The following is a 144,179-nucleotide window of genomic DNA, read 5'->3' on the forward strand; positions in this document are numbered from 1 at the left end:
AATTTTTACATCGGCGATTATTAAATTCCGAGATTTCATAGCGAGGTTTAACGCCACTTTGGCACTGTTCTCCGTATTCTATAAAGTTTAGTAAGGCTAATAATCTCAGCAGTAAAAGTGGCAATGAAAATAAATATCTTGGCGCGGTAGTTATCGAGTATTGGGGGGAGAGACTGAATGATTTTTATTATTTTCAACCGCTATTTTCGTTTTCACCCCACTTTAAAGCCCTCAGGCAACTCAGAGAAACGTCACCCTCAATTATACTCTCCCTTGGAAGGAGACATGATGGACCTGACCCGGTACAAAACCCGAGAAATCTTTACTGATAACGAAATTCGGTGACAGAATCTTTCACATACACTTAAATTTTGTTTTTTGTGATATTTACTTGCCGTGCTATTGTTTTTTCGATTTATTTCTAGGAAACGATTCTAATACCAACACGCATTGCTTCAGATTAATGTCTTGGTGCGTAAAAAAGTCAGATAACCTTGACGTTTGGGTATTACAGCAAAGACACCACGATATTGCACTGTCGCAAAGTTATGGATACCGATTCAGTTGCACTGTTCACAGAGTCACTCAGTCTCTCACTTTATGTTCATCTGACTCGCTAATACAAACTTTTAACTACACGTATCTCGACATACTACAGGGATGAAGGCCTTATTTATAACTGAGCATAATCCCACACTTTATCTTTCGAGAAACATGAATTACCCAAATAGGCTAGTCATGAAGTAAAATACAGTCATAGTTTCGAGTCTACGGAAAGACTCAATAGTCCAACAATAGTCTATGCAAATAGCATGCAATTCCAGAACATCGTTTTTATATGATCCCCAAGAAATGCTGAGAACTATTTCGTGGTGAAATTACTCGGTTATAGATTTTTACTTACTTATCTTGATGGGCTGACATCAAGGAAAAAAATACCCAAAATGTAATGTAATTGATTATCATCAGAGAGTATTATAACTTAAAGTATTTTGAATAGTATTCTTCATCAATGACTTCGTAATGCGGCCCAAGATTCGTTGATTCCTATGGCTCGCCAACCAAATATTCCCCACAGTCAATATAGAAATACATGATGTATCAGTTGCAGTTCAATTATTACCTTCACACATGATGGTAAGTATTAATTAATTTCCTCTTGTTCATTTCCCATAGAAACTCGTACAGTTTTCCCAGAGTTATAATGAAATTATTGGTTCAGGAGTAAAAATAATTGCTATTATCACCATACTCTCTGTTCTCGTTTACACCGATTGGCAGAATTTACTAAGTTCAATTTTTAACTCATTTTTTCTATATTAAAACAAAATATAAGTATTTTCTATATTAAAACAAGTAGCGTCAAATATTTGCGAATAATATACTTCCTTTGCATTTAAGTAAATTTATTTTGCATTTAAATAAATATTACTGTTATCTAAACGGCTAGGTGTATGTCTCTCCGTAGGAACTCTGGAACTCTTACGTGATAATCAGTATAATTCGGCCCCCACACTCAAGATAGATGAATTTTTGATGCAGTTGTACGAAGCGGGCCTAAAGAATGGAGGCTGAATCCCACCCAACATCATATAGCAATTTATATGTTAACCTCGAGAAATAAATTCATAAGATTAAGGTGGCTCCTTGCGTTAAAGATTACCGTATTAGTAGCTTGTCCAGGATTATCATTATATGCTTTTTATTTGCTGTGTCCAAATCATTAAAATTCCCTCTGGGACGGTGATAAAGACCATTTTCCCTTCAGCTCAGCGCGATGAGACAAAAAGGTTACCCTGAAATATTTATCGTTTTGCTTCCCAAGGTGTTATCCACCCGTCTGACCGTAATTAATTAAACCGTGATGAGGTGGTGTTAAGGCGCTCGTATACCTAACCGTATCTTTTTTTACGTTTGGGGAAACCTTCCGAAAACCCCTCACACCCACGCTTGACTTTGAGTTTCTCCAGAGAATTCCAAGATCCATCGCTCACGGAAGATCCCTCGCCATTAACTTCCTCAACGACCATCCGTTCTTTGAAAAGGAGAGAGGGAAAGAGCAGCCCTCAAATGGTCGACCAATCCAAGGAGTCCCTCTCTTCCGTACCACCCTGTCCCTGCCGCCTTTTACTCTCCCTTGTACGATTCCCGTAGTTTTCTTCACTTGTTTATTTATTTCCTCTCATTCCCTTTCTTCTTTCATCCCCAAGACCCCATAGAAGCATTTCCAGTAACCCTTCCACCCCCTTCAATCTCTGACCTCCTACACGCGCTTTGCATTCCGTCGATTGTTTGTTTGTTATGAATAGACTGCGAGCCATCCCAATTCTTCAGAGAAGCTTGCTCCATAATTCAGTGGGATAATGATGCCGCTGAGCGTCGTCCTCCATTTCGGATGGATTTCAAACTGGGTTTTGATTCGACGCGATGGCTTTTTATCGCAAGATAAGAATCCGCCATTACAGTTCAGTTGGTAGCAAAATTACCTCGCATTAATTTCCACGAAGGGAGATTTTTTTTAATTTGGGATATTGAGATGGAATGACACCTCAAATTCCCTTCATTATTGCCATTTATGCTTAGAAATTTAAATAAACTTAACGGCGAACATAGTTTTCTCAATAACTCTTGCCCACAGTTGTTAGTGCTCTTTACTTATACAGAAATTATCACCTTCACGTCCTTCCTTGTGGATTTATGGAACAGTGAACTACATTTCAATTCGATATCTAATGTTTCTTCAGTTTAATCGAAAAAAGCGTCATTTATAAAAAGATGCTAAGGAGAATTTTACTGGGGTCAAAGTACTTCATTGTCATTATCATGTATTTAATGTTGGCAATTCATTCACATCAATTACAGGATATTAGTAATGAATCTTTAAGCGCGACACAGTTTTATAACGTAGGAACTTAGTCTTGTATCACTGTGGTAGAAATGAAAAACTAAATAAGGAAGGCAATTTTATTTGAATGATTTGTTCGTATTATTTCATAAAGCTTGCATAACAATAAGTAGTATGATCAGAAAGTGGTTTACATATGCAGCTTCTACGATCTTAACCAATGCGTGGGGTAATTAAATGGCTTTCATTTCATAGCTGATTATAGAAATATTTCAAGTTCGACCAATGGTGATTTTGGCATGTAAAAAGAAAATACTAGTAATTTTCCACTGTAAATTTGAATGGCGATGTTACGATATGCTCGAAGGACAGTTAATAGGATCAGCGGTCGGAATCATGCTATGTTTTTACCAGCAACTTTTGGATGTTCAATTTTTACTGAGGAAAATTACCAATTATTTCTTTGAATTTTCATTGTTTATATCCTAACGAACCACTGCTTCGGATAGCTGCATTCAAGAGGTAGGCAAAATGTCATTGAATTAAATGCTACTGTATGTTTGATTTCAGCTAACTTTAAGGACTAAAACATAGGAGTGCAAGGGTGCGAGGGGAAGATTAAAATTATATAGCTTTTTCATAACAACGCAGATAATTTTTTTCAAAATCCTCACGTGTTGCATTTTCCAGCTCCAGCTTGGATAGTATTCTTTCGCTGTTATTTTTTTCGTTTTTTTCTCCGTCTTTACTTTTATTCGAGCTCCGAAAGTATCCTTCTATTTTTGTACTCGAGAGAAACTTCATTACTTTGGTTTCCAAATTTCCGTTTTTAGCCACCGTTCCCAAAGTTGTTTACGCTTCTCGGCATGCAATTTCACGTTTGAGGCGTATTTTTCTTTCTGTGGAACGTTTTTCCTCAGTAAGGGGATTAAAATTATTTTCGAGGATGAATTCCTCGTTTTCCCTTGTTGACCGCCAAGACTGGATTTTCGAGGCAGACAGGTAAATATGAGCGCACGTGAGAGGAAATTGGGGCGTAGATTGCATCCTTTTCGCCAGGGCCGTTAGTCCTTCGCAGTTATGTGCACTCTGATGAGTGTTGAGGCCCTCGGGGGTGAATGAGAGGGGAGAAAATCGGGGAGAGGAGGTTCAACCGCCAAGTGGAGCGGAAAATACACAGCTTCGGGAACGGATGAAAACGAGCATGCGGCAGACGCCAACTTAGAGGGTAAAACTTCACGTGGAAAGAGAGGTGATCGACGGCGGCACGTAGAAGGATTTGGAGATGCAGTGCACGAATTGATAAAAACCCAATGCACCTATAAATTTAACATTCCACTGTATGTCACCGAAAAATTTCTAGTTATCCAATGAGAATTTATTTGAATAACACAGCGCCTTTCGTCCTTTCATCGCTACACTTCCACCGCACCGTGTCAAATCTGAAATAATTGCATTTATTTTACCCAATTATATTTCCATATAAAGGAGGGACAACATCCCAGAAATCCTGAATAAATTATACCAAAATTTTTCAACCACTTTTTTGTTCTAATACCAAAAAAATTAGTTGAAACAGTGAGCGAAGTAAATACAGTCAATTTTAAAAATTATTACTCATGATGAAGTAATATTTTTTATTTTCTCACTTGCCATCTTAATGCTGCATTCTATCTCAGCAATACTGCTATCTTATTTCTTTGATCATATCTCAAGGAAAACCTACATGTACTCCGATCTAACAGATTAATTATTGGGATCATAATGCCTGAGTTTTCGTTCAAAATCTTCCCAGCTCCTGATTTTTCATCAACGAGTAAAATTCACCGCAGAGATGGATCATTTCCGCCATTTGAATGCAAATTCCTTCAATTTTGGCATCAGATTCTCATCTGGTGGCCACAAATAACTTCGTAATCTACATTTTGGATATTTCGGTACGTGCATACACGGAAAATTGTTCTGGATGTTTTCACCGAATAAAGCTATCGTTTCCAGCCTCGAAGCGTCTGCACCAGGGAACGAAATTCTGCGGCCCGTCATTAATAACCCCCGTTTTTGCGATCCACTCCTTCCAATCCAGCCTCTTGATCCATTCCTACCTTACTCCTTCCCACCCTTACTTACTTCTCCCACGTTCAACTACCTCCGAAAAGAAAATTTCTCTCGCGGCCAAAACTCTTTCGAGAGGAAACGGACGTGAGGATTGAAAAAAATGGAACCTCAGGGAGGAAGAGAACACCGGAGTATGTGAGGATATACTAGAACCATCTTCTCGGAAGGCAAGGGACTTCGTTTTTTACGATGGGAAAGCGAGATTAAGCGAAGAGAAGACGAGGTGGAGGTCGGGTTGGATTACCAAGGGTTGTACGATAGAAGCACACACGGGTGATGCCTAGTGAAAAAGAACCACTTCTGAATGGATGAGTATTTGAATGTACAATCAGTTGAAGCCAAATTGTACAAAAGAATAAAAATCGAAGTTTTAACACTATATGCTTATTTATCAACACATGCTTATTTATTAACATAGATAAAATGAAAATTACAATAAATAAAAATATATAGTCTATTCAATAAAACAAGCAGAAAATTGAACTCAAAGGAGTTTTTTAGTACATTATTCGGAAATATGGATAAAATTCACATCAATCATTTTCGTCAATATATATATTCGAAACTCAGTACTTTTTTACATCAAATAAATACCGACAGCTCTGCTGGAAAAAATTTTTTTGTACCGGTACCTTCAACAATACCGGTTTTTAATACTGGTTGGTCACACCAAAATCACGTCTAAAATTCACTCAGCATCACCGAATACCGTTAGTTACTGCCCATACCTGGGAATCGGGCTTTTTTCAACACCTCCTCGGAAACATAATGGTGTACGGCGGGAGGGATATGAATTCTTTACGTTGGGAATGGAGAGGAAAAAGAGAAGTAACAGTTGGCGAGAAATTCGACGATGGGCCGGCATCGCGGAGCGACGCTATGGGAGTGCGGAGAAGGGAAAGGGCGATGAATTTTGATGAAACATTTTGGGAAGAGTTGGAGGGATTGGATGGAGTTTCCACGGCGGACGGAAGAGTTTTCAGAGTTCTTAATCGGAAACGCACACCGTGAGTCGAATGCGGCGCTGGAGGTGGCTAAAGCTCCGTGCATTGAAGCTGAAAGATTACGTGTGTCGGGCACTCTTGGAGATACGACAACACGTTTATGCTGCTATATTCTGTTCTCAGTTTCTGTTAGCCATCTGGGAACATTGAAAAGTGCCGGTAAGTGAAAACCTGAGCGTGATATTCTTAGCCCTGGGAATATATCCTCTTATTTCTGTAAATTGCGTCATCTGCCCATTGTGCCGCTTAAGACGCTAAACTTATGACGCTCACTTCTTGCACATGATAGTTGAGAATAATTTCGTTCAGCATATTCATAGTACGTTCCAGTTCAATGCTAGTCACATAGATAAATTTATTTCATCCTATTTAAACTAATAACTCAAGGCGTAGGGATGACTCAACACCACACAACACCAGTATAATTTCAGCAAATGAAATAATATATATCATTGTAATTTATGCTCAAAATGAAATGGATTCGTTTAAATATGCGATTACTCTTTTCCTGCGTGGAATGTGGCTATTTTAAAAATCTCCTTTTTTCTCCTCCAAACAAAATTTTTTTAAAGTATGCCAAACTTAATAGCTGAATTAATTAAAAAAATATGTTAAAATATGCTTTCTCATAACATTTTCTTAAATTATGGCAAACATTCTCGCATTTAAGTCGCATATGGCATATAAGTCTCGCTTAATTTTGATACATATTTTTTTCCTCTTTGAATTCCTAAACAAAAATTCCTATCTTAACTCCAATAAGAGTACCAAATCATCACATTCCCTATTAGTAATTTAGATCTATATTTATATATCACATTGTTCACTCCACTTAAATGGGGCTAAATATTCAAATTGTGATAATTTTTACTCAAATATTTTTTCTCTTAAATATATTCCTTTGAAACAATGAATTTGATTTAAATCAGGATAAACATAAATTAAGGAAATTAACAACCGTTACAGGGTACGCAATAAATATGCATTATGTCAATATAAATTAATTTTTCCTGTAACCAGCGTCAGGAATTTAAAATAGCCAACGTTTCCTCTCCGCTGCCGGAGACTTTATCAGGGCTAATGACCTTTATGTCTATTAATATGCCTAATTTCATTAGCCCTGTTGAGGTCTCGTTGGCCATTTTAAAGTCTTGATGTGGTTTATCTCCAAAATCCATTAATATTGATAAACATGGACGGCGAAAGTTTTAGTAATTAAACGAATATGCATTATGTTTGACTTCCAAATCCTATCTCTGGTCCCCGATGAATCCGCAGTGCAAGAGGCAGATTGAACGGGTTTACATGGATTACTATTCACCCAATGTCAGCAAAATCTCACGATTCAATTTCCACGATTTCCTTGCGTCTCATCCTATTTTCGACAATTTCGTGATTCCGCTGCATGAGCCATTATCGCAGCGGATATTGAATTATCCCTGGAAGCTGGCAATCACGAGTAAGCGACTGGTAATCACTTCGCCTTCAATGATTGATCTGTTCAAGTTAGGATCGACGGGCGATGTTAATCCTAGATTCCTCCACGACATAAATCCATCGCAGTACTCAACACCCAGCAAAATTTCTAGTAAAGAGCGGAATACTTTTCACGGCCAGGACTGCGCAGTATTTTAAATACAAGAATTTTAAATTGCTTATTAGAAATACATTTGCAATTTGTTTTTGGTACTTCAAATACACGATTTGAATGTATTTTGTATTTCAAATACTGATTTTTGGTATTTTCCCATTCAAAAATGAGAAATATATTTGTAAAATCTTTTGTGGTAGCTCATTCTGTAAAATTGGCCGTCAGAGATGACTTTGTTTACGTTAGAATCGGTTTCTTTATGTTTGTAACCATCCTAAAAACGCCAACTTATATTTTTTAATTTCTCTTATTTTCCATAAAAATGTATTTTTTTATTTTAAAAGGTATTTAAAACACTATTTTGTAGTTTGTTTTTCAAATACCTAAGTCAAAGGTATTTTGCATTTTGTATTTCAAATACTCCTCAGCCTGTATTTTGCACAGCTCTGTTCACGGCTTATCATTTCCTTCAATTTTCTGCAGGAAGAAATTGAATGTCATGAAATGGGTTTTGAAAATTTCTGCATCTAATGAATGTATTCTATTTTAAGACAATTTGAATGTATTGTGTGACAAAACTCTTCTACAAGACAAAATGAATAATAATAATAATGCATAAATATAATTATTTTGATAATAACAATCATTCTAAATAATTATTTTTAGGATTAAATTCGGATTTCTTTTGATTTTTTCCTTGATTGACGCCATATTCATCGTTTATGGATTGCAAACTCATTTCGGCTCTGGAGAGTGAGGAATGATTCAAAACCTCCCCCTAAATATATGTACATCATGGGTAAAATTTTCAATATGAGTTTGGCTCGAACGAATTTATTATAATTAATAGAATATTATAATAGAATAATGAATAATTCATTGCCAACCTCATTGACTATTGAAAAGAAACATAAAATGAAATGCGTGCAGTGTAAATAAACGAGTCTCTATGCACCAATTCCTGTGAATGGGCGCGGAACGCGGCCCATACTGATCCATGGCGCACTAGCTATGCAGGATCGGGAGATGGCCCTCTCTCTAAGCCAGTTGGGTTTTCCGCCACAGTTCTGGCATTCAGGAAATAACACCTCTAGGTTCTGGCCATATGTGAAGGGACTTCCCTCGGATTTGCATTCAGTAACCTCCTATACCCAAGCAGACAATATTCTCCGCGTTCCTATTCCGCTAAAGGTTTTTTTCGGAAAGGCAATTGCTTTCCAAAAAGTGAATAAACATTACATCCTATAAGTTTTTATCAGACATACGACGTGATATTTTTTCTAGGCATTGCCCAAAATTTTGCAAAAAGTAAACAATACTTATTGATAGCGTGTAATGAACTCGACTTCCTCTTCCAAACTCGTTAAAACATACAAACTAACAGATAGGATCGGGTGAACGACATTTCAGAGGAAATACTTATCCGGGAAAGAAAGGTTTTTCGGGTAAGACAACGCTACAATGACTTTTAATTTTATGGAGCAAATGTTTCAATATCCTGCATATTCGATTACTTCGAACTTTTCCGTAACGTAGCAATCCAATCCACTGACCAAACGAATTGTATAAAACCTGATTTGTGTCGACTCAATTGCGAATCTTTCACGGGTCTAAACAATCCTCTAGGGCCTAGTTAACTAATTAGGCCCTAGAGGAATTTAGGCGTAAGGCCCTGGGCCCATTGTCTCCAATAAAATTGCCGAGAAAAATAAGAAAAAGCAAGCTGAAAGATCCATTCCCTCAGGAGTAAAATTCCGGCTGGATGTTGGATGAGCAAAAGGAAACACAAAAAGTTGAGCTGGGCATGAGAATCGGACGAACAGGGCGAAAAACTATGGTGGATAAGCGTGTGTTTGCGTGTGTCCCCGTGGGAGGACGCAGGTCGCGGCCCCCCGCCGCCGCAGAGCAGTCAGTTGTGGGTGTCGCAAGGGGTGGATGGGCGAAAAAGGGCTTTTGCTCGGTTCGTATGTGAGAGCAAGAGCGCACATAGACATTCGCCCCTCTGGGAAGGAAGCCTTTATTTTCCCCGCGGAAAATCCCCTTGGCGAAATCCCCTTGGCAAAATCCCCCCGTGATTCCCCCCCCCCGCCCTCCCTCCTGGCTACCTATTCCCCACGTTTTCCACAATCCTCGTCCGCGCCTCCCTCTAACACACTTTCCTCCCTCTGCCTCATTCCTTTTTCCTCTTTTTCCTTCTTCTCTGTCCTTCTTTCTCTTTGGCCAACGTTTGGCTCCCTCGCCCACGCTCACACCTGTGCCGCCCACGAACTGCTGTAGTATCGAACGGTTAAGATCCCAGCAGAGGCGTCGTCGACTAGATAACCCCCTAGCCACGTACATAGTCCACACCTATGACAAGGGCATAACCGAGAAAAAGCACCAGAGTATATCAGCAGTCACTATTAAAATAAAATAAGAACACGGATAGCTATTACCGGTACGCACAATGACTCACTCGCTCAGTGACTGAATAATTCAACTTCATTTTAGATTTGGGTAAATGTGGGGGAAGACATATGTACCAGAGGTCACCCGCATGTGAATAAAATGAATAATAGTATATTTGTTGCACATTTTATCTCCAGCGTTGGCCATTAAAATATATGCAATATTTGACAGTCCATATTTCTCCAATCTTCTCGCCATGGTAAGTAAGGGCTTTGAAATTATTCAATGACTCAAGTAAAATTGCTAAAATAGGTGTAAAACGCTTTGATAATACTTTAGAAGCATATAAATTAGTCGATATCGAGATAGTGATCGTTTCATGTTAATATTTTAGTAGAAAATACATGTAGGTACAGTTGTTTCCAATTTTTACAGTGAAGTAGTGCTGATAGAAATTACTCAACCAAGAAGTGAGCTTTCGCCCGTTTTCATCCTGTGTACTTCATTAGGAACTTATCTGCATAGGGATGGCTATACTATCCGCATGATTTATTTCCCTCACAAACATTTCCTCCCGTAATATTAAAAATAAATACCATTCATGAGCCTTATCCATGCAACAACCACTTACGTGGGAAATTAAATGTCCATCAGTCCCTAGTCTACATCCTCACCAATGTTTATTCCACGTTCTTAATTTTCTATTCCAAGGGCAGTCTAATTATATTATCCTCGTGAAACTTATATTTTAAACAGTGATTTTTGAAGTCTTAGCGAGAGAAAGTCATGAAGGAGCATTGTAAAAGTCATTTGGATAATATGAACGCATTTTTAGCTTCTTCATAGTTTCTTTCCTTGAGCCAAATGATAAGGCATTAAAATTTGTGGTGACATGGTAAGGTTTATCATTCCTCACCACCCGAGTCTATTTTCCCATTTGTTTTTTATATTGTCATAGCTGTGAGTGCATAAAAATCTCATCCCAAGTTATATTCTGCACTATTTATTCCTTCATTTTATTTCGTGAAACCGCGATGCCTTTATAGAAATATATAAATGACAGTCAGCCAGCTTTGACTGTCATTTACTCGCGCTTTTATTTTTATTCTCCAAGTCATTAACTCATTCTCATTGTTTTAAGAGCCAACTGTTAGGGAACAACTTGTGATGTGAAAAGTACCACCAACGCTGAATCATAACTTTCTCATTTTTATTCTCTCTGAAATTTTACGTTGGCTCGCTATGGTCACGAGGATATCAACTGAGACCGGAACTACTGTTGGATATGTTTCTCCTTTCCTTATTATCTCAAATTGTTTTTTCATAGTAATATAAAAAACCAATAACGGTTATGGTGAGCATCTAAAAGCACAGTTTTTTTGCCTTCAAGGGAATCACTATTAAGGGAAGGAAAAGTGAGGGATACAACTGAAAAATATATGTCGCGATAAAGAATGACATCAAAGACATTATCAATGTTCTGATTAATGATTTATGATTGTGTGGCCTCTGTAACATTGAGGCTAACCAAAGCGTTTTGCTATTGCGAGTAGCATTGGCCATTCTGTCATTTTTATGGCCAAAGTTTGTCATTCATCATTAATCGGGCTTAATATCGGTTCAAAGATGAGCTAAAAACAATATAACAGAGAACCTTAGAATTTCAGCTTCTTCAAACTTACCCTTACATTTTAGTTATTAATCACCAATAAAATTAAACGTAATCATTCATTTCCTGCGCGTTTACTACTTCATATTGCGCTACAATAAAAGCCTATTTAAATTTTCACACGCGTACGAAAATCTACTTTTCTTCTATTAAAAATGTGTTCCACCATAATTAAATGTATGAAAATTAGTCGGACGGCGAATACAAGAATAAGTAATGCCGAAAGTTCATCGATCAGAAGTTGAGCCTATAGACCAAGTCTCCACTATCTTTGAACTATTGAATGATTCAATCGCATCCTCTGAAGTCGGCAACACCCTTTAATTCATTTATTACTTAACTTATCCTTTTGGAAGATGACATCCCGAAAATAGGAAGAAATATAGATAGACCTGAAGTTAAAAATCGGCACCACAAAATTAACATGCATGAAAATTTGTCGGACAGCAAATATAAGAATAAGGAAGGCTAACAGAGTAAATCGATCATAAGTTGAGCACATAAATCAAGTCGTCAACATCTTTCAGTGCATGTTAATTCGCAACATTCAGTGCAAAGATTCAATGTGAGCGTTTTAAATCCGTACTTTATGCCATATCAGTAATGTTCTATTTGGAGACTTCATATTGTTCTGGCAAAATTGTACTTAAATTGTATTGCTCAATACCCTCTTTGGACAAACTGTTTGCTAAACAGGCTGTTTAACCTATTTCTTAAAATTTCCTGGGATGAATACACTGTTCCAATGTAACATGTTTATACGCTCCCTGAACTCCGAGCTTTGCGTGAGAAACCCATGTTCATCGTGCAGTTTGGATACCTGTATGAGGTTTAGGGAGGTAATTTATTGGAATTTCATCAAAACCATAAAATTATCATTGCAAGCACGCCCTGAAATTGGAGTATTTTCTCACTCTATAGCTGATTTCTTTTAATTCGAAGTTTCAAACGAGATTGCAGCAAATACTTTGATGCAAGAAAAGTAATATTTTTTAAATATTAACTCGTTTAATTTCCAATAAATTAATCAACAATTTTCTGCATTGATTCACCGTTATTTTTCAAACAGAAGGTACAGAAGTGAAAATAAGTTTTCATAGAATTAATGAAATGAGCTTAAGAAGTTCCTTTTTCCTGGTATATCCCGGAAGAAGTTCCACTCAAGTAACAGTCGATCGTAAACTCATTCATAGTTTAAGATGGCTACAAGGCAAGGTCGTGATGAACATTTGCCGTTAACTTTTTATGAAAAGGAAACTCGAATCAATAGAGCAGTAAACATTTAGTGTTGTCAGTGCTGAGAGGGACATTAACTTGCGTGAAAGCGGAAGATTCCTATGACCTGAATGCTCCGTCAAAGCTTTCAGTAGCACGCGGTGACAGCTAGAAGTTTCCTAAGTGAGGAGAAATGATTAATAGCATTCACGATCCTCCGTGATGGGCAATGGGTGCTTTCCCTTTAAATTCTTTCCCCATGGGAGCCGATGGCAATAACTTCCCTTTTTTATAGCCTTCAAACATTTTATTCCTACGCAAATGTTCACCCATTTCCATAAGACACTGCGAATGTAGCGTCTTACGAAAATGGGCGGCATTTATGCCATTGATAAATTCCATAAATGCATATTCATAATTATTTTATGGCGAAACATACTTTTCGATTTATTGTTAAATATAGATAGCTACATAATTTTTTAGGACTACCCTCAAATTTTTTAATTTATGACCATTAAGCTTTACGAAATTTACTAGGTTGAACGTTTTCAATAAGCTGCAAACAAGGTTCCTCCTACTTCGCCACCACTTTCGCCTACACTATTACATCTTTCTCACTCATTTCCTTCAGTTTCGATCCCTCTTCTGCAATCCATTACAAATTCCTTTCTCATATGCCTTAAAGTACGCTCATTGGCCTATTGAATCACTCACCAGCATTCTTCCTTGGTTCTTAATTACTAATAAGCTTCACCAAATAACTTTTCTTAGCCCATAAAGTTGAATATTTATTCATTTCATCGTTTCTAAAGATAAATTTGAATTTGCAACAGTCGATCAAAAGATCATTTTCCAAAAAATAAAAACATGCTAATTAGGTTTTCCTGTAATAAAATTGGCACAATCGGTGCTGGAATGCTTACTTTAGCCCATGGTTGTATTGGAAGTTATCTCATATCACTCTTTCTACTGATAACAAGCCAAAAGTAATTCATTTCTTAGCATGAAGCTTCTTCCTCACCTTACCGAACGCTATCCGTTAGCGTTACCGCAGAAAAGGTAGGGCATGATCCAATTACGCTTTGAATGTTGTTATCATTGAGCCGTTGTGACTTCGTACCACGTATCTTCTACAGTTTCTAAACTCCTCAGAGAGAGCTTGATTCTCGCTCCTCACTCTCCTTGTAATTTTCACTCAGGCTCTTGTCGCCGGCGCTGGTCCTTCAACTCGTGCGATGGGGTGTAATTTTGATGAAGCGCCTGGCCTCTGGGTATCTCATTACCTCCTTCTTCTGCTTGTCTCTAACGATGCTATTTCCGAAAGTTGCATCAGATTTTGTCAGCACCTTCCTTGGCAAAGGCAAAGATCCTTCTGTGCCAGACCTCCAGATCCTTCGTATTCCTCTACTCCTAACCTAGGATTCGTAACATTCTTATCGCTCCCAGATTACTATCTATTTCATTTTGTGTACTCATCAGCGAAAATTTACAGCAGGCACAAGGTTTTTTCTCGATGCACTGGCAATTATTTTTGAAGCACTTTTAAAACCCAAAATATGTATTTGTTAGAAAATTTCATTTTACTTAAATTAAAAACGCCTGAGAAATGCCAAAACGAAATTTGAAGGGTACATCCAGTTTTGGGGTAAAATTGGATATTTATTTTAAGATTTTAATTTGGAAATGAGTGCACATTCACAACCTATTCTATCTTCCAAATATATTAACTAACGATTTAGCCTTTGTTAATTACATTACCTGAGCGTACGAATGCTCAGTTTTAGGTTTAGTGCTGCTGTTTGAGAGGAAATTATGTTTCCCAACGATTGCGCCCTCTGTCCGTTTGTAATCGACGTATTTGTTAATCATTTACTACACTAGTACGCTTAAAACACTTTGAAAAAATTCCACACAGCTTTTTTTTTAAATATTAATGTATTTTTATATCCTCCGAGAGATTTTCCATAAAATAAATCCAACGAGATAAGTGAAGCGTTCGGAAACCCTCCTAGAACTCCCGAGGTAACCTAAATAATGGACTATCAGTACACGAGAGAAGCCCCATCTTAGTTCCCAGCCTCATTCATTTGAAGACCATTTTGCCCATTCAAAATCACCTCATCCTCACTTTTATACAGGTGATTAAGATACAGTTTCACGGACTTATCAAAGTAGAGTGATTGTAATTTACCGGTATCACAAGTAAATTCAAATTGACTTTTCATTAGCCATTATAGGTAATTCAAGAACGCTAAATTGATTTAAATCTACTGACAGACTTAGCGATCATACTATGAATCACGATTAATAATGATCAGCCACATTTGGATGGTTTATTATGTGCACCACCACACTTAAACCAGTGTTAAGAAATGTCACATGATATTTTTTAACATTTGGACCGAGAGAAAAATGCAGTGTTAAAACATTTATATCCCGTGGCTGTGTTTTTTCAGTATTCAGACGAAAATTTGGCATTAAAATTATTAACCTTTAAATGAACATCCTCAACATTAATATCTTATCATCACCAATTATATTATTTTATCATAACTATTATTTTTTAACCACCTCAAAGCCTTACTTTGAACTTCTTCAACTACACAACGCTATACGTGATGCATACCAATACGTCAATTATAAAATAAAAACGAGCTAGAAAAAAAATTTAGATGAATTTACAAATAATTATCACAAAGAGACATACAGAGTGAAATAAGATATATTATTTAATGAAGATATAAAATTTAGCAAAAAAATATCATATTTTTAAATTTCATATTGCTTTCTCAATAAAAATTTAATATAATAGGATTTATTTACACATAAATATCACAACGAGGTATGCAAAGGAAAATACGAGGAATTATTCGATGAAAATGTACAATTCACCGTTGAAAATCATCTTTCAAAAATCCATTTTGCTTTCTCAATAAAAATTGAATCCATATAGAGTAAAGAGTTTTAAAGTAGACAAATTTAGGAAACTCAATATTATATATAATTATATTATATAGGATATTAAGATTATATAGGATACCGATTCCAAGGAAGGTGAACTATTTTTGTTTTTCATTTGTTACGTCCCATGACTCATCAACTCGAACAGCGCAGTTAAGACGAGCGACTAAAAATAGCGTTCATCTCATAATGTAATCGATTAAAAGCCCTCCTAAATTTTTTACCGGCAGGCCGGTCGATACATGTTCCACTATATTGATGCTCCATTAGTCGACGCCCGTGAGCAGGAAGTGGCTCTCCCCCAAATGGACGAACGCATGAAGAGGCCACGCCGCGCAGCCGATCGCCCATGGTGTAACCGGAATCAGGGCGTACCACAGCCGCTCGGATAATAATTAACTCCAGCGGCTGGCAAATGAATGACAGAAAAACAGGTGTATTTAAAAACATCCCTTTAATACTGTGGTCAAGTGGGAAATAAGATTAAATTAAATGCATATCAGCGAGTAAATTAGTAACTTAATTTAAATGCTCCAAGTATTTCATCATATATTCCATGGATATGAGATAATGCCCCCAGCTAATGAATACGTAAAGAGACACGAGCTGAAACAAGTATCCACTACATAGCTATTTATGTCTCTCATAGTGCTAGGTATCGTTGAAATCTTTAATTAACGTTCTTTGCATTCATTTAAATCCTAATTAAATAATGCATGAAACTTCTCAATAATCCTGTACATTTTTGCACTATTCATTCTAATGTCATCGATTTACGAGATCATCAAATTCTAGTAGAGTATATTTTTCACGGAAAGTATTATTGATTTAATCATAAATTGGTGTATTTGTCGTGCAGTAATTGCAAAAATTAACAGTCATTGCATAGTAACGTTTTCAATAACCTAAAGATATTTTCACTTAAGATTTGGTGTTACTAAACTTAGTGTAGCATTATACCTGTGCTACATCGTACACCTAGTTGAATCCAATGTGGAATTATTAAGGTCCTGCTTCCAATTAATTATTAAATTATGCTAGACTTGTTGTTCCTGTTAATCAATTGCCCTCTACCACTCGGCAGGTGTTTATTGAAAGCCTTTGCTGTCGACCCTCTGAAAACAATCACCATACTGCAACAATGCCTAACACAATAACGGAAAGATCTGGTGCTAAGAACTGGACTGAAATTTCCTAGATAGCATGACTATAAGTGTGTAATACCAATACTGCGCAAAAAATATCCATGCCTACTACAAGTAATATTAATACTCATATTTTTGCCAATTAAATTGCCGTTAGTATAATCCGTGGGCTCTGGGCTCCCTTGAATTTTAGTAATCAATTTCACGCCAACTTTACTTCCAAACCGCACGGTATCATGATCCCCGTGGAATTAGGCAACGCGGCTATCTATTCTGCTGTGCGGGTGTACGACTCCCCATGCATACAGGATAAATAAGAACAACTTTTATTTCGGTTCAAAGCCATGCACGAAGCACTTGGTACACAATTATGTAATGCATGTAAATAGTAGTTAGTATGGAATAACTACATCTAAAGCCGCTGCTTCAACTCCTTTTTTTAATAAGAAACTGGGAAAAGTTTAAGTTTAATAATCGTTTTATCAAATTTTCAATGAAACATAAAATGATGCCCTGTCACGATGCATACCCTTTCGAATCCCCGGACTACAATGCTTAACAAACTATTGAATAACTGAGAAAAAGCTTCTTAATCAACACGGTTATGATTTTAAGAGGAATTAAGAACGAGGGTGTTAGATTCTTATGCTTTCAATTTTCTTCATTACTTCGTTAGCTTCCTTTAAATTCATAGTATCAAAATTAATATATTTTACCATAGATGTTATTCACATACGCAGGAAAGTATTTAACCATAATTTTGTGCATTTTTAGAATATTATCTCTTTTTGTTTCAAGTTAGCATTTGGAACTTAGCAAAATTTTAATGAGCTATTAAATGGTTTTGATGATATCCTGAAATATTTCCGATTTTAAAGAAGCGATGCATAATGGTGTCCCTGTCGAACCTTGAGGCAAATACTGACCAAGGATCCTGCAAAATTGCTCGCTCCAATTCTTTCACATACTAAGGAGAGGTTGTACAAAGAAGTCCATCGATTACTTGCTCCGCAAGCGGACTTCCCCAACCGTCACCGAGGCGCGCATGATCGGAATCGGCTGAGACCAAGCAAGCCTATGTGGAAAAGGGGCAACACTCCTTCGTGAGAGTTGGATGTAGACTCTACGAAACGCACCGGAAAAAGTTTTTCCTTGTCTTATTCTTCTTCCTCGCCATCTAAATGGATTCCATATTAAAATCGAAAATCAATACCTGCACCGAAGTCTGCAAATCCGCGTACACATTGGAGATATTTTTTCCGAGTTGATCCATCCACCGAGTTTGCGGATACATATAAAGCTCACTTGAAAAGATTTTGACTGAATTTCAAGCAATAAACTGCCGTTTTTCAACGTTTTTTTCACTGAAAGGCGGATTTTTTTCTTCCGTATGAATTTTATTTTCCTTGCATTCCACAGCAGATTCAGAGGAGACCAATTAGGCATACATAGACTTGGTATACCAAAATCAATTGAGTGGAGCCTACATCTCTTGATCATACACACGTCAAGGCAGGGATATCATAATTTTATAAAATTTAATTTTTTCCCATATTTACGCCCAAAAACATGGTATATGGTATGGTAAAATGCATAAAAAACTTGCAACAAGATCTTCCTCTTTATTTCATTCAACGTTATGCAGCTGTTTAAGCTTTTAAGTCGCTTGCAAGAGACTATAATTTTATACTGCTACCTGCGAAAGCACTTTATTTACTGAGTATGTAGAATGAATTTTAAATAATACTTAATTTTATAAGAGGCAGCATTTGATAGTGAGGACATAGTTCTACTCTACATTATTCATAAGATAGTATGAATACCAAAATTTATATTATCAGTAATTCTATTTAACTCTGAATGGGGAACTTGCATGAATTTTTTTTATTTCACAGGCGGACAGAAAATTGTTTTTTGAATACAACAAAGAAAACCGCATGTAAATCTGAGTTTTCCTTCGCGAGATATTTAATGATAAATATAACGAATTTTAAAGCGCGGGAAAAACTCCCTCACCCCCCCAAGCCACTGCCGACGAAGCCTCGATGACGTCAAAGGTGCCTAAACATCACGCGAAGCTATTGTTGTGATTGTTTGTAATAGTTGCCAGCAGTTGTGAGAGCTTCGTTTGTTAGACGTGTTGATTATTTTATATTTAAAGATAAATACCCGACGATAGAGGCTTTGAAGCCCTCATATTTTGCATTATTTATAATATTAATATCTGAGTAAGGTCATAAAATATAAAACTAGAGCAGTTAAACCAAATATTTTATAATACCTAAATAAAATCGTTGTAGGAGTCTGAGCCACGGCCATTGGAAGGGGGAAACGTAAATTGTAAGTTGATGTTATCGACGGCATATCATTCATTTAAGTATGTAATTAGAACGATTTTGATGTTTACTAATGTCCGCTTAGCTTTTATATACAATAACTTCATCCGTTTATTCGTAGGTACCGGAGAATTCGTCGTTTAGGACTGTCTGTGCTTGTATTATGGGGTGAATTCCAGTCAATGCAACTTTTACTCGCTGATTGGAGACACCTAGGATCATTTTTGTGCCAAAATAGTGTCATTTTCTACGTGACATCTCCCGTTAAGCTACTGATAATAATCACAGTGCCAGTGGTTGTAATGCACAAAGTTTGACAAGGTTGAAAAATATCGGCCAAGAGTTATCAGTGTTCCATCGTGATTGAATTGTAAAAAGTGGTGCTATTACGCTATCGATAAATGTCTAACAATAGTGTAAAAATTGTCAGTGGCGTGCTAATCTCCGTTGTTCACCGTAGATATGACATTTCACGATCAAACTATTAAAATCAAAACTGTGGGTGAAGTTTGTTATTCCATTATTTCAACGAATAGTAGTGAGAAAAGTCACCTGTGTCACTTGTGTGGGCTAATTTAAGGGATTAAATCAGTGAATAAATAGTTGTTTTCATCATAACGAATTCTGTTATTGTAAGTTGTACGTGATGAATATAAGAATGTGACAGTGACTTCCAGTTTTTGATAACAGTATTTGCCTATTTCCCACTATATATTTATGGTATATGCTAGTATATTGTTTATGGATTTACCTATATTATTGAAATAGGTTGTAGCTTGTGTGTGTTAGCAGCGGAACCGATTCGCGATCTCACATGTGGATTGTGTGCAGACTGTTTTGCTGTGAATTCGTACCGTAGGACGGATAGGACTACCTTCTCCGCTAATTCGGCGTTGCCAAATTCAACAGCACAGCTTACTCTAATGTCAACAGCACAGCTTACGATCGTTATCCTCCAGTATTACAAGTTTCTTTTACATCTCGATTTGCCGCCGACGTATAGCAATAATTTGTCTTAACAAATTCCATGAGGGTCGTGGCATCAATTTTTGGTGTCCTAACACCCCATGCCACACGCCTTTTAGGCGGCTTGCGGGGTATTATGTAGATGTAGATGGATTTCAGTTGTACTATTCGAACGAGTGGCAACGTTATCATCCATTTTTCTGATCACTAAAACATACGACGTGAAACGCTTGTACTTCATCATCCCGATGCCGCATTATTAATATCCCAAGTAATAATCTAGGCACAATAGCAATAGGAAAACTTGCCCAAGAATAACAGAACAAAATAAAGTGACGTTTAGCGGCTAAATACTCCCTCAAAACAAATTTTACACCATGCGCTCAGCGTATTTCCCTACTCCCTACGGTTGTTTAGGCACCTATGACGTCACGCCTGGCCTCGGCAACGCTCGGGTGTCTTCGCGCAGTGGTCGGCTCAGAGAAAACTTTCTCGATTTTAAATGCAATTTTTTTATTTCTTTTGATGTTGAATGGAGAAACTGAAGGTATTTTTGCGAGCTAATGTATCCATTTGACTTATTCAAAATAGTTTTAAGAGCAATCTACGACCCATGCAAGTTCCTCATTACCAGCAAAGATTTGTCATGGCCTGTTGAAGAATCTATTCTTAGCATCCTCCATAAAAAATTTTACCATACTTAGAGCTAATACTATCCATAGATTAAGAGCCAAATAATGTAATTGTGAGAAAAATTCCAGTATTTGTTGCATGAATACCCCTTTTTCTCGAAACCGTTGGAAAAAATGCAATCATTGAATTCTAATATGTGTGGACCGTCTTGTTTTGACCTCGCCAGAGAAAGTGTCTCCACTACGGAAAATACTTTTATTTATTCAGGTAGCAATAGGAAAAGGTTTCCATTTCTACGGAGCACTCTTGGATCAATACGAAACCAATTTCGAGGGCAAAACAAAACCCCCAGCAGGTTGTCCGCGATCCCCGTGGCATTTGTAGACAACCTCCTGTTGCCTCGACCTTCAACCCAATCGACGCTACGCCGTGATGGCCTCCAAAGGAGAGATATAAGAATAGCGCAAAATACTTTCTCAAATTAGATCGCATTTAGTCAAAAACACGCAAAAGTTTATTTCTAGAACAAAGAAAGTTTGTCAAATATAACGAGACGCTTTGATATATAGGATGGCAGGAAGAATGAGACGAGGTTTCCTAAAGGATGGCAATGTATTTAGCGCTACTTTAGCGCTAGCGCTATTACCCAAATCGATTTAAAATAGTCAAAATTTTTCTTTCATGAATAGGACAGCAGCTTCTAGAGAAATATTATGGAACGTAAAGCGGCAAGCTGTGGAGTATTTTAGGAATCTCTATTTACACTAGCCAAGACTATATTCCCCATTTTCCCATATTTTCATGTAAGGATGGTGCCAACCTTTTAATGTAACTGTTCATGAAAGTTTTGTTTTACAAAAAACACTTGAAGTTGGGAGTGCAAAAAAGTGTCCAATAATTGGCCATAAAATACAGGAAGCGGGAAATAAACGAGCAATTTCCTCTCGCAACAAAGAGTGCACACCATTCGCTCATGAATCTTGAACCCTTGGAACTCTGAATGAGGAACCTTCGCGAGCCTCAGCCGTAATATTAGCCTTCCACGAAAACAACACCACCCCACCCCACCCATCCCACTTTCGAGTCACACCTAAAAAGCGACCGGGGGATGAGGAAATGGTAGTCTTCCTATCGACTGGTGACGTCAGCAGCTGTTTTCCTCCTCCCCGCACAGTCTTCCTCTTTGGCCGTTTGCTCTATTACTTTTTCACCCCTTCCTCAGCAACCCTCTTCCCATTCACCCCCCCTTCCCTTCCTACTAGACTGCCCCAACCCTTAGCTCGTCCTCAACCTCCATTAAAGCCTTCGCTTCCCTCTGTTTTCGATCTTCTCTTCCTTCCCATCATTCCATTTTTTTCTTGCCTCCATTTCCTCACGCCACGGCAGGCTCTTCTGAGGTGGGCGAAAAAAAAACTCAATTTCCCACCATTTCCGCTTCGTCTGCATCTTTTCGCGTGCTGTATCATATCTGTCTCTCGAATCAGGAATTTCCCTTTTCTAGATTTTTTTAGCCTCCTTTCCCTTCAGTTCGCACGGATGACGGTGGCAAAGGCAGCGGAAGAGAAGGTAGGAAAGAACAACTTGTCCAAACTTTTTCAACCTTTCCGTCATTCCCATCCATCGACTGCCAAGTCGATTCCCACGCCCTGGAAAAGAATCCCGACGGCTAGAGAACCTGTTGGTTCGCTTTCTCGATCGCCTTTCCCCGAGTGATTTGGGTCCATCGTGATAGCTATCCTGGCTAGGACATGCAAACTGATCCACGATACGCTGCTGATGATTATATCAGCTTAGAAATCAGTTTATCTTAAGATTGATTTAAGACCTATAGTAAAAAGGAAACCTTCTTCCAAATTTAGTTTAACTAAATTCTCAAGTTCAACAGTTATATCAGAAGTAAAAACGGAGATTCTGTCACCAAAGCTTATATATAATATATATGGGTATTATGTAAAAGTGTCCTTTGATTTTATATAAGCCATAGCTAACATAGCAACAGCCCAGCCTCACTTTCAATAATAATAATTATTATCAGCTAATTTATGGAGAAAATTACCTTTGTATACGTGTAATGGTGCGGCCCGCCACCTCGAAAGTTGCGGGTCGCACGCTTTGAATTGTGTGTGGGTTCTTGCCCTTGGTGTCGGGAAGCGAATAATCGCACACAAGTATTTTAAGTGTTTAACCCTAAGTTTATTTCCCTTTGAAATCCCAGTTAACCAATAGATTCAATGAATATACATAAAGTAATGATGAATTTGTGCGTCCAGGATAGCCAAAATTTATAATATTACCAAAAGTCTCGGGAAGGAGAGCTGCTAGTGATGACACGGGTGGATAGCGAGGCGCTTCGGTCGCACGGGCCATACGGCCCACGCTTCGACTCCAACTGACGGCTACATTGCTGAATGACCACTGACGAGTGACCAGTGACTGAGTATGAGTTACTGAGTGAGTAAGTGCTAATAGTATCTCCACCGTGCCATTATATAGGGAAGTGGAATCAGGATATTTTCGTCCAAGAGGAAGGGGAAAGGAAGGGGAAGAGGTTAGGCGTTCTTGAAAGTGAAAAGGTACAAATCCCGAGGCATAGTTTGTCATAGCTGGCTATTCTGAGAAGTCACACAACAACATATTTATGCATATTTTGTAAATGGAAATCTTCCATTTCCGGATCACTACATACGTTTGATAAATATGCTTAGTTTGTACGTTTAATAAATACCCTTAATATTACGCTACAATATTGTTTATTATCCACCATATTTTTATAGGAATTTTTATTTATACCTTCCGTTTCTGTGAAAATCGTGTCTAATTAACATACCGTATACTTTATTTCATCCAGCTACCAATACCAACAGGTCTTTCATTTACTACAGATATCAACGCTTAAATGTGAATAGCGTTTAGAGTTAGCATTATTTCGTTCAGAAAATTTTAATCATATGTTCGATTTTCCTTTCTTTCTTGCGATTTATTGAATAAGTTTCATTTTTTGAACGCCTTGAGGTTGGTAAGTAAGTAGCTTAAGATGACGAATTTAAGTCTCCTTTTCATATTACCTCTCCTCTCCTCCTCCTCCACAAATTATCTGATTATTGAAAACGTGGCTGGGCAGTTGCTGTAATAGCGGTAAAGGAATGAACTCCAATTCTTGTAGCTTTCTTACCTCTTCAAATAAAAGAAAAGTTAATATGTAAAATAACAAGCATTTCTTAGCAAGAAAAGGCAGTAATGTAGTTAAATAATGCTCATTATCTCTGTTTTAACCAAGCAGTCTTAATACGCCACAAAACTTATTGTTTCTTCATAAATGAAGTTCCTTTCAGGGGTACAGGCCATCAATTCTAGCTTAAAAAAGCACATGCGTAGGTGAATACAAGAAACCCTAATGTTATGCTTAAAAAAACGATTCATCCCACTCAGACATAAGTTCAGACAGTTTCATTTGAAGGGGCTGTAAGCCTCTCTACATCTGCCATAAAACTGAGCTCTTCGTTTCCCTTCCTACTCTCATTTTGCAAGGGACTCTATCCCAACTACAGTGAGACCTTTCATCGTCAGCATCCATAATCCAATAAGAATGAAGGACGGAGGGTTTCTCCAACCTCTCCTCCCCTCTCCTCGCTCTTCCCCCTCTCCAAAACCCTCATTCTTACTCTCTCGAGCCTTAGACGCCAATGACCTTTGCTTTTGACGTGTCTCAAAACAGTTTTGTCCTTGAATCGTTCCTCCATTATTCATAATCACCTCTTCGATGAAAATAAGTCGTTCGATTCGTTGATAACCGCCTACATCCCAGTGTTTTTCCTTCTAACTTCAAGATTTATGGATGAATTAGCATAAATAACGAACGAAAATTAACTCTTTCTGCCACACTACTTCTGTGTCCCTAGAAGCATTTAATAAAAGGAGTTTTTGTGAACATTGAACACATTCATATGAATTAATGGCAGGATCAACTGTATTAACTCTTGAGTTTTCTTGCACAATGTGCTTCTAAAAATTCATTCTTTTTCACATTTTATAATAAAAAATTGTTTTTTATGAAGATAATATTATAAAATTGATTAAAAATATATACAAAAATTAATTTTAAGGGAAAAACATACCTGACTACAGCTTCCATTCTCGTGAGGTTTGACAATTTTAACTGTCCATATTTATCAGTGTGTGAGATAGAGGTAGGGCTACCTGACCTTTTTATAGGCTAAATGGTTACCTATCCATAAACAATATATAAATATCTGGAATGATCTATAAACAATAAATAATTTATATCATTGGAACTATTCGTATAATATTTTTGATCAATCTCATCAACCTAAGCTACATAAAAATTCTGACTGGAAATAGGAATCTTTTCATCGAGACTTAAAACAAATTAGAACTGTGAATATTGTTCTTTTATAGTATTAGCTTTAAATGAAAGGAAGATTTCTTCACAAAAACTTAGCAGAGATAGCGAAAAATCCAATTTACTACCAACCTTACGCGAAAAGACAGCAAAATATTATATATTTTTCAGTACAGAATGCTCTGTTTTTGTGCCACGCCGCGCCGTTTGGATATGTATAAAACTGTCCCCCTAACTATCAAAATAATAAGTTATAAAACTGAAAAATACTCTCTAGACAAGATATATATCCTGTTGCCGGCTAATATTTTCTTCAGCCGGACAGAATCATATTTCTTTTGCAATACTTGCTAAAAAGCTAATTCGTTAAACGTCTTGTGCCACAATAATTGAAAAGTGGTCTGGCAAATCAATGCGTCTTTAACGTACGTGGCTGCTTCATCTAAGATATTTCACCATGACATGATTGATTAATAAAATATATCAACAAGCATTCAACACGTAGCTCTCCCTGGACATGAACCCATGAATATAATGCGCCATAACCCAGTCGGGAGGTATTCTCAAATCTCGCAATTCAACAGTCTTCTTCATGGCCATTCCAGCTAAATCCTTTTACGATAGCTTAAACCCGTTTTTATACTTCCTATCGTGGCTCTGTGAGTTTTCCTTCCAGGTTATGCTCTCATGTTAAAGCCTTTTCATTTCCTCCCGGGTAATTCATTTTTCTTTCCTCCACATGAAGAGTTTCCCCTTCTCTGCCTCCCGCCCACACATCTTGTCATGTCTTTCGGATTTCGAGAGCATTTTCCATTCCATTGCTCCGTCTCGCAACGAATAATCCGTTTCATTTCATTGCCCGCCATTAGCATCTGTCACTCTTCTGTTACGGTTTTTCGCGTCTCGTGTAACCCGTATCACATGCCACTCCGCGGAGCATCCATCGTCACAATAACCTGCTGCCCGCCATCATGCCGCCACGTCTCTAGCACCACCCCTATAATTTTCTTCCCTCTTTCCATTCCCTTCATGCAAACATTGATAACTTCCTCTATAATTCGAATCCCTAATCCAAACATGACGGCCATTGGTATGGTAACCACACGAATGGCAACCTAATCCAAGGGTCAGAGTTCGGGTCCCCGAGATGGATGACGTTTTTAGCTACTGTCTAAACCTTTAGTTGTATGAGGTAAGCCCTTCAATTTGCATCTATATTTAGGATGAAATTCATACACATATTCCCATATCCGGTAATTATTTTCTCAAATTTCCCGATTAATTCCTCCAGTGAAATTTTCATGATACATTTTAGAAACATAAATTACTAATTTCCTTTTCGATACCTACAGTTCTGGTCTTATTCTCCTCGCCAAAACCATAATGAAAGTTTTCTCCAACTCCAACTGGCTGTGACCATGCAAATTTCTATCTTTTGTGCCCAACCCCGAATAACAATTTCATTCATCCTTTGCCGTGCGTGAAATCAAGGATTATAATTTTATTGGCATGAAGTTGATTTTTCCTTATTTGAATATAACTAAACTCCTTATACATTAATCCCTGAATTCAGTCAGCCCCTAGTAATTCGTTCATGTCAACTAGAAAAATCGATGCCTGAAATTATTTTCGGACCTCTTCCATTAGGCATTTCTTTCCTTTGTAATAATAAAGATTTCCTTATTTCCCGTTTCCACCTACATTCCCTATTGTGTTATATGCTATCCTAATAATATTCCAATTTGCTATTTTGGGTTTCTTCCTGCTGATTTTTTTCCATTAGCCATTATTACTGTTAACACTTTCCTTTAGATGTATCCTTATTTCTTACAAAAATACTAATTGCAGTTGCGCAAAAGTTTAGAGAGATAACCAACCCAACGCAAATACTTCGAGGTTATCTTACTTGCCCTATATCCAGGCAACAACGTCAGGTGAGTAGAAACATTCTATGGTCTGGTAGTACTCTAATTCTATGTATAGTTTCCCCGCGCTTTGGGATAGAAGAAAATAACCGGCGATCTCAACACCTTCAGCTGGAAAGCCTTGCGTGAAATTTCTTTCGTCGATCATCTGCCCTTCGGTATCCCCGGTTTTATTAGCACCAAAAACATAATTGCTCCCAACAATCCAGATATGAGTCGTCTATAAACTTAAAAGGATATTTAGTTGCCTAGTGAGAACACAATATTCAAAAGAGTGTGTTCGAAAGGATACCATCGATGGACAATCACAACAAATCTCCTTCTAAATTACATTGAGAAACATCCGGCATCAAATATTAAATTTATTAAGCAGTGAGGCTTACCCTCTCTTGGGAATTTCTGACTTTAGGCTCATTTGCTGCTCACCCTAAATTCTCCGAGACCAACTTACTAATGATCTTCATAAATTGCGAACGATAAGGGATAGTGGATTAACACGAGTGTAGTCCACAATATTCTCTATCTTCAACCGCTGCGCACGTATGAACTAATCCCGGCACACTCTTAACTTCATATTAAACGCGTAGACGCGAACTCTCTCCTCGGAATTCTCCAGCAATTTCTCTCTCCACCTATCCCTAGCGCCTAGAGGGGATCCCTAGCGCCATTTCCCCTCCTCCTTTTTTAACATCCATTCCCTCACCCCGCCACTAAGAAAGAGGGACTCCCTCCTCCACCCCTCCCATATTCCATGCGCCATGGACCCATTCACCCTGCCGCCGGCTAGATTCGATGACTCCGCTCGCCCCGCCCTGTTTCACGGCGGGGGGCACGCCCCGCCTCGCCCCCGGAAAGCCCGCCCTTTCCACTCCGCCGCGATGAGACGGGGGGAGGGTCCTTCGGGAAACCCCTTTCCCGCGCCCTCGCAAGTGCCTCCTCATCCCTTATTTTCCCCCGGCCCGAATTAAGTCTGCCGCACCTCTCCCACAATAATGATGATGATGATGGAAAAAAATCGAATCGAAATATTGATAATCTCCCGAGTACATACCCTGATCCCCCCACTCACAGTGAGCGCAAAAATCTTCCTTTACCCTTAGGCAAATATCCTTCAAGAGAAAATAATGATAAATGCAAAAAATTGCGTTTTTATTTTTCCGTATTCCAATGGCCAATGATTCCTCTCTTACCACATGGATATGTGTACATTATACATCCGAGTATTGAGTGGTGATAATTCCATCGGGGAGGGGCTCGAATCAGCGACATTAGGGATGACAGGCAAGGACGTTGCCCGACCGTCATTTAGGACATCAAATAACACCCCTTATCTTCAACGAAAGTCGTAATTCTAAGAAGATGGTCGTAGATTCTTATTCCTTTGAACTTGGATTTAAGCCGCAAGTTTTTTTTATCCTTTATTATTTACTGATTAATTTATAATAGCTGGTTAAAACACTCAGGATGAAACCAGGGCATCTGGGTTCTAACCTCCTCCCAAATGCCTGCACCACGATGCTAACAATCCACTGAGGAAATAACCAATCACCATGAACTGTACTCCAAACGCAACCACAGGAATCCTAATTACTTCAAACCTAGATTAAAACAATAAGGCTTTCTAGCTCTACCAGATAAAGTGGGTACCACCTACTCGGAGTAAATATTTGGCATCCCAGTTTGAGAGCAGATCAAGAATGATTTAACGTAAGGGAACGAATGGATAGTAATATTTCACAACGTAAATTTCACTCGTTGAGAGCAATGCTTGTATCCAAGTTCAAAAGGATAAGAATCCACAACAATATCTTTAGAATTACGGCTTTCGTTGAGGGTAAGGCGTGTGATTTGATGGCCTCGATGACAGATGAGTAATCATTTTGACTATCATCCCTAACGTCGCGCATTCAAACCTCACCTGAATGGAATTACCACCACTCAATAGTTGAATGTGCAACATTCATGTATCCATGTGGTAAGAGAGGACGCATTGGCTCTGAATACGGCGAAATAAAATCGCAATATCTATATTTATCATGATTTTCTCGTGAAGAATATTCGCCCTAGGCGAGAAATTTTTTTTTCCCCTTGGAGGTTCACCACTGGCCAGTCCGCGGCTGTTTCTTGCATCAACCTCCCCTAAAATAAATAAAATGCTCTCTCGATCGCACTCTCGCTGAATTTTTCAATCACGCCGTCGTCGCCGACTTGTGCGTTCTTATAAACGGCATTATCGCCACCGCCGCCACGCTGCTTTAGCGCTACCCGCCTCCTACTTCCCAGGGAAACCCTCTCACCCCCTCCCTATAATCCTGAGAGAGAGAGAGAGCCCTGCCCTCTCCCAACGTCTACCCTCCTTACGGATCCTTTTTTTCCCCATCCCCCTCACCACTTCTCTCACACCTCTCCCCACCCCTCTCTAAATCCTCCTTTCCCTCCTCCCCACCCCACTCCCCCATTTTCTCTCGCCTCCTCTCCCTACTCCTTCCCCACGTCCTTATACCCCCCTCCCCCCAAGTACTCCACGCAGGCGGTCGGAGTCGCCGGTAGGGGGAGAGGGGCGTTGTGAAGGGAGGGGAGGGACCGGGGAGGTGTGGCTGTCGAAGGGTGAGAAGGGAACTAGTGAGACTCTGGAGTTGCGTTTCGGTCGCCAGCCGGAGCAGCAAGGTAAGAGGTCCATTTCAACCCCTCTTTTGGGTCCCAATGCTTTTTTTAGAAACGTTTTCGGAGAGGATCTCTCTCCGTTGTTGTCAATTTGCACTCTATAATCTCTATCCGCTTACAAGCCACAGAGTATCGCTGTCTCCTATGTTCACACCTAACTCCCTTCCAAATTGTACTTTCCCATCTGCTTTGTACCGCTTTACACATTTTTGGAGCTTTTTAATATCACATTTTTCCACGGTGCGTCCCTCTAATGGCTTTATTAAACCCATTGTCTACTGTTGTCCTCAACCAACCGTACCCAGATCCGCTACAGAAATCCATTTCGCATTATCCCATCCAAATTGTACTTCCACATTTGCCTCGTAATGCTTTACGCCTATTTGGAGCTTTTTGCATCACATTTTTTCACGGACCGTCCCTGTAGTGCCTTTATCAAATCCACCGTTCACTGCAGCCCTCGACTATCCTAGTCCATATCCTTTACAAAAATCCTTATCGCATACCCAATACTCGTCCGCACGCAATGAACCTAAGTTCATTCACCTTAGGCTTTTTTCTATCGCCAATTACTACAGTGGATTTAATTGCGTAGATACTTGCTTACGGCGCAACTGAAATATCATAAACACTGGTTGCCGGTTCCTACTACGCAGCCGGTTTGCCGTGGCGTTTTCACAGCTTCCCATTGTTCTATCGCCTATGCACTCTTTGATATTTGGCTTTTCGCTGCGATAGTGAAGTGAATCATCATAATTGAAATTAATCAATTATTTTTTATCCTATGTCATTGGTTTGCTGGCTGAAAAACTCTGGCATAAGAGTGATTTTAGAGCAGTTTATTTGGTGTCTGTCGCCTGTTTTCAGTTGAAAAGCCGAAAGTTTTGAAATTTCAGGGATGTGATTTAGTTTTGGCAAGTTTCAGTTGAAAGTATACCGGGCATACTTATCGTCCGTCTAACAAAACAGTTGAGTGATGTGGCATGGACAAGATGGCACCGAATTGATCTAGTGATGATAGACTGAGAGATTGTCCACGGCTTCTTTCATTATTTTTGTTCGTCACTCGTGTGTGAGAAATTCACGCTCAGGCTGCATTAATCTCTCCTCCAACACTATGCTGTGTCCCTGTATCGATTTTACAATTATAACCCTTGTCCTCCAAGAGGTGTTTTCCATCATAGCAATAACATTTCCTCTTTGAATTAGCTATAAGATGTCAACAAACGTGCATGTATAATACTTCTATAGGGATCACAAATTATTGATTTATTGATTGTTTACCCGAGTGATTAGCTGAATCAGATCGCAAGTGAGGTTTTATTTTAAGTCGTTTCTTTTTAAATCGATCCGGAACGCTTTGTGCATGAACTGATTCTTGATCTTCTTCTGAAAATGAAGCTTAAATATTTTCTTCTAGTTTGGCATTGATAAATATTTCAATTCGTTTGAATCATCATTTGCGTCTGATAGATAAAAATGTTTATTATTAGTGATACATTTTCATTGATAACGTTTTTGGAATTTTTTATAACATTTTGGTAGTCTTGGCATATGATGTTTGCTCTTTTGGGTGTCGACAGTTCATTTATAATTGGGGGTTAACTATTTTTAAGATTAATATCGAATAGAAAGAAGGTTTTTTGATTGATCAATAAAGTACGGACACTATAATTTTGATTCTTTCAATCAAATGTTTACTGATTCGAGCCTTGTACCTAAATTTGATTTATTCAATGTAGTTCTTAAAAAGTGGATAAAATTTCTTTCTTTTCGAGACCAACGAATAATTTTGCGGCGATTCCAAAAAGCCCTCTTTTTCGAAATTTCACTGTGCTGCTGTCGGTTAATCATATGAAAAAACACATTCCCGTTCGGACACCTGCACTGCCGTCAGAATGACCCCCGTCTTTAGGTGAAGGCAAAACAGTAGCGTGGCCGGTTCGAAAGAGGTCAGATCAATTTTTTTGGAGGAGCCCTAATCTCCACATTCATCGTTGGGGTCTAGTAATAGGATGGATTATTTCCAACACGGAATGTTCGAGGCCAAACTCTTCCCCTCCTCCCCCCTGTTCCCTCGCCAATGGCCATTTCTTCACTCCTTTTACCCTGACCCCTTCCCCGACCCTCCTCTCACTCCTGGCAGCAGAAAATCGCGTCAAGAGTCGAGCATCTCTCTCTCGAACGCCTCCTCAGTCCGCCTCCCCCCCTTTATTCCACCTAACACCATCTACTCCCCCTCCTCCCTCCAGATCATCCAACTCGGATCCACCGTTCATCGACTACATCCCCGCAGGCGAGTTGGGCATTAATTTCCGGTATCTTCTGTCGGCGGAAAAAAGCTGCCTTCCGCTCATCTGTTAAGTGGCAGTATTTCACGACGATTTCCCCGCCTACCAATCCATCCTCCTTCCCCGAACACCAACCCTCTAACCCCGTTCCCCTGAGTCCCAAACGCTGCCCTCTTAACCCGTCCCTTTCCTGCCATTATCGCCGCGAGCTATTTCATTAACCAGGTGACCCTACCTTTATCTCTCACCGACATTCCATCCTTAACTCCGTATCACAACTTGTCAACTCATAATTTATCATGCTTCCTCACCTATAGGCGTGGAGGCATCCTTAATTTTTTCCCCTATTTGTTTTTTCCACTAATGCCGAAAAATTAGCAGTCCGGAGTCAATTTTTGTAGCTATATGTTTAATAGCGTTTTTTACGGAGGTTTAGATGAGCATTTCACCGTGCGGCCATTGCCTATAAATACGCATGAATTTACTGTGCCATAAATAATGATTTATCGCAATTTTCAGTCAGAATCTCATAAGATGGGCCTAAGCCACCCAAAACTATTGCTGGTGGCACATAGGTTGCATCTAACCAGTGGACGGTAACGGTACTCTCCTCTGTCTTACAGGCATTTCAGCATGTAAGCAATTTTGGTTATATGACTGTGGGAGGCATTCCAATGTATGCAAATGTTTCGGCATTACTTATGGAATCAAACGAAATTTCCTCCAGCATTCGAATTACATTTAGTGCTAAACTCTAAACAGAAGTGTGCTCTCAATTGAAAACATGAATGAAAAACGTATTTCATTTTATTGTATAACTGTCACCAGATATACTTATTGCGTAATTGCTTATACTGTTGCGTACATAAATGATATCCAGAAATGAAGTACGCCGAAATACCTCAAGTTTCAAGTTTATAAAGTAAGCTGCGCAATAACATTCACAATTCATAGTAAAAATCCTCTTTATCACTCGTTTGAATCAATTTTATCCAACTTTCGGAGTTTAATCTCCACTATTCCATTCGTTTCTAAGGCCTCCTGAACCTGCAACTGGGTCAAAGGCTGCATGAACATCATTGGGAATGGTTATCTCTCTATTTTCGGCGTTTTCGAGTTTTATATCCAGGATGAATCGGATGGAGACTTCTAGAACCTCTTTGCAGCGTTTGATCCGTCTGGAAGCGTAGGAAGGCATTAATTCTGGTTGCAAGAAAACTTTCGATATTTTTTCTGCACAGTTCAATTCCATTACGGTATTATTTTTGGCGTGTATGGAAAACTGCAGCACACTCCAATAATAGAAAACTCCATGTTTTAGCTATTAAATACCCTGAGGGCGCTTTTTATATTTTTTTATTTGTAATCAAATGCAAACAACGAGGAAAGCATCGATCACCATTTAAGAAGAGTCATAATAGTTTGATATTTTCCATTAATACTTCTATATAAATGAAAAAGGAGTCGATAAAATATATTACAGTTGCAATCAGACCGCTGACATACTCTCGTTTACTCCTGTCCTTAGTAAACTACATCCTACGTGCTATTTGCCAACAAAATCAAATCACCAACGACTCTAATATTCACTTTTTTATCCGAGAGAAACAGAAAATAATTTTGGAAAAAATAGGAGAATTTCTGAGAAAAACACGAATGCTACAAGCTATTTTTTCTTCTATGATGATAATGGGCCGTGATGTATAGTGAAGATTAGAAGCAAAATAGCCAAATGGCATTGCACTCATGTGTACTGCATTAAATAAGTCAAAATTTCAACTTTGAATGGTTTTCTTCCTAAAAGTACAAACCTTCATATCAAATATACATTTCTTGAATCAATCTACCATAGGAGTCTGCCTCATGTTATGCATGATAACATTAACTTTTCGGCCTTTTCGGCCAGACTAGTTTCCTAGATTGCCGAGCAACTAAAAACTGATTGCATCTTAATCAAAGAACGCAATAGTTAAGGAACGTCTCTTGTATTCTATCGAAGCAAAATTCTTCTCAATTCGCCGTAAATCAGTTCCATTTTTCATTGATTCATTCTTTTCACTGCTGGAGGCACATCCTATAAAATACTCTGAGCTGTGTTGATACTGAGAAAAATAGAAAGATTAGACCCAGATCGATTAGCCACCCACCAAGGTACTATTTCAATTTAGAGTAGTCGTCTTTAATCAAAAATAGCTCTTTATAATGTAGCGAGTATATCTACAGCTATTAAAATTTTAGGCAAATGAAGTTTGTTGAAGAGACTATGTACTCATTGCACCACAGGTTTGTGCGTGTATTTAAAATATTCTTCGGTTTGTATTATTGGCATTTGCAGGACTATTCGTGCACTGGAATCTTTCGAATGCAAGTAATTAATCCACGAATCACAAACCTCAAACCTTGAATTAATCAAAATCTTTTCTGATAATGTGTAAAAATGTATCTTTTCCATTACTAACATTGTTTATTTAAAGTTACTTCGCGTGGATGAAGCATATTTAGGAATGATTGAATTCTTTTCGGACTTTTTTCATGCACGTAATTTCATGGGGCTATCAACCTCGTGACATTCCATTTCGCTGCGTGACGGCTGAAAGAACATGCACGTAAGCATTTCTAAAAAGCAAATAGTTCGGGAATTTCCTTCTTTGGTGAAATTTTTTCACTTGTGGGCGCCTATTTCTCAGGGTATTCACCTGTTGAATGATATTTTACCTTAGATGTTTGAAGGCAGCAAACAAGCATCAGGCAATCAAATCGAGTTATCGTTAAGTAGAATTCATTCTTAAATACCGCAAACTATTATCGACGAAAATATCAGTACTCGGAAAATAACCTCATGGAATTTCAACCAAACCTCACAATACCCTATTAATGATCAACAGGAAACTGGAATTTCCAATGTGCGTAACCCCCTTCTCTACGAAAGAAAGGCTTATGTAACGCTAAGATGAATGTCGGTAGATGCTCTTTGCTTCTGGGAAAAGAATTTTTTTCTTCATTCGTTATTTGATCACTATAATCCAGCTACTGCTACCATGTTTGCATGAGCCGTAATCAACGGCATTTGTTATTTTGGCATTTTTTTCACCACTTTATTTTATATCAGCCACTTTAATTATTTTAAAATCCAAAGCCACTTTTCTTTATTTCGATTCAAAATGTATTTGAGAGATCTAGGATATGATATCTCTCCATAAAATGGCTATAATTAGTATTTATATCGTATCTTTACTAACTAACTGGATTCGACTATAGATTATCACTGTGATATCATGCCAATTATAACATCGTAACCATATCTACCTGTTGCCGTCTTTTTGGAAAATTTAAGGAAGATATCTTCACGAGATTTTAGATTTTGTCACGGATAATAGCCTCAACATTAGCATAATTTTACTCAGTAAAACACAATACGTCTAAATTTAGCTAACAAATTTTGTTACGAAAAAGGTTCTTCGTAGGTACGGTCAAAAGAGATTCCGAGGATCGACCAGATATTTCCATTCTCTAGCCTTTAGATCTGAAAAAGCTGCGATCCGATGTACAAGCATCTATTTGACAGCAACAATCCTCTCATATTGCAAACATCTGACCTTCATTTATATATTTTTATCAAAGAGTGTTTTGAGACATTTTTGGAGGAAACGATTACTTGCCTTAGAGCAACAATATTTTATTCTGACTGTGCATAATCAATAACTGATTAATTGAAGATTTTACACTACCGCACTGAGGAATTTTTAATTTAGCTGATTACAGAAAAAATGAATCAATGCTACAAGTGTAGTCCCTATCAGCCACTTATCGGAGGTTTAGTGCTGATTAAAACTCCAATACGAAATGAAGAGGAGCTACACATACAATGAGTAGGTAGTCGACATAAGAAATATTATGCAGGTTCTTTTATATTATTTCAATTGTATTCAAGCTATTTTTTGTTATATAATTATTTACCGTTATATATATTCTCATTGTTATTACAAATATGTTTGGTGCTGTAATAGCTTAGGGATATATCAGTGGTCCAAATAGCGAAATACCGGTTAACCCCTTAAGAATTACTTTGCTTGTATTTGTACTTGCGTTTTATCGTTTTCCGTATGAACTGAATGAAAACTCCATACACCAGTGTGGAAGATCAAGGTGGCTTATGCGTAGAAATTTTGACTAGTTACTCAACGAATAATCTCAGATGTACATCAGGGTAAAGCCTGAATAACCCCAAAACTAAAATCCTCGTGTTGCGAAAGAGCTGAGGAAAAACAAAAAATACCTATTATGAATTTGTTGATATGCCTATTGATTGGTCGGCGGGATATTCTACCCTGACCTATCCAAATTAATTTTTGGTATGAAACACTGGTTGAGTTTTAGTTTAATATAGTCGTAACGATATTATTATTTTCAATTGTAGCTAGTTAAAGCATTACATCAAATGTAAGTAAAACCAACCGTTAACTAAACTGTGCCATCAAAAACCGTACAAATAGTATAAATTAGTATGAACTGAAACTACAATCGTTTTCTTTGAACTATAATAGAAATCTACAAGAGATTTCTTAGTAACTTCTGCAAAGCGGTAGCATGTGTGTATTATGGTAACTGTTTCACGCATTAAAAAACAGACTTTCATGAGATTATCCCCCTACTATATAATTAATTCTTCATCAAATCTTGCCATGCATTTTAAATGCATCAAATGTAACTATCCAGTACCATCATATGTAAAGTTATGATTCCAGAGAAACGTTATTGAACGAAAACTCTGTACTTACAACTTGCATGATTTTTATGAAGGAAGCACGAAATCATTGATACTTACGTTCAAATCTCCAGTACATATAGAAAAATGTATTTGTATTCTGCAATTCAACTGAAATCTGCAAGGTAGAGCCATCCAAATTATTTTTTTCTCGTTGACTACAGTACATTTCCATCATGTATGAATAATATTTACAACTACGAGGAATAAAAATTTTCCCTTGGTCGTCTCTAGTTACTTAAGCTATAATTTTCCATTTAGGAATCTATTTCGTGGAAAAACGTCTATTTTTATTGTTAGAAACTGTCGATTAGGCTTAAAAGAGTTTTCTCCCGGCATTATTTCATCAGGGCTAGCCTTTTGGCCTTAAAATAGCTTATTCTAAGGGGATTTAAAAAATTCTCGTGAAGAATATATCCATTTAGATTCAACGAGGTCATCGATCAGACGTTGTGCATCTCGCACACCTGCATTAAAATAGTGAGTAACTGTGTCGGCCTCTTTATTTCTCTCGCCCTCCCTCGAAGAAACTCGCCAGAGAAAGCTTTGTGAGCAATAATTTCCCGAGGAAACCATCGTATAATGTGGTCTCGTGAGAATTTAATAAATCCTTCTCAGAAATTTAAGCCACTCGGCGAAAGCATTAAGAACCCTTCTCTTCCGCGAAACGCAGACGTTTCAAGGCAATAAAACAACAAAGGAAAAGCAAGATTTCCCAGCAGTGAGCCACGCCCTGCTCAGACACGTAAACTCGCCAATATTTTCGTTTGTTTTCCAGCGGGCCTGCTTCCACTTCCTTGCCGTTTGCCGCGCTTCCCGTGCTCTCTCCGTACGATCCCTAGTATGTCCAAGAGAAAGGAAGGCCTCCTTTGGGAAAGAAGAATATAGATCTTCCCTCCCACCCAGTTTTGTCAGAATCCCCAATACTATTAAATCTACTTTGACCCGAACGTTTTTCCCTCCAATGCTGAGTCCCGCAAAACGTTTGATAATCCTCTTAGCCCGCAAAATACCTAAAACCACTCAACTCGCATTCCCTCAGTCGAGTCCAGGAACTTCCCGAAAACCAGTAATTTTCATCGTTTGTTCCAGTTTTAAGGAAAGTTTTTTTTCATTGCTCTGTGCATGAATCCGTCCATCAACTTCTTAAAAAAATTATTATTACAACCCTTACGACGGTCGCCTGAAAGTATCACCTTTCCATGAGATAGAAGAAGAGAAAGTATATGATTACTTGTTATGTCCAAGTCTCCATGACATACGGTAAACTTGTTTATGCGTTGCATGCGATTGAGGCAACAATCATAAGTCAATCAACTTCTGTGATAAATATTATTTATTTTTTAATTAATACACTTAATTTGGAGACATTAAATCAGAATTTGCAGATACCATCTCATTATGAGGTATTCATGATGAAATACATCAAAAACAAAACCGTTCATTACAATTATTTTTTCCCAAATATAATGATTCTATACGCCATATGTTTCAGCCATTGACGAGATGAGTCTCGCCACAGTTTATGTCAATGATGCCATTAGAATCATAACTCGTCTTTAGTAACCAAAACTGTTAAAATAAGTACATCTAGTCCATAGTTCATCACTTTCCTTTACTAATCATACTACAAACAGGAAAAGGGTTTGAGGCAACTGTCACTGCCGTCTGGGGTATCGTTGCGTTAGGCCAAGTTGATGATAACAGTCTCCCTAATTTTCCTCCTTTGCCAACATTTAAGCAATGAACTGCTTTTGAAGTTCAATGGCACTTCAGAGCCCTCCCTCCACCAGCTGAAGACAGACTTCTCCCACACAGCGGTCTCGTGTGCAACGAAAGGCTTTACGCAGTGGTATCGATTGTAAGCGGTCGCCCTCCATCCCTCCTCCCCGACCTCCCTTCCTCCGACGTCTTCTTCTTCTTCTCCTTTTTGCTCTTCGCTCTTTCTTCCTCCCCCTTTCTCCAATTCCAATCGTCGTAGCTACTCTGCAAAACCCATGATAACTGCCTTAAAGACCCGATCGTAAGTGTCATTTCTGCTCTCTTCAACGTCCCTGAAAAGCTATCTCTTTCGTTCCCGTCAATCAGAAGATTTATTGTGTTGGTTTAAATTTTTTCTTCCTCTCATCGGGTCTTGAATGCACAACTGGAGAATGATTTGCCTTTCATCTTTTCGAATCTTTCAATGGAGAATGATTGGTGCCCTTTCAAGGGATCATTCCTCTACTAACGTTCGGAAGTCAAGCAAGGGAAAAACACGCTTGTTGACTCGCCGAATACAGGAGACGCGGTCGTTCATGACATGCAGAGTTCTTTTTACGGCTTGAAGTAAAAACTTCGGTCGACCATTTCTTTCCGTAGGAATCAAAAATGAAAAGTTTCAGAGCAAGGCCTTGTGCTTTTCACAGCGCTGGTGATCATAGTGACTTTTTGCGCACTGCATGGGAATCAATATCGAAGCATCATTATCATATGCAGGTGCGTGTGTCGCATACACATCCTATATTCATTTTCGTATTTGCCTATCTCAAGCAATATATCTTGTTGATTTATTGGCACAAAGCATGTAAGTCCTACTTTCTTGCTCGTAGAAAAAGCACTTTCATATACGTGCATATCGTTCACATAAGGCCATACTGGTTTATGATCAATAATGTACAGTAAAAATATGATCAATAATATAAAGCATAATACACAGCAAAGAGGTCCATTTATTCCAGTCATTTGTAACTTTTTTACATGTTCAATAATATATAATGCATCTCAATAGAAGAAATTCATTTCGTAAATCATATCTCGACGAGTCAACTCCAAGAGTAGAAATTTTATGATGCCATTATTCTTATTTTTCGATATTCCCAACCTGCAGAGAATATAGTCTCACTTGCGACGAACATTTAGGCACTCAATGAATGGGACTTGACACTCGTTTAGACTCTCACTTACCCCCATGGTGAGTGTAATTTTCAAATTTAAACATTGTAAAGTTTATTTAGATGAGGTCAGTTGAGCTATGGTAGCAGACAAATTCTAAATAAATAGAGCGTAGGAACGGAAATACTTGATTGGGCTATCCCAGAAAGTTGGTTTGCCTCTGCAAATAGATGGATAATAAATAATAATAGATAGATAAATCAATTATTTTTTGCAAATACCCTGCTGTTGAATGAAAGTAATATAAAACTTTTAGCTGTCGTGTATGTAGGTACCTATCTATAAGTACCGTCGATAGTAAAATTAATTTCTAGTGAAAGTAAGATTGACAATTTCATAGCCGTGCGTATGATCGTATTAATATCATTCAATAGCTTGGCTGACCACTTCCAATGGAATCCATAACCTCTAACCTATCCTTGAATTACCTCAATTTACTGAGATCACTTCAAAACTGGTATCCAACCCCAAAGTGTCCAACGGAGCCTTCTGCAAAGGTAAATGAGGTATCGAGAGCCAAATTTTGATTATAGTCGAAGCCAGGATCTTTTCAAAGGGGCGTCCAAGTTCACTTGGCAGGAATTTGGGATGAACAGTTTTGCTGAATGAGCTTGGTGCATTGCTCTTGCTTCCATTGTTTTTCTGTGAATGGACATTTCGAAGTGCGACATATTTGCTCAAGAACGAAAGTTGAAGTGATGACTTTGGTAGAGCTGAGTTTTATAGAAAATTGGTTTGTTTTAAAAATTTCTGGACATAGTTGAGCAGTTTTGGAAATCATAACTTCAGTTTTCTCTGTTTCTGAGTATGGTGAAGTTCGAAATAAAATAGGTCCCATTTAATAGTATGATTTAATTATTCACAATTTTCTCAGAATGGTGGAAAAACGGATTCACATGCTGTGACGGTTTCCTTACCGCTAAACATCTCGTCCCACCCACATAATCCGATTCGCTCAGCTCGCGGGTGGGCGCCAACTTCCAACCCCCCCGGTTGAACGGTACCGCAGGCCACAAAGCCGCGGTCACGCCACTTATGCCGCCCGCCGGCCAACGACGCGAAACTCGCCTCTCGCTCCTCATTACTTTCCCTCGTCTCCCGTTGGCCTCGAAGGTTGAACTCCGCAAGTAGCCCTACAACCAAAACTTCTTCTTTCTAGCGTCTCGTTAACAAACTCTTTGCTCTGTGTCCTACAAAGAACCTTCAATTTAAGCGGGATATTCAAATAGAGCAGGTGATGATAATGTGAAATGTTTGAAGCCAAAGCCTAGCGCTGCCCTTAGGCTATTTTGGAAACAACCGCAGGCACGCCAGTGGTAAACCTTTTAAAGAATCACTCACGAAGTAAACTCCACGTACAAATTTTCCGCATAGAAATATTCATTCGCCTTGGCTTAAATACCAATATTCAATATTCATAGTCATACACTCGTAGTCTGCCTTGCGGCTAGTAGTATCAATAATCGTAGTCAATGGCAAAGTGGCATGAGGGCGATTAAGACGTGGATGTGAGGCTCCGGACCAGCTAATCCCCTTTATCAATTCCAGTCAGTGAGTGGTGCAAAATGGCCTTAGCCGCCGACGCACCCTATAAAAGAAACACTACTTAAATACCAATACCCGCTGAATGAGCTCTTTGCAATCGAGCTCCGAGGATTTTTGGTGTAATTTAGACGTTGTATGCATGCGTCGTAGGTAAACAACAGGATCCCTCAACCTTGTCTGCAGAGGATAAATAAACGCCAAAGATAAAATTAGCTTTTTAAAAAATTGACATGTCTGCGGTTGGAACCCAGATCACTCGATCAGTCGGTATCAGTCAAGTTTTCTAAGAGTTGCATTAGATATACCTCAGTTTGCACCGGGGAAAAATTCAAATCAAGTCATTTGTTTCTAAAATACAGATTTAAGGTCAGGTAAACGGGTGGTTTTTGCAAATGAGTAAAAAAAACTACTATCTAATATTCGGAAGACGGGAATGTTACAGAAGATCATGACGAAAGGTGAAGAAAATTGGCATTAACCATTTTTCATGAATCTAGCTGATATTAAATTAATTTAGAGGTGGTGGAAGTACCAAAGTTGCCTTGCGAACGGCAATGGAAACTACGATAATTTTTTTGGCATGAAACTCATCCATATTGTGAAATAAGCTATGTGCCTCCAGTTTTTCAGAGCTTTGCGCTGATGTGTACGTTATTGCAGATTCATAATTATTACATTATCACATACAGTTTTCAAAGCAATAAAGTTTCCTGGAAAAATTGTAAGTCAACACATAGATCCAGAAACCACAATATCCGTGAACGTATTCTCGTCGGGATTTTGTCATGTTGATTCTTTTTTGGGGGGACAACAAATTCATCTACCTAACAGCAGGCACCGATCAGCACTACCAATCAGGTCGTCAGGACGCCAGAAGGAAGGCAGACGAAACTTTTATCCCCCCTAAATTTAATCAACGCGGCAAAAACCCGAAGAGGATACGGTCATTATATAAACCCGGAGTGTGCCCCCTTTACACCATAATCCAAAAGGTCCGAGATTTATCTTCCACTCCAGGTGACTTTGATCAAATGGTAAAACAACTAGGGAATGATTTCCGTCTCGTTTTACACCCACTTGTATCAAGTGACAGTAACAGACACTTGTATCAAGTGAAAGTGTATATTTTCATCACGATTGGAAAAAAGATTTTTTGTTTTTCAAAAAATAGAACGGGATTTTCTGTAATGGGCAAGCAGGTTGATACGGATTAAGTTGGGATTTCTAGGTCACTTCGCTGTTTTGCAGCGATATTTTTAGGGATAAGTCTGCCTTTTTGACGGAAACATATGGCATGACTCAAAATATAAATTACCTGTAAATAGACTAACTTGGTTCTAAAAGGTCACACAGAAGGCAGAAAAAAACGCTGGAAAAGTTATTTAAAAATTTGAGAACATTATGTAAAAAAAATATATATATAATACTTTACTCATTTTGACGCGCTAGTTGCGAGCTATTTTCTATATCACTTGGGAATTAATAATCGTCATTAGATCAATTTGCAGAAAATAGTTCATGGCAGCATTTGAACTCATGACAGCACTTGGGGTGTATTTCTTCATAAAGTATACCACCAATTGTGAAGCCGATTATCACGTAAGGTTTCTAACCGCGCGTCTAGTCTACCTCAATGACAACAAAAATACGGCGTAGGGGCAGGCATAAACTGTAGTTCCATCTGCTTCGCAATGGTGTAGATGAAAATAATATCTACTGATAATATATTTCAGAAATTGCTATAAACGAGATATTTGTATAGGAGAAGGTACAACAGCAGAAGGTGATTTGATACAATTTTCTTCTTCAACTGTTATCCCGATACCACCGCGGACGTTTCGTTTTTATCCCATACATGAGGGGTCAGCAGCTTATTCATACCAGTGAGCAGTATACTCAAATTGGCCTTGTGTTTATAGCTAGTAAAGATTTTTTATGAATTATATTCATTTAAAGCATTCTCACAATAATCAAAAACACCAATTTACACGAATCAAAGACGCGAAATTCAACATGCCAATAATAAATTGTTATTTTTTACAAATAAGCTGAAAATCAGGTATTTATACTGGTGAATGAATGAAAAATACACTATGCACTGTATCAGTAAGTATTCTCGTCCAATAAGCAGTTAATGGTCGAGAGGAATTTATTTGATGATTTCGTCGACCGTAAGGTTGGTGACTCCTTGATATGTTCATTTTTTTAACTGTTTCTGTACGATGCTTATACGTCTGTATTAAGTACGATATAAAGTAACTACATTATCCTGAAATGCTTTTATTCCCAGTATAATTCTTTTCATTTTGAAGACTTACTTCCTCCAAGAAATTTGAATTTTTTTCTCCTTACAAATGAGACCTGCAAGTTATAGTAGCACTTATTATATGAGTAGGGATATCATAGTCGTAACCAATCAACCATTCTGCGATTAGTCTGACGCAGCTCCCTGCTCAGTTCTTATCATCATGATCATCTTCATCACTGGTCAACAATCCTAAGATTAGTTTGATGCAGCTCTCCACTTAATTCTCCTATCGCAACCCGGTGGACGCACCCGGTGGCTTTAAGCTCAGCCGCGAGTCAGTTCTCCTATCCATCTATATTTCTACACATACGTACTCATCCTTCATGGAATTAGGAAATGGAAATGGGATTCGAGGAACAGTTGATGAAATCGGAAATCCTATTTGAGGAACTCCTATTTCCTTCTTTCCATCCACTTTTCCATCGCAGATTGCCCTCATCAGCCCATCGTGGATCAAGATGTCGCCGATTTAGTTGTCCAGAATAGGGATTTGGGAGAGAGAATTATCTAAATGAGTGAAATAATTGGCTGCTGACCGAAAGGTTCCAGGTTCAAATCTGACGAAGCTTTCGGGTACTCCAAAACAGAAACCGCAGAAAATTACGAGGTGGTCGAGGGAAAGGAATTCAAAACCATCCCTGAACACTTAAATTCACCATTCTATAGCTTAGTCCAGGTTACACTCTACTCTCACTTATCCAAAGTTAACTTCCCGTTAAATCACTGAGTGAGTAAATAGGGACATGGGAAATAAGCAGGGTTTTCTTTTGATAAAATCGCGCACTCGTGCAATTCCTAAGCGAGCCAATATATGGGAGGAATGTAATTTTTACCACATCTCTGACACGATCCACGGTCCCAAAAGGGTGGATATTGAAGAGAATTCGACCACTGCGGTCGAAGGAGCGGGGGGTGGGGCTACATCTTGTCCCCTTACATCATCCGCACACGCCCGCGGTAAATAAGAAAAACTCAGCCCTTCGGCCGGCCCTAGCGATCAATCGCTTCATCCCCCCACCCGACCGCCACCCCATCTATTTCGGGTCCCTTCATATGTATACATACATACACACACGGCGGCGTTTTACTCTCTGCAGCCATCCCTCCCTCTCCCTGGTCGCCGCTCCTACGGGAACGGACCGGCGGAAATGAGGCCGACCCGCAAGAGCCGGCTTTGGCACTATCGATCCGGGCCATGCGCCTTCTTCACGTGTGCTTGTGAGGGTAGGTACGTCTTGGCCGGTGCCAGACGGCATGCCGCCTCCCACTCCCGCGACCCCTTTTCTACCAATCTAAAGACCCTACCAGGGGCGAGGTTGGGTAACATCTCCAACCCGCATCGCGCAATCGTACCCGTGTTATCCACCAAGTCAGCCGTCGCCATTCCGCAAAACTCACTTTCTTTAAGATGGCTCAAAACTAAATTTTAATATCGAAGGCGAGAGAGCCCTTCAACAACCGTGAGAGCCCTTAAGCAGAGGAAATTTCGACAGTGTTTCTAGGCTTTCCGTTTTTTTTTAATTTTCTGTTTTAGAAACTTTCTTTAACTCATGTAATTAACTGAAGTATTATCATTGCCAAGTATTTAACAATCTTTTATTTTACCTTGAAAATTAATACTTTCACCGGTAATTATTTTATAAAAATTAACATTTTGAGGGTCGAGGGCGCCTTCAACCATGTAAGTACATAATTCGGACGGAAAATTTAACTGAATGTAATTAATATCTACGTGGAATTAATATTGAAATATTTCATTCGCCTTATACAGCGGTCCTTATCCGTACCCCTTGAGGGTACGCGACGAACCAGTCGGGGGTACGTCGAAAAAAATCTGTAATGACGGACGCCAGAAATTATCTATCTCTTAACCAGGAAATATAATACACATTATACGGGGTATTTAAAACAAAGTTTCAATTCATACAATTATTTATAGCTAAAAGTGTCACCTACCCGTAGTGAAATTATGTAATAAAATGTGGACATTACATTTTCGAGGGTACAATATTAGTTGTATACATATAAAGGGGTATGGGAAAAAAAAGGCTGGGAACCGCTGCCCTAATGCGATGATGAAGTCAATTTTCAGAAGTCCATTGAAACCTCATTTTACTTCATTGGAAGTTTTTTTGGCGACAAAATGAAGGACAGTAAAAAATACGGGAAAATATTTTTCCCATTAAATAAGTATCAATGCTAAAAAAAATAGATTTGGGTTAGGGAATCAAATCGCAGATATTTTCACGGAGTATAATCAAGAAAAAATGTTCTGTTACTGCAACTTGCTCATCAATTCCTAGGCAATGAGCCATACAAACGGGAAGTCAAATTACGCGATACCGTGAATGTAATCGAATTTTTCTGCAGTCAGCATCACTAGCAAAGTCAGAAAACGGCTTTAGGGAAGGAGAGGGCTGAAAAAGATCTTCCAGAATTTCCACCAGTTTGTTTTTAAATACAAAAGCATATTAAAAATTAATTTTCTAAGTAATGGGAGCGTGGTAGCCTTGTAATTAGAGCGCTTGGGTGCTGATCGAGGTGTACCGGGTTCAAATCTTGGGCGAAGCCTTCGGACACCCGCGAACAAAATCTTCGAAATACGAGGTGGCCTAGGGATAGAAACTGCCCCTCTACCATACATACGCTAAATTCACATACCTGTGGCTTAGTTTGGGAAGAACCAGTCCAAACAATCATGGATTGAATCACTATTTGAAAGAGAATCTAAATAATTAGTTATACTATTTGTATAGCATTAAAAATAAGATCCTTTTTCAAGTCTTCTTGTTTTGAATTCGACAAAAGCTCACTCTGAGTAATCTAGTTATTTTATGATCTAACCCTCCCAATAACTACAAGGATGCTTAAAAATTCATCAGATGCATAGAATATTTTATACTGTCATTATTTTTAGCAGCAAATTAGTATCATCATTAAGCCGAAGCATGTAAACTATGAAAGCCTTGCGGTAAATAATGTCACTAAGTGACGATAAGAGCCACTTAGTCGCACAAGTAAACGTGTGCCCTGCTTCGGGCACGAGGGATCTTGCGCCATTGCCACCTCTTTTTTTATGCCACTGCAAGTGCGACGCGGGCAAATTGTCCCGCTTTTGAAGGGTCAAGTGGTGGCAAGGGATCCGCTCGCTATATGCAAATTCACCTCACGTCGCGGGTTCCACCCCTGCTAAAGACGCTCCCCTGATACCATCACTCCAGGGTGACGATAACTCGAGCTAGTGGGGTTCGTTAAATGCCTCGCCCAAGAAATCGGGTCGCGGCGAAGAAGAGGCGGCCTGCGCTGATTTCGGAGTCAGCGGCGACGGCATAAATCAGGGCCGCGGAGTTTCTTTTGTGTTGGCGGCACGATTACATTCTGTAAGCGACGGGCCTTCAGCTATTCAAACATAATCTTCCTTCAGATTCCTTCATCGCAGCTCACACTAGCGGTCAAGAAAATGATGTATTATGATTGATTCCCTCGTGGAAAGATTCCCATGGAAGGCTCCCCATGATCGATTGTGTTTCTATATTTATTCCACCATTCTATTCAACAACATATGAACCATAGTCTCTCGTGCAACTTGGGAAGTAATTTTGACCTCCTTGAAGTTTCAATACAGAAAGATGCTAATTCACCTCTCGTTAGCAATGGAAGAGGTGATTGAATGAAGGTACATTTTGCATTGGGACAGATATTTAGTCAAGAATATAATATTTCTTACCAAATTATATCATGAAAATGTGTACAGGAGGAAACCATTATTGGGCCAGAAAGAACTTAGGATCAGAGATTGTATAAAGTTCCAGTATTTATGGAACAGAATGGAGAAAAGATAGATGCGGGTAGGACAAAGAAGGAAGAGTAGTGACTGAAAAAAGAGAGTTGTATCGGAGACCGTTACATGGGGCTTTAAGATCCTCCGATGTAAGGTCCAAATCTCGGAGGGGAAAAATAATTACGGACTTGACGATTGAAGACCTTCCCGCGCCCATGAGCCGAAAGTTACCATTCCAAACTTCGTTTTTCGCCTTTCATGCCTTCCCTCATGCTCCTATTCTCTTTGCAGTAATACTGGCCGTTTACTCGATTCCTCAAATTAAAATAAATTGTATGCACAATCTCGAGGAGGTAATTCAATCATTTTGGTGACAAAATGATAAAAAAAACTAATGCTTTGACAGGTAATATGAGGCTTACTTTAATCTCTTCATTGAGATTAACGAATTAATCATTCCCTTAAAACTATGGTAATATGAAATCATTTTCCGCAATGAAAGAAAAATTATACGTCTTCTGGAAAAAGCAAAAACGCCCCTTTCGTAATTATTTCAACAGGAGCCCTTTTTCTTTCATCTTTCATCAGTTGTTCAAACAAAACTTTGAAGCCACCACTCTTCAAACAGGCGGAGAATCCAGATGACATGATGAATTTCACTGGAAACTCAATTGAAAGTTATGATCGACGGTAGTCACCGGAGAGTGAACATTTGTTCTTTCACCACCTGCGTGTGTATTTCAAACCCGATTATTTTCCCTGCCGTGCCTATTACGACGGCTTTTCTCTCTCTCTCTCGTGATTATCACAGGGGGGAGTGGAGTCCTCCGCAGCAAAGCATTCCCTTCTCTCACATCGTCATCACACACAGGCCTCTTGAAAACGTTGGCGCGTGGAAGCTAACAGGAGGAGCCGTGTCACCGTATCGCGTGCTAAATGTCTGTTTCCATCTTGATTTTAATTCGACTCCCCGCCCCCTTGCTTGGGATATCCGAACCTCCCTTTCCCCTCTCTTCCCCCCCCCCCCCTTTAAGACTCACTCTCTCTCCCCCGTGACTCCCGGATTGGGGAAAATAGAAGGTCGGATCGCTGACATTCCAGTCTTCCCACCGCTTGCTATTTGTAGTCCGAGTCCACTGCGGTTTGATCGTGAATTGACGGTGATTATTTCTGCACGACCTCCATTGCTGACGCCCCCCAAGTTTTATTTTGCCCAACAGTAGCGTCCTTTCGTATCATTCACGCGAAAAGATTCCTTTCTGGGCCGTGAGTATTTATTTGCTGCGAACGGCATCGCAGCAGTGCAAAGTGTCGCAAGGCATTCACATTTGTCTTGGACTGTGCGTGATAAAGAAGCAAATAAATGTCAGAAAAAATATCAAGGATTTTATTAGGTATAAAAACTTTAAGTGAGAGAAAACCATAATTATCCATGGTATATTCTTCCGAACAACAGATGCTAGCAACGCACAGTAATAGATGAATACTTGCAATAACCGGTTTCATTAAGAGGTTCATTACCACATTTCATAAAAATAAATTTTTGATAGTTAATTAGCGCTCATGCAGTACCCATTATCTTTTTAATTCAACTTACATCACGGCGCACATTTGATAAGGCGCTTGTCTTATCCCCATCTTTTCGTATTAATAAATTATATGATAACCGCGTAATCTTGGCATTTCCTTCTTAATCATCATACTAATGTTCGATCAAAAATATCAGCACAAATACCTTCTTTTCATCAAGAATAGCAGTCAGTTTAAGCTCATCTTTACTCGTTACGCCATCTTATCATGACCGAGAAATAGTGCAAAATAATTCTTCTTTCGTAAAATTCTGTCTTTCCGGACTCAGAGACGGCACTTAGTATTACGTGCACAGTGGTAGATTGAAATTTTTCTCCTTACGTTCGCTTCACCATTTTAAAAATAATAATAAATTCCAGGTTTTTTGCTCAAAGAATAAACACTGCCTCACATTCTCATTTGACGAACTGTCCCTCGGTTTTGCAAACTTAGCCTCCTTTGCTTTAATAATGCCTTTTCTCTTTCCAATTACACACTGAATGGTATTGTGGATCTTTCCTTTCTTACTCAAAGCTTTCTCTCGTGATTCTTGCGCTTCCCTAGGCGGCTTAAAACCTTTTGAAAATCCCCGAAGAAAATTGAATGACACACATAAAAATCAAGTTTAGGGAATCTCATTGCCCCAGAAAAATAACTACTTCATTATGGTGATCAGTACCATATCCGTGCATACATTTACAAAATTGATTTTGTAAGATTCATATTTCAGGAGCTCGAAAGCCCCGCCAATGTATGCAAATCCGAAATTTTTCCCTTCCGCTCTTAATGTCGCTTGTCTCCGTATAATCCACCGTTGCTGCCCCATTTTCGAAAGTATTCACTCCACCCTCGCGTCCCCGTTTGGAATCCAGCTCTGAGTTACGTCACAGTGTCATCACGCAACTTCTTCCCCAAAGCACTTTCATTGCATTTCAAAGCACTTTTCCGCATTAAATTTCTCCCCTTCTCCAGGGCACCGAAATATTTCTGCTCAGGAATCCATCCGCCCAAGCGATCTGAACAGAAGTACAATTGAATTTCATTTTTTACGTCGTCTTCTAAAGTTAGTTCCTTTCCTTTGCCATTTTTTACGTAGCGATGAAGATTTTTCGCAAAAGAAGTAAATAATAATTTTCATATCAACATGTCATCCCAAATGCATGTAATATTAACTTCCGCGCGATTTTTAGCATTTTAAAGGAAAGAAGAGTATTAAGTAGCGTCGATTATCCACTTTCAAATTGCTGTGGAGACGTTTGCTTTCCTTTTCATTTAATCTCTTTTCAATTACTCACTTATCTCACCTGTTGATCAACGTAGCTCGAATAAATGGAGGATGAAGTTTACAAAAGCCCTTCAATTCCTTTTCGTGTGTGATTGCTCAATCTTATATTTTAAGGCAGCGCTTACCGATTATCAGTAATTGGATATGAACTCCTACTTTTGTGGAAGATATGAACTCCTAATTTTGTGGAAAAAGTATTATCATGCGCGCAAGAGGGTGAACACTCAATTAGATACAGTTCTCTCGAATAAAAAAAAACAGATCACTTCGTCGAATGTAAAAAAAAGCGAAGCTATCTTTGCATGGCTCAATGATTATGTTGCTAAAGCACAGCTTGTAACAATGTAAGCCAAGGTATATCTTCATTGATTTCTAAGATGGAAAAGCAACCTGATTTTTGTACAAAAACATGACGAAGCTCGACCGCTTTGGTGTTGGAGGTGCTTACTTTCAGGATTTTCACTTCTTTCTTCCCTCCCAGCGAAATTTGGAACAGATTCCCCTTTTCGGAGTAATCCATCTATTCTCACCCTATCAGGTCACTCAATTTCTAAGTTTCTGAACGCTAACACTTGCCTTGGCCGGATTGATGCCACTTGCAAAGGACTGCAATGGATATCAAAGATAAAATGTAACTGTTTTATTTCGCTCGCAACTATTCGTTTGGGGTTATTATTAGGCATATATACCGTACTTAAGTTCCTGCCACATCATAACGGGATAAAAATCAGCCATCAATAATCCAACACTTTTCAGGTATTTTTCGGGGACGATGCAATATATGGCAATATGAATGCACCGGCACACGATTTTGTACATTTGGATGATATCTCCGCGTCTACAGTATTTTCGTGGCCTGCGAGAAAAGAAAACTTATTGATCAAGGTTTATATTCTCTTCCTGCCTGAATAGTAGACAAGTATTTTTATAGACGAATATAATTAAACGGAAAATATATTAATAGAGTAATAATTAATAAATTTTCCATTGTTATTCCCTCACTTCCATTTTCCTCAGAGTTGTATGTAAACGAGGTTTCCAATCTTTAAAGAAAAACATGTCCGGCAGCGGAGCATGAGTAAGCCGTACTTCCGTTTCACTTTAAATCTTGTTTTTTTTCCTTTCCGTCCTTCACCTCTTTTTGGTGATTAATGCGTAAAATCCCGAGCTCAAGGTTTCCTGTTTTCCTGCCATCAACCCCTTCGCCAATTTCTTCGGCGCCATTGTACCCTCTGATTCGAAGTGCCGTTGACAGGTGTTTGAATGAATTTATTAACCCCGATCCAGCCCACTTGAGAAAATCCTATGCACCCTTGAAATTTATTGCCGCTGCCGAAGAGGAGTTTTTATAGCGTTTCGGTTTCTCAGATTTATGGCTTGACCCGGTTTCTCACCTCTCACCTTGACGAGAGGGTGAACTCAAGCCGTCGACTTGGTGTGAAAATCCATTTCACTTTCAACGGAGAGGCACGTGCGCGGGCAACAAGGGAGCATCATTATCCTTTAAATAGCCCATCATCATTCGATGTCCTCGTCTTCTTGCTTCTCGTTCTGCGACGCTAAAAATGTTCATCTCCGAAGACAATTCGCTTCATGTGGGGCTGCGCTTCTGCAAATGATTGATGCCTCTTCGAGTTTCTCATAAAATTTACAAAAAGTGATCCCTTTCAAAAGAAAATGGCTATTATTTCAAAATATGCATCCTTATTGTAATCACGAAAAATTCGATTTTTTTTAAGGTAAAAAAAATAATTTCCAGCTTATGTGTAGGGACTCATTCCTCAAGTTTGTCTTCACGTTTGTTAACACTGCTATGCAATTCGAGCTCCATTCCCGGGTCCTTTTTCAGGCCAAAGTGGATATTGAAAGCCTGTACGGTTGATAAGGCTAACGTAGCAATGGATTAATTGAAGTACCTATGGAACAGAATCTCTCCTTCCCGATTCTCTCAAGTTTTAGTAAACAATAGTAATACGAACTGAAAATTTCGTAGATGATTACTGAGGAATGTAAAAATTAAACCTAATAGCATGGTCTAGGAATATTTTTTTTCATTGAAAAGAAATTAGATTATTTCATTTCTCGAGCATGAAAAAATGTTTCTACCAAACGAAAAATCTAGAAAAACATGCTCTCGCTTTAACTACCCATCACAAACCCAGTACAAACCAAGAACTTTTTTTAATGTTTACAAAAAGGGAAAAAAGACGAAGTTCGAATCATAGTGATTTCAACAATCACGGAAGCTAAGGTTACATTTGCCTCAAATGAGGATGTAAGCAAGTTAAAATTTTCGGAAAGCGTATCTAAGTGTCATTAGTCACTGGATAATATCCGCTTTAAAATAAAATAATCATGGTTATTGAGTCAATAGAACCCTATGAACGGGATCTAATGCAGAAAATTATTGTATTTAATAATCACTACACCCTTTATGTTCCTTATATCTATCCGGTATCTATATAACTTTATGCTCCTTAAATCAAATTAAATCTAGTTCGCCAGATAAAAAGATGCACTCCATGCTTCTAAATCACACGACTTCTACCCTACCCGCATAGTTTCGCACAGAGCCCGATTCCATGACCCCCACATCCTAAGTCCTAGCGTAACCTATTCGTGAAGACCTCCTAAACTCCACTCATCTTCCTATCCTTAGAGCTTTCACATTAACCTTCCCTCGCCTAAAATCTCAGAACCACTTTCCCACGGCACCATCTTAGCGCACTTTTTTTGTCTATGTGTGGCCTTCGGGGAATCGTTCGCTCAGTGCATGCTCCACATGTGTCTCTTCTTTTGCAGAGGGTCGAAAGGATAGGATACCATAGCGCGCAGCCCAGCCTACCACGCTGACACCTCTCCAACAATCCAAAAAAAAAAACTCCTAAGCCTCCGAATCATCATCGACACCCTCATCATCACCACAGCCTAATCACGTGACTGGCACAAACCTCTTCCCCCACCAGGGCGGATTCTGGAGTCCCAGTACAGGGAGGGGAAGTGGGGGCTTCTTGCCCACCAGGTGTTAGGAAGGTGGTTTGTCATTTGGGGTTGTAGAGGGAGAGGAGGGTGGATAATTAAGAGGGGACAAAAGGGTTGAGACAGGACAGGAGGGGTCATCGGGAGGAGGAGCGCGACCCTGAGTTCCCACAATGAGCGCTCCACGCCCAGGGAAAGCGCCGGGTGTCGCGTCGGCGTGAGCGCGGGGCGGGTGTGGATGTGACGGATGCCCTCGAAGTGACCGCCCGCCCGCCCCCTGCCCGCCCGCCCGCCCGCTTCGCGACCCGCCCTCGACCCCGTTCGCGCCCACTGCGGTACCGAGCGAGTGTATATGGTTGTGTCTTCGCCAAGGGGTTATCTCATAAGAGCATTGCCCACCGTGGTGCAGGACGTCCCCCACTGGCAAATTCCTCCCCTCAATCCCTACGCAAATTTATATCACACATCTGATCTTACTTCTTGTAATTAAAACTTCAGTCTCTCAAATAAAGTTTTAGGAAATTATCTTATGCTGTGCCTCCTATCGCCTTGAAGGCTGGATAATATTTTCATAGAAGTGATTTTAAAGAGATTTTCAAAGTTATATTGCTAATGGAATTGAGTTACTAATAACAAAAGTGAATGTAACATAAGTCACTTTCATGTGTTATAAAAACTTCCTTTAAACACAATTAATGTACCCAACCGTTAAGATTCATCAGTAATCAAAGATCTTGAACTTTACGCTTAAATTTTGCAAACCTCATTAATCAAAGATCCTGGAAGTATCTCATTCTAAAGTCGATGAGCGAATTTAACTAGAGCATTGACTCTTTATTTGCATCCGATAAAAATCATTATTTATTTACCTTCAGGGTGAATTATATTGCCTTCAGATCTTTTAATTGATCAGGGTACCTTTGCCGAGTAACGTTTTTGAGCTCTACCTCCATTCCCATACGTGTCTTAAGAAAAGAAAATCCCAGTAAGAAAATATTTTATACCAAGAGAAATGGTCTCACAAACGTAAGTTGTTGCCACTCATTAGAGGACCACGGTTATTAATCATCCATTCACAACGATATTTTACGAAAGAAGCGCGCGCAAAGGAAGTGATTCGTCGGACTACATCATAGACATTGGCGGGTATTGACTAGAGCAAGATGTCCACCGGGGCCGGTGCCGTTGCTGCAGAACTGCAAGCCACTCCTGTAGTGGAGCCCAAGAAGTCAATGGATACTCCGGGGGACGATAGGGTAAGAGAGTTAGATAAAATTAACGGGAGGCATTTGACAGAGCCGTTTTTATATTTGGAACAATTGGGAATGACCCCAACCCATCATCATTATCATTCGCTTTTAAAAATATTTATTGAAATAGCCTGTAACTCATGCATGGCTCTAGTCGCCAAAATATACAAAATGTGTTTTTGACAGCAGTGTGTTTCCTTACCCTCCCAGTCAATGAACATGCTTTGTTTTTCTTGTGTTCTTAACTCCTCTTAAATCATCTGACTACTTACGCTTACGTTGTGCAGTCTTTGAAATAACTGCCATGCTTCAACTCTGTTTCTATGTTACTATTTCCTGAAAAATATGTATTGACCTCATATTCCTCACCATACCCGTTAACCATTCTGTCTTTTCTCCTTAAAGAGTAAAAATCGTATCATTCAGAATGATTTTAGTACAACATTCATAAATTGGTTGCGTGCGTACTTGATCGCATCATATGTTTTAACTAACTCACCGACACTGGCAATTAGAACTCTGCCGACTGCGGAAAAAATCAGCTTAGCAAAACGGTGAGCCTAACTTCGAAGGGAGATGCTCCTTTTTCCGAGCCTATGAGCCTTATTTTTTATAAATATCTACATGAATCCATTCGTTAGCTCATCAAATTTCTGAATTTTACATAAATATTTTCATAAATATAAATATTTTAAACATATTTTCTCGTAAAAATAGAATAATAACATTAGAAATTCGAAATCTTTCGATATATTCAAATTCGGAGGTCAGTGGTTTTAGTAAATGTAGCGAAATAAATATATTTAAAAAACATTATTCTAATACATGTCATTTATCGGAGGTATTTTATAAACTTATTATGAATTTCATTAATACAAATAAACATGCTTGTTTGTGATGAAAGACACAAATTATTTTTGACGTAAGATTTATTTTCCTAGGTCAGAAAATCATCACATAAAAAATTGATTATGAAAAATTAATGGTTATATCTCACAAAAGTTAAACTCTTATTTTTTACAAAAATCATCGTAGTTCATTCATACAAGGCCTATAGTCATTTATCTGTCGATATCCTTTAAATAACCTTGACCTATCGCTGCAACTAAAATCACTCATTTAAGGTGAGGATTTGTATTAAACAGGCATCACCTTGGATAGATTTTACCTTTCTCGCCCCCAGAAAAATCGAGCGAACGAGGATGTTTTCTTTTGAGGGCGAAATAATAACGCAGAGAGGTATTAGTGGAAAAGTTCAATATATAAGGCGAGAAATAACTCAACTATAAGTATCGGACATATATGCATCCATCGCTCATAAGTGGAGAAATGTTCCCTTCCAGTGCCTATGCCTCTTTTCACGTAATTTCCGAATTCCCACAGTGGTCACTCCTCCCACTCCTCTCCCTTTCACCCCACCTTCCAAATCGTTAACCTTCGGCCCCGCATTGCATTCCCCAACCCAGGCACCCCTTTTCCTACCCCCACAATAACAACGAAATAGCCACGCAACCGCGGTTCGTTCCGTGCGTCTCCACCAGGTGAGGACAGGCGCCGCTGTCGTTGCCGAGAGCTTCCCTCCCCCCTCGGCGGAGCTGGCCTCGAGGGAACTGCAGCCGACGACCACCACCACCACGTCCAACCCCACCCCCGCGCCCTCCTCCGGGCCACATGGATCCCACCCGCCCATCGCCGGCTCAGTCGAAACTCAGCCACCGCAGGAGCAGCACCTCACCTCGCAACCTGCCGCTGACATGGTGGTCCCGGTGAAGGACCCCGCGGACGCCAAGCAGCGGCAGCCGGAGACGCCGGCAGCCAGCCTTCCTAAGTCGCCCTCCCCGGCCGGGGCAGCGTCCCCCGTACCACCCTCTCCCAACGGGAATGCATTGAACCCTTCAGGGCCGCCGTCGAGACCCGCCTCTGCCGTCGGAGACAAGGAGGACATAGAGATGGGAGCGGAAGGCTCAAAGATCAGCCCCGGAAAATTCCGCAAGGCTTCGTCCACGGACGTAAACCCAGCCGAGGAGAAATCTACCGGAGCCAAACGATCTGCCAGCTCCAGTGGAGGATTCTTCACAAGGAATGGCAGGGAAAGCGTTTCGGGACCGGATGTTACCAACGGTCATAGGGAATCCGTACATTCCTTGGAGGAGGAGATCGAGAATCCGGTGGCCCATGATAGGCCCGGGTCAGCGGCCGGAAGCAGATCTTCATCGCGACAAGGGATTCATCCAGTGGTCGGCGCAGGTGTGGATAGCGGGAGTGCAATTGGGAAATCCAGTCCACCTGCGGGATCGCCCTCGCCCGGAATAAAAGGTTCTAAATCCCCATTACCGGAGCGCGTGAGCAGCAAGTCACCTTCCCCGGATCTCATCAAGGAACATTCCAGGAGTCCTATGACGATGACGTCCCAGCCCAAGTCACCGTCGCCGACGGATAAGAATGCCAGAGATGCGATGAAAATGAAAACACCGTCGCCCGACATTCATGATGTTCATCGAGACAGCCCTGATCTCAAGAGAATGGAGGCAAGTAGGGGAAAGTCTCCGATGCCACAAGATGGAAGGGATGCCAAGTGTACCTCTCCGGAGGCTCTGAAAACCAGCTCTAATGCATCGCTACGTGCAACGGGTAACACAACACCGGATGTGGGAAAACAGGGAAGAAGGACACCGGAAGAATTAAGAGACGGTGATGCAGAGCCTACGGGACGCAAAACACCGGGTTCGGACATTTCCAGATCCAAATCGCCACTTCCATCAAAGAGCAAAACTCCCTCTCCTGATCTGAGAAATTCTAGCCCCACTGTTATCTCCGATACAAAAGTTATTGCCAGTGCTCCCCCTAAAACGGGAACTGACGGGAATGGCCCACCAGACAGGCAACATGTCGAGCAGACCAAGAGGATCTCGCTCTCGCCAGAGCCAATTAAATCGAAACCGAGTACTCCAGACATTCCAGGGAGACAACCTTCACCGAGTGAGCCAAAGCCGAAACCTAATTCACCAGACTTGAAGAAGGAATCGATCAAACCCGTAGAACAGCCGGAGACAAATACCAATAAGATTTTCGAAGATATCAACAGGGGAAAATCTCCTATGATGGACACAAAAGTTGCAGAAGCTGATGGAAAAAATAAACAAAAATCGCCTTCTCCCGAAATAGGTCTGGCGAAATCTCCATTTCCTACTTGTCGTGAAAAAACATTGGACAGGGATTCACAAAGATCTCAGCAAAGTACGCCCGATATTATTTCTGACAAGAAAAAAATCGATGAAATTTCAATCAAAGGTGGATCCAGCGATAAATCTAAAATAGGAACTCCTGATCATTCACCAAAATCATCCACTCCGGAAGTTCCCATGTCGAAATCAACACCTGAGCCACCAAATTCGACGCCACGGACGCCTGAGCCATTTAAATCCAAACCACCAACCCCTGAGCCATCAAAATCCAAAGCATCTTCTCTTAGTACATCTGACATGGATATCCAGAGATCAGGATCAAGATTATCCAATATTTCCGATGGTGATATAAAAGATTCGTCTTCTCTGGCTGCTGTCCGGAGTAAACCAGCTACTCCAGATATTCAAGCAGGAAGAAAACTATCTCCAGAACCAGTAAGCCCTAAGCCCTCTACGTCTGAACCCGATAAAGCCAGGTCACCGCAATCAGATTTGCAGAGAACGAAGTCCGGTTCCCCTGATCTTGCAAAACCGTCTACACCGGTGGAACGCAGTGTATCTAAGACCCCTGATCCTCTTAAATCGAATTCTCCTTCCCTTGAATCAGGAAAACCAGATCATCCCCCACCTTCTCCAAAACCGCAATTAGATAAGAACACATTGCAAAGGCGTACAAGCCCTCAGCAGCTAGCGAGCAAATCTCCGTCTCCAGAGACAGGCCACAGGAGGTCTAATCCTCCCTCTATACCGCCATCCCCAGAGCCGATAAAGGCTAGTCCGTCACCGTCTCCAGACATCCTCATGCGCAATTCTCCATCTCAGAAAGAAAATCTCCAGCAGTCGATGTCACCGGGATTGAGAGATTCTCCCGGAAAAACGCCTGAACCTAAGACTCCAACAGCCCTGACTAAGAGCCCATCACCAGACTCTGCGAAACAAAAACCTAAAGACGAAAGAGGGCCATCGCCAAGTCACCTGGTAAAACCTTCATCCACAGTTGAACCCACAAAACCACCGGGGAAAGTCAGTCCAACTAAAATGGAGGAATTACCTAATAGAGTACCTACACCACAGCAAACTAATATTCCCAGTGATTCAGCGAAATCTCTTTCTCCTCCTCTTACTAAAGAATCTCCCCATGACATCCTAAAGTCTGAATCACCGTCTCCGGCCAAATCAAGTCCTCCTAAAGGCGTAAGTCCCAACATTCCCTCACCCGCAAATTCAGCCTCTCCAGAGCCTTCTAAACTTCCCCCGTCACCTTATCCCAAGTCCCCTTCCCCGTCCAATATCAGGGGCAAAGTATCACCTCCGAAGTCTCCCATTCCAACTAGTGTTACTCCTCCGTTGACCGTAGACAAACTACCCGCGGACGGTAAACATGTCCTTTCAGCGGTCGAAAACGACCCTTCTCCCGCTATTTCCAAATCTCCGTCACCAACACCCGACAAAGCAGCTTCTCAAACCGTTCCTAAATCCCCGACCCCCACTAAAACTCCCTCACCAATTTTGGCAAAGAGTCCTTCGCCGACGGCGGAAAAAAGTCAGCTTCGAGAACCAGTTGGTCCGGCTCCGAAGTCGGGCGCTCCTACTCCGGAGCCTAGAAACCTCAAATCGATGGACGATATGCAAAGATCTGTGACGCCCACTCCTTCGAAACGCGAAAAAACACCTTCCCCAGAGCTTAGTAAGGATACGAAGCAGAAATCTCCTTCGCCCACGGACCTAACGACGGCGAAGCGGCCGGGTTCGAGGCAAGGCACGTCTCCCGAAGTGGTACTCAGCCCTTCGGAAGACAGCGGGAGAATTTCTGCTTCTCCGGACCTCGGTCGTAAATCCTCGTCCTCCCCCAAGCCCTGCAGTCCACAGCCATCACCTCGCACGGCTGCAACTCCGACAACAGCCACGCCCACATCCCCCAGCGGCCACAGGCCCACGGACTCGGCGACCGATGAACAGAAGACTCCCGATTCCGCCATCACCCCGGCAGATATGAAAGCGACAGCAGCTTCGAGTCCGACGTCCGAGGTCGGTGATGAGACGTCGACGGCCTCGAGGACGGGGTCTGCCTCAGCGAGACCTTCGTCGGTTGAAGCGGCCACTCCCGACGACGACGCCAAGACAGCAAAGACCGTCGTCTCGGACGAGTCGAAACCTTCGCTTCAGAACGGCGAAGTCACTAAGAACGATAAGGAAACCAAAGTGGAGGGAGAAACCAAGAAAAAGAAAACGGATCCCTCGAAACCGGGAACGCCTTCCAGAACACCTAGATCTTCTCGATCCATTGCAGCATCCCCGAGGACGCCCAGAAGAACTACGCCGCGCGCCAGAAGAAAAGGTGAGGAGGTGATAAGATATCATGCGCTTACTCCGCGGTATTGGTGACTTGGGCCCTATAAAAGGGTGGTAGTAAATAAAATGAACACTAATTTTCTCGATTTAAAGTATTATTTGTTTTTAATGTATTTTATTTAGTTTTATTCAATTTGCGCAAGGCCGAAGCCATAAAAAATTTTTGGGGGTTCCCTTTGAAAAGGGGTATATTTTTGGGAGGTTCTCTCGGAGGGTTACACATTAACCTTGTCCTCAAAAAATTTAGTGGATTGGAACACCCAGATTTCTCCCCCTTCCGCTCGATACGGTCTTGAATATGCGTATAAAAATTGGATTGTATAAAAATTTTAGGTCGCCTATCATACTCCACCCGTCTAAAATTCTCTGTTAGAAGTGAGCGAAAATCCTGGATCAAAAAATTATTACAGTCATCCAAATATTTTTTCGGAAAACTGTAAAATTTCGAGTATTATTTTCTTCATTACTATTACTTTAGGATATCTATATTTGTACTTCTGCTAATAAATCATTAAAAGGAAAGTTAATAAAATTAACCGTCATAGGTATCATGTAAAATTAATGACTTTTGTCACTCACATCTTCACACAAAAAATATTATTTCGTGCCAAACGTCCGTCAAAATCTTATGAAATAATTCATGTGTGAAATATTATCAATTTTGCACTTTCTCGGCTAAAAACTTAGGCTAAGATCAGTGACCTCATGGCAAAATTAGCAGTACCGGAAGGCACTTTCCTTAACTTTTTTAGAAGTGCTCTGAGAATTACTCTGAGTGCTTTTAACACATGTAATTATTTGCATTTTATTACGAATTTATTGTTTTGGTCACGAATATATTAGAAATTTTGAGGCACCAAAATTGATAAAAGTGTCATTTGACTATTATGTCTTTTGCTAACCAGTGCCGAACGGCGTTCCGGCGCCATACGGCACCATGACACCACTGGCTGAGATCAATCGATTTTTTTCTTTCGATGACATATTTCATGACTGCCCATATTGAAAACGAAAAAACCCTCACACATTCAAATTAGCGAGTTAACAACATACATCGATCAGAAAATATTTCTAACTTGCCTCACCAATAAAACTTTCTATTTCTTTCCAGATGGTGACCACGAAAAAGACAGAAGTTCCAGCAGAGCTAAATCGGTAAGTTAAACAAAGATTTTTAGAACGTAGATAAGCGTGACAGGCTTAACTTAAAAAGGAAAATCCATTAATGCATACATCACTCGATTTAGAGTTTTACGAAAAATATTAGAAACATGCAGTCGTAAACAAAACAAGATTTTCATAAAAATGGTCACATGCTGAAGTTGTGTTTTAGTCGGCCACACACAATATTGTGAGAATTATTTGAATGTTTGACATTATTACAGATGTCAGTCATTAATAAGCTAGAGAGCTAAGCTAGAGTAACGAATTACTGCACCACTATATTACAGTTTTGACTAACCTGCTTTTCATAACTCAATCTAGGGATACCTGAAACCGATGAAATTTTGGAAGAGGTTGTACTATGAGCTGAAAATATAAAAAAAAAACTCAAGACGAGCCCTCTAAAAGGTATCAGGTTGTATTATCCAAATAAACGTGATAGTCGGTGCCTTGAATAACCTTGTTGTGTATTCGTGTACAGTAAGGAATATTCAATCCTAAGTATGAGATCATTGAAGCAATGAATTGAAATTAATACTTTCTTATCATGTCTAAAAATGTATGATGAAGAACCTTCTCCACATATTCCCCATTAATTCCCACCAAATTCATGATCGGAAACCAAGAGAAAAATATTACCGATGAAATAAATTTTAATCGTAAAACATAAGAAACAAAAGTAAACCCGAGGTTGAAATTAACTGACCCAACAGGTATGGAGACTACGGCCACAGGTTTCCACTTTCCAGGCATTTTCGCAGTGCTTCGGATTACAAATACGTACGAAAGGTTGCCTACGCATCAGGATATATTTCAACAGCTACCGAATACGACTACTGAAAATGCAATCATCATATCGCAAGGTTAAGCTTTTTTTCAGCAACTATTTTCATGAAAAGTAGTACACTGAGTATTTTTACGTAATAATAAGTTAGAGGTTAAAAATGTATCGTCTAACTTATTGGCATTGCACATTGGATACACAAAATCAAGATATTTTAAAACAAAAAATAAGCATTCATCTTCTCAAGCAAGAACTAAATGAGACTAGTAAAACTAAAGAATATCAATTTCAATTATACTAATTTTTTATTCATTATTATAATAAATTTATCTTCTTCCAAGATTCATTCAGCGTTTAAGTTGAACTGTAAAATGATGTATCGATTGTCCTTCTGCTGGCTCCGCAATATTTATTTCTGAACAGTACAGGTAAGTTCAGAAAGCGTCATAAGCTAGCAGGGGGGCTAGCGATACATTGCTCAACAGCCTAACTTAAACGAAGAGAGAATCCTGAAAAAAAGAAACTCAAAAGCGGATCCGCGGAAGCCCTCTAAGTAATTAAAAATAATACTATTTTTTAAGAACCAGGTTCGCCATCTACTCTTTCTCCTTAAGGATATTTCAAGAAATTTACAGTAAAATGAGAAACACATCAAGTTGAAGGATCTCAATTAAGTTTCGAGATAGCATAGAATAGATAGGCAAGTTTCTACCATGGCACGGATTAATTCCCGAGACTACAGGATTGAAAAAAAACAATTCCTGATAGTATGAATGATTTTTTATTATGATACAAGAGACAACTGAGGATTCACTTAATCACTGAAATTCTCATCAATACTGAAAACCGGAGCTTTTTCTCGGGGAAGACGCTGGAACGGAGTATTTCCGGTTCCGTTTTGGAATACGCTAGTTTCCTTATTCAGAGGAAGCTTGTAACCATGGTCTTGGTATAGAATAAGCAAACCTTTAGGCGCAACTTAGTTCCACCGTCGTTTTTTCATCAAAAACTTACCGTAGAGGTAAATTAGGTCCCACCTTCAAACGGCCAAAAAATATCGAAAGATGTTTTCACTGTTTTCAGGCACTCACGTAAATACCAAAAAAATTATCGGAAAAGTTAGTCACTGCCGATATTAGCGACAAAAATCTGCGCAACTTGTAAGGACTTTGATGAAAGGACTGACGGGTAAAGAATAGCTTAGCTCTCTGACAGCTTTCGTATTTCCTCCAATTATGCGACGCGACGCCGTCAATAAAAATTCATTCCCCGCCAACGATGAACGACAATCATTATCCTAGCATTGCTCAGTAACGAAGTGACTCATTACATCGATAACTTTTCCCTGTGGGCATACCAGCATAAACAGAGACACAGTAATCACTATTAATCACAGAGTTCATATTTTCGGTTCCCATTGTCTTCTTTTTTTACGATAGCCTCCGGCAACCTCTGTGAAAGGATGGTGCGATTCCCAAAAGGGTCGAACCCATGGGCTGGGCTTCCTCAATTGATACCCAAAGCACTACGTCCGAAAAGCCTGAGTTGAATTTGACGGTAGTCATCGGATATTTAAACCGCACACCGGTGGCGTAACTAGGCATATGCTTTGGGGGGAATGGGATGACCTGGGGTGGCGATCCTCAGGCAACAGGGATTCCGGGAAAATTTTTGAAAACGACATACCTGGAAATAGATTTTATATCATTTTGGCGCTTAATATTTAACTTTAAGCAGATGCCGTTATTATGTATCAAAACTAAACAATAGAATTAAATAATTTTTTATTTGTCTGAGGCTTTGGGGGGAAATCCATTCCCCCCCCCCCCCATTGTTACGCCACTGCCACGCCACACACGTAGACGAAACGTACTTAAAAGTGTATGTTAAACCTCGCCCAAAATTTATTCAATGGTATACGTGATAAATTTTCATATTTTACCTTTTTCATTTGTTCATCTACATAAAAACAGTGTCGTGATAAAAACAAAGGTCTTCATGTAATTATGAAAACTCCATAAAATTTGTTTCCTGGATGTATTTGCGGTAAAAAAAACTGTGCAAAAGCACTCTTGCGCATATATTTCCACTGAAACATGATGACTCTACCGGTCTTTTTTCGCGATGTGTTATCGGCTTAAAACTTAAGCTATTTTCTTGAAGTTTTCGGGTAATGAAGAGTGGAGCCTTGTTACTGCATGCCTGGATGTGAAAATTTTAAAAAATACTTCATTGTTTTCGACGAGGTTAAATTTTTATATTTGAAACATGATAAAAAGGTTCATTATGCCCTTAAAGTTTCAAGTCCATAGCGTTAGATGCAAACGAAAAATACGGGACGAAAAAAGACAAAAACCACCGGTCGAGTGGGAATCAATCGCCTCTTGAAGGGTTAAAAAAAAACGCTGCTAGAGAACAAAAAATTCGTTTCTACAAAAAATAATTTTAGCATTGGATCACTGGAGACTCCGACGGAATAAAACACTCGGAGAGAAGGAATTAGAAGGAAGAGCTGCAGAAAACCATTATTCAACCAGATGACGGTGGAGAAAAATTCCACGAGACCCATGGAACGGGGAAAATTTTACTGGCGCAACTTACCAGCATTGTTCCATTTTAGGCTATTACTAAAACTTCCACAGTTTCAGAAAACTTAACGCGGTAGAATTTTTTACGCTAAAGTATCCACTAACGTCGCTTGTTCTGATAGACTCCATTTACTCGCACGGGGAGTTTTATTGCTATCCGTGATGATAGCGGGTTTCATACGAGTATATATTTGTCCTCGATTCGTCGACCGCGGGTTATTGACCCCATTCAACCTAAATGTTACCCGTAAATCGAATAAACGCTGACAGAGGTAGGCTACGGCTAGTTTAGAAGAGCGGCAAGATGCGACGCAAGCAGTACATTAGTGTTACGATGATTAAACCTGCATTCTTGGGCGTTTAAATGTAATGCTCGACCTTAAATCATACAGAATTAACTTCTGATCACAGATGTAAGAATGAAGACTTCCACTGGGCTCAAATGCTGTGTCCATCTTCCGGATTAAAACAAACTGTCTCTTATCTCACATCCCCTCAGGTCAAAAATCTTGAAAGCTTTGAAATTCTACCATGTTACTCTGCCCTTTTTGATCATAAACACATTTTTCAGTTATTTTCTAACGCATTTGAATAACTCACTTTCATTTACCTTCACTATTTTAATGAGAATAAGCGAATTCAATTCTGGTGGAATCCTTGATTAACTGCTGAGACGGCTTCAGAAAAATTTGGGGGAAGAGGGGATTGTACTTGGGATATGGTTGATGGGGTTGTAGGCAATGTATAAGACATAATTAGGCGGTTATAGAGTTATTCACAACAACTGTTGATGAAGTTTGGCAGGGGCATACATGTGGTCAAGGGGGCCTGTCCCGACCAAAATGAGGAAAATAAAGAAAAACATTATAAGTCTGAATTAGTGCAATCTATCATGATCTATCATGGGTGAGGGCAGGGCCACATCATGCCAGTAGCGAGTATCGGATAGAGAAAAAACTCAAGGGAGGGGGTGCAAAATATTTCTTGAGCTACCTTTACTTTTATCGGAATGAAAAAAGAAGTGGCATGTAAAGTTTGAGAAAGTTTTCTTTAAGTTGATTTCACAATTATACATGATAATGCAATCTTATGATATAAAAAAGTTACAATTGTGGTTCTGCAATGTTCAGAAATGCAGGTGGCCCCACAAGGGGGGGGGGCAAACTCCCCAATATGTATCCGCCAATGTATCATGCAGTGATACTCAATAATAAATATTATTATTTGTGTATGCATATTTAAGTATATAATGTCATGGTACCTCCTTGCTTAAAAATTATTAAATCTGACCTTACATTGATCTCCATTCCCTAAAAATATCAGTCCATCATCTTACATTATTTCAAAGAAAGAGTAACTGCAAGAAATAGAGGTCAAATTAAGGGGCGAAATCACCTAACTGAATTTGACAAATATTTCTCAAGTTTCAAGGCAGGAGTGATTGTTCCTCAGCACTGAAGACCCCCCCCCCCCCATACGAGGACCTATGTTTGCCATTGACATCATGTTTCAAAGTGTTAAATTATTAGCTTAAGAAAACATTTCTTCCCTTTGATTTTTGGAAGATAGGATTTCCCCTTCATCTTGCATCCATCACAAAAGAACTTTGAAAACTAGGTGGTTCATTGATAAATAAAATTTTATTATCTTTTCTACACTTGGAATGCTTTCAACTAAATTTACCTTTGGTGATGGATAAAATTTCTGAGATTTTGGGTAGTATTGGAACCAAAACAATACACACCAACTTAATACTTCATTGGATTCCTCACTCCTAACCTATAGCACATTACTTGCCACTGATCAATTGGTGGAAAAAAATTTGTTTCACTAAAGGCTAATAAATAATTGAATATTTTCCCCATTCTGTTGTTGGCATGCATTGACCAATCCATATTAGGATGTCTTCATTGACATTGACAAGCAATGCTTTTCATTACAGGAGGATAAGAAAGCATCCACAAATGGAGAGGTTCTTTCTCCAACCAAAAAGTCGCCTACAAAAATTCCTGCTGCCAAAAAATCTCCCGGAACACCCACTGCAGCTACTTCCTCACCAGCTAGGCCACCTCTCAAATCGCCTGCCAAGAGTGCTCCAAAAACACCACCGGCAGTGGCCCCTCCAGCTGAACCAGAAAAGAAAAGTAAGCACGTCAATCTTGAGATGCCTAATAATGGACCTAGGTTCCTCTTACTCTCAACATAGCTACTGCATAATGGTTTGATTCATTGGTGGCATACACAGTTAAAGCAACTGTCATACATCATGAATGACAAACCAAATTACAGACACTGTTACACTTCATTTCAAAAGCTGAATGGATAAAATAAAATTAGATATGGTTTACATACATTGCTACAAATACAAAGCCCTAGTTATCCCTAACCATCCATCAATCTGTGGGAATGAACTCAGTACTATAGTATGTATTACTCAGTACGAGTGCTGAGCAATACATACTATATGTAGTCCTAATTTTGTTCCCAACTTCAACAGATATACTGGCATTTTTGTCTATTTTTAGTAATACACCAATTAAATTCAAGGTTATATCATTATGAAATCCAACAAATTATGCAAATTAAAAAATAATAAACTAATTTTCCATAACTTTACTGAATTTCCATTGATTCAGCACTATAAATTACAAATAAATGTACATATTTTCCCATTGCTTTAAAATTGCAACTACAACTCCATATCACTTTTATTAAAATATCCAACTTATCTTACCTCTTTTCAGAGGTTCCTATGAACAAAGTGCAAGTGGGGACAGCAGCTTCACCAAATTTAAAAGCAGTGAGGTCAAAAATTGGCTCTCTCGAAAATGCTACCTACAAGCCAGGGGGTGGGAAAGTTAAGATAGAGAACAGAAAACTTGACTTCAGCAAAGCAGCACCTAAAATTGCGGCAAAGAATGATACCTATGTTCCAGGAGGAGGAGACAAAAAGGTAAGCACCACGAAAAACTAAACTGAAAAATATCAGCAAATCCTGTTTAACCAGCCCATTTCAGCACCAGCCTACTTTGCCTGGTGTACTGAAGAATGCCAGGGTTTTTTGGCAAATTTGTAGTTCTACACTTAAAAATTTATGTAAACATAATATACACTTTCTGAGAATAATTTTTTCATGTGATCTTAATACAGTAGAACCTCGGTTATACGACCCTCAGTTATGCGATGACATCACTTATACGCCGATTTTTTTTGGTCCGGTGAATAACCCCATATGAACCCATGTATTTCCAACCTCAGTTATGAAACTTTTCACTTATACGACGAACTCGGTTACGAAACGCATTTTTCCAGTCCAATGAGATAAAATACCTCACTTATACGACTTTCCAGATAACTGCTCTACGAGAAGATTGCAGTTCGCGCGCCGATTTTAGTCACAGTATAGTGCTCTATAGGGTAGTATGTGCTCATTACATATATATGTCAGTGAAGAATAATAAGTTTTAATAATGAGCGATGCTGTTTATTAGATATTAATTTTAACTGCAGTAGATGATCGTTAATCCGGAATATCTATCTCTGACGGAAGATTGTCTAGAATTTTCCAAGGTTATGTTATCCGTCGCCCCAGCGAAATAACACCTAAATGAGCTGTTAAAAATCCTCCCGTACCAAACTTTTGGCTTCCAAGGTCATCCAAAAAAGATTATCGTATTTGCAGTATGGACGCAAGTCGATGGTGATTCAACAGTATGGTAAAAACAGCATGCGTGGTCACAATCCGCGGGCTGATCCACGGGACGAATTGAGCCGGGGGAAAGTTGCTTACGCGGCGCGCAGATCAAAACTGACCCAACTTGTATCTCAGTGGGTTTAAATGAAACAAAATTGGACCTTGAGTAGCTATTATCTTGAGTGTACCAGGTGGCAAGCGTTTATTTTTTAACTGAACGAGAGTTAGTACGAATGCCCTCGGAGAATAACTCGCGTTGTCAGTCGTAACGTAATCATTAAAGTCAAATTCAAAACGCGAAAGATAAGGCAGTTCCTTTCGACTCAGGAATGGCTTATAACCATTATATTGAAGTACATAAAGTGTCCGGTGTTGTGATCAGGTATGGGGAAGCAAAATATTACGTGAAGATGAGTCACACGGCTTGTGAGTCGAAGTTCCCGGCGCTGAATTCGCGGAAGAATGCCGACAGAGAAGCTATACCCGGTAGATTCAATCTACTATTGCTAAAATTTCATGGGAAAAATTCTTTTTTAGTGCGTAAACATTATTGAGAGGGGAGATTTTTCCGGGCTCTTAATCTATTTTTGTTCATTCATCGCTGACGGCAGTTGCGCGGTTATTTCAAATGCTCACTTAAAAGAAGTGATCTAAGCACCGGGAAAAGTCTTAGTCACGGAATATCCCGGGTACCAGTGGCGCAACTAGGAATTTAGGGCTTTTGGGGGTGATGGTAGTACCTGAGGGGCGGCTACACCGCCCCCCCCCCCCCCGAGGCAACGGGGATTACCAGATAATTAAAAAAAGGCATGCCTGTAAATATGTTTTACATCATTTTGGCACTTAAAATTTTACTTTAAGTAGATGCAGTTGCTGTATATCAAAGCCAGGCATTTTAAAAATTTTTTTTCTCTGAGGCTTTGGAGGGGGATCTATTCCCTCATCGCCCCACCATAATTATGCCACTGCCGGGTGCTCCATATTATCTATGGCATGGTATTTAGAGGGAGGAAACCGACAGCTGGGGTCATTTTCGCCATGAGGTAAGGGAGGGAGTATAGAAACCCTGTGCTGGAATTAGCCAGGTTGTAACAATAGGCATAACCAGGGCTTAATGTCCCATCTGCCAGACAGTGTGTTGCCCTGGAAGTTCCGTCCACACTACTCTCAAGCAGGGATACAGCCATCTCTGAAAACTTTCTGCCTCGGCCAGGACATGAACCCGGGTCCGTAAGGTGTGAAGCCTTCGTGATGCATTAGTGAAATTTTGCTCCCTAATTACGGGGTTAATTTGGATGACTTTCCTCAGGTATTCATTTCTTCAATCTCCAATCTTGGGTTTGCCTATAGGTGGTAAAATGAATTTCCTGAAAACTGCTTTTAATGAGTCAACTTTTTTCAAAAACTGGCTTCTCTGTGAACATTTAGTGTCATCATTCCAAAATTTCTCCAGTATGATAGCCTTGCAGCTTAGAGCCAGAAACGCTAGACGTTCAACCGTGGGTAATGTTGTTCAGGAATGCAAAATTATGTTTCTCTTAAAGTAACACATCATCTGTGGCGTTGCTTATGGGTAAATAAGTTTATTAGGCTTCAATTTCTTGCCTCCAAATGAGTAATTGCATCCTGGAAACAAACCGGCCACTATAGGAAAGGATTTCATGCTGAATACCGAAAAACCTCACATATGAAACTTCCTCACTTATGAAACTTTTTTTGGTTTTCCGCTGAAAGTTTCATAAGTGAGGTTCTACTGTACTTACAGGAACATAAAAGCATGACAGATACTAAAAAATAGTTACAAAAGCTACACGAAGCATAAAAAATAAAAGGTGCGAGTGGAAAAAAATCTGGCCGATAGTTCATCCCATGGCACTCTTCGCATTTACCCCCCAGGCAGATAGATTGGGCCTCTGGAGTTAGGGAAGTTTGAGTTAAGGAAAATAATTATCCATCTACCATTGAGCACCTCTCATTATAGAGAAAACAACTCCGACTCAATAACAGAAGGAGCTAATGATTTAGGTTTTATTAGATCAACCAGAGTGGAAATAAGAATTTTTCAGTCCCCCAGCATATTGAAAGTGCATACCTATTTCAGTGTTTCTACTCAGGTCCATGGTTTACATCCCCCGATTGGAGGCATTAGATGTGAGGTAAGAGTCTATGATAGAATTCGACAAAACGAAACATAGTTTGGAACATTGAATTTACTTCATCATTTATCTGAATCACAATGGTCTGCTGCCAAACATGTGAATCTCTTATCTGTCGACAAAATCAGTAAACAGTGAGGTGCTGATCTTCAGCCATGTTGTAACTTAAAAATATGCATAATCATAACAAATCACCAATAATAAATGGGGCCAAGAAGTATGACTGAATAATACCTGATATTCCAGAAACTAAGTTTAATTCTTTACGTGAGTTAATTTATAAAATCACTAATCACTTTCAAAATGTAATTTCACTTAAAATCAATTATTCATTTTTGATTAGCTACTGGACTAATCGGGGCCTCAATGCAAGGTAATTACTTCCACTTACCCCAATCCTGAGAAAAACATGCACATACAAATAATTCATCAGACAGCACATGGATACCATGCCCTCTTAAAGTGGGCCAAAGAAAAAGGCAGTGATTAAGAGTTTCCTTCAGGATGAAAATACATCCTTTTCAGTTAGCAAATATGAGAACACTACTAATTTTCTTCTTTCACATTAAAATTCATAAGGAGCAGAGCTTTTGCTGGTGACACTTCACCACTGGAGACAAACTAAAGTAAAAAAAGTGCCAGAAGGCCATTGCAGTGTTATGCAATGTGAAGGGAAAGAAAATCATAACAGCTTAATTGTTATGCTAAAAAGTTTACATCTATTAATATATATTTTCCATTCAATCATTTCAAATATAGCTTTCCTTCTCAGAGTAAGGACCTGGGGCTTTCCCAAATGGGAGTCAATGGACCCCACCCAATCAAGACCTCAAAACCTCCATCCTGTCACATTCATATCTTTTACTTAAATGAAACAAAAACTTAATGGAACTATAACCAAGAAATTTTCAGGTTAAATTTAACAAAATAAAACTATTCCCTCAATCATTTTCAAGCATGATCAACTACAGTCATGTTTGTTATTTGCTGAAAATCAATTACATTCGTGAATCGTTTTCAGTAAAAAAAATTAGCCCTACTGTAATTTTTTTGCTACAAATTGAAACGAGTTAAGGTTTAAAAATTCTATTTTTCAAACTTTAACTCCATTGAAAGGAGAAGTAACAGGAATGTTTTGAAATTCCTTCTGAATGCTACGGAGGTGTTGAATTTTTTTGGTATTCTAAAGATTTGAAAGATATTTGGTAACCCTAAGCAATAAGTAATCTAATTTCAATAATTGTATATTCACAATTGTAAATCACGAACTTTTTCTGCCTGATCAGATCCAACAAGTGAAGCTCACCTGGAGTGCCAAACCAAAAGTTGGATCTCTTGACAACGCTACATATAAACCAGGAGGTGGAGAAAAGAAAATAGAAACTGTAAAATTGGATTTCAAAGACAAAGCAAAGCCAAAGGTTGGGTCAAAGGACAACATCAAGCATGCCCCAGGGGGTGGTACCGTCAAGGTAAGCGAGAGACCAGAAACTGCACCAGTTGAGTGTGTTCCAAGGACAGAACAAGAAAAATCCCCACCCATTCAAATAGAACGACCAATTGTGTTTGTTTAAATTGTGTATACTTCCTGGGATAGTTTAAAAATTCAAGAATGTTTGTATTAGAGGCATATGGCACATGTAAAAATTGATTGAAAATTAATATTTATTTATATTCAATGATTTAACAAATATAGCAAAATGTTCCATGTTTTAAAAGGACTTCTAGTAATCAGGCCAGCTGAGGTAAATAGAAATTTTTATTCCTGAAAAACTCTGTAAAGAATGTACTAACATATTCTGGGTTTCAAACACAGTTTCATAGATTAAGCTTAAGTTCATCAAAGGCTTCCGCATCAAAAAAGTTTTTGCCGTATCTACAACTAATCTAATAGTTATCTACAACTGGCAAGCCTAATTTACTATTTCATAAATGGTGCCATTAAAGTTTTTCCCTCTCGCTCTTATAACTTGACTGCATAATATAACATATATTGCTTCATCTATTGATTTGAATGTATTATGCCTGTAATGACAGAGGCTGATTTGTCGTACCCATTCAATGCCTTAATACATACCAACCTATCAGATCATAGTAGGGGTTTACGGTGCAGACTTAAATTGAGTAGGTTGATTCTAACTATCGACACTGACACAACCATAAGGTCTGACTTTTTCAAGAGAATTAAAGGCTTCAAGTTCCTAGCACAACATATTTTATTAAAACTGGTGAGATAATTGTTCTCCCTTGGTAGTATACTATCACCATAACGTTAGATGATTTATAGAGAAAATAGAAGCAGATTCAAATTCACACCTTCATTAAATGACATAGATACATGAAAGCATGATGTACAACATGAATATTATTCAACTTAAATTTTTCTAACAGAATTTACAAAGATTTTTTTCCAAAGTGGATGCAGTGCGATCTATAAGTATTAATTCCTTAACATTTTTCATACTTTGATTCCTTCTGAATGACACAAAAATATATTTGGAGACTGATCTAACACCACCAGAAACACATGCCATAGTCCCACATTTTGAGATAACTTAGACAGCATGCATTTTAACGAACTCTACTTTCTATCTATAGGAAATTTTGTCTTTAGCGGGACAAAAATGTACACACACCAATTTATACAATCCAATCACCTATTCCAATAAGCCCACCAAAATATTGGATATGCATATATGTAATGAGCCTTTAAGGACTACAAGGTTTAGTACCTGAAATGACTGACCATTAAAATCAATATTAAGCCTGTGACAGTACATTTAGTCACATTGCATGTTTATTCATGTGTAAACTTATGAATACATAAATAGCATGCCTAATGAATCATGTCAAATAAGTTTTGAAGTGGTACAGTCGCATGTGAATATTCATGTCAAGTCTTTACCATTTGCATGACATATATTTTTACATAATAATTTCATACATACGTTTTTTTTAAATTTCAACATTTTGATCACAAAAATTTAATTCACCATTTGGCATGAGTATGAAGCTATGAAACATCTTTAAATTTTCAGATTATTGCATCACATAGCTAAGTCTATCAAATTCTATCCTAGTTATTGTGTGGCCAAGTTTTTGCTAGGGAATGTGTTGTAATGTAATGGAATCTCTATCTGTTAATCGTGCAAGCTGGAATGGCAATTATTCAAAGCCTAGATGTTAGAAGCAGTGAGATGCCTGTAGTGACTTGCAGAAAGTTGAGATTGTTTACACTGGCTATACTTCATCATGAACTAAAATTAAGAGATTTAGAAGTCCAACCAATAAGACCAGATTGTCAAAATTAATATGTATTTGTTTCAAAGCATGTTAAAATATGATCTTTGTAGAGCCAAAATTCCAAAGACGAAAAATCATTTGCCTCGACTGGGGCTCGAACCCGTCGTCTCCTGAATTTGCGTCAGATGTTCTATCACTTCAACAACTACGACATCTCCCCATACGCAGTTTGTTAGCTTCAGAGGAGAATGCCAACAAAACTCTGCACAGGAATAAGATGCTTAGGCACATAATTCAAGTGGTAGAACAACTGGCATGTATTCAGTAGATCCAGTTTTGATAAGGTAGAGAAAAATGATTTTTACTCCATGGAATTACTCTACTTTATTTTTGGCCATTCCTTTGAATAGTGAGTTTCATATCCAGCACATCTTCCCAAGTTTTTCTTTCATACAAGGAATAGTCAAGTGTACCTAGTCAAAACTTCCTGCAATTTCTGCTACATCACAGACTTGAGATGTCTCTCGTCAAACGTTGAGGAGAACGTGTCAGCTCTTGGGCTCATATGCACTCAGATTTTGTTCACCACATGGTGAGCACAATTAAGCGTAACATTCAATGATAAATATTCAATATTCCATACATGCATAAGAGAGATGAAAAGTATTAATTTCTTGTTTTTTTCATAGAAGAGCAAGAAATTCCCTTTAACCCTAAAGTTTAAACTATGCATTGTTTGGTTTGATCAAAGATCAAAATGTTATTAGCACATTTCATTATTAGAATATTAAAAATCTCATTGAATCCATATTCATACCACAAAAAATATTTCCTGATCTGATCTGAATCTTTACCATTTCAAATGGCTATTGAGAGGATAGTATCTAATTTCATGGTAAAATAATCAATGTGGAGATTGCTATTACAATCTTCTATCACTGGCACAAAATATTTCATGTGTAACATTTTGTCCTAGTCCTGACCCCGTTTTGTTTATTTATGTTGCTACGGTGTCTGTGCTAAAGTTCATGTAATAACGCATTCCATTCACTACCTGTGGCTCCATTAATGTGATACATATTGTCCCCTTGCTTATGCTATTTTGTTTTGTGCGACACCTTTTAGTGTTTGCTGAGTGATAAGAATGTATGTATTTGCTACATATGTATGATGAAATATATAACTGAAATTTGTCTTTGATCCTTCCTCTTAATTCTAAAGAACAATAATATAAAAACAAATACATACACTACTCAAGATAGACTGATTATGCATTTCACTGTCTTTGAACAACCAAGGGCTTGAACTAATTATGTTTTAATTTTTTTTACTCAAGTCTAACATTTCACTTTTTTTACATTCAGAAGACAGCAAGCACCAAAGATGACACCAATAGTAATGTGAGTAGCATACCCCTTACATTTTTAAAATATTTAATGAAAACAAATTTGAAATATTTCTTAGCCATCCAAGAAATCAATATATTTCTATGAAATTGCAACACTTGCGAATGATCAATACCCAAAGGGTCCAAAAGCTGATGGATCATACTTGATATGCATTAGAAATCAGGTTACTTGATATTCTTTCCTGTCTAAATTTTTGGCTCTTGAGAGAAAAACTTTTCTATGCAAGTAATATTTCTACAGCTTAAACTGCTTCTATGGCTAAAAGATACTTGATTTTTGTTTTCATTTAGATGTATACTCATTAGTCCATCTAGAACAAGGTCAGGAATGATTTGATGTAAGCATAATTTTGAATTGGTAGTTCAGCATATTTTGTGTGATTGAGTTATATTGAGTCTGAGTTAAGGTATTTTTTTATTGATTTCATGATGATTTCCCCACCATTATGGAATCTTTCCAGAGCTTTCAATTTGCTTCAAACCCCACAGAAGTTAAAACCTGAAACATTTGATCTGAACGCATGTTGTTGAATGACGACTCTAGAAAATAATAAAGTAAATTTAGCTTTCCTTATTTGACCCAGTAATGTACTATCCCTCATTTATTTTCTCACCAAAAAATCAAAAGATAAAACCTAGTAATGATTATATCCTCATTAGTTAACACAATATCCCATGGAATATGAACATGTTTCCTGAAAAAAAAATTCATTCTGTTTTAAGGTAAGTCCTGCATTTAATCATCAAAATGAAGATCGGTGTCCATGAATGTCCCTTTCGATACTGGAAATAGAATGAGCTGGCCAAAATGCTCCAAAATTCATGTCCTATTTGCATTGTATTTGGTTGCTCATGCATGGTCTTCCATTCCAATTATTTCGATTCTTTTCACCTGCCTGGAGAGCAATGCTGACAGAAATGTACTATCAAGAGTTAATTTATTGAATATATTCCTCCTGCTTTTTTTGGTTTTGTCATTAGTATTTTCCAATGGGCCTAGATATTATTTATGACATGTTATTACTTGATATGTACATTTGGGAGAAGATTAAATATTGCATTGTATTCTGCCTTGTATGTACTATACTTGTAAAATAATAATTTTAAGAGCAATTGAAGCAAAAGCATAAAATATATTGTGTCGCTTATTCCTCAATTTATGCACAGTTTTAGTCTGAATTTGGACGTGGAGAAAAAATCAGTTTCTCAAAGCAAATTTGAAGGAACTGTAATAGCAAGGGTAAAATAATAATGTACAAGCCAAAAATATTTGCCTTAAATAAGAGAATATGATTATACTCTGGCATAAAGATCATAGAAATCCATCATATGTTTTCTACAATTCAATGCTTCATATTTTCAAACTAGTAATATCACATTCTTCTCTCATCACTGCCAACTTGTATACATATGGGTACAGATGTAGCTATAAGTACAATCAATATAACATAAATTACACTTAAAAATATCATAAGAGAATCACAAAAAGTTTCTACATTAGATTTTTCTTAGTTAAATCATTAACACACATATTATCTTATAAGGGATGAAGAAATATTTTCCATTCTCTCGATATGTCTGACATATTTAATTAGACTTTTTATCAGAGGTGTCCCCTTGCGTATCAGTAAGTGAAAAGAAGCCTAGAGTTGAGCGAGGGGCAGAAGAAGGGGAGTAGGAATAAATCGACAATTTGTGTTACTATGCTTAAAAAGACCTGATTAGGTGGCAAACAAAGGGCAAATTTTGCATATGGTTTGCATGAAGAAATAATAAATTTTCTCAATTTTAGATTCAGCGCACCCATTAGTTTTTGTTCCACTCCAATAACTCCAGATGGGTCAAGAGTGAGATGCACAAAGGTTGTAGAAACCCTAAAAAGCATCAACAAAGCTTGAGTTGTCAGAGATTGATTGAGGAAAGCTTTAACTCCTTTTTGAACAAAAATTGCATACTTTCATGATTCAATCCCTACTGGTCATTGCACACAAAACATATATAATTTCAGTGTTTCATGTATTGAGGGGTTTTATTTAAGACAGGCGAATATGTAGTGAGAAATATGTTTCGAATGGAATGAAGCTTGGGCTAATTAAAAACAAACTGAGAGCACTTCAGCCTTACCCCATGAATACCAAAAGTGAATGAATCATATCGATGCAAGGAACACGATTGTGAGCATTGCCAGTTAAAGTTATGAAATGTCGTAGATATAAACTTGTTTTTGTCAGTCACAAAACAACAACATATGTATTATGTAGTTGAAAAATATTTCAAACCAAGCTGACATCTGCAGATAGCTAAGAGATTAATACTTATTTTATGCTATTTAAAGCACTTATTTGATGTCTAGTACATGTTATACACAGATTTGTTTTAATGTTATGCCACAATGACTTGCATGTGCATGACTATAATCAGTGCCCTATTAAGTCAGAAGCAATAGAGCAAGTAGTATCTGTTATGCATTTTCCTTGAAACACCAAATGTCAATGTGCATCATTCAAATCTGCATTAATTGAGTGAAAATTCCACAGAGAAAAAAAACCATTCGTCTTGATTGGGATTCAAACCTGGATTCCCCGATTTCCAGTCAAATACATTAGCCAGTTAAGATACCGTGGCTAGTACCAGTATACTTAAATCTGCATTAGATTACTGATTTTAAAGATTAACGGAATATCTATTTAAGCTCCACGAATGGACTCTTAATAACACCTGCAGTAGTCTTTCAAAATGCACTTAATTTGGCATGCAAAGTAAGGAATTCATTGCTTAAATCTAAGGTTATGTGGTTGATATTTTTGACGGGGACCTACCTCTAAGGCAGACTCTTTTCGATAATACTTCCCTACACATTTTCTGTATGTATTTGTATTCTCATATCCTCAGTTGTGAGTCAAATTATATATATGTAAAAAATTCTGACTAGAACTACAGATAAAGGAATAGAGAGCTCAATGCGTATAGTGTTACAAGAATGAAGCTAGATCTGCATCAAGTATGAGGCTATGACATGTCGCATCAACTTCATGAAGGTGGATTATTGGGAAGCCTGTTGCCAGCTGTGGCTTGGAAGATTTTTGTTACATTATTTGAATCAATTATGTGGTTATATCGTATTCTATGAGAGGAGTGGCAGATCCAGAGGGGGTATCCAATTTATACTAGATAAAAAGGTAATTTTGTTCAGACTGCCTTTGTTAATCTTTTGCTTTGAAATTGCAGCAATTTAGTGCCATGCTTGAATAAGTAAACATTCCTGATGACAGGTACGTGGGATGTGGTTTAACTTCCCTGTTTTCAATCATCAAATAGGTCTCATAAAATACACACAGATCATGGGCTCGATTTGAAAAATGTTATTGCACAATGCAGAGTGATGCTGCCGTTAAAGGTCCATGGCAGGTGGTTTCAGCTTGGAAATGTCACCATGGAAGGTGGTTTCACAGAATTCATATTTCATACCCTCAGGCCATTGCCATTCATGGCAATTTGAAACCGAGTACTGATAGTGTGAATTTTAAGCGAGTGATTGGATACAAAAGCTTTGTTTTGCTGGGTTTTCGGAGGCACAAAACCACAAATTAAGTTAAGGAGAGATACAGGAAAAAGGTATTCCTTATAATTAAAGTAGCTAATTATCAAGACTTTTTAAATAATACAAAATAAGGCTATTAAGTATTCATTTATGTTATTCACTTCTATTTATTTAAAATTATTAGCATATTCCACAAAGTTTCACCAGACACATCAATGAGCAAGACATTTTTGTGCCTGTTTGGATCACTTTTACACATTATAAAACATTTACTATTCTCAATAATATATCCTTATAAGTCACATTGTATGTAATGGGTCACATAATCCCCTGGCACAACACCGAAAACCTAACATAATTCAACAAAACCCTATAGATTCAAACATAGCCTCTCAAAAGGATTCCACTCATAACACTCTACGCAACTAGTTTTAGCAGTTACTACTTTCACTCAATTTTTACAAATATTTCACTATATTTTGATTTATAAAATAACTTTCATTTTTATCAATCCCTGAATAAAGATTCTCCCCAAAAATTTAAATTATATTAAAATGACTGCCTCATAACAAAATGTAACATTGAAATGGTGGCATATATCACAGGATTGTAATAGAATCTTAAGCACCTGAAGATCTAACTTTTGCTGGACCTGTGAATTACAAATAACCCAATCTGTATTCAAATGCAAACCATTTAAGATCTAAAATACAATGGCAAATCACTAGGATGCTTTTGCTACAGAAGCAGAGATGGGTCATTAAACAGAAAGATTATCTGACGGAAATCTTGTTGAAATGTTATAATATTAATGCAGAAAACCAGGTCAAGAATTAGTCTTTAAGCATGAAATTTTTGTGGTATGTACAGTAATTATAACAATATTAACTATGTATAATATATGTGATAATATTAAGGTAATGGGTCACTATTAGGAACTTGCACACACAAGAATGGGCATGTAAAACTACAATTTAGGTTTAATCTCCTTTGATACATGCAAAAATAAAGCTGATTACTGCCCTTGTAGAATATTCATTTAGATTCACATAATCTCTTGGGCTGGAATGTTGATAAGTGGAATGATTTTTTACTAAGTTCACTTCTTTCAATTTTCATTAAGCACATACAGGCATCAATAGCTATTCCTTAAATTATTTTCATGCTTTAACATTTTTCTATTAAATAGTTTTTCCTTCCTAAGAGTGAGAAAAAAGTCAAAGCCAAGGAGCTGAGGTAAAGGAGGAGGTGGGGAGACAGTCAGTCAGAGGTAAATGGGTGGGCTACCAAAACAGTTTGAGAGTTAATCTCTGATTCTCAAATTGAGACTGAAAATGCGAAACATGTTAGGCAAGTTCCCCTTTCATAACACTGCAATTGAATTCAAATATCTTGGACACAAGGAGCCAGGCCTAAAATTCATGAGGCTCCATGTCTTATCGCAAAAACTGAATGATGTAGAAAATCTCCATCCTTGGTGTATAGAGAACTGTCTTCAAGAAGGGCAGTGTGAGATCTAAATTGACTAGTTTTGCCTTTTACACTGGGGAAAGAGGCATGATGTGAAGAGACTCATAAGAGCAGAAACACAGCAAATTTCCCTCCACTGTTTTTCGGGTTGAAAAAAACAATCAAGAGAGCTGCAATCCAGTGTTGTGAAAGCCTCACGCAGAAATTTAAACAGCAAATTTGTTTCCCACCTCCTCACCACTTCCCTTGCCTACACCTATGACAAACCCTTGCAGACCTTCCCAGGGTTATACTTATACCCCATAATGCAGCCCCCTCAAATGTATGTTATGAGGATTTGGTCTCAATTCCAATGGAAAAATACCTTCCTTTCCCACCCTTCTTCCTTCAAAATAAGGAATTTAACAAGCTCCCTTTAGCATGACCCACTGGTGAGTCTCAACTGACCTCCACACTGCAGAGGGGCAAATTTACAAATAGACATCTGTGGTGACAGATTACTCAGAAATTAACAGCACCCTGAGCCATCAGTGGGTACTCATGGCATACATATTCTCCTGTGGCAATGGAGGAGTGGTGCCTGCCTGCATTCCCCCACCTCTTCAGTTTCCCCACTCCCATAAATGGAAGGCCACCACCATGAATATTACAATAGAAGAACCTCCAGTTGGTGACTGTGTTTGCATTTCAGTGGGTTCACTGAAGTCACCACTCGCATCTTTGATGGCAGACTGATCCAAATTTATTAGGCATATTAGCTAAAATTAGTATGATATGTGGCACAATGCGGTGTAAGTTTATAACATTGGTTGAATGAAACATTGCAATCTTTCCACTGAAATAATTTAAGCATGACGTCTTTCGTTGTTACAAAATATTCTCAAGTAACAACAAAACATGTCATGCTCAAATAACTTCAGTGGAAAGATTGTAATTTTTCATTTAACTTAAGCAAAAATTAGGGCTATTAACCAAAATTTATATTCTTGATGAGTAAGATCCATCAAATTCATCAACTTTCAATACTACTTCTTGTGTGTGCAAATGTATTCCCGGTTGAAAATATTAGGAATAAATGGACCACTTCACACCCCTAATTTTCTGGATTTGACAAAAAAGGAATGATAATTTTAGAGCATTTTATGCTTATAAACTTTTTCTGCAACTACATGAAGAGATCTTAAAGGCATCTCATATCTCTCATGTAAGCCTAAGTAAATAATTACAATACAATCCTCAAGCTACAAAAAAGAGGAAGCAATTTAAAATACAAAATGGAATTACATACTAAAGTTATTTCTTGAAAGAAAATTTGAATGATCCACCCAATACGTAGCTGTAAATAAGATATTTATCTCATTTTATTTTACTTTGTAATTCATTAGTACTGTATTTGGCCCAAATCAAATAGTATAAGTAAATTATTTTAAATATAATATGAATACATTACAAACACATCTTGGGAGCATGGTAGCCTAGCAGGTAGAGTACATGCTTGCTGATTGAGGGGTTCCAGATTCAAATTCCAGGTGAGGCCTTTGAACAGCTTTTCATAAAATCCTCCATGTGCTAGGTGGCAAAGGGGAAGTAACTGGCCCCCTGCCCTGAATGAATATTCACAGGCCTGAGGCTAAGTCTTTGTTGAGCTCTACCCTTATCTATCCCAACCACACCTTGGGTATAATCAATGAGGGAGTGATGCTTCTCTGTGTATTTCATATCCAAACCTTTTTCCTCATTTACAATACGTAATTACAGATTTAACAAGACCATTCGCTTTCAGCCAGCATATTTTATCAGTAAAAATCTTTTACCTATACATATTTTTGCATTATTTGTATACTAGCAACTCAGTGGAGACAGTTCAGGGGCAGACTGAATTCACCTCATTTCCAAACTGGGTGAAGCCTCTCAAGAAACATCTGGCCACTCCTGAGTTGCGATTCCTTGGACACACTCTCCACTAGGGTAACCACTGGCAGTTGGCAAGAAATGGAGCTAGTCATTCTTCTCAGTTGGTGTGAATCTGAAATTGGGCTAAGCTGATGACAAGCTATACTATTGTCAATCAAGCTAACTGGCAGGATGCAGAGAATTGCTTTTGTGACATTTTTTTGTATCGTGAATATAGTGTGATATAATTTCTCACAAATAAAAATGGCAGAGAGTATACAACATTTTTACAGCTATTTTTCATTATTTTGTGGAAGTCTCGGTGAAAATTGGTTTTCCTTTAGTTGAAGGCTTATGAAAATTATAATGAGATGTGAAAATATTTTCCTGTAAGCAGTAACTGACCAACTTCAGTGATACAATGGACTTCATGGATACAGAGAGAAAATAAAGTTTGTGAAATTATTTTCTCAGTGTATACATGACTGAAGCACCCACCATGCTATGTGCAAATGAATTTATACTTTGCTAGTTAAGGATTTATTTGGTATGCTTTTGAATGCATGCAGAATGATTTCTCTCCCATTCAAACTTTAAAAAAAGTACAGTTTTCAAGTGAAAACTAGCCTTGTCCTTCATTTTTAATCTTTCAAGAAAAAGTTGGGACCTTTAAGTAAATTCTCCATTATTCATGAAGGAGTCAAAGTGATTTATATTAGGCCAAAACTAATAAAACAAATATTAATTACGAATAACTTTTTCAAAAAATCTATCTGCCATTCAACATCAGTGAGGCAGTATTAGTACTAAAGATGTATTTTATTAGCCCTAAAAAATGAAAAGTACTAGCAATAAACATGCAAAATCTAATGCAAAAAATGATAAGTAGAAAGCTATTTACAGCAAAATTTAATACAATATCTTTTTGCAAGTATCTGAAAGTGAATGATCCAAGGCATACAAAATCAAGCCATCCTTGGTTATGAAAGAGATAATCATTTCACAAATACTCCCTTGCACTGGCGTAACTAGGAATATGCTTCGGGAGGGATGGGGTGGCAACCCCACCCCCCCCCCCCCCCCAGGCAACGGGGATTCCTGGAAAATTTTTAAAAAATGACATGCCTAGAAATAAAGTTCCCATCATTTTGGCACTTAAAATTTAACTTTCTGCAGATGCAGATATTATTATGTCTCAAAACTAGACAATTGTTTAAAATAATTTTTTTTTAATTTCTCTGAGGCTTTGGGGGGGATCTATCCCTTCATCCCCCACATAGTTACACCAATGTTACCTTTTATTCATTCATAACATCATTCAGCATTACTTACCTTTCTTTGATTAAATATCTGTGGGAGTACCATTCAGCATATGACCAAATGCTCCTACTGCTCAATGGCACATCCAGAAATCTTCAATGTGGGATGGGAAATCTACCCGATAACACTGCCGAAGCAAATTTAACCCTTTACGGATTGATATATCAGCCCTCACTGGTTGAGCGAAAACTGCCAGGGGCCGATTAATAGGCCCGAATTATTTCACTTTCTTTTTCGTGATTGTGGCCTCTCGTCAACAGCTGTAATTTATGTAAACCCCCAAAATCTATCCATGGTTATAAGATATAAATATATCTTAAAAATTGGGAAAAAAATCTAGACGTAATAAATAAAATTAAGTAGCTGAAAAATATTTAAATCTGAAATGTTGCTAATTCCTGAAAATAGCCTTGGCAGTCTTCGTACATCCCACCTGAAATGGGTTAATCAAAGAAGAGGGTAAATATATGCTGAAATTTAAAAGATGGAGTGATATCATGCATGTAGAGAATACCTGGAATATAAATATTTATATAACCATGGAAGAATGTAAGCTTCTTTGGTTTGCAACCAGGTCAGGGTCTGCATGGTGTAGGCCTACCCAGTAGTGGATACAGAGAAATCTCAAGGGGGGCACAAAAGATATCTTGAGTTACCTTTACTTTTATCGTAACAAAAAATAATCAAGTCACATGCAGACCTTCAGAAATTTTTAATTAAAGTGATTATACACATATTCAAGACAATTCCATCTTATAATAATTTATATAAAAAAGTTACAATTGTGGTTCTGCTATGTTTGGCAATATGGGTGGTCCCACAAAAGGAGGGCACGCACCCCCTGTGCCCCCATCTATATTCTTCATTGCTCTCATCTGGTTGGAAACCAGGGAAGCTTTCATCCATGCTATTCACCGGGAAAAACTCAGATTCTTCATAACCATGGAAGGCTCGGTTTAAAATGCTCATGATCATTCCATGTCAGATATGTACTAATAAAAGATGAAGCACCAAAATGATCTCATCATTGAGAGAATATAAGCAATAAAGAGAAAGAGAAGAAGAGAGTTATGACAAGACACTTTGTCCTACCATTAAAGATTGAAGTTGGTAATGCAAACCATATTTCCTGACAAAAATCCAGGTTCCCATGCAAACACGGAGTTTGACTACAAATTTTCTGACCATGCTACATGATTATCTTCTATGAAGACATGGATAGTTTAGTATCAGAATCAAACATTAAGAGTGGTTAAAGTTACAAATGGCTCACTAAAACGCCATTGAAACAATTTGTATGGCAATGCCATGTTGTCCCACGTAACCAGTTCTAATTTTTACCAGAAAATTGAAATTTACTTTAGCAGTACATATGAATTCAGTTTTCATATTGACTGCCAGTGAGAACAAAATCCAAATCTATTGGTTGTAAAACACAATTCTCAAACATGGACCTCACTGAATGTGTACCTGATTTTACAATCTGAGAACAAAATGCTACCCTGACAATATAGGCAAGCAATTAAGTCCAATATTGCAGTAATTGAAGAGATAAAGAGGGGAATACGTAATCATAGTGGAAAGTCTGCAGAATAATGTGATAGTTAATATTTAGCATTAACCTTTGCCTCGGGCTATATTGCTGGAGCTGATCACTCTCTCAAGAAATGAAAGCACTTATGACAAATAATCCAACTTATCCTTTGCATCTAATGTCATATGTTATAGCACATATATTTTTTAGTTAAAATATTGAAAAAATATACTAAATTTTGTCTAAAGGTTACAGTATTTTTTCCTTCAGTTGTTTTTGCATGACATGGCTGAAAATTTTCCTCATTTTTGCCAACTCCAACGAATGATAAGGAATGATATCAAATGATAATATCATTATTATAAAACATTCCTCAAAAATTGATTCAAACACTTGCTTATTCAGTATGAGTATGGTATGAGTTTAAACACATTAACTAACATCCAGAGACTGTTATGCAAAGAAAATATAGCAAAAGATAAAACCTTCACACAAAAACTTTATAATACCGTTCTCAGAAGCATGATTCTCCTATGAGTATTGGACTTAGATATCCCTGAATAAACTAACAGCCTAAATAAAATGAGGACTAACACATAAAATGATCTAAAATTTCATAATAGTCGTATTGAAAATAAGAAATAAAAATTAAATTTGAAAAAAAGTAAAAGGTTACTTTTTTGAATGAAGGAATAATTTTTAGAGACAGTACACAGATACAAGAGATAAAGATATGACGAATTGCTCAGAAATATTTCCAACTTTTTTAACGATTCATTCTATATAAGCTGTTTTTATCGATACAGACACTTTATTGAGACAAAACACTTTTCTACTTAACTCTTGATTCAACCCATGGGTTGGTTTGGAAAGCTCAGGGTGTGGCTCACCCTACACTAAACAAGGCGTGTGAATTATACACATCCATTAAGTGCAACTATTCCATTTTTCCCGACCTTCACACCATGATGATGTTGTAAGGGGGTCTCAAAAACCTGATTGGATTTGAAAACGGGACTCTTTGATCAGAAGCTCAATGCTCCACTAACAAGGTTACCAAAATCAAAGTTAGGGGTAATTATAATTACAATAAATTATATATTTCTTCCAGTTTCAAAGTAGGAAATCAAGGAAAAAACATGGTTGAATGTCCTATTTGGTCATCTATTATCCTATCAGGAAGCTCGTAATTTACCAAAAAATAAATGTGCTATAAATAAATGTCAACCCTACTTCTTAAGAAATGCGTATTTCCTTTGATTAAAGGAAAAAATATATGTTTATTGAAAGAAGTATCAATTTATTAAATTGTATTAATATGTGCTACAGCTTAAATGAAAAATAAACAACCTTGGTAACTTTTCACTGGAAATTTTTATTAGTACAATGCGTGTCAACGCCGAGGCATCATCTTCAAGTACAAGAACTTGAAAATACATTTGTAAATACTTGAAAATGACACCTCCGCATTGAAATGCATTGTACCTATAAAAATATCCAGTGAAAAGTTACCAAGGTTGTTTATTTTTCATTTCAACATGGATTTTCACGAAGTTAAAGCCAAATTGATTGATTTAATGTGCTACAGCTGTTTAGCTGTGTGCATTCAGCATTCATATCATAGGTGCAATGAAGGAGCCCAAAATTGGTACATATTACCAAGGAGTCGTCTAGTTTCAAACTTCAAAGTACCTATATGCTTGCTGGAAGACAACCGAATTGAATTCAAAGTTTCTGGCTCAAAAGACATCACTTGGATCTCTAATACAGTAGCACAGCGAGGGGGGTTTTGGGGGATAAACCCCCAGAGCTCAGAGAAATTTTTAAGTTTAATTCATTTTACTTAATTGGATTGATATTACTAATAGAATAGTATAAGGATTAATAAAGTATCCCTCATAAGGCCGTAAAACTCACCATTTTGAACCATTTACCTTAAAATTCAGCAATTTATAAATCTCGCACCTACCACTTATCCTGGTGGGTATTCCATACCCCCACACATCACGCTTTTAGTTGCACCTAAACCCCACCCAGCCTTAATTCCTAGCTGTGCCCCTGCTCTAATATCACCAAACTTTAGATATGCTTTGGTTTAAAAAAAAGTAATATGAAACTAAGCTCTTTCAGTCCATTCCCCCTTCCCTAATCACTTTCCTTCCCTACCTTTATAAAAGAAAAATACCCCTAGCATGTGAGGTACTTGAAATTTATGTAATTTTTTACCTCAAGGATGACACATAACAATGGAACCTAGGTTGGTCAAAATAAATCCTAAAGGAAATGTTGAAATCTACATTCACCATGTGGTAATATATTTTAATCGATTGCTCAACTATAATTTCAAATTTGTCAAAAGTAGATGTATGCTTTGCAAAATTTAAGGTTTCAAACACTCAAGAGGCATCACTACCTATCACCAAGCAGAGGCGTTGAAATATTCATATACAATTAGAAATATTGATAATCTCTGAAATATACCAAGAAGGTAGCTGCACTGACTGCTGTATCTTGGGAATTTCATCAACAGCATTTTGTGAAAGGATGAAGAGGCAGCAGAATATTTCTTTACTGACAAGAGGATGCCAGATTAAATTTTCGAAAAGAAATTTTTTTTCGAGATGAATAAGAGAAGAAAAACATTGCATAAACTTTCCTTTCCTGGAAGTAAGCACATGAGTGCATTTGTTTATTTACCCTGAAAGCAAAATTTTTAATTTATTGAGGATTTTCTAGTAGCTTTTAGTGACTTTCCCAGATATGACCTCATGCAAGGTTATGATACGCTGTATCGAAACCGGTCGCAATATATTTTATTTTGTGAAACAGCTAAGTGTTTTCTTAACCTTTGTGCATCTTGAAATTAACACTTTATGTAAGTTTAAAGTTGATGATAGTGAAAGAGCAAGAGGCATTTATGCATCTTCATTTGCTCTGTTTTTTTTGGACATCAAATGCTCTGCACCATGCCACTTGCCTTTGTACTAATTTACTTTGAGCACTTATCTTTATATGCAATTCAAGTAATCCGGGTGATCTCAATGTGCATTTTGTGACTTCTAGTGCTATTATTCCTTCCTTAATGTATTTCTGCTTCAACATGGATTGAGTGTTTATTGATGTTTTGTCAAGCCTCTGTAATGTTCTGCAATGTTGTGTCACCCCAGCCACCAAAAGTGGAAATAAGACCTAACAAGATAATTACTTCACAGATTCTTTTATATGCCATCATTGATAGCCATATCCATTGGACGTTTCCCTTTCTTATACCATAAAATTCAACAATATTTATCACAGTGATATTTTCTTCAAAAAATTTGAATGATTTACACATGATTTTTTGAAGATTTGTTCATCATTTAAGGTTTAGTAATACTTTTGCTGCCAAAGATTAGTTTTTCAAGACTTTAATTAATATGACAAGACATAAATATGTACTGCATATATTAAGTATCCTTACATGTAATAAACCAGCTGTTTTATACCAAGAGTAAATGTAATTTCCTTTTTTGTTTCATTTCACAGATTGAGTCCCAAAAGTTGGAGTTTAAAGATAAAGCTCAAAGTAAAATTGGATCCATGGATAATGTTAAGCACAAGCCTGGTGGTGGAGAACGGAAAATTTTTGATGACAAAAATTACCTAAAACAAGTTGGAGGCAGCAGTAAGGCTAGCTCAGAAGGCATAGCTTCTGGTGCACAGGTAAAATCCCACTAATTTCTATATGGAGAGAGATGGATAAGTTTTCGTTTAGTGAATTATTTCTGATGATTTATACCTCACGGAATGAATTTACTTCCTAAATTGGGTCACAATTTTATTTCTTCACTTAAAAGTACGATCATTTCATCATCATCACATGCCAACAATCCTTCTCGTCTGTTTTCATGCACTTTTCCATTCTGCTCTCCAATATGTTAGCCTTTTCATAGGATTTATTCTATTTTGCATCCTTAATGACCTATCCTATGCAATTCATTTGGGACCATCCCTTGGTCTCCTTCCCATCCACCTTTCCTTGATTGTTTTCATTAGGTCATCATGCCTCATCATATGGCCAACTAAGCTGTCCCGTCTTTGCTCATTAGGGTTTTCAGAAGACTTCTCTTTCCTCCCAATCTTCTTAGCACTTCCTCATTCGACCTAATCAGTTGACCCACTTTATCATTCTTTGGTAACACTAAATTTCAAATGGTTCAATGTTTGGCTTCTCTGCACCTGTCAATGATGATGTTCTTCTCAAAGTCACTTGGTGCATTTTGCACCTCCACTTATCCATGTACAAGGTTAATATGCACATCCTTACGTAAGTTCATCAATCATGCTTCTCAAGCTTTGCAATAAATCTTGTTCCTCTATCTGTAGTAGCAAGCCTGTTCTTCCTTAGTTTTCGCATTCGTATGCTTTCTCCATTCTTCAAGGAGATTTTCAAGGGCTTCATCTGTGATCCATGGTTTTTTCTTAACAACTATTCTTCAATCGAAAACTTCGTTTGGCCTTCTTAAGTCCACTTTTAATATTTTTCCAACTATCCTATTTAACAGCATTACCATTTAGAGATCATGTGTGTATAATCCCATTGCTTCCACTCTGAAATCTCCCTCTCTAGGCCACTCCAATTTTGCTGATTCCCAGCATGTCGTGATTCTATATTTGCATTTGCACCTTAAGGTTTTCTAGTCTACTGTACATCCTAAGCAATCCCACGTTTTATGTTCTTATCCTCATAACTTAATCACCACAGTTGGCTGGTACCTCCAAGGTAGTCCCTGCCCAGAGATTTAAATGGAGGACTAGTTTACCTATTGAGTATTTTATCAAAGAGAATTCCATCATGTCTGCTTTTTTAAAAATTAGAGTAGCTGTAACTCCTTGGGATTATAATGAAATGGTTTCCCATTGCCTTCCACATTGCTGTACAACTGACATCAAAGTAATCGTTACCATGGCTGCAGTGATATAGGTGTTGCTGTACTGACCACTATGGTCTCCACTTTCTCTCAAATGTAGTAGAGTTGCTACCCTCTCTCCTCCGTGATGGAAGCATTAATGCTAGCGGCCTCCTGTCATAAAGTCACACGCTTCAAGAATCATTTAGATGGCCTATCCTACCCAGGGATTTACCCATACAATCTTGGAAAGCCATCATTTTTTGTTCACAATTTCTTATTTGATGAGTAAACTCTTTGAATAAGCAATATTTTCTCAAATAATTAAAAAGGTATGGTACTTTTTTCAAAGAATTTATTTAAGTCGACGGGTTTCGTCGCAAAGGCAACATCTTCAGGTACAGAGCTTGTTATTTTGTTGTTTATTTGGTTATTATGCATTGGTAGGGGAGGGTTACGGAGTGGGTAGGGTAATGGGTGATTAAGGAAGTTCTGGAACCAGTGTGGTGGTTAAGGTGGGGTTTGAGCACCACTCAACTTCAGGGGAATTTCCAAGATTGACAAAATATTCTCATTAGCTAAAATTCCATTCCTAAGTGCTTTCTTATCTCTAACTCCTCCAAGCAGTCCCTCCTTCTTCCCTTTTTCTCAAGGTGGAGATTTTACGGGAAAAAATCGCTCCTGTGGTCACTTTCCCATAGGTGCTTTGCAAGATGCGATTTGTCTTTCTCCCAGTTTCTTGAATGTCTTTTGTGCTCCTCTGTTCTTACTCGAAATGAATGTCCAATCTGGCCCATGTAACAGGTCTCACAGTCACTGCACTTGAGTCTGTAAATGCCACTGCTATCATTAATGTCAATTTTGTCTTTGGTATTGCTTAATAATGCCCTTAAGTCAGATGTGTTGTAATGTGCAATCTTAAATTCTTCTCTGGGAAAGAGGTTGGCAGTTGCCTGTGAAATATGCCCGTAAAACTTGTGAAAAAAGTACCATACCTTTTTAATTCTTTCCTATGGATTTTCACAAAGTTAAGCCTGAAACCATTGGGTTTAATATTTTCTCACTCTCAGACAGACTTGATGGCTTTATGCTCAGCCACAATTACATATGTACTATGGGGTAAAAAAGTATCCCAACAGAGTTTGTGCCGCCACCATCGTTTCGCAGGAGAATGGATTCCTTTTCTAGCGGTATATAATCCTTGGAATTAGACGAGGGAAATTCAAATACGGTCTTTTTTTAGCCACCAAGGACATAACGGTGAATTTGCCTGCCTCGAGCCGAGGCTCTATGTATTTCGTACTCCTCTCTAGAATGCTGGCGCATTTGATATCCTTAGGAATTGTGCCTTCCTTTTACCCGCTATCTCCCTCTAACCCTCCTTTCCGTTCCTTCTTCGCACCTACTCTGGCATTCGTAACACAATTCACTGAAAGCCCATCTCCACTTCCTCATTTTCTCGTCTCTGAAATTTTACGGGATAAGTATTCGAGACATAATCTGCAAGGCAGCAATGGCGAGGAGATATTTTGAGCATCAGGAACTACTCTAAATACACTGGTCAAAAAGAAACTTTTTTCTATCCTAGAGATGTTGTTGGGTGATCATTGAGGTGCTTTTCGTCCTGATTCCAAATTTGGGCTCAGGTGTTTTCTATCACGTCTACTTTCTTTAGGACAACCGAACTAAATAAGGGTTCAAGAACATTTAAGCAAATAAATTGTGATTTTTAAAAATGTGAAAAAAGTACTTTCAAGGGATGGTAGGATCGGATACCTCAGATCCAAATATCCGCAGATATTGCCCTTCATTGGATACCTACATCGGATCCAAAGTTGCAGAAGACATCGGATCTGGATTCGAAATTTTGAATAATAGCTTCAGTGAATGCAATGCGCAATAAGGGTGGAAAGAGTTCCTATTCTACCTTCGAATGCGCCGTCGCATGCGATTCTTGTCCTACTCATGAACAGTTTTGCTTGAAAGCTCTCGCAGAGGTTACGTAAAAGAATTTCAGCCGTGGAAAATAAAAATAGCAAAATACGACTGGCACATAGTGTGACTCTTCCCAAGAGATTGAACAATCATCGGGGGATTCTCAGTGACAGGAATTTGAAAATGTATTTGGATCCGAGAATATCCGATCCAAAAGATCCGGCTCCGAAAATCAAGGATCCGATTCGAATCCAGATCCGATAAAAATCCTGGATCCGTCCATCCCTAGTACTTTCATGGGATTTTTCCGTATATTTAGCATCTGGTAAGTCCATATTCAGAGTCAATCAGTAATGCGCTAACATCTTGCTGAAATTTCCTTGGTGCTATTTTTCCAAATGTAAAATATCTTGGTCGAAACACTCACTGTATTCATCTCTAACAGCGCTGAGGTTTGATGGAAAAAGACAGGGTTTGAGTCGAGAAAATAAATTTTTTAGTTCATATTGCAGCCCATATTTTGGTACGATTTAATTATATTAATATAGCCACCAGATCATGATAATTTTCAGCCATGATAACATGTTCAGATACATTTCTAAATGTGTTCCACGCGCTTTTCTCTGTTGTTCTCACTTGCTGTTGAAATTCCGAGTCCTTTAATCCCTAATCTGTGGCCCAATGCATATTCCTTATTTGATCTTTGCCTCACTTAATTAAAGGACTTTTTGTTTCAAATTAGTAAAACCAGTACCATTATTGTCCATGGCTTCAACAAAATTTAAAAAGTCCTTATTTAATATGCAGAGGTGGAAAAAGAATATTTTTTTGGATCGACCAAAGGCTGACAAAGGATATTTTTGGATCCGGGGACGAGTTCTTTACGTTCCGGACAAATTTTTTTCTAGTAACAATTTTTTCTGTCTCTGATATCCCATTCGCAGATGAAGCAACAAAATTTCGTATAGCCAAGCTGTAATCCTAGTAACATTGCAATTACTTTAAGTGGCCGCAAATTTTCCATTTATATTTTTGGTAGTGATTTTTTTCTAAAAGTAACTGCATATTCTCGTAAGATTCTTTCATTTCAGTTTCATGAGTTAACAGTATTGATGGGAGCTCATTTCCATTATGTAAGAGATTAGCCTTTAAAATAACCTAGGAGGAATGAATGAACAAATGCTAATCATCTGTATTTAATTCAAAATTAAGAGTATCCATAACAGAGAGAAGATCATTGCAAAAAGCAAAACGTTTTTTGGAGAAGAAACCAAATCAAATTCGTCATGGCGAGAGCGGGACATCAAAATTTTTGAATTTGGACCCAAATATTTGCAACCTTTTAATCGTGATCCTAAGATTTTACCCTCCTTTTTGGATAAAATTTAAATCGTGCAGTAGATCATTTAAATCCTCTTGCGTTATAAAATGAGGTACAGCAGATGAACTCGGTCCAAAATTTGGGTCCTTTGAGTCTCCGAATTCTTAATTATCACGCTCTTGATTACTTTCTGAATCTTTGCTAAGATTAACATACTCCAATGGTTTCGGCGCTTGTAAATTTTCGGAGTGAGGGAACGGTAGTATCGCTGATTCAAAGTTGTCTGGATATTTTACTGTGTGTTTTGACTTCCTTGTAATTCCTTTCATTTTTGAAATTGAAATTTGATCTGCCAAATCATGGGGACGGCTAATTCCTTATGACATTTTCCCTTAGTCCAACCAGTAAGAAGCTCTACACTGGTGCCACACAACACATGGGGAGCCCATTCTTTATCTTGGCCACCCAACAGGCAGTCAAAATAAAGCTTATAACCCTGTCTGAAAAAGGGAGTAATTTTCCACCATTGAGCCTTAAAAGTAATTTCACCGTATACATAATAAAAGTCATCAGGATGGTTCACGCACTATCTAGGTCTGATTAAAGCTAAGCCACTTCTCAGCGATTACATGGTAATAAGCTGTAATTTTCTGCAAGCATCATTATTCTCCATCTTCTACTAACTTCAGAGAAAGCAAACATCTTAACGCTCCTACAGCTGGTCGCATGATGATGTGAAGTGGCAGCTGAGGCAGCATTGATTTGAACAAAACGGTAGGATAGTACAATTTTAAACATATTTTGACAGAATAGGAAGGCATAACGTCGTAGGACAACTTTTGTGTCAGGATTGTTTTATTTTCACTTTCTCATGCTATCACGATACATAAATGAATTAATTTACTACTTTCGTAAAAGCAAAAACATACATTAGGCTGTCCTAAAGAAACTAGATGTGATAAAAAAAATCTAATCACAGATTCAGAATCAGCACGAAAAATACTTCTAAGATCACTCAAAAAGGTCTCTTGAACAAATCTATGTTGGCCAGTGATACCTAAACAATCATCACTTTAAAAGGTTTTAGTGCGTCAATTGCAACTGAAAATTTCCTCAATGATATGCACATGATTGCCACAAATTTAATTGACAACACACAATTTTTCGAGGTAAATTACATAAATCGTAAAACAAAATTAACATTTTGTTTTTTCCTAGCCAGTGGCAAAAAAAAATTATTTTCTGCAGTTTCAAATACCTCACTTTTTTCAATTTATTTGAAAACAAATTTTTTAAAAGTAAAACAATGTATGACACTTTGCTGCCAAATTACTTTTGACAATATTTAAGGGTCAAATAAAACATCTAAATTAATGTAGCAAAAAATGAAGGATAAAAATTATAGTCCAATGAATTCACAATTCACTTGGGACAATATCTCTCCTTTTATTAAATTTGAAATCTTAGCGGCACTTTGATGTATTATAATATGTCAGCATCAACATCTCCGGTTGTACACCTAGGTCCTAATCGGTCACTTCTCAGGTGGAGGTCTTCTCCGATTTTTCAATGCCTCATTACCCTCCCTGTTGCATTTCTCCGAGTAGTGTACGGTACTTCAATTTTTATTCATCCTTTGCTATGTTTCCGCTACTGTTAAGCCTGACTCCAACAGGCTGAATACTTTTCCCCCTTTTGCCTGTCGACAAAGGTATCTTCAATCAAGATAGGAAAATATCCTTCTCGATTGAAAGGAAAACGCGTTCTGGCAATGTGCATGGCAGTCCTTCCGGAAAAGCTAAAACTTCTTCAAAACCAACTGCATTCAAATACGTGGCCCATCGAATATTCTCATTGACTGTCTTGTTTACCTTATGAGAAAGCATGCTATGGCCCATAGTGATTTTTGTCCTTTCCATGAGATATGAGAAGGAAAATTCAGAGGAGCGTTCCCAATGTGCACACATGATGCTGTCAAATGCGCCTCAATTCTACAGAGTCCATCACCAGTCATGCTTTGGGTAGCGGGAGACTCAGTAGTCAGTTACGTATTTGGATGACGAAGGTAAGAAATGGTTTACCCTGTTTGAATTTCCCTCACTGATCAAAGAATAACAACCTAATGGAAAGGAAACCCACGAACCCGCGGAGCGATAGTGGCGGCACAAACTTTGTCGGGATACTTTTTTCCCCCATAGTACCTCTTTACTGAAGTAGTGACATTACTGAATGTAACACATTAATTACCTGCCATTGCCTTGATAATTTAGATGATGATTTTGAACTTAAATGTAGTACCAGAAAGCAAGTTTTTAGTTAAGTAAAGACTCCCATAATTTTTTTTGATTTAAAGTGAGTAAATATAGTATTTACCAGACTTTAGTCAAATGCCTTCTTTTCAAGTACATACATACTCCATTGTGCAATTGGGTAAATAATTTCGGCAGATTCCTTTCAGCTTCCATTTCAATTCTGGTTTTAAACTCAAAACTGTGGATAAGAGGACCAAAGATCTAAACTAATAATCCCCAAGTTTCAATTGACACAATCAGCTTGTTCCCTAATTTTATTTTAATGGCGATTATTATGGAGCTTGAAAAATAAAGAGACCTGTGTTATTCAGTTTAATGGTCAATCGCCTATTTCTCATGCTATACACAGCAAAAAAAATACCTTCAACTTTCACAGACATTTTGATGACATCCTGAGCTCATGCCAAGCTTGCCACCACTCCTCAGCTACTCCTAGGCATTGTGCATGGGTCAATTGAGATTCATTGTCACTAAAACTCTTTTGAGCGATTCCTACAATCAATGGAAGGTTCTGCCTGAACAAATAGATCATGCAGCTCACTAAAAATATCACCAAATCATAAAAAGTGGGCAACAACTTCAGCATTTTTCTTATTTTTACGTAATTTATTAATTTATGAGCAAATGGCAGAATTTGGAAAAAGTTTTTTGTCCTCACTTATCTTCCCCATCCATCAACCAAATTCATTTCTGACTCGCAATTTTGTGTTAGATGACTTCACAACTGTGCAAAACTTCCTGAGAGAAAAAATTGTGTCTTGATCATGATTACAATCAGAATCTCTCAAATTTAACAGGTGTTTTTCCACTTGAACCACCAAGGCATCTTCCTACCCAGTGGATTTTTGAATGAAAAACTTTGATAGCAATAGCTTGAAGGGATCTTGCAGAAAATAATCTCAACAATTTTGATTCATGTGCCTATTTGAATAAATTTATGTACTATGTAATTTGATAACATTTCCTCACCTGGACCATTATCTATTCTTAATTTAACATAAAATATGAGCATTTAAAATATTTAGCTTTTTTCAGATAGAAATTTTTTAATTATAATGATAATATGGAAAAACTATTTTCATTATTTTTAAATTGTTGCTAATGAAAAAAATGCTGAGATTCATTGCCACGCAAATCACAATGAAACAAAATTTTACTTCTATAATGTAGAGTCCAGTACCTCCTATGTCACCTCAACGATTCTCAGAAGAGAATTCTGTGGAAGAAAGTTAGATATGAGTCGAAGCAGTGAAAGTGTCTTCGTTCCTGACTATGTGATTGGCTACTGGATCAGTGAAGATTGACTGACTTGAAGTGCAGGAAGAGTCTCTCCATCACCAACGGTAGTGTTTGTTGTGATATGACACTGTTTGCAGTCATTTTAAGAAGGGAAAAGTTTTGATAATTTTGTACAGTGAGGTTTCTTTACAAGTAATATTTTGTGTATGAGTAGATATATGAAATGGTGTCAAATGCTTTACCATCCATGTTGAAAAATATCCCTTCAAATATTTTGCTAGGATTTTGATAATTTTTTAATCATTAGTAGTGAAATTAGCCTAATAATTTGCCTTTACCAGTTGTATATCCTTGTGAAAAACTCTGGCATTTGGTGCTTTTCTAATTACAATGCAAGATGGTAGTCGAGAAAAAGTGTCCATAATTTAATTATCTTCCTTGAAAAGAAATAATTGACAAATGCCTTTGAGATTAGCATTGATTTATGCACAAAATTTATTGCATCTTCAGGTAGTAATTTTTACATCATGAAATTATATTGCTGAAAACTGTGTGCTAAGCAGGTAGAAAGCCACTTCAATTTGTTCTCAAATATATCCTGTATCAGTTAAAAATTTGATACCTTTTTCAGTTCATCAGTTTGTTTACGAGTTTGACAACCAGGAACATTATTGTATATATTTTCTCCTTTTACTGTTGGTCAAGTAGTCTTAATTAATTCCATTACTCAACTAGCATAGCTAAGTGTGGAGATCTGTTGTGTTTTCCTAATTTAATCTAAAAAAAAAACCATTTGAAATTGATAAATAAGATTTTACATGAATGTCTTTAATGCCAAAAATATTGTTACAAACTTAAGTATCGATACATAGAGCATAATTTAAAATCTTAAATTTCAAGCACTTATTAGGTGTTTCACTCAATTGAATGGAGGTATATGTAAATATTTGTGGATGTTACCACATAAGGTAAATATTCAATGAAGAGTATAGTTTTCTGATATGTCTTGATCAGTTTTGTTATTTTATAACTGCACAGAAATTGAATATACATAAATTAGTCCTTCACACTAATTCTGTTAAAATACCAATGATTTGATTACCAATAGACTACCAGTATTTGAGTACCTATCTAATGACATACAAGGATATACAAATGAATGGAAATTATTGATCATAGTTCCCTTTTTGTAGCAAACAGTAAATAAAACACTTGAATGCTATCTTCCGGTCACAATGTCTAATATGCTGTGCTTTACCTTGACTGAAGTGTATAATGTTGTGTACAATTAAATTAAATATACTCTGCCAATTTGTTTTTGTATATCAGGTAATGAAACTAGATGAATCACTTGAAACTTTTAACTTGAATTTGATAAAAATGTTTACATGCCTATACATACAATATCTTTTCCATGTGGCTGTGTGTCTGAGCAAAAGATATGTCTGAATGTGCTTTATGAGGAGGAAATTCAGTGTTAATTTTAACTTGTCCGTTTTTTGGTATTTAAAGGTGGTGCTAGTAGCAATCAGGCAATTTTATTTGGCAATAAATGCAATGTATAAACAACAGAGGGAAATCATGGAAAAGATTGTATTTTCCATGATAAATCATAAATTTTCAGCAGTGATAATAAAGAGAAGCTTACAGAATCATACTGCATGTTTATAAAATGGTGTCATTGACATAAATAGTTCTCCAGAGGTGAGAACAGATTTTTTTGCCAATGTGCAAATGTTAACTCAATTTCATAGAATAACTAATGTTAAATGTTTTTACCAACCTCATTTCTGAGATTCAAAGAGAACCTCTCAACTCATGCATGTTAATCAAAGATTTTATAAGTGCTCTGTGGGTGCATAAAATGTTTATGGCAGTTTATAAACATTTCATTGTTTAAAATAGAAAGAAATGAGAATTTAAATTTGTCTGATTTGATATATATATATATGTGGAAATGGAGTGAATGGCTAATTGCAATCCAGGAATACCTTGCATTTATAAAACACTCAGTGCTTGATAGTTTTACAAATGGCTTTTATTTGAGATTTGATTCCATTCCGTATGTATACCTAAGTGAAAATTTATTATACTGTTCTGTAAAATGTAAGGAAAGAGTAAAAACACTTGACAAAAATATGTTTGTTCGCTTTATAAACCTGAAGCATATATATTAATAGTGATAGATTTAGATGATTATTTTTAATTTCACAATAATCATGCCACACAAAAAAGAATAACTGGCATCCCGTTGATGAAAAAGCATGTCAAACCCATATGATTTTTATTAATCCCTTAATTGAAGATGGCTTTCAGGAGTGTCCATCCATGTCAAGCCTTAAGGATCACATTGATGTACACAAATTACGCTTATGATTCTGTAACTTCAGAACCATATAACAACAGCCAAACCAGCAAGAGTCCTCCCATGACAGGCATGAGGGTTGAAAGAGATGTAAGGGGGAATGTTTTTCTGCAAGGAGAGGGTTGAATTAGGGATGATTTCATTCCAAATATCGATTCTTGATTCTACCGATTCTCAGGCATGCAATCGGAATCAAACTCATTAAGTTGATTCCAAGAAGATAAATATTTTGAACATACACTATAAGCTTGGGGCATAAAGGCCAACACAAGACACCTGAGCAACCACGGTGTCAGCCTATCCCGCAGAGAGGATATGCCCAGTGCACGGGTGCTGCTATGAACATACCTAAGCAGCCACAGCCATGAAAATGTTGCATGTTGGCAAGAGCAATACTGTAGTAGTAAGTTACGATTGTCCTGGAAAGTCATGATACAGCTAATAACGATATGTTCGAAAATCTTGCCTGTAATCAATGTCAATGAAATTGGTCCGTATCAGCAATTTGATTGGCATACCTCCAGAATTAAAGTTCTTCATGGCTCTCAAACTATCGACCATATGCTGTGCAACATCACCAATTAATATTTGTTATCAAAGAAAATACTAGGTTCCTCTAATCACTCACCCACTCATGGATTCAACCAGCAGGTTGGTTTGGATATGTGAGGGTAGAGTTCAAGCAAGACTAAGCCACAGACATTGAACTCACATACTCAGGATATGGGGGCCAGTCCTTTCCCAAAGCTGCCTTGCACTTTGAGGATTTTTATTCGGGGGTATCCCAAGGCTTCACACAGGATTTGAACATGGCACTCTTTAGTCAACAGTCCAATGTTATACCCACTGGTCCACTATGTTCCACAGGTAATCAGGTTAAATGGTCATTCCTCAGGACTTGGTTTTGCCTATCATAAGAGCTTAGCTTTCCCTCTAGCAGACTGTGAATCTAAGGATGAATGGGAACAGTGGTGACAGGACAAGTAGATTGATTATCAAAATGATAAGGACCAAGAGCCAGTAAACATTCAAGAACATGCGAAAGATCAACAGAGAAAAAATCATCTGCCTTGACCGGGATTCAAACCCAGATCCCCGGATTTCCAGTCGAGTGCTTTAGCCAGTTAAGCTACAGAGGCGTCATTCTTCCCTGTGGACATTTTTGGACACTACCGGACAAGGTATTGCTGGACTGCTGAGCATATGATGCCACAAGCAGTCCACATCGTGCACACAGTGCCACAGCCATAAAGGAGGCCCGGACATAGAACACATAGAGGTGTTCGCTCATGACTAGTTTTTAAAGTATACCGGGACTAGCCATGGTGATCACTTATATGGGAGTCACCCGCAATGCACGACCGTGCAAAAGATCAACAGAGAACAAATCATCCGCCTTGACCGGGATTCAAACCCGGATCCCCCGATTTCCGGTCGAGTGCTTTAGCCAGTTAAGCTACCGAGGCATCATTCTTCCCTGTGGATATTTTTGGACACTACCGGACAAGGTGCATCACCGTGACTAGCATCCTCAACTGTTTGAATAACACAGCCAATGTACCATCTGTTTTCATACACCATGGTGGCATAAGTTCCAGGGTTTTTAATAATGTTCTTGGCACATGATTTTGGATTTCTATTTTGTAAATCAACTTTTATCGGCACTCTGAACTTGGGCAGAGAAAGTCCACTGATTTGTAACTCATTTTAAGTGGTTGAAAATTTTCAGTGATGAGATCTTGTCCCTTAATTGTTTTAGAATTTTTAAACCGCATGTTCAATTTTGGTTTCCAAATCTCTACATCATCACTGAAAACATATGATGTTTTTATGCCTTCAACATTTTTATCAACCCACTCACAGAAATCACACACTGATAAAATGTTTAGCCCACTGGGCCATTGTGAAGAGGCTCTTGTAGGTAAACATTTTACAGTTCCCCCGACTCCATTACACACATCTCATAATTACTTATCTGATAAAGGCATATACTGCTACTGCATCATGATCCAAGCAGTCACTGATGACACAAAAGCCCATGTAGGATACATTTTCATCAACTTTATGATAGATAACAATTGGATTAAGGGCCCCCGCGCACTGGCAACTTTTTCAAAGCAACTATTTAGTTGCTTTATGGATGTTCAAATGAAACACACGAAATTGTCTGTGGCCCCGCGCACGGGCAACTTTTTAGTTGCCGCAACTGCCGTGTGTTCCATAGGGACTTCCTCAAAGCAACTAAATAGTTGCTTTGTAAAAGTTGCCAGTGCGCGGGGGCCCTAACTGTTGCCTAACGGTTGTCTCAGAAAAATCCCCGAACTGCATCTTGCACAACGAAAGAGAAATTCTCACCAAAGTCAAGTAAAATTATGACCTCATCGATATTCAATTCTTCGTAAAAATTTGTCCTGAGATACAGCAGTAAAATGATCAATATTAAGGTCGTCCACCATATTGGCAAACCAGTCTATATAATCATGTACATTTACTTGTATGTTCTCAATTATTGTATGATCTGTATGTGTCCTCTGAGAATAAGTAAGAGTTAAATCATTTGATAACTCCTTAGCTAAATGTTTGCACAGCAATTAACGCAGCTGCTTTTTATCAGAGCACTGCTCACACCTGTGCACCATACACCCATTGTCATCTATGTCACAAACTAGGCACTTCATTGCATCTTTGTATTTTATTTTAACTGAAGGAAGTACATACATCTAGCATAAGCATAACATTCTGGTGTTCCATACAAACACATACTGAATGGGTACCTCTTGCTCCTACTGTCACACACCATTTGGGATATATTTGACAAACCTCTTTAAATTAGGGGATTTTCTGCTTAAAAATAATGTACAACTCTGAAAGGTTACACAAAAGTAACCCTTTTTGAATATGCACTATCTGGCCTTCAATAACAACAGTCACAGTGCCTTTCTTTCCAGGACAAATGCTGTTAAACTCATCACTTTCATAAAATATAATTAAACCTTTTTTGATATTATAAGCTAGCTGTTTTCCTTTTTTCCAGATCACATCTGGAAGTATACCTTTCCTTTTCCTCATATCTCAAGCTTGCTTCACTTGCTATTTACTAGTTACATTGCATACTTCAGCAGCTTTTGATATACACAGTCCATCTTGTTGGCACTAGCGTAAGAACAGACAACTGTTTTTCCCAGTTTCATTCTTTACATTTTTTTTGAGATCCTCTATCATTGCATTGAAATCAGAAAAATTATCACATTTAGACTGTCAATTATGAAAACTATTCCCTGGTACATCTAAGCATGTGCTCACTTTTTCTTCCAGAAGTGAATTGACTATTTGACAAGAGTGAATTTTGTTCCTGCCATAACTTAATCTGTTAGTCTTACTCACTTTTGATTATGGAACAGCTACGACTTCCAAAACTTGTATTAACATGCTTCAACATACATATTTTCATGCTTTATACACTGTGGTGGGCAGTATGCATCTTCAACCTGAATGTTCTCAAAACTTGAAACCAAAGCTACACATCAAGGGTATAACTTTTGACCAGGCTTCACAGATTTTCCGCAGTGCATTTCAATTTTTCTTGCTGTCTGGACACTAATTTCCCTTTAGCTTTTTCTGAGTTGTCTAGAATGTGCCCCAAATGGATTGCAGCATCATTGCAAGAATGCATATGTTTCCAAATATACACACTTGTGGAGGAAGCAAGCCTAAAAATCTGGTAAGACAGTTCCTGTAGAGGAGATATGACGAAACTCCCTTCTCCATAGTAAGTTAACTTTCAATTCCAATCGAAGATCATTTAAGTAGCGCAGTCCTTTTTCTTGAGTGTAAGTGGTCTAGTGACATTTGTCTTCCAAAAGTTTTCCAGTAAATCAGATATCAAAACCCCCCATTACAAAAAACACGAAAATTTAAACTAAAAATTCACAACCTCTAGGGATGTCTAAACTCATAAAATTAGAAGTTAACACACCAGAACTCTAATCTTCAATGTCAGAGACTGATGGTCTGTCTACTGTGTGTTGAGAGCTAAAGCATAGCAACATGAAACTTGGGATTCCAGTGAAAGTAACTAACACATTGAAAGTGCTCAAACTCAAAAGAAGACTTGAACTCCATGTTTCTAAATGTCTCCACTTCCCATATATTTTCATCATACATCTGGATATTAAGTCACTGCTGTGTATGAAAACAGATGGTACATTGGCTGTGTTGTTCAAATACTTGTGGATAGTAAAATTCTTGTGAATTTCATGATATCTGATGGTAAGGCTAGGTCAAACATGTGGCCAAAAAATTTGGATTAGTGCTGGATAATGTAGACTGATGTGTTAATGCAAGTACCAGTGCGTAAGAAGATCACAGGAAGTCAGTACACCTTGGCCGATTGCACAGTCACTGCAATTGAGAAGGCCTGGAATGCTTAATATCAGGCTTAGAGTTCAGAGGTATGTACTCATTCTTCAAATAGGTACATATTCAACCAGTTTTTTGCCTAATTGCAAATCCATATATGTATTTGCTAAAATGTTGCCATTTTATACTCTTTGGAAATTGTAATAGATTGGCAACTAAATTATAGAATAATAGGGGTGTAAAGGAACCTCAATACTCAAATTCAACTCACCTTTTGGGGGAAGCCCTGAAACGTAAGTGCTGTAGCCCACCATTTTACAACCATTACTAAAATAAATCATAGAAACACTATCAATCATGGGAGCAACTTCAGGTTTAATTTTCCTAAAAGAGGGAGGATAGTGCAAGTTATAATAAAAACTCAGTCACCTGATTGGTGTCCCTTTTTTGTTACTAGCAGTTGAAAAAGTGTCATTTTTCAGCACAACACATTAGCGGAATGATCATTTTCATAAGATTTATCAACAAATACATTCAAAATTGCCCAAAACCTCACTCTATTTTAGAGTTGTTGGTCTTTACCATATTTACAGAGATTTTTATGGCTTTCATGTGAAAATGTCGCTTCTTTGTCGAAATTTGTCAAAAGTGTAATTTTTTAACATTTATAGAAAAAAAAGTTTTCAAGTGAAAATCGTTTTGATAACATTTTTTAAAACTATAGCAGCATATTTATAGCCTCTAAAATGTTTACTAGCTTCCCTCATTTGGCTTAGGTTTTACAGGGGCACAAATGAGGTAGTTTTGAATAATTTGACTGGTGTGCAGAATTTTTGTGTGCGCCACATTGACTCCAAACACTCACATCTCGGACAATACTTGCAATGGGTCTTTAATATTTTGAACTTTTCTTAACTAAGGTTGAAACTAACAACAGGGAAAACATGATCAAAATCTAAGATGGTGGGCGTGGGACCCCCCATAAATTGGTTGAGTTGACATGGAATGACCCAACCCTATTTCTTTGTCTTTCTGTGTCTAATAAATAGTTACAATACATGACTTGAATGCATAAATCTTTTACTCCACGTCAATAAAGATAATTGTCTTACACCTGACTCCCTTGATAGTTCACTATTATGATATTTACTTCAAGTCCAGTAAGCTATTACTTGAGCTATAATTTTTATTTATTAAAAATATTACGGTTTCAGTCATCATTTTAGACCTACGAATTAGGGTAAATACATATCCATTAATTTTATCAAAAGGTGGGAATGCTATATATACCAGCTGCCACGCATTGATTGGCCAGGTGGATTTCATCCATGTATTTAGGGACAGAAAATGTGATGGTACTGAATGAAGGTATAAAAGTTGCTATCATTTTCTATCACCACAAATGATGGTGCCCACGAGCAATCAATTGAGCTGCCATTAATGCTAATGTTGAGCTTGTATACAAAAAATGATGCATAATATGATTCAATCTTTTCCATAAAATTGAGTGAAGTGCTATGGTACACTAATTTTAATGATGACATACTGCTGAACATATGATACCACATAATAATAATAATATATGCACACTGGTAATATACATATGTAAATGGTTTTGGTGCATAGTGGCACAGTTCCAAGGCTAAAGCCAAACATTAAACACAAGAAGTGTTAGCAAATTACCAGTGATAACCACTTTCAGAAAATGTATAATGAAAGAGCACACTAACACAAAACATGAAACGTGGTTGAGGATTTAGACAATGATTGATTTCTTGAGCCTCTAGAAGGCTAGAGGCCTCAGAATTAAAAATTACAGTGCAACCTCGATATAACGACACCCCACGGTGCACTAATAAATACTCGCTATAGCGAATTGTCGCTTTACCGGAGGTGGAGCAAATAATAGCCAATATACCTGTTGCGAACGGATATACAGGAACAGGAGTGGTGCAGCGACAGATAAACATCTATCCGATAAACGTAAGCATAAATCCAGACGAAAGGCGATGTTTTTTTGCATCACTAAATTTCCTTACTCAAATAACGACTAACTATTCAAACAATTTATAAGCGCCGCACTGAATAAAAATCATGCAAAGCATTGTTTCGTCAATCATTATATTTATCGAACGACGGTTTACCACATAAATTTGAAACTGAGCACTCCATTAACTTCATTTCTAACAGATCGCTAGCAATTACAGAGGTTAAGGAGTCTTGATGAAAGTCTTCCGGCGGTGAAACCCTCGCTATGGCGAGACCCAACACCGAAAGGGTCTCGTAAAAACGAATTTTTTAGCACGCTTATTTTAGGGTCAATTGACGGTGCATCAGCTATCTCTCGTAATAGCGGGGGTGTCGCTATAGCCCGTACTCGCTTTAACGAGGTTCCACTGTATATCACTCTGGAATGGATTAAAATATACGAATATGGCACAATGTAATCCCGTGCAAATTGGTACAGTATTACTGATGATAGATTTTTGTCCCTCATACTTTATGTCTTAAATGCAAGGCAAATATAACCCAAGCTGCTTGTTTGTAAGATAGTGACAAGAATGACATAAACCTATATTTCATCAGCAATCAGCAAAGATCATACAAACAATTTGGCCCCAGTAACAATAGTTTCGATACCTTTTATACCAGAACTACGCCGAAGTCAATGTTAGTTGCTTTTGAATTACAATACTAATTAAGCACATTAAGAGAATAATTTATATTCTCTGACACAATTTTATTTATTGAATATTATCTGTGAAACAGTCATTAGGCTTTCTCATTAATTGCATTGGCAAAAATTCCCCATGACCATGAAATGACCTTTGGCTTTCCAAGCCACTGGGCCAACCACTACGGTTCATGAATTCCTACATAAATTTTACCAAGGGTCATGGTGCTGTCCTTTAGGCTTGACCCCTGATCTGGGGGAAGTTTTTGCCATGGCAATTAATGTGCACTTCTTCACCCAACAAACAGATGGACTGAAATATAACACTCAGTTATTGGGCTTCACCTAGTTGTTGGGGTGTAAGGAATGCTCTCAAGTGGAGTAGGGCCTTTCCTGACATTCTCTTATCAAAAGGAACATTATGGACCAAAGAGTGAGTTAAGAGCAAATAAATAATGGCCGACAAACTTATCCCACAACAGCAGAATTGCAATGCTCATGAAAACTTGCAGCAGTTTCAGGCAGGGTTGACTTTTTCATGGACCTCCAGCATTTTTTAGACCTAAGATTGCCAGTGTGGAGCTACTTCAATATAACCTCCTGACTCTATATGTATATATGTACTCTATATCACAAACATTATCCATTTTTTGCAGTGTTATTGTTTGGCCATTTTTAAAAAATTTATTTCTACCAAATGTTTTCTTATTAGAATAATTTTTCCTTTTATACAAATAATTACATTTGTCAGCCCTGGTTTGTTATTAGTTATATTAATTTATTTATTACTGTTACATTAATTTATCATATTATTATTTCCACAGTGATTGTTATCCCTACCCGTATGAAAATTTTTTTATAAACTATGTATAAAATGTATAAAAATTTGAAACAGGTTTATACAATTTTTCATAAGGAGTATTACTCTTGATGTTCGAATAATGCTCATTATTATTAATTATCCTTTTCTTTTGCATAGCATTAAAATATTAGAAGAAATAATAATTATATTGCATGTAATATTACAAAATAGCGAGCAGCAGTTTGAAATGTTTCATGGTAAGAAGCCAGTTTGTTCTGTTTTATCAGAACTAAGTGTTAAATGTTGTATTCGTTGACAAATAAATAAGTGGATGTCTTAGACCACCACTCCCAACTGCTCCTAGTTGATGATTGATATGTGTCCCTACCATTGGAGATGCTTCCTTGATAAATTATTCCAACTCATTCATAATTGATGCAGTAATGCCTCATAGCTATAAGGAAATTAGGATTGCCCCATTCATACTTATATTTTACACTTAGGTATATGGTACTACAAGGAGTAAATCATGTATCGACGTCATGCATAACAATTCCTGTAATAAGACCATCCAGACTTAACGGGAGAAAAATTGAGTAAATCTAATTAGTTTTGAATATTTTAAAACCATGACAAAAGGAAACATCATAATCGCTTGACCTATTCAAGAATTTTTAAATTAACTCTTGAAGAATTGTGAATGACTGAGATGTCACCGCAAAGAGGGAATGGAATAAAATGTGAGAGGATAAAATAAAGTGGGATTTCCCAGGGAAAATTTTCGATCTGAGATCAATAACCATCCTCAGTAAGTTACTGTTACGCTCCCCCGAAGTATGAAGTCATCAAGATGACAAGACTTTGTACGAAAAAGTGAATCCCCTGCGATATACACTAAACAACAAATTGGAATAACTAAAAGAGCGTAAAATCGTACGAATAATAACATGAGGCGATGTCAATGATTACAATCACCATTAAAAATCTTCAATGGGTAATTCAAGACACCCTTTGACTCTACAACGGCAAATAGGCTGTGCGTCGTACAATAATCAAAATGATAGCCCTAACCAACGAGACGAGCTATGTTTTCACCAAGAGAGTAAGAGGAATGTTCTCAATCAAGCGTTACCCGCCAGCCTCGTACCGAGGCGATCTGATGCTGACAGCTGCGAGGTCAGAACAGAGCTCAAAACCGTAGTTGTTCCCAATGTAGTCACGATAAAGGCCATCAACATGCCAACGGAACTTTTACAAGCAATACTATTCACTAGGACTACGAAATTCAGGGCCAGGACAGGAATTCGATAGCCACCGATGCAGCTTATTTCCAAAGCCTTTAAGAAAAATACTTGATCAAATCACAGTGGCCCAAAATGCAAGTCTTTAAAGTTAACTGTATCACCTCTCTACCGACTTCGTGTTCTTGGGCTTACTTTTAAGGTACTAAATCCGCTAATTATGAACATCCACGAAGAACGAGCTGCGTCTTCGCCCAGACGCTACAATACATGCATATGCAAAAAGTTCCTCAACTTCGGAAAAAACTGCAGTCACAAGAAATACGACAAGATTTCCCTTAACAAGCAGGTAACTTTCTTCACGTCATCAAATTTTAAAGCAACAAGCTATTTTATACCCCTTAACTGCGTTATCAAATACACCACTATTAAATTTAAAAAATGAACAAGAGAAATATAAAGAATTACCAACAAGCATGTTATTTCAGATAAGTTCCTCTTGATATGCTTCCACTTTGTTTACGTTTGAAATATCTCCATTGTTAACAGGTTTGTTCAGGTTTGTTGCGCTTCCTCAAGTCCTCAAGTATTTTGTCATTTCCTTCCCATGATTACATAGACGCCCGCAGAATAATTTCATTTTCTAAAATGCGCGGGAATCTGTCGGACGTGCATCAGTGTGATGTGGCGAGGTAAAAACAGGTGGTTTTGGAACTTTGTGATAATGTTGTGTTCGTAGTTTAAGACTATACTCGTCAGTGATACCCAACCTGAAGAGATATCATTATGGACGTATTCCATAAAATTGAAAAGATTGGAGAAGGAACTTATGGAGTGGTTTATAAGGCGAAAGACAAGATAACAGGAAAACTTGTTGCGTTGAAGAAAATTCGTTTGGAAACGTGAGTATTTGAAGGCTTTCTTTTGTAGTGGCTTGAAAGTTAGAGTGCTATCCCTGTAAAATTGCATTAAACGTTTTAATTTTCAACTCGTTTTAGTCGCCATATTGAATGAACTTGGGGAAACTGATGCTTGGAAGCATTTTTGGTGACGTCATTACGGCATGTAATGCCGTTATGTTGATGTGCTTTTACATTAGGCGTTCTAGTGTTGATGGATATTTCGTTGACGCTTACCGAGTTTGCGTTACCAGCGTGATAGCTAGGTTTTTATCTGAAACACTTTGGATGTCGGATTAAGGAACTCGCTCTGTGGTATATGGGAACTGAATTATATCACAGTTCTGAGTTTCTATATCTTGCATGCATTACCCTTCAATTATTTAAAGGACGTAGATTAAATTGTCAAGTAAAAACTTGATGTGTTTAGGTCGTTTTAGGCTTATCATTTGTGTGGGTGAGAAGGTTTAAGTTCTTTGGTGCGTATGAATTTTTCCATTTGCTTGGGTAATAGGAATTTCCCACGCTTGTGTCTAGGTGGCAGCACCTTAGCGAAAATTGCATTTCGGCTTAGTGAAAATGGCGGATGTGCGTCGTATTCGTGGTTACATTTTGATAATTTTCTTTTGTAGTTCTACTATATCGTAATTTATATCAATTTCGTCTCATTGGGTTTTCCAACTTCAAGTATCATCCGATGTATTAGTGGTTGAATTTGTTGGAATATCATTGTAATCGATAATATGTTCATTGTTTGTTGACGTTTGCTTCGCGAATTAGCACTTGTGAAAATGAGATTATGTTTGTATGAACTATTGAGGTTGGAACATTCAATTTCTGTCGATATTTTAGTTCTATGGTTAATTTTGATCATTTGTGAATGTTTGCAATGATATTAATTGCCTACTAATCGAATTTACATTGTGATAAAATACGCTGATTGACCTTGTTTCCAGCTGTATTTGTGTATTCATTGGGCTGTGTAAATATTGCTCTCTGGAATGGCTTATTACCTTTTTGTACTAAGTTATGCATAAGATTGTTGCTGTAATGTCATGTTATCCGATTTGGGGTAATTGGCTTTTGTATATAAGGCATGAACGATGACTCTGGTGTGTAAGCTAACTTCGCTTGTGTGCAACGAATGATTGCTCTTAACTGCTAACTGTTTTTTCTCTTTGCCCATATGTTATCTATTTTATTGAAATGCTTGTGTATAAGGGAGTGCGCATGGAGAGAGGATCTAACTAAACGCCTGCATGAACCGTGCTACAACTCACTTTCAGGGTGTCAAGCTCCCATCTCTTGGGCTCACTCGTCTTCTTTCTAAGTAATACATCCCCTGCATTCGGGCTGAGCTGAATCTTGTGGTGAATACGTGGTGACTGAGCGTAGCACCACATGATTCAGCTTAGTCCGCTGGGGTGCTTTGCCCGTTCATCGACTTCGCATTAAGCCTCAAGCCCTATCACCCTCCAACGGAAGAAAGCCTACTAATATTGGGTAACAATACTACTTCGGCTGCAACCTCATTAAAGTTCTAATAGAAATGTTTTAAAGTTAACCGTATGTTCGAAAATTGTGGTATTCGTTTAGTTTTTAACATATCGAGTGCCTTTGTAATTAGTTGTTATGGATTTTGCTTTTGAATAAATATATTTGAATTCACTTCTGTGTATCATTCCCAACATATTTCCCTCATTTCTGAAAGGTATTTATAACTCATTAACCTATTTCAGGGAAATTGAAGGTGTTCCAAGTACAGCCATCCGTGAAATCTCCCTCCTGAAAGAATTAAAACATCCAAATGTCGTTTGCCTTCTGGATGTGGTTCATGCCGACAAGAAACTTTATCTAGTTTTTGAATTTCTTACCCAAGACTTGAAGAAATTTCTTGACTCCTCTAAGGATTTACTTCCTCCTGAATTAGTAAAGGTAGTGATGGAGGCTAAATTAGTTTAGATTTCAACTGGTCATCTTGTTCTATCAAGCTTATTTCATTATACAATTTTGAATACTGTCGTGTTTATCCAGGGAGTGGTTCAAATTTCATAAGTCCTGCATTTCAAGTAGTATTTTTTTGGTAGAATATTTTATTTTTGCTCAAGGTATTGGAATTTCAATGCCATCCGTGAAATCTCCCTCCTGAAAGAATTAAAACATCCAAATATCGTTTGCCTTCTGAATGTGGTTCATGCCGACAAGAAATTTCTCTAGTTTTATAATTTCTCACCCAAGATGAGAAGGAAGAAATTGGGCCTAAAAGTTGAGATCAGGTTTGGCATCAAGTGTTCCTCACCCGAGATTTACTAGCATGCTAAATGCTATTTAGGTTTTTTCCTCCACCTAATGTCTGTAATTCACAATTTTTAGTTCCTGCAGTATTTTAATAGTAATATTTTTACAATAATTTCTGATAATGCTGTGGCCTGGTAGGAGTAATTACTGACAGATTTGATGGCCAAAGAAGTGAAATGATTAGAGTTCAGGTGGTCATCTGTTCTAATGGTCATGCTTTGTTTGCTCAGTTATGTAGATACAAATGTGACCTTTCCATACGTGAGGTTCTAAAGCTAAATTCAGGCAGTGCAGTCACTTCTTGTTGAATAGTATGCATACATATCTCTGCCATCTTAGTGAATTTGTTCTAATTCCATCCTGCTATTTTTGTTGTTGGTCAAGAAAATTCATGCTCTTGGCCTTTTAATGTTGTTAGTACTTGCCTGTGTTGGATTAATGCCAATTAAAATAATTAGCGTGTCGTCCATATGTAGAGAGCAGTAGGGCTCTAGCAGCATTGGTTGTCTTTTATGTGTGGATATAAATGGGTATCATCACTTAACTAGTTGTGAAAGCAGTAAATCATGTACCCTGAAATTAAAACAATATCATCGCAATTGGATTATCCTAAATTTCATGTAATAAATTTAAACTACTGTGTGTCTATTTGAAAGGAAATTACATGTTTCACCCTGGAAGCTAAACAAAGCCATTTTATTATTTCTAGGGACCCTGGCTGATTGCAAAGGCATTTATTTTGTGGTATAATTTGAGTGTGTGAAGGTTGCTATACACGGTGAATGATCATACCATCATTCACAGCATCATGCAAGCAAAACAGAACGTTCTAATTCTCACTGAATTATCATGTGCGTGATGGTTTATTCTCAAATTTTTCCATTATACATGCCTAATGATTTCATTCGCCGTGTAAAGTGGCTGTAGGATTAGTTATGTCTATTGATGCTGAAAACTGTAGCTAAGGCAACACTTGAGACTTACTCAATGTTTCTACCCCAAAATCATATTTTTTGCTTTTACGAAGCTATGTGGCAATATCTGAAGAATTTCTTCGTCAATGTTTGAAAATTATTTGAAATCTGTACTAGGGGAAATGCATATGCCTCAAGAATGATAGCATGGAAAGTTGAGGCACGAAAATTCACAAATGCAATTGGGAAACCAGGATTTGACCAGATTTTAGAGGGTTTATTTCCTTTGGGCTTGATTCAATTAATGCTGTTTTAAGTTGAATTTATTTAAAACTCATCTGCTTGAAGCCACGTAAAAGTAGTGTCACATTTATTCTCTTAGAGTCTATCATTCCCCTATTTGGAGGCTCTTTATTATCAATATGGCAATAATATTTGTAGTAGTATCGCAGGAAATGTGGGTAAAACATGATATTTATGCATAAGTGGGGACTGCACAGCTACAGCTTGGTTGCTTTGTACTTTGGAAAAAAAATGAAAATTTCATAGTTTCATTTTAGAAATAATAATATTAAACACAATTGAGCTTAAATCCCAAAAGCTTTTTCCCATTCTAGGAGAAAGCCCAAATGGGTTGTTAGAGATGTTACTTCATTTTCTGCACCTTTTTACTCTTCCTTTTGAAAAACTGGTTTGTTTTTATTTAAATAAGGTTGTAGGAAAAAGAGAATTGGGGAATGTATAGTGAGAGCTGAACTCATTCTTCAACTCATTTTAGTTGCTTCATTCCTAGAAATTTGTCGTGCTCTGAGTTTGTTTTGTCAAATAGATAGCCATTTATTCCCTAATGTTGTTTTTATTTACCAAATAGTGCTTTTGTTTAGTGGTGCTGTTTCAGTTCTGAGGTCTTTCTATAACTTTGTCAAGCTCTTAATTGTAAAGCTCTAAGGCAGCTGTGCAGGGATATTACCTTGTGATTTTCAAGAAGTTCTTAAAGCTAACTACATAATGTTATTTTATCACTTCGCAATTGGTGTTTATCCAAAAGCATTAATCACTAGATAATTTCGTTTCTGTCCCATTCGAGTGATAATTGTAATGATGGCAGAAAAATGACTGCTGAATACATTCATTTTCCCTGATAGCTCAATAGGTGGGAATCCAGTCCCTTGCTATATTGTTGAAGGCATCGCTGGCTCCATCTTTCAGCCAATCAGAATGCACAGCTGCTAACATCAATGGCTTTAGATGGAATGACAGATGTAAGCAGTGAGCGCTGTGGAAAAAGGAGTGGTGGGATTATCATTTGATTCAGAAAATAATGGGACTAGCAATCACATTTTTGGTCCCTGAGAAGATATCTCTGCAAGGGATGGGAAAAGTGGTGAGAGTCAGGCTTATGGTAAAATATTTGGGTATTTTCAAGGCCATTACCAGGGAGTAGGCTTTGGCATACCTCTTTCTTTCATAGTCTCTAGTGTCCCAAGTGTATGCAAAGTATGTGATTGAAACCTTCGTCAGTCACTCACCTGGTGCCGAATTATAGAAATCTCAGTAACAGAAGGGTGTGCCTTGGCACGTGCAGTGGTAAGTCCCAGTAGACCTGGCATGAATTCTGGAAATCCAGGAAACCTATTCACAAAAAATATTTCCCCCGTGGTATTTTCACTCAATTTGACGTCTATCTGTGAAATTTAGAATCCTTGTGTAAGTTATCTCCTGCTACTTGTTGCTTCCTCCATACTAGGAAGGATGCAATCACTACTTATCTGAAAGTTATGTGCAAAAGTTCATGTTGGGGATGCCTTTGATTTTTTTAGAAATTAACCAAACAGTTAAGAGGCACCTTGAATTAGGTCCTTAAGTTATCTGTGAAACCCCTTTCAAAGACATAATTTTTTGACATTGCATCATATTTCTTGTGTGTGGAAATTTTTTTTTTAATCCTACTATTCACGTGCTCAGTTTGTGCTACGACTAGTTTCCTTTGAAAAGTTTTTTCTGAAGAGTACCTTTCACCTGGTGATGACGCACAGAGGTCATGAGTTGCAATTGGGTAGAAACAATGCCACCTATACTATTCCTTGTAAAGAAAGTATTTTATTGTAACACACACACACTCACCATTAATTCATCATTGTGGTCAAAGCAGTAATTGATATAATATTGTTGCTTCGGAAATGAATTCGTATATGTTATATCAGGGGGCTATCCTTATGCTTGATTTATAGCTTGATAGAACTAGTGGCTCAGAAGGAAATCTATCATACAGCATGTCATGATTGTGAAAGACATGCATGCATGTTTTTTCTTCCGTTTTTATCATAGCTCTTACCTCTCCATTTTTTTCTATCATACCTCCTCTTTCATGTTTCAGAGTTATTTGTGGCAGCTTTTTAAAGGCATCACGTACTGTCATGCTCATCGAATATTGCATCGGGATCTCAAACCTCAAAATCTGCTGATAGACTCTGAAGGATCTATCAAACTAGCTGATTTTGGTCTTGCCAGAGCTTTTGGTGTTCCTGTACGCACGTACACTCATGAAGTTGTGACTTTATGGTATCGAGCCCCTGAAATTCTTCTAGGGACCAAATTTTATTCAACTTCAGTTGATGTTTGGAGCATAGGCTGTATTTTTGCAGAAATGGTAAGAATTTCAGTGAGATTTAACCAAATCCTTACTTCCTCTTAACTTCTGATATATACTAATGGTGCTCCTGCATGTTAGCATTAGGAAAGAACTATTTTTATTTTGTTTACAGGTTTTTTTGTATGAACCAATCAGTTTATAGCTCATATATCTCGTGTTGTATTTATCTAATTGAGATCAAATCTTGCTCACGAGGCATGTGAGAAGTTTCTTTCCTTTTTCCCTGTTGATTAATGTTTAGGTTGTGTATTATGAGCATATCATTACTATTTATAAAAATTGAAAACTTGTAGTTGAAACGTAGGATTTCAAAATTTACAATGCCCCTTGTTTTTCTTTAGAGTAACAAATTAAATTTCTCAAGTCCTTTGTGTGCTAGTAAAGGAGTTAGAATGCCTACTGTGGATTGTTAGTTAATGTAATGAATATGATCACTGATATTGACATTTCTCAATAAAATCAACTGATTTGGGCGTTACTTGGTGGAACGATGAAATGTTCATGGTGAAACAAAACCCAGTACTATTCCACAAACTTTTTATTATTAGCTGTCAACTTGTTTCGACATTTATACCGTCATTATCAAGACTAACAACAAATAATCTCAATAAGTTTAATGAGGGTTAGTAGTAATCTTTGCAGATCTGATAGCTAGTGAAATGAGCATTTAGTGGATGTGATTTTGTGAGATCTAATTCAGCTGACTTCCCTGTACTTATTGACTCCATTACGAGTTTTTATTTAAGTTGAAGTCTACTGTAGGTGGAATGTACATGGGCCAGTAATGTGTGTTTGAAATTTATCACTTTCTGTTTTTGATCAGCTAGATATAATTATGGAATTAAAATGGATTGCCCAAAATATGTCTATGGGATTTTGATGGCATTTAAAAGTTATATGTGTAAGGGTAAGGTGAATTGTGCATCAAATTGTTTTCTAATGAAGTGCTTTCTTTTTTGCTTCTGTGGATTTGTCCCTTTTATTGTGAGTATTCAGAATTCATCCTTATTTACATACCAGTTTGACTAGATATTGGTACAATGTGCTTCACGTGTATGTCAATACTGAAAGATCTTTTATATATTAAATATTTGTGTTTATTATACATGGATGTCAGATGTCAATCCTCCTTGTATTATTCATCATACATGACTTAGGTTGTATGAATAACTACATATTGATACCTTTTCCGTATTGCAGCTAACTAGAAGAGCACTTTTCCCTGGGGATTCTGAAATCGATCAACTATTTAGGATATTTCGTACATTAGGTACTCCTGATGAGAGTATATGGCCTGGAGTTTCTCAGCTGCCTGATTATAAGTCAATGTTTCCCAGATGGGAACCTCAAAACATATCGAAAGTAATTCCTAATTTGGATCAAGATGCCAAGGATTTATTTTTGGTAAGTTTGCATGAAACACATGTTCTAGTAGTAAGAAGAAATTTCAACTATTATTTATCAACAGGGATGCTTCAAGACATTCTTGAGGCTTAGGGTAATGAGTTCATTTTGTTGCCACCCCTTGATACAACTTTCAGAATGCTGAGAGAATTAATGAACAGCCCTTATGGTGGTTCTGCATTGTAATGTGGTTGATAGTTAGAACAGTAATAGTAAAGCCACTTGCATCTCATCCTTCTATGCACTAGTTTTGTATAGGATTGTAATCAAGGGAAAAGTAAATAGGTAGTTCATTCTTTGACACATTTATTGTGCAAGTTGTATTTTTAAATATGTATGTATATTCTGAATTTGACGTACAATAAGAAATCAAGTTACTGTATGATGGGGATTTTCATTATGAGTTTTAATGGACAAATATTGAATAAATAGGTATGTAGTTGCACATGTGGTTTGACATAGGATTATATTTCTCAATCTTTTACCAGAGCTTTCATGATATTTTCTTAGTTTCTAATTGCCCGTCCAATAAACCATTAAAGGGAGTGAAAATTAAGTTTAACCTTACCACACAGGTAAAATTTGTTAACCTGAAAGGCATATGCAGGGAGCGTGCCTAACATTGTACACAGACAGTTCAATCATCACTTCACTTCATGTTAAGTCATGAAAAGTCATGAGTCATTCCCGAGATGGACAGTCTTTTTTATTTGAATTCATTATTGCTAATATTAAACTGTTCTCTTAACCTTATTTATGACTTACTGAGGGATGATCATAAAATAATGTCATTGAAAGATATCAAATGTCATTTCATCATTGATCACTTGATAATTATGGGTTCGTATTTTATATTTCAGAAACTTTTAACATATGATCCTCACAAGCGAATTACTGCCAAAGCTGCCATGAGTCATCCATACTTCGGTAATGTGAAGATTCTGAAGCCACCATTGTGATTGCTTAGTAAAAGTGACATCTTAAGATGAAGTGGTATGACAATATACTATTGACTACATAACATGTGAATGTTTGTGCCTTATGATGTGGCTGTTTTAAGTCATATCTTTAAATGTTAAATAACTTGGTTCATTCCTTTTAAAAGGAGTCATTAGTGACATCTCAGATCTCAAGTGGTGCTCCAGTGAATTTTATTGCTGATGACATTATCATTAAGCAGGATATATTTTCTTTTTTTGTATATTACGCCTTACTCTTAGATGTGCTCAATAAAGAGCTTGAAATATAGTTGCCTTTCAATAATGTATTTATGCAATATTTGTTTCACTTTTGTAAACACCCTATTCAGCATTATGGAGCATTCATGGTTTTATCTCTTTGTCTAGGGTGCCATGAAAGGTTAATCCAGCCATGTTCATGTTAAGTTCATCTATACACAGCGAGAGATGGTGGGATCATAATGAATCAAAATAAAATAAAACTTGTTGTACTCTCCTCTCCTTTTAATGTCTAAGGCTATTATCAGTGTTTCAATGCATAGCATCATAATAAGGTGTAGTTGATAAATTTTTATCGTCATATCAATTAAACTGGCCAAATTAATAATAATAAAATCAATATGTGTCGAAATGCATTGTAAAAAACTTTCACACTTAAAAGGAGGACAAAAAGATGATCTACTTTTTTGATAACATCGCTACATTGGGTCCAGTGTTCAATTTTTTATCGCACTGCTTTCCTTCAGTGTTAATTGTTATCCACCAAAGTCTTTGTTCCTGGCTCAACCTTACCCATGAAGTAAGTGTGGTCTTCTTCCTCTTTGACTGTTTCCAATATTCTCTTTTTGTTAAATGCCCTTGCCCACTGATCCTCATTGTGGCAGACATTGTATGCTAAATTATATGCTGGGCATACCGAAAATGCCTGTTGCACTCAACTGCATCTCCCACACCCTTTTGGTGCTTCATTAGTTTTAACTCAATGACCCAATTTCTTGTCAGTGGATTGCCTACAGTGATGCACCGCTTTGCCTCAACTCTGGACAATTCTGGTGGACTCTTGCCATTTGCACCTCTCCAAACTGTCTGTTGTTGGCATACTTCTTCCACAATTCACACTTTTCTCATTGCTTTGTTCATCGTTAATTTGGGGTCCATCTGCTATGCCTGTGAGAGTTGACCATTTCGTACTCCCACTATGATGTGATCCCGTATAAATTCTTCTTCTAAACTTCAGAATTTGCATTACTGCACCAGATGATACAGCTCTGCAGTGAAGTCATCTATCATCTCATCTTCCCCTTTTACTCTTTGATTGAACTTTGCCCTCATGTACACTATGTTCATCTCTCCTTCGTAAAATGAGGAAAAACTATCAAATACACACTTATGTGAGATCAGCTGTCACTCTGTTAACTTGAAGCTAGGGAGAATGCTGTCTGCTTTTTTCCCCTCGGTGTACTGGAGTGTGTTAACTTGCACTTCTTCAGCCTGCCAGCTAGGTCCTGATGCCATCATGTAGCGCTCCTATCGCAGAGATAACCATGGCCAATCCTTAGCTGCGAAAGTTAATTCCATTGGAGGCTGCGCCAATTCCGGTGGCTGTGATTTCTTAATGGTCATCTCTTGTAGTAGCACTTCCTTTCACTTTCACTGCTCCGACCCACCATCAACCTTCCAACCTCTAACTCAAAGTAGGTGAATATATTTTTGCTTGATATTTGAAGTGTTTCATTAAAGGTGCCCATCATGAAAGGTCGTTAATAGATTAGATCAGGCTCATCTTTATTCTTTAAAGATTCTTTTATTAAAGAATACTACTGTATGAACAATATCATTTAAAACAAGTTTTATTAAAAAGAAAATGACGGCTTATGGCATCTCCTAAATTATTGAAAATTTCAAATACGTTTGATGAGAAAGTTACAATAAGTTTTAGAAAAAAATGGTTGGATCAACAGATCCTCAACTTACAAGAAATTATGACAAATGAGAAATCCACCTTTCATTCAAGCACACACATAAGGTATGGGGCATTAAATGTATGCAGTGGGTGATAATTGAAGTCGTAGTGGAGTGAGAGAATTCCATCTAGCATTAATGAATACAGACTGAGAAAATTATGCTGGTTAAGTTCAAGCATTTCAGGTGAGAATACTACCATACCTTGTTATGTGAGTTTTTATGGAAGGTAATGTCAATTTCATTTTATGTGAATTTACAAGTCTGGAAATGGCGGGGAAATTAAAGCCCATTGGAAAACTTAGGAAATTCTGAGAGCTGAGGAACAATGGTTTTCTGCAAAGCTAGGGAAACTGGTAAGTGACTGAGTTAAAACTAAATACATATGTCAGTTTATGTTGTCTCTTTTTCGTAAGTCCATCCACAATCGATGGATAGGTTTAGTATTGAGTCATATGTTCAACTTTCATTTGCATATAAAATTTTTATTATCTGAATTGCTGATTTCTATAATGCTGGAGAAAATAGTAATATTTGTCAGATAATTTATTTCCGTTTCATAATAACATTGATGTCGGATTAGATTTTTGTAGTGCTCTGATTTTGATCCCAAAATAAATTGGGTTCTAATATACATGCACCTCAATTTATTTATTAAGTTAGAAATAATATTCTGAGGAGCTGAAGGTAAAACTCAGAAGTCATTTTCTGAAGGAAAGATACCCATAATACTGGATACCAAAAATACTGCAAATTGCAAACCGATATTCGAAAAGGAAATTCTCATGACCCTGGGAATCATTGACCATTTTAATTAATGATTTTAGGCAAGATCCTCAAATATATCGCTGTTTGCAGTATCATGACTTTCAGTTATAACTTTGTATATGGCTTTCAGATAGGTACATCATGCAAAACACAGCTCCCACACTTGATTCGCATGATGTTCTCAAATCTAATGAATCAGTAAGACAGCTTCTCATATTTCTGGATATTAAGAGCATTTTTTAAACGAAAACAAAAAAATTTTGTATAATTTACTGTCATGTGGGCTAAACAAAACAGAAGTAGTAAACTGGATACATGACTTTCTGGGTGATCTTAAGCAAAAAGTAGTTATTGATGGAAATAGCTCTTAAGTAGAGTAAGTCAGGCAGAACTTTCTCAGAGCATTTCCTTGTCATTTGTTAATGGCTGGTGTACAGGGTAGTATGTAGTTATATGTAGAGGAAATATTTGCAGCAGGATTCTCAACTACCCAAACATCAGATATTCAAATTGCCAGTTATCACTTATGAGAAAAAACTTGGCTCTGAATCTATTTTTGCAACAAGAATTTCAGTGTACTATTCAGTGAACAACTGATTATGTATCTATGTTGCTTCAAGTGCATGTGTTTTTCTCTCCATTGTGATATTTCGTGGAATGGATAGGTATTAATACTTGGTGGAACTTGTGTTAATGGCAAATCAAAGATGACAAAATGACTTCATTTTCTTTCACAGATTTATTTTCTTGGGACAACATGTTTCAACCTCAAGAGGTAATTTTCAAGTACATACAGCTCTTGAGGTTTAAATATGCTGTACCAAGAAAATAAATCCGAGGAAGAAAACAAAGTCGTTTTGTCTTTTCCCTCTTGGAAATATTCAATTGCAAATTGATGAATTTCAATTGAATCCACAGATTTTTTCCAATAGGGTTTTAAACTTCAACTTCCTTAAAATTGAGCTGGAAACTATTGAATAGCATTAACGGCTTTGTAATTGGCTATTTTTTAATGGCTTGCGTCCTAACATTCCCCACCACACACCTATTGAGGCAACTTGTGGGGTAGTACGTATATGTAAATGTACTAGCTTTGATGCTAGCTTGACCTATGAATTAACATTCTGGCCATATAATGTATTTAATAAGTAAATCCTAGAACTGCCGACATGGATATTAACTAACCAAGTAGCCAAATGTGGCTGTGTGTAGTTTCATGAAACAGCTGGAGCCATGAGCGTAGTTGAAGCTGGCAGAAATTCCTGGGAGGAGGGGGTGGTAAGTATGATCCTCAACCAAGGTGAAAAAATGAGAGAATTCATATTCATGAGCTGGGTGCAGCCTCTAATTATGTAATTTGATTAGGGTAAAGAAGTGAAGTATCCAGGTCAACTATAAATACTTCACAGATGCATCAATAGCATTGAGCAATAGAATTTTTGAATTATGTATTACGGGGTGAAAAAACATCTGAGTTGGTTATTCAGTATGGTGTGCTCTCAGATGAAATTATTTGATTTTAAGCTTAAATTGTGGTATCAATAAAATACAACTGGTTGGGAATGTATGTCCAATTATCTAAACTTCATATTCACAAGCTGGATGCAGTCTATGAGACTATGACAGCAGCCAATAGGAAGGCAATTATTACCCTCTTTATATCTTCAAACTTGGTGAATGGAAAGGACCTGCATGAAATGAATGGCTGCTGATTCATGCTTCAGCTGGGTTCTCTAAAGGCAGTAATATATGTTGTGAGGGAACTCGCATATTGCCAGTATATCCATCTGTTTAAGTCTCGTTGTATCCCTTTTTGTATGATAGTATAAACTAACATTAAGAAGCTTGTGGCGAACGACAGTGAAACATGTCTTTATGAATCATTCATCATCTGTTATATCAAGATATCAACCCTTTTATATCAGATCATTAGGTGAAAAGGAAAGGATTAAAAATCTTAAAAGCCCTCCCCCCCTCTGACAAGTTCCTAAGATTGCCACTGCTCCCAAGCACCTCACAAAGCAATACCGCAATACCATGGAAGAATACCTGCAAGGATAGTAGGGTTTCGTCCATTCTAAATGTTTTTTCACATGAATGCATTGCAGGGGGCATATTTTACCGATCTTCATTGGTTATAGACTATGCCATAAAGTTACTTTCTCGAAAAGGATGTTAAATGCGAGTTTAAGTTTAGTGAACACTAGCGACAATAGTACGCTGCATATCCGCACTTAACGCAGATTCCAGCAAATATACAGCCGATCTTTCCTATGTAAATAAAACATATGAAGTCCAATAATATTGCTGCGCACACGTAAATTTACAATCCACGTGAATTTGTGTTGATGAAATGGATATTGTAGCCAAGGTATTAGAGAAAGCTGCTGAAGAGGAGAAAAAATTCAAACCTATCTCTGTAAATAAACCACTAGATTTGGAATATGACGTAGGAAATTTCATAACAGAAGACAAGAATGATTTGAACGAGAAGGAATTAAGGTATTTAGCGTGTTGGTGTTACCTTTCAATGAACTTCTAGCAATGAAGACGACTAATGGTTTTTATTTTAGGAAGGATACCGATGGTTATCTCAAACAGCTTGCAAGGGATAACACGCAGTTGATTATTAACAAAATATGGGAGCTTCCTACCGAGCAAGTCGAAGAGGTGTTCGTCGCGAAACTTCCAGCCAGTACTTTCGTGTTGCCTCGTGAAAAACCTGTGCCGAAGCCAAAGCCATTAACAAAGTGGCAACAGTATGCTAAAGAGAAGGGAATAAAAAAGAAAAAGAAAGACAAGCTAGTGTGGGACGAAGTAGTCCAGGTATATACTAGCTGAGTTTTAGTTTTCATGGTGTAGCCATGTTCATAGAAATGTCGTAACTGCCATAAACTACGGTTGAAACGAAGATGAAATTAACTTAACTGCCTTCCAACGGTATTGAACTCTTGCGTTTCTGGCAAGGGAGTATGCAACTCATTCGAAAATTACTTGAATATGAACCAATCTTGATTGTTATGTTCAAATTGTTATAGATTCGCAAGAAATTGCCAATCTTAAAAAACCATCCTGCGTCAGTGTGTTGTATGTTTTGTTTGCTTGCGATTTGATCAAAATTTTGTTTCAATCTGGATTTCCATTGGATGTCAACCGAGGTCCGAATCATTTTTCTATGTTCATCGCCTTTTCGAGGCTTTATAGAGATATTATAAAGCCAGTCTCAACACTCTTTCTTTCACCAATTAGTTTTTTATCTCCCAGCTCTAAGTCAAAATGAATTCCTTTTGCTTCAGAAATGGGTCCCTAACTATGGCTACAAGAAGGCATCCGCACAAAAGGAAAAGGATTGGGTCATCGAAGTACCTCAGAGTGCAGATCCGTATGAAGATCAGTTTTCGAAGAAAGAGGAAGAAAAGAAGGAGCGTGTGGCCAAAAATGAATTGAAAAGGCTGCGCAATTTAGCAGCTTCAAAGAACATCAAAGTTCCAAAGATAGGACTGCTTCCGGCGGAAAATCCTACATCAACTCATGTGAGTACTGTTTATTTAAATTACCTACTTTTCATTGAATATATTTATTTTACTTTGATCACTGTTATCTGCATTTTATTGCCTGATATGTTCAGATTCAGCATTTCGGTTTTTTGTAGACCGTAGAGATTCCTGGACACTTAGCTATTGTTTAAAATTTGGCATGTGATAGTTCTTGCTTAAATCGTTTTATTTGCTTAAAATTTCATGAACTACTATGTGCTTGTAATTATTGTCGTTTTGAATGTAAAAGATTGTTATTCACCAAGATATCACATCCTAAGTGTCCCATACATCCCTTTGTTTCATTATTCACATGCATACTAGACTTAGCGAGTATCGAGACCATAGATTTTTTAGCCATTTTCTCATGCCACATCAATTATTTTGGGGCTAAACCCAAATCAGAAATTCAGTGACTAAAAAATAATTTGCGAGGTTTCATGAAGAGAGGGGTTCCAATTTAGGGGGTTTGTATTCATAAGGCTCCTGAATTTACTGGGGTTATGAACCCCCTCCCTCAAGCTTTCTTATTATGGCCTTCAAATTAAGCTAACTTTACCCTCTCAAAAATATTTTGTAATGGAGTATATTTATCAATTTATTCATTTTCCAATAAATATTTCTCTAGTAAATTGCATGGAAGAACTATGCTATACCTTAATATACCACAATAAATAACATTGATTTATGTAAGTACTTGAAAGTTTATAAAAAAAATTGAATTTGGCGCACTGTCTGACAGGAACAGCTTTCAGGATATATTCTTTTTAATGAATAAAATCAAAATAATTTGTTCTCGTAAATGAACAGTCAACCCAATCTATAATCAGCATCAAAAATACTTAATTTCAACTCCCAAAAGAGTTCTGAATCTAATTCTAAATGGTCATCCTCATGTGTATGGTCTGTATTTCATCTTAGTGGTCATGTTAGGTTTTGGAAATCATTGGGATTAATTTCTTTCATTTTCAGCTGAATATAGCCACACATTTGGCTAAAGCATCGACAGCTTCCTTAGGGAAATTTCAGCCAAAATTACCTAAGGAGAAACTCAACAGTAAATCTCCCTTGGGTCCGAAGAAGAGGAAGATAGATGCTCAATCTATAACACCTAAAATGGAAAGAAGCTCTCATTTAACAATCGCAGATAGTATTCTTTGTAAAAAGCCAAAGTTGGATGTGGAAAAGGCAGTCAATACAGAGTTGTACAATCAGGACCAAGAGTAAGTAGTGAAAGATTTTATTGCATTAACTAAGTTTTTTATGTTTATTCCTGTCGCTATAGGTGCTGCTTGCAAGAGTCAACTTTTTATAATAATAGCTCAGATGGGAGGCTTACCTTCATTGCGAAGAAAGGCATCAATTTATATAGAAGTACATACATACTTCTGTCATGCTTGATATGTATGTTCTATAATTTTCTCTTAGCTCTAGGCAACAGCAGTTTTTCTCATTACCCATTTCAATTGGCTTTCTACTTTTTCTTTTCATTACCTTTCTACTTCATACTTAGTATTTTACCACCTGATACTTGCGACACTTTGATCCGTTGACTGTAGGGTCTTCCTTTCTTTTCAACTGCCAATTCTTCAAACCCTGCCATCTGTGACACCGGAAAAATGTTTAGTAAGTCGACCGGCATTTTTCAAATTTGTGAAAGTTAATGTTTTTCTCCTCTAAAGATGATCAAAAGGATATTGATATTTACATGTTAAAATCTGGGTATTTTTACAATATCTAGCATATGAATGGCACTTATACAAATTTGGGTGATATTACAGATGTAGAAATGTACCGATTTCTTTATTTAGTTGAAGTTAGCTTAGTAATTGAGTTTCTTTCTGATGAAAGTATCGCTTCCCATTAGAGCTGATATAAAAAATTGATGCTGTATCCAGCAAGGCCTACCGGTATAAGTAAATTACTCTCTAAATTCCTCTGCATTCTTGCTAATTGGGTAAGGAGGACTCTGCCAGGCTCAACTAATGTTGTGAGGATTTGTATTCGGGATATGGGAAGAGAGCTTCAATTGCTTTGTTTAATCATGATCTTTCAATTTTTCTCATAACTTTGGAAGTGTTTATTGTTTGTTTTCATTAATATAACGTCAAGTATTGTAAATCTTGAGTAACTTTATTAATGTCAAGTGCTTACTATTATTTTTTTACAAAAAATGTATTGCCTAATTTTCTAGGAAAGCAGAAGAGAAGAAAAAGCCTAAGAAGGGTGCAAAGAAGAGGACGATGCACCAAGGGAGCAAGAGGAAAGGGGGTAAAGGAAACAAGTTCAAGGGTGACGGAGGTAATAAAAAGATGGGATCTGCAGGTCTCTCAGGTGGAAAGGGGAAAGGAAAAAGTTTTGGGCCCAAATCTTCTGGTAAGGGTCAGCGAATACACAAGGCTAAAGGCCGTAAAAGACGTTGATGATTTCATATGCTGTGCTCATTGTAATATTCTGACTACTGCTGTACATATTGTGATAAATCCTTGTGTTTCCATTGCAGTTTATATGGAAATATATAATGATAATCATTAATTGTTTGGAAGAAATAATTTTATCTTTAATTCAATTAAATATTATTTGATACGACAAACATGGCCTTTTTTTCCATCCTACTGAATATGCTGTGAATGAAATCATTACACTATTTTTGTATGCAGTATAGTATCTGTAGTTTTTATCTATATCAATAGATACATTGTTAATTGGTTTTGCATTGGATTAAAATCCCCATATTTACAGATGTTTTTTAAGCTTATCAAATGTTCTCTTGGCTGGGAAAGATGCTCTGCTCAAGTTTGTTCAGGACAGTGCAGTCTTGGCAATCTGACACCTATACAGCTGTGGCATAGCTGGATTATAAAAAATGCCAGATTATTGGAAACGTACAGGAGACAAATGCAATGGCAACAAACTTTTTAAGGTAAAATTTTGCAATTAAGTACATGCACTGATGCCAACTCTCCCTATTGGTTTGGTTGTGAGTCACGGTACATATGTGCATAATAATAAAACAAATACATGCTATCTATTGAAAAATCTTTTGCTTAACACGGACGAAAATATATTTGCTGAAGGGAGGTCGCCAGCCCTGCATGCTCGATTACTGGATGTGTCAGATTACTGCAAGGCTAGATCACAGAGATTCTACTGTATCTATCTGTCTTCCTTCACCTTGCTGGTCACGGATTGGCTCTCACTTTTTTCCATCCCTCTGAGTATAGGGTTACAATTGGTCCCTGTTGATGATGAGTTTGAGACAGATCTCAATGTCCTCCTTGGTGGCACGGTCCCAGTAGTCTTTCGTCAAGTACGGTCATATCCTCCCCATCAATGGAATGTTTTTCCATGATGGTTTACTGTGCCACCCAAGATTTCTGTGGTTGACAAAGAATCCTAAATGCCATCTATGTTCTTTTTGATGCATTTCAATTTTCTTCTCCTTCTCACCAACGTAGAATTTATTGCATTTACTAGGAGTAGAACCTTAATCCAATCTGTTATTTTATGTGAGCCAGATGATTTCTAGTTCACTTGGAGGTATGTGGACTGTTGAGATCTTATGTCTGGCCAATATCCTGGCTATCTTCCCCAAGGACAGTGGGTAGATATGGTATAGGTATGCATTTGTTGTTGGCTGGTTGTCTTCTTTTACTTTATTATTTATTGTGGATTCTTATATGGATATGGATTCTTATGTGGATAGGGAAGTGCACTAGTGTTTCAAATGCACCAAACACATTTTTTAAATTAGAGTTCAGAATAACATAATGTCGTAAAACCACAGTTTAAATCCTAATAGTGAATACTTGATTCGAGATGACGTCTGAAATATGGAAAAATTCAAAGGCCGCGAAAACGGGTGTCCATGTTGAATATTGGCCGTGACGTCACAAGGCAGTAGCAGAAGGCAGCTTCTACGCCGTTTAGTTCTACCACTATTATTGCATAGAAAAATTACAGAATTTGAGGGTATCCGCTTTTTGCTGTCATAAAATATCTTCAGATTATATATGTGGCTGCTTCTCTTTTGAGTAAACGACTTCATCATTGCGTAATATATTAATATTCATTTACGTGTCAACTTCAAGTTTGGAAAGAGTAGTACGAATAGCACATTGAATCTTTAATAAATGCATGATGGCATTTATTTTTCGCTGGGTATATTTTGGCACAATGCCGTTTATCATGCCAAAACTTTTTTTGTAAGAACCGAGTCAAACTAATAAACCTATTTCAGACGTTTGCTGCAAGACTTATTCGTTGTGTATGTATTCACGCCGGCCGGAACGTTCGCCCTTCGCTACTAGAATCATGGGATGTTAGCCTTATTTTCGAGCTGGCTGGTTGTTGCAACGGTTCGCTGTCCAGGATGGGTTCAAGAAAAGATAATCTTGGTTGGGAGAAGGAAAATTCCAACGATTTATAAATGGTATACCAAACTTTGATGTATTTATGGTTACTGAATTTTTGAATAAGGAAGACAGGTTCAACGCTCCATAGAAATGCGAGACGTTAAGGCTAACAAGGGGAGACCGCGTACCTTGCTGCATCTTTTTCAATTAGGGCGTTAGTTAGGCTGTAATTAATTAATTTTCATGCGTTAATTTTTACAAGTTATATATATAAATTCAAAATATCCATAATTTCCCAATGGATCGGTTGGGGTAGTGGTAGCGTGCACGAGTCAAAGAAAAGATGTTACCCGAAGGACCGTGGTTCAAGTCTACATCATGGCATTATTTTTTGTTGCCTTCATTGTGATCATACGGCGTCTAGTTTATCATTAATTATAATTGCAGCAATCATCGACATGAGACCATTTTTTTATCGTCATTATGGCGTTTAGGTATTTTAGCAGTGTCATTACAAACGCCGAGATGCGATGACTACAAGGGTTGGTGTACGCTAAAATGTTAATTTTTTCTTTGCTTATACTGACCAACTTCCACATTAAAAATGAAAACCACTCTTGCAAGAGCACATACTATTAAAGGCTCGCGGCAAGCAACAATATGCGTACAGGCATAATTAATAAGAACACAAAGCGAATATAAAATGCCATATATCTCGAACACTTGTAATTCACATTACTCCAAAGGGAGTTTACTTACTCAGTACATACCTCAGTACCTTGTACTCAGTACCTACCAGGTTACCTCAGTAGCAGTGCTAAAAGAACCATTCTGAAATATAATTTCAACTAACAAATATGATGAAATAAAAGTTGATAACCCTGGACCGGGCGCGCTGGCGTATAAAATACGTCAATCTTTGAAAACTAAGGATTTCGACATTGTACATACATTCTGGGCTATAATGGTCTCGTGTATTCTTACGATGTACTTCGACTGCCTATATTGCGAGTTTTCAAAGTTCGAGGTATTGTAGCTAATTTTTTAGATCAGCAAGATGAACCCGTCACCAGTAGAGTACAAATTACGCCGCGCGACCTGCCGTGTACCTTTATATCTGTATCACCTATAAATGTACTAATGTCAACAAATAAAGATTAACTTTAACAAAAATCGTTTGTTATCATATATGCACATATCATGGGCAAAGTACGCATTTTGCCCGGTCGTGTAAAAAAACAGTCGCGCCATAATTCTTTAACCAAACTACTTTCAGTTTATAAATTACGTAGGTCTACGCGGAAGATGCTATATTTTGACTCAACACACTTTCTGATGTGACTGAGGTACCTATTAAGTAAATTATTATAATATAAATATCAATTTGATCTTACAATACCTTCAAATGATCTTCAAAACACAATATCATCGATAGGTAAGAGTCAGGAGCAGCCTTGAACCATTTATTCCGAATAGCTTGTGCTTAAGGCACGGGAATGAATATCTTCTCCAGGCTTTTTTTTCGACGTCGAGATGAAATTTGGAACAAAAAATCATTTATAATTCTATTTTGAATTCATGTTTTCGGTACTAGACGACATTTTTAGGAAGCAAACTCCACCGATTCCCGGAAACTCTCGCCGCGCTAAAGAAGGCGACGGAATACAGCGATACTCCACTGGTGACTACTGCCTTGTGACGTCACATCTCAATCAAGATGGAGGCACTGTGTTTCAGCGCAACATGAAATTTTCCGACTTTCAAAACGTTTTAAAGTGCATACCCCAGATGCAGAAAATAAAAGTGACTATACTAATGTTTCTTTTTTAGGCTAAACTTTCAAATTCAGCAATAAAAAAAAATTAGTGCACTTCCCTATTCTTAAGGTCCAAGGAAGGGTATACATAGTTATCGTAGCTGTTCCTAAGGAATATGTATCATATATAGGGATTTAAGTTCTTCTGGGAGACTTTCGGTGACCGAGATTGCCTTACCCCTGTAGAGTAAGGATGAGAGGACTGAGTGTATCTGGGAAGGATGATCAAGGGAAGAGGAGTGCCTTATAAAGTTGAGGTGATTAGACGTAGCACTCAATATTAACCCTGCAGAACTCGCGCTGAGCCTCCTAGGCTCACATTTTTAATATTTTCGTAATAGTTCTTGACCAATTCTCAACAATGCACTCAGATTTTCTCTACCTTTTCCTCACTCTTTTGGTAACGTTTTACATGTGCAGTACATCCCGATCAATCTATCATAAGGTTGGAATATGATACTTTCGCTCCATATGCATGCAGTCTGAGCCCCTCAGGCTCTACGCAAGTGCTTGCGTTACATTTTTGATTCTCACCCTTAGTCTATTCTTTTTCTCTTATTGCCAGTATAGACACAATTTAAGCTTTTATCGTTAACTTCTAACACTCTACTCCTCGTAAAGATTCTTCTTCTGCCTAATCGGCTTGGTATTTTGAAAGTCAAAACTATTCACATAGGAGTATGTTGAAGAAGTCATTGTTGTTCTTCCTGCTATAGTTACAAGCGTGCTTGAGTAAGCTACTTGTTATGGTTTCACACAATATTAGCAGTGACGGCTTATTATAAATAGACCTTTTTCTCAAAAAATGTATTCACTTCGCAACTCGACAGCCAAGAAATTTGGAGGACACGATCATTCCGAATAGTGTGTGTACAGAAATCGGAGGTGCTCTCCTTGCTGAAGTTTCAACTTCAACAGAGTCTCAGCCACAAAACCGTGAGAATTCTGTTTTAGCATGCTGGCAGTGCTTTTTTAAATAATGAAATGCTTGATACAATTACAGAAAATACAAATTAGAACAGCAAAGTAGAAAAAAAAATTGATAGACTAGCTGCAATTCGTGAGATATTTGAAAATTTTGACAGCAATTGTAAAAGTGCCTACACTATAAATGAATGCAAAACTATTGATGAGAAACTTAGGGTTTTCGAGGTCGATGCATACTCCGGCAATACATCCCAAGTAAGCCTAACAAATGTGGGATAAAATTTTTTCCTTTTGGTAGGTAGATCCTATTTTATTTGCTTATAACTCAGAAATTTATGCTGCTAAACAACCAGATGGACCGTATTCAGTCAGCAACAGTACCTCTGATGTCATGGAGCCTTCCACCTCACCAATCCCCTCCATCCCCTCCCTTTCCCATCCCATCCCCCCCAATCACCAATCCCCTCCCTTTTCCCCTCGGCCCACCTCCATCTGGCAGACCACCGTTTTTTTTATATTCAATAAAATTGTGCATATTATGGGGGTTGCTGTCATATATGAGCAATAATTATTATTGCAAGGTGAAATGGTGCGCAGTTACGTAAGAAAAACACAGAAGGCACTGACTTATAGTAAGGATGATGTACAGAAGGCCTTTGAGGAAATTAGAAGTGGAAGAATGAAGAGAAAATGTTCTAGCAAACATATAAGATTCCTTAGACCACTCTTCTTGACCATCTAGAAGGACGACGTGGCATCAAGTCAGCATACTTAGGTTGCAGCACTGCTATTATCAATATCTGAAGAATGGGTATTAGTGGAAGGGCTAATGTGTTTGTTTAGAAAAGTGATTCTGGAAATGGTAGCCGATTATTCTGATTCCAATTGCTGATTCGTAAAAATAACATGAAAACTCCTTTCAAAGACGGCCTTCAGAAGATTGGTTTCTCAGTTTTATTTCACGGCACAAACTTTCAATTAGTAAACCTCAAAGCATTGAGTATGCAAGGAAGATTTGTAGTCATTTTTGAGTAGAAAATTTGGAGTAAACTTGAGCATATACGTCAGTGCCGAACGTGTAGCATAGAAATTATATATCGGCATTGTGGATTATGATGCTCTTAATTGTGCTTTTTGAAATTAAAAAAGTTGAATTTTCAAATGCATCTCCTACAAGGTGATATAAATTAGGTTCTTTTTAATTTCTTAGTTTTGAGAGGAGGTAAGTGTAAAGGGCTAAATAAGGTGGTGCTCGCTTGTAAATAGAGAATTCAAATGGCCGGCCACGGCCCATATCTCAATAAATATTTATCATACAAAAAATTTACACAAAGCAAAATCTGTGAAATTACAGATGCTGCAATTCTTTATCCTCACATTTTTTTGTATTTCAGTATTTTTGGAGTTATGTATTTTGAAAATATTTTGTATGATCCTAGAGGAAGCAGCTTCAGCTGGTGGCTGTGTTGAAGGGATATCTTCTAGCTGCCTCTATGGTAACAAAAGTTAAATACATACATGATCTAAGGGAATACAGCTTTCTTAAAATAACCCTTGCCAGGTTGTGTTGAGTACCTCTCCATTGCTGCTAGGAAGTTATTCACTTGCTCCTCTATTTAAACGGCATAATGATTTATTATGGGGAAATAATATTTTATCCTTGAAAGGCTTTTTATTATTATCACTGGAATGGAAATTCTTGAAAGGATTTTATTTTACATGACTCAATTTGGTTTTGTGGAGTAAATTTCGGGATAAAATTTAACCCTGGATCTTTTGTAATGTTTCATTTTATTGACCTTTGAAACTTAATTATCATGGAGCATTTTTGGTCAAGACTGTTATTGGCACACTTGAGGCCTGGGACAATGGGCTTATTCAGTCAGGCCCCAAATTACTAATCATTCATAAAATTTGGTTGGTGGCTGGGAAAGATAAGTTATGATGAAAAATAATCTTCCATCTTAAGCCATTCTGTTGTGTTTTTGAAATAAGAAAATGTGGAAGTTACCACCCTTTTTTGCATGAGTTGGTAATGTCATTAGATCTGGTTCATTTACTCTTTGAGGGAGAACCTTTCATTGAGTGAAGGAATTACTCAAAAGAGTGTATGTACTATGAAATCAATTTCAAGCAAGACAAGGAATTGTTGAGAAGCAGTTAACTATGCGGCACAAGTTAGTGGCACCAACTTATCTGCGGAAGAGTTAAGGCCATTGACATTACATTCATTATGAACAGCTCAATAATTTGGCCATATATAGAAAAACAGTAAAGTATGGGAATTTTGATATCATATATGGTAGTAGTGAATATTAGCAAGACATTCATAAAAAAAAACCAAGGAAGAAAGGAAAAATTCAAGGGTAATACTTCTTGTGTTAGAATTATTGAAACTCAGTGCATTGAGCATTTAATTATGTATCTTAACTCACAGGTTCACCTATGTTTTACTAATTATAATGCTAGAAACCTAGCAAATTCCTTTGGTTTGTTTCTTTCTTATTTTCACTAATTCCAAATCATTTCTGAGAGATGAATTCTGAAGGCCATTTCACTTGGGGCACGTAATTGCACAATCTGCCATGTATGAAGGCACAGTCAATATTGTGTCATGTGAAGTAGTGAAATGCTAGAATGCAGGGACGTGAGATGGTAAAATATCCCCAGTTCTAATTTGTGCATTCGCACGATTTCACACCATAATGAGATTTTTATGCCCCAAATAAAACAGCCTTAAGGGAGAAAGAGTAGAAATTTAGTATTGAGTTTTATACCATATTTCATCATATATTGAGCTACATTTCCTTTGTTTATTCCTTGATATGAAATATTAGAGAAGGTTATCTGATAATGGCTCCTCCTAGTTGGGAAGGGTCCTTTGATACTTCCTTATATGTAATAATAGACCCTCGTTAGACCACATTTGGAATACGCTGCCAGTGTTTGGGACCCTCATGAAAAAGGCTTAGTAACAGAGTTAGAACGCGTGCAAAGAAGAGCTGCCAGGTATGTGAAAGGTCGTTACGATAGTCTTGTTAGTGTAACTGACCTCTTAGATAAACTCGGATGGGAATCTCTGTCGGACCGTAGATTGAAAAATAGACTAAACCTTTTAGATAAATTCAAGAGCAGTGTCTTTTCTGACGAAGTTAACCATATCTTGCGGACGCCAACGTACTACGGAAGATCAGATCATATAAATAAAATAAGAGAGATAGATTGCAGAACAGACAGATTCCGAATGTCATTTTTTCCACGATCGATAAGAGATTATAACGGCAGCAATAGAACTCGTAAATAGATTGCATGACTTGTAGTGTAGCTTACTAACCTATGTTAAACTTAATGCACGTTTCTATATGTAACGGTATCACATTGTTATGTTATTTATTACATATTTCTTAAAACAAGTATAGGAAGAATGGAATAGATCGAAGTTATCACAATATAAGGTAATTTCTGACATTGCTCTGAAAATAATCAAGTTTTTTGTATAATTGGATGGTTGAAAAGGAACACAGAAAATAGATGAATTTCTCGTATGGATGTTTGGGATTCGGAAATTTACTAAAGACAATAAATCGGATTTAATCTTATTATTCAGAATATTATTAAGGAAGAACATACCAATATGTCTTCTACGAAGTGAGAGAGATTGCAAATTCAAATGCTTGGTAATTTCAATTCCAGGGTCATTATGTGACTTTTTCTTAAGATTATATTCAAGTAACTTGAGAAATTTCTTCTGAATCCCTTCCAGAGCATTAATATGTGTCTCATAATATGGATTCCATATCACAGTGCCATATTCCAGAATAGATCTCACTAGGGTAGTATAAAGTAGTAATAAGCAATTTACATTTTTAAAGTCCCTACAAATTCGGTTGATAAACCCCAACATTTTGTCTGCATTAATAGTTATATGTTCAATATGCATTCTAAAGCTTAAGTTATTTTCAAATAATATTCCTAAGTCAGAGAAGCAATTTACTCTCTTCAAGGGGGTACCAGCTAAAACATAATTACATAGAAAAGGGGCATTATTTTTGCAAAAGGTCATTACCTTGCACTTATTAAAATTCAATTGCATATGGTTAGAACCACACCAAATGAGTAAATTGTTGAGGGAGTGTTGTAGCTCCTTGACATTCTGAGTGCAATGAATAGGGTGGTAAATTTTAAGATCATCAGCTTTTTATGTACAAAAGCTTCTTGATTTGGTAAGTACCAAACAGTTGTTTTAATTGCTACAAACTTCTGTTCATCATCTGACCACCTGCTTATGGTCACTAGTTCCTTTTCTTTATCTGAAGCTGACTGGATGCCCTGAAAATATTACTTTGCATTCATATAGTAAAATTATATTTTCTACTGCTTATTCACATAGTAATCAATGACTACCATGGAGACTATCATGGAGAGTGCCCTAAGTAACACATGGTTGATGAACTTCAAATTCTTTCGCATGATTTCATGACCACCTGATGTAAATACTAGCATGTGGTTTTTATGCATTACATTTGTGCTGATGTCTAGTACACTTATGCTGGTATTACCTATTTATATCTACTCCTAACAGCTATTATTAAAATGAATTCCTAGAATTGCTTGCCAAGAGTAGCATGAAAAACGTAAGGTTTTGGTAAGGTTTATATGTGTATTGTTTATTGAGGTATCCTATTCATATCCTTGGCCAATAGTGCACAGAATTAGTAGAACTATGTTTATAATCATTATATTTTGAAAAAAGTATGACTTAATGAGAGAAAATATTGAGTTACCTATTAGGAATTGTGGGAGGTGCTCAACAAAAAAAATTATCTCATGTTTAGGCGTTGAAGTATGGTTATATTCGTATACTTTTTATGATCTAGCTTAATTTTCTGCCAATATTTTGACACTATTCAGATGACTTTATTCAAGCAAATTATGAATGAAATGTACTTTTAATTTTTTATGCAGTCGTGCTAGGATTATTCACGACTCAATTAGAACCATTCCTTACATTGTGTGTTAGACATGGCAATCTCGAACAAGATTACAAAACGAAGTAATTAAATCACGAATGCATTGAAAATGTTACAGTTTACTTCCTGAAGCCTTGACAGCAGTCACTGAAGCGAGACAGCTGAGAAGGAGGTATGACATAGTGAACTTAAGATTAACCAGAGTCCACTTCATGCCTATGATGAATTTTGGCCAAATTCCAATATTTGCAGATCACTAATTGAAGTGTTGACTTGGGAAAGTTAATAAGTCAGAAAAAATCGAAATTTCGTTTTTTCAAGGAGAAGGTAGGACATGCACATTAGGGCGGATCGCAAAAATCGATTTTTTTCAAATCCATCTGGCCCAATGAAAAAAAGTTGTGGGACCGATCAAAAATAAGGCCTGAAAAATTTGAGACCTGTACGTGAACCCCTGACCCTCGCTCAAATGCAATTTAGGGGGGGAGGGTCAAAATTCGAAAAATATAATATTTTATGGTCATTCTCTATAGATTTTGCCGAGTTACTGATCTTCTAGGGGAAAAATTTTGTGCATTTTGACGTATCTGCCACCGTTTAGCCACAAAATGCCTAATTTGAGTCCGCGTCCGCGAAGAAAATATTCCAACGCCCACGCAGCGTCGCGAATACCAGAGCCGCAGGCCGATCCCTTCTCCTCCACGCTCGCTTCTCCCCCTCCCACGCCTCTGATGCAGCAAAATTCATCCCGCGCATGCTGCTAGGAGGTCGTTTATCTTTGATAATATAAATCAGAAGATGGTAGAAGGTAAAAAAACGATGCGTAGTGAGATGACTTTTCCCTTATTTAGCGCCTCGTCGGCGTTAAACAAATCGATGTTACCAACTTTTAGAGAAGTAATGAAATATTTTTAGACCTGCTCACGCAGGAAAGGAGACTACGGTCTATGAAGACGCCTCTCGAGTGACTATGAAGGTGTGCGAACTATGGTGACGCTTCCCTTCCATTATGTGTGTGACTAAATGGATTTAGCGGTATCACAGGAAGTACTAAAACATACGGAAAATACGAATAGGCTAAAAGTAGGGTTTTTGTTGAAGTACAAAACTCAAGCACTTTTGAGGGAACATTTGAAATCATGCGATACTTTTGCGTGTAAGTGCTAGAAGGAGCATAAGGTTCCCCCTAATGAATAAGTATATTGAGATACCAGCGGACGAAATTAAAGATGATGGATGCTGGATTGAGTCCTAAAGAAACTCGGAACTGAGGAAAAAAAAGGGAATCGTCGGATAGCGTTGAGTCGACATCGTCAATTCTTGAATGGGAAAATAGTATCAAAAATTTCTTCATCAATTCATCCGAATAAAATTAAACTGGCGAGAAATTAGCCGATTTGTATCTCTACTTCCCTCATGAAATATAAATTAAGAACTATAACCTAAAATTGGAACTTCTTCGGGGAAATTGCGTCTGCCAACTTTGAAGGCCGTTTTACACGGTACACGGAATTGCGCAATCTGACGTACGTGCGAAGGCGCAATCATAATTGCGTCGTGTAAAGCGGTGAATTGCTAGAACACATACTAGAATGCGTGGATGCGAGACGGCAAAATAGCCCCTGTTCTAATTTCGTTCATGCATTCGCGCAATTCCACGCCATTTTAGAAATTAATGCAGCTCTAACCTGCGCAATTCCGTGTACCGTGTAAAACGCCCTTGATAGAGGTATATGCAAGAACCAAGCAACAGCAGTGATCGTTCCCGCAACTTTAGTGACGCAAAAGTCATAACTTCGTAAGATACATCAAAGCTAGTGTGCCAGAATTACTTACGTAGACAGAAAAAGATGCTAATTACTGTGAATAAGAAAAGAGAGGTGTCATCAAAGGGCCTTATTTTATTGGAATGAAAGACTATACTCTTGTCTGATGAAAAAAGGGAAGAGGACTTATCAATACAAGTTTATAGGGGAATGTGTGGTGTTAGTTGAAGAAACAGGGTCTCACTTTTGGAGGTTTGCCTCCTCCGTCGGAGGATTAGCAAAAGTTATAAAATCTGCGATTATCGATTCCTTTTCGAGTGAAAAATAGAAACACAGAATTTAAAAGGATTTGATTATGATGGTACCAAGCGATTACCGCCCAAAAAGGAGGCATCATCCCTTTGCTATAAGCATAATTCCAACATCCCTTGCAGTGTGGGTAGACTCTTCTCGGGATTACCACCGGGTTAATTTCTCCATAATGGCCAACATTTCAAGCTCCGACTCGTGGCTCATCCTAAGGGATAAATTTTGTTGAACCCCGAAAAGAGTTTACCCACATAATTCGCCGGGAAAGCATCAAATCGTATTTCATCCCTTACAGTGGTCTATTTGCTAATTGCACTATGTTGACTTGGATTTGCGACATAAACGTTGGGAGGGTAATCTAGGGACCCAATTTGCGTTTCTTCAAGGATGCGTTTGGCGACCAATCCGAGATTTTTTTAATTGCTGGATTTTAATATCGACGTAAAGGACTACCCGCTGATGATATATTGGAGAGAGACTCCGGTTCCTTCGGCTATATCTGAGCTTAGCGCTGTGGAATTTAAAAATCTATTGATGAAAATTCAAATTTAAATTTCAATATTCCTTTTATTATACATACGGACGAGAGATTCGCGAAAGAATTTACCAAAACTTTGTTGACAGCAGCAAAAGACGAGGAATGACACTAACATAAGTAATACAGACTGGAAAGCAGGTAATTGAGTAATTCCTTCGTGATTGTTCCTCACTGGACGATGCTGATACATCAAATATTAGTATGACTAACGAAGAAAGACGCAATTGGTATGAATTTTGGGGCATCTGGGGCGTTCGAGAGGGGAGCGGGGAGGAGACGCCGGCGGCCGTCACCCTTATTCATCCATTTAGTCACAGCTGTCCGACAATACCGGAATAGAAGTGCATAACCTAAGTTCCCAAACCTTCATAGCCACTCAAGAGGCATCTTCATAGACCGTAGTCTCTTTTCCTGCGTGAGCAGGTCTAAAAATATTTCATTACTTCTCTAAAAGTTGGTAACATCGATTTGTTTAACGCCGACGAGGCGCTAAATAAGGGAAAAGTCGTCTCACTACGCATCGTTTTTTTACCTTCTACCATCTTCTGATTTATATTATCAAAGATAAACGACCTCCTAGCAGCATGCGCGGGATGAATTTTGCTGCATCAGAGGCGTGGGAGGGGGAGAAGCGAGCGTGGAGGAGAAGGGATCGGCCTGCGGCTCTGGTATTCGCGACGCTGCGTGGGCGTTGGAATATTTTCTTCGCGGACGCGGACTCAAATTAGGCATTTTGTGGCTAAACGGTGGCAGATACGTCAAAATGCACAAAATTTTTCCCCTAGAAGATCAGTAACTCGGCAAAATCTATAGAGAATGACCATAAAATATTATATTTTTCGAATTTTGACCCTCCCCCCTAAATTGCATTTGAGCGAGGGTCAGGGGTTCACGTACAGGTCTCAAATTTTTCAGGCCTTATTTTTGATCGGTCCCACAACTTTTTTTCATTGGGCCAGATGGATTTGAAAAAAATCGATTTTTGCGATCCGCCCTAATGCACATGCCTATGGCATGAACGAGGAATGTAGAAAGTCAATTGGTACAATATATCAGTTGATATGATTGACGAAGTTTGTACACTAATATAAGCTTCACAATGTTGACAAACCTTGTTTTTTCGTCTCCTGTAACATTCACATTTAGTGACTTACTACTAGGGCTGTGGGAGACTCGACCACCCTAGTCTCGACAGTCGAGACGGGAGTTTCATTTCTCGGCATTGTCGGTACGAGACTATCAGCTTGTAAATAAAGGGAAACGTTGGCAAAATTTGCATTTCAATTTAAATACCTACATTCCAAGATTCTAATTTAATATTAAATATAGAGGCCAGGAAAAGGAAATTAAAAGAAATTTCCAAATCTCTTGCTTGGAACTCTGTTAGTATAATATAAAAACATAAAAAAATGGATGCAGAGGGTAAATCATGGAATAAAATATTTTTACTGCGTGAATATATCCGTAAAAGTTGTAAGGGATACCTTAGTAAACTATTATCGATTGATTTCGGTATTCATCGCAATTCCCGCCTTACGGGTGTCGAGAAGTCTTGAAGGGGCGAGACTTCTCGAATCTCGTAAAGACCCTCGCCGCGCCGAGTGTCTTGTCCCGACAATGCCGAGAGATGAAAGTCTCGTCTCGAGCGTCGAGACGAGACTTTCAGCTCTTTCTCTTTGAAGCTATCCAGACTCTCTCTCTCTCTTCAAAAGCTGCACTGATAGTAGAACTATGCGGTTGATTCAAATTTTCGTGTCAGGAGTCATGGTAGTCATTCAGCTTAAAGCATGCGCCGTCTAAGTCGATCGTGACTAATGGCGCAAGGGGTGATGCGATTCGAGGGGCATCGTCATGGTCCCCTAAGGGTACTCGCATAGTGAGGAGGTAGAGATGGAGGTGGAGATATAGGTAGAGATGGATATTGAGGTGGAGGTAGAGGTAGTATCGCATAGTAAAGAGGTTTACGCACGCAGCTTTCCCATAGTCTCGATCACGTGCCAGTCTTTCACCGTGTGGTATCAAGTATAATAGTTATTTGCTTAGTTGTAACATTTTTACAATGTTAAGCGATAGTAGTGGTGATGGTGACGACATGTTATCAGCATGTAAGTGGTGGCTGACTGGTCGTTAAGTAATCGCGAATTCCGTGCTCATCCCATAAATCAAGCGCCACAAGATCTGGGAGAATATCACCATCTGTATTTGCAAATTAAGTATTACCCAGACAAATTTCGGGAAAACATTAGGATGTCACATGAGACGGGCCTTGAACGCACCAATCAGGAAGAAGCCTCCCGATATACCTCGCGACACACCGCCCGAAAGACAAACTCTTTTGTCTTTGAAAGCGGTCCCGCACGACCTCCAGTGATCCGCGAGGTACACTTCTACCTCGACCTGCTCACTATGCGCGCGCCCGTAAAACACAATGTACTTGTGTTACCGCGAGGTACTGCGACCTCTACCTCTATCTCCACCTCTTACCTCCTCACTATGCGAGTACCCTAAAGCGCCTTGATTCAATTCGCCAATAAATTTAGGGACTACCAAAATATGTTTCTACCAAAGAGCGTTACCTCAGGAAAAATTATTTTGTCGAAAAAACTTATGATAAACGTTAAATTAACCACGTACAGTACATGTTGATGGTTAATAATTCTTATCGAGAGTTAACACGGTTGCTTGCAGGATAGGTAGTATGGTAATGTGAATTTATTGGATTACGTTGAATCATTAGCGCTCAAAGGGAAATGCTTTTAAAGGAAGTATCTTCAAAAAATCAAGCAAAAGACAGCTATTTGTGTACATCTTTTGAAAATGAAAAGGATGCGACTACTAAATGTGTTTGCGGACGTTGAGCCCTCGAGATGACCGTCGAGTATCAGACATTTTCTGTGTTTGTAGAAATCATTCAGAAAGGTAAAAATACTGCCTTTTGATGGACTATTTGAACTTTTACAAAATTTTCTTTGTAGTCGAAATAATTAGACCTGATGAGGTTGCTGGAGCATTACTCCTGGAGGGAATATTCAAAGCTGCATGGGAGCGTAGCGGTGGTGATGATTTGCGAGGTGAATTCGGTGCGCTTCTGGAGGTAATCGGCTTATCTTCTCTCTTGCCCTAATGGATGGCACGTTCTGCATCTGCCCCTCTTCGCTTTGCATGCTGGCTCTGGCATTGATCACATCTATATCCCTCTACCGACAAGGAGCAATAAAAAATTGGGCTTTCGATCAATATCTTTTTTTTAGCTTTAGTATTTTTGTTAAACTTGGCTCTGCGTATTCTCATGATTTTTGGATAATTTTTTATCATTTACTGGCCCCTTAGAACTTATGCTCGTCTCCGAAATAAATGACTGTTAAATCCAAAATTTCCCGTGATACTGACGGCTAATTTTTTGTGAAAAAGAGTTAAGTGAATTAGTTGAAATCCGTTTTACTTACCTCTCCATTCGCTGGCTTGTAAGCTAGGAAAAAAACCTTGAATCAATGGGTGCATACTTGAGAAATCCAAATAAAAAATAAGGGAAAACTCGGGGGTTAAAACCTGTTGAAAAAACCCCTCGAATATTTTCAAGTTACCGCGAGAATTTCTGTAATTAAATGTCCTGCCTGAATTGCACTGTTGGTCGCTCTGTAAGTATACTGCCCGCTGTCCATCTATGCGTTTTGAAATGGTTGCATTGCTATTTTAGAGTCTCACATAAAACCCATCCATCAAATTCGAATTTAGCTCACAACTGATGTTCAGTAACGGATACAGAAAAACTCACGGAGGGGCGCAAAAGATATTTTGAGCTACCTGTACTTTTATCGTAATGAAAAATAATCAAGTTACGTGCAAAATTTAAGATAGTTCTATTTAAATTGACCATAAGCATATACTATACAATGCTATCTAATGATATAAAAAGTTACAATTATGGTTATGCAATGTTCGGCTATGCGGGCAGCCCCGCAAGGGGGAGGCGCGCGCCCCCCATATGTATCCGCCATTGCTGATATCTAGTAGCTGTATTTCTTAATGGTTATGAATTTAAATGTAGCACAGAAAACAGCTTATTACAAAGGGGAAAAATGAAAATGTATTCGTGAAAACCGGGAAAATTTTGAAAGTTTATTTTCTCTAATGAGTGGTCATCATGCAGGCGAGTCAAGATATCGCTGACATTTTTTAAATCTGATAAGACCTTGTGAGTTGAATGAATGTTTACGTTTGAATCTGATACTTAAGGCCCAGGGGAAGAGGGGGCCGGTTTGTGGCATCACCTGGTCCAGGTTAGTCAATAAACAAGACAAGGCCTAGGGAGACTCGGGTGAAATTTTCAAACAAAAGCCATGTTCGTGTGCAATTACATCGCTTTGTTTATTATAATTTGTTGGCTACGATCTATTTTTATCGAATTATTTAAAAAATCTATCCATATACTACAATCCTAAACAGTTTGACTGTTTGCGAAATATGACATGATGACTTCAAGAATGACTCGGTTGTATTTCCTCAGGCGTATTTTGATCGATCAACCGTTTCCGCCGATAATTTAACCTTTGATTTATCATCAGATGAATTTTTGATAGCTGCGGGACAAGACAGCATTTAGATACTTATTTTTTAATTATATTTAAACCGTTTTTTGCCCTTCCCTGTGAAGTTATATTTAGCTAGTACATGCTGGTTAGTTGTGCGGCCTCTTTCTCCACTCCTCATAGACTCAAATGTCTCTTATTTAGAGGGTGATGGTTTAGTGTAGAGGATTCACGCCATCCAAACGTTCCCTCATTAAACCACCAGCGAACTCCCCCAGGCAATTTGCACGACATGGCGTGTGTAGGGAGAAGGACGGCGCGGCGCTGGCCTTCGAAAAGTTTCATTTTTCGTGGCGATTATATTGGGCGAGGGTAAGTGAGATGGGTCCGCTAATGTTCTACCCCTCTGCCGCAGACAAGGGTGTTGGTCGTAATTGTGTTGGTGGGAGGGATGAATGATTGGGAGGTGGAGGGGGTGGAGGTAAGGCTGTCATGCGGGGGTGAGAGTTGAAGGGGAGGGGGTTGCGGCAAAATTATTAGCCGTGTCGTGTGCCTAGTCACACCGCTTAATTTGCCCCGGCTCCAATTCCTAGCCACGGTCCCGAATGCAAATCAAGAACCGCATCCCAGCCCTACTTGTGTCTTTCCCTCTACCCCACCCCACTGCTCCCACACTCGTGACCTTTGTTCGCCTTGCGTTTTTCGTTTCCTTTGATCCGGTCCGCTCGTGATCCACTATTAAGCAACCGAATTTCTCCATTCTCATTACTCGACTGAGTTCACACTCGCAAATAAAAGAGAAATCATAAATTTTGGTGGTAACGCGTTTTCAAGAGTGAATACATTACTTAATGCTGCATACGAGGAATGGTTTACGGACCGACGATGTCCCAAAAATTTCAAGCTATAGTAGGATTGATCAAATATTTCATACTATGTAGTTCTCAAAGTGACAAGGATAGTGTTATTTTATGTTCTCGTTTCAATGTATCTTTCGAATTTGTACAGAGAGAAGCATAAATAAAGAAATAAAAATGAAGTACAGTTGAGGAGAAAATCATTGACCATAAAGAATAGAAAATGTTCAGATCAAGTCGAATGGTTTTTATTCGTGACTTTTTGACTATCTGCGCAATTTCAAGTGACTCCTTAATTATTATGCTAATAACCAGCCCATAAATTCAACTCAGGACTGAAAAACGAGGACTTTAAAGTTTATTGCTTTTAGGTGAAAATGTCTCCATTTCTGCGCCCCGTCAGTGACGCCCTTCCACTCTTGCTATTTATCAAACTCTGCTATCGGAGTGTTTTCACCAATTACATCAATATTGATGTTAGAGATTAGTGGATATCTTTTAAATTATTCATGAAAACCCATGTATTAGAAAACAAAATACCAAAGAATAATCTAAATCTATTCTCGCGAATTATTTCGGTGAAGCCTTTTGGAATTTCCGCCGGTTTGAATAATAATGTATCATCAACGGACGATTATTCCATAGAAACTTTGGTGACTCATGATTCAAACCGGTGATAATCCCAAGAAGATTTCGCTCGAAAAATAGAAAGCTTTTCTGTTTTGA

The 144,179-nt window shown here is 37.8% G+C and overlaps 3 protein-coding genes and 1 long non-coding RNA gene across 10 annotated transcripts; 3 read left to right on the forward strand and 1 right to left on the reverse strand.

Moving 5' to 3' along the window:
• The first annotated feature begins 29,782 nt into the window (after positions 1–29,782).
• Positions 29,783–98,689, forward strand: LOC124169587 (nascent polypeptide-associated complex subunit alpha, muscle-specific form-like). 5 transcript variants are annotated; one of them, XM_046548229.1, is made up of 10 exons: positions 29,786–29,820; positions 53,098–54,530; positions 56,066–60,047; positions 61,173–61,216; positions 66,540–66,741; positions 67,342–67,550; positions 71,734–71,919; positions 75,055–75,090; positions 88,382–88,558; positions 96,484–98,689. In XM_046548229.1, exons 2-10 carry the CDS (start codon positions 54,438–54,440, stop codon positions 96,544–96,546), a joined length of 4,992 nt encoding a protein of 1,663 aa, XP_046404185.1. In that variant the 5' UTR covers positions 29,786–29,820; positions 53,098–54,437; the 3' UTR covers positions 96,547–98,689. The 5 variants fall into 5 exon arrangements, with proteins under 5 accessions (XP_046404199.1, XP_046404210.1, XP_046404205.1 ...); XM_046548243.1 differs by lacking the exons at positions 88,382–88,558; positions 96,484–98,689 and adding an exon at positions 75,822–81,055 and having other exon boundaries at positions 29,783–29,820; XM_046548249.1 differs by lacking the exons at positions 88,382–88,558; positions 96,484–98,689 and adding an exon at positions 81,956–82,286 and having other exon boundaries at positions 29,784–29,820.
• A 504-nt stretch (positions 98,690–99,193) lies between these two features.
• Positions 99,194–108,551, reverse strand: LOC124169643. The gene is made up of 2 exons (XR_006867183.1): positions 108,462–108,551; positions 99,194–99,866 (listed from the first exon to the last, which is right to left on the reverse strand). It is a non-coding gene; the product is annotated as an uncharacterized LOC124169643 (long non-coding RNA).
• Positions 108,552–108,650: 99 nt separating this feature from the next.
• On the forward strand, positions 108,651–117,409 carry LOC124169617 (cyclin-dependent kinase 2-like). 3 transcript variants are annotated; one of them, XM_046548273.1, is made up of 5 exons: positions 108,651–108,895; positions 110,632–110,827; positions 114,482–114,754; positions 115,958–116,161; positions 117,022–117,409. In XM_046548273.1, the coding sequence occupies exons 1-5, from the start codon at positions 108,780–108,782 to the stop codon at positions 117,118–117,120; spliced, it is 888 nt and encodes a 295-aa protein (XP_046404229.1). In that variant the 5' UTR covers positions 108,651–108,779; the 3' UTR covers positions 117,121–117,409. The 3 variants fall into 3 exon arrangements, with proteins under 3 accessions (XP_046404229.1, XP_046404222.1, XP_046404237.1); XM_046548266.1 differs by lacking the exon at positions 108,651–108,895 and adding an exon at positions 109,313–109,496; XM_046548281.1 differs by lacking the exon at positions 108,651–108,895 and adding an exon at positions 109,437–109,480.
• A 4,720-nt stretch (positions 117,410–122,129) lies between these two features.
• On the forward strand, positions 122,130–126,417 carry LOC124169650 (ribosome biogenesis regulatory protein homolog). Its single transcript, XM_046548306.1, has 5 exons — positions 122,130–122,352; positions 122,424–122,676; positions 123,147–123,383; positions 124,359–124,609; positions 125,581–126,417. The coding sequence occupies exons 1-5, from the start codon at positions 122,204–122,206 to the stop codon at positions 125,807–125,809; spliced, it is 1,119 nt and encodes a 372-aa protein (XP_046404262.1). The 5' UTR covers positions 122,130–122,203; the 3' UTR covers positions 125,810–126,417.
• The last annotated feature ends 17,762 nt before the right edge of the window (positions 126,418–144,179 follow it).

This window comes from Ischnura elegans, chromosome 1 (assembly GCF_921293095.1).
Source record: "Ischnura elegans chromosome 1, ioIscEleg1.1, whole genome shotgun sequence".
Lineage (NCBI taxonomy): Eukaryota > Metazoa > Arthropoda > Insecta > Odonata > Coenagrionidae > Ischnura > Ischnura elegans.

Coding starts and splice junctions, on each gene's coding strand:
- LOC124169587 (XM_046548229.1), top strand. CDS start 54,438: ATGTCCACCGGGGCCGGTGCCGTTGCTGCAGAACTGCAAGCCACTCCT. Junction 60,048..61,172: donor GCCGCGCGCCAGAAGAAAAG/GTGAGGAGGTGA, acceptor ATTTCTTTCCAG/ATGGTGACCACGAAAAAGAC. Junction 67,551..71,733: donor CAGGAGGAGGAGACAAAAAG/GTAAGCACCACG, acceptor CTGCCTGATCAG/ATCCAACAAGTGAAGCTCAC.
- LOC124169617 (XM_046548266.1), top strand. CDS start 109,378: ATGAATTTTTCCATTTGCTTGGGTAATAGGAATTTCCCACGCTTGTGT. Junction 110,828..114,481: donor TTCCTCCTGAATTAGTAAAG/GTAGTGATGGAG, acceptor TTCATGTTTCAG/AGTTATTTGTGGCAGCTTTT. Junction 114,755..115,957: donor GCTGTATTTTTGCAGAAATG/GTAAGAATTTCA, acceptor TCCGTATTGCAG/CTAACTAGAAGAGCACTTTT.
- LOC124169650 (XM_046548306.1), top strand. CDS start 122,204: ATGGATATTGTAGCCAAGGTATTAGAGAAAGCTGCTGAAGAGGAGAAA. Junction 123,384..124,358: donor AAAATCCTACATCAACTCAT/GTGAGTACTGTT, acceptor TTTCATTTTCAG/CTGAATATAGCCACACATTT. Junction 124,610..125,580: donor TTGTACAATCAGGACCAAGA/GTAAGTAGTGAA, acceptor CTAATTTTCTAG/GAAAGCAGAAGAGAAGAAAA.